General features: G+C 37.1%; 1 protein-coding gene, 1 long non-coding RNA gene and 1 pseudogene across 6 annotated transcripts; 1 reads left to right on the forward strand and 2 right to left on the reverse strand.

The window, feature by feature from the left end:
* Positions 1 to 378: 378 nt before the first annotated feature.
* On the reverse strand, positions 379 to 66,990 carry MTX2 (metaxin 2). Of its 5 annotated transcripts, XM_072811467.1 has the most exons (11): positions 59,760 to 59,862; positions 40,313 to 40,360; positions 39,077 to 39,123; positions 18,213 to 18,285; positions 14,521 to 14,597; positions 13,279 to 13,371; positions 12,741 to 12,779; positions 12,230 to 12,355; positions 10,895 to 10,971; positions 962 to 1,001; positions 673 to 834 (listed from the first exon to the last, which is right to left on the reverse strand). In XM_072811467.1, exons 1-10 carry the CDS (start codon positions 59,845 to 59,847, stop codon positions 989 to 991), a joined length of 681 nt encoding a protein of 226 aa, XP_072667568.1. In that variant the 5' UTR covers positions 59,848 to 59,862; the 3' UTR covers positions 673 to 834; positions 962 to 988. The 5 variants fall into 5 exon arrangements, with proteins under 5 accessions (XP_072667565.1, XP_072667564.1, XP_072667567.1 ...); XM_072811464.1 differs by lacking the exons at positions 962 to 1,001; positions 59,760 to 59,862 and adding an exon at positions 66,790 to 66,990 and having other exon boundaries at positions 379 to 834; XM_072811463.1 differs by lacking the exon at positions 962 to 1,001 and having other exon boundaries at positions 379 to 834.
* Positions 66,991 to 98,343: 31,353 nt separating this feature from the next.
* On the forward strand, positions 98,344 to 98,709 carry LOC140624240 (dynein light chain roadblock-type 1 pseudogene; annotated as a pseudogene).
* A 10,862-nt stretch (positions 98,710 to 109,571) lies between these two features.
* LOC140624424 (uncharacterized) lies at positions 109,572 to 118,993 on the reverse strand. The gene is made up of 3 exons (XR_012023905.1): positions 118,592 to 118,993; positions 113,180 to 113,207; positions 109,572 to 109,676 (listed from the first exon to the last, which is right to left on the reverse strand). It is a non-coding gene; the product is annotated as an uncharacterized lncRNA (long non-coding RNA).
* Positions 118,994 to 130,517: the final 11,524 nt, after the last annotated feature.

Consider the following 130,517-nt stretch of genomic DNA (forward strand, 5'->3'; position numbering starts at 1 on the left):
ATAAAACATTATTAAAATATTCTTGTCTCAAAAAAATAAGGTCCTTGAAACTCTACCTTCATCCCAATATAAATTATAGCTGCTCTGATTAAATATTTACAAATTCAGTTAGGTTTAGATGAAGAGTGTTCTTAAATGGTAATCTGTTCTGGGATTTAATTGCCTTGCTATTATTTACATTTTCTAAGTGCATACTTTGTTTGTGTGAAGTGAATACTTGTTAAGAACATTTTTCCCCGTCTCTAGGTTCAGCATGTATCAAAGTAATCTTAAAAGTATGGAACACAAATTACTTGCCTTAGAAAAGACAGTTTATTGCATGTATAAAAGCTCAGAGTGGCTTTTGGAAAGATCAAAAGAAAGTAAATACACTAACCATTCAGTTCTTTTGCACTTTATTTTTATATGCATACATGTTTCAAGAAAACAGAAATTTCAAGATACAGAGTACAGCAAATCAAATGAAATCATTCAGAATTATTTGAAGTAACAGTATAAAGTACATGTATAGGATACATTATATAATTTATTCTGAGGTTTCAAAAAACAGTGTTTTTGGTTTTAAAATTCTGATACCATTATTTACTATAACGTTCAAGTAACATATTTCAAGTTGTTTTTTAAAATAATAACTAAATTAAGACATATCTCTACGATGATCTGATAGATGAGCTGCCTTTACCACGATCTTCAAAATAGTGCTGTTCAATTCTTCTACAGAAAGCAAGGAGGTTGCTGTAGTTTTTCACCTTCTCAGAAAGTTCATCATTGGTCAATTGTGTGGTAAGAATGGTATACAAATGGCCAAATACTAGTGCATCTAGTTCAGTAGGCCTAAAACAAAAGTAGAAATGAGAGTAACATGAACAGCATTTACTTTGTATGGCAAAATATACATTACTTTTTAAAACATTTTATTAATTTATTTAAAAGAAAAAGTTATATAAGAAATAAATCCTACCTCAACTTGATAGAATTTATTTTGTTTTTACTTGGAGTTTCTGTTGTAAGATATGAAAAAAAAACCTTTTAAATTATAATTTGCTAGTTGTGCGACTTGTTTTTTAAAGTAGTACGTTAAAAAAAAAAAAAAAAAAAAAAAAAAAAAAAAAAAAAAAAAATAAAGTAGTACGTTGTTAAAATAACATTGGTGTAATTGATCATATTCATTTTACTCATTAATTTATCCACTAAAAAATACAGCAGGTCTCCAGTATACTAGGAACCATGCTAGAGATGTTAAGAACATGAAAGATATTCTAAGACATGGACACAAAACATAAATTACAACACAATTTAGTAAGTGTTTTAATAGACGCATAAACAAAATTCTATCAAAGTACAGGCTATCACTGTGGCGCTAGGACAAATGACACCTGATTACCCAATTATATATTAACAACATAATTTAATTTTAATTTTACAACTTTTAAATTAATTTAGCTTTCATTTTTAAAAAAAGATTTATTTATTTATTGGGGCGAGGGGCAAAAGGAGAGAAATGAGAGAATCTCAAGCAGACTCCTTGCTGAGCTCAGAACCCAATGGTCATGACCTGAGTTGAAATCAAGCATTGGACCCTTAGCTGACTGGGCCACCCAGGTACCCCAATAATTTGGCTTTCTGAAGGAGAGATAAAGATGGCTTCAACAAAAAATTTTCTAGGGTATTTTTCCCTTCAATTATATATTAGTAACAAAAAATTGAAATTTATCTATAGATGAGGCATCACCAAACTACATTATACATTATATTAAAATAATTGCCAATAATATTAAAATATTACTAAAGGGAGAAAATATCACAATAATGAACTAATTATTGCCGTCAGTCCCATAGTGATAAAGTTTTTGAGAAAATGCGTGTTAGCTTACGTAAATGTGAAAGTATGTTCCAATAATCTGGTTTGGAAGAACAGATTTTGGGGTCCATCAAATCTGAGTTTGGATCCTAACTCTGCCACTTACGTACTAGCTATGTGGCCTTGATCACTAATGATGAATGACCTCATGCTGTTGCGTGGTTTTAAATACCTCTTCAAGCCAATAATTCCCCAATATTTATCTCCAAACCCAGTCCCTCCCTTAATACAAGAATCATAAATTCAAATGTCTACATAACATCGCCACCCAAATGCTAAATAAGCATCTCAAACTTGCACATCTCATATTCCCAAAATAAAAGGTACTCAGCTATTTGAGCCAAAAATCTCATGGTTTCTTGAGTCTTCTCTTCTTCTCTTTCTCTTACCCTTTCATACCCATCAGCAAGTATTGCAAGACACAACCACCAAGTAAGTCCTGATTACTACCATTTATCTCTCTCCATTATCATCTACTCTGAGCCACTATCATCTCTCACTATAGCCTTCCTGCTTCTATTTATTGACCACATAGTAGCCAGAGTGATTTTTTTTTTAAATGTCACCAGACCATACCACTCCAAGCATAAACTATTCCAATGAATATCCATTCTATTTACATGGATATGCCAAACTTCTTACCTGTAGCAAACAAAGCCTAGACAACCTGGCCCCTGCTTCTCTTCAATCTCATCTCTTACCACTGTCAACACACAACCAATATTGGCCTTGCCTCCTCCATTTGAACAGATCAAACTCAAGCCCACTTAGGGCTTGACCCAATTATTCCTGCTATCTGGAACACTCTTCCCTTAATTTCACATTGCTGGCTCCTTCTTGTTTTTCAGAGTAAGGCTTAAATGTCACATCTGAACACCCAAACTAAAGCGCACATGCAGCCACTTACTACCGTGTGAGCCTATCTGAATTCTCCATGTAGTACTTAATACTATCAATATCTGTTGTTAATTGCCTGTCTCCCTCTCTGCTTGTTTCCTGCTGTGTTCCCAATACTTAGAACAATGCCTGGGACAAAGAGTTCTTAATAAATGTTTTGAATGAATAAAAAGGTGATTCATTTTTCATGCCACACTTTAACTATGTCCACTTAACTGATGATACTCTAAGCTCTTCAGAGGTAACACTGCATATCTCTCTTATATCCCTACTTCTTAGAAAAGGATCAGAGGAACTGAATCACAGTATTTGCTGAATGCAAGGGGAGAGAAAGCATCCTGCCTAAAGTATGCAGGATATTTAATTTGTCAATAGTACTTATTCTTTCAAAGCCTTCCCTTTTTTTGGCACATTCATGAAGAATTAGTAACAAAGTCAGATGTGTAGTCAATGGTCATGTTTAAGAGGGTAGCCAACAGTATAGTATTAAAAAAATCACAAGTGTCCTTGGACTTAACAACATCATGAATAATATCATTAGAAATGAAGAATCAATAATAAATGGATACCTGAAAAGAACCAGGGATGTAGAAGGTGGATAAATGTAGAGGTACTTTGCGAGAAGTAATATAAACACTAACTCTTCCATATCCATAAGCATATTTCTTAAAAGGTGTTATCTCACCAATTTAAGATTTATTTTTTTCCCTAATTATGTAGGGTTAACTACTTTTTGCTTCTTGAAGTAGATCATTTAAAAAGTGAATGTTTCCTGATGCAACTTTCAGTGATAAAATTGTGTGTCCGTTATCAGTAAATGAAGGCTCTGAAGGAGTTTAAGTGTGTATTCAAACTAGAGTGGTCTAGACGTATCCCTGAAGTGGTCAAATGTTATTATCTGCAAACATATATCCATATAACTCAAAAGGTGCTGAATTATATAGGTAATGAGCATATTGCAACTGATCTCTTGTTACATAAAGACAGCAACTGTGTGGCAAGTTACTTTAGAACATCTAAGAAGGAGTAGAATACAATATACTAAAATCAAATGAAACACATATACTTGAACTCCCAATGCATATTTTTTAATCTTTACAAATTTCAGCAATTACTTATATTAATTTAGATATATATGACATATATAAATTACCAATTCCTGTAATTTTTTCTTTTTGAAAAGTCCACTTGTGGTAGTGGTTCTACAACCGTAGATCATTACTAAAACTCAGAGCCATAAACATAAAAGTTTTACCATATGCAAAAACCATAAGCCTGATTTTTTTAAAAAAAGCAATAAACTCAAAAACATTTGCAATTCATGAGACAAGGAAAAAAAAAACCACACTTTGCCCAATATTTGTACTGTTTAATTGAGCCAAGATCTTAATGCACATTGTTTTAATTACCTTTCCTTCAAAAAAAAAAAAAATTTACCTTTCCTATACTCTATAAAGGGACATTTCCACCCTTATGTTTACTAGGCAGGAGTTGCAATTTGAATGCTGATAGCAACTCTCTTCCTAAGACTTTTAACATCTTTCATTTATATTACATCCATCTTTATAGACTTTTATTAGAAAAATATCCCAGGATCATAAATATATTTTTAAGATTCTAAGAAATGTGTTGCCTTATCTTGCATTATCATTCTTTCTACATTTCCAATGGTTGGTTATTATTATTCTTTTTTTCCCCTAGTTTTGCTGAAAATAATTGACATGCATCAGTGTATAAGTTTAAGGTATACAGTATGATGGTGTGATTTACATATATGATGATTATACCAAAAGTTCCAGCTAATATCAGTTATCTACTATTCTTTCATTTGAATATCAAAATAAAAATACCGTAAATGTGAATGTTTTCCTACTCTTTCCCACTTAAAATTGTTCTATATTCAACTTTTTGCTTTATTATGATTGAATATTTCTTTCTTCCTGATACCTTTCATAGTCAGTCTAGTTTCAAATACATTAATTTTGTCTCAATGTTCAGTAATTTTTCTTAAACTGTTAACTTGCCAGGTCTTCATGCTACTAGAGATAACCTACATATACCATATCTTTATATATCCATCATTGATCTCAGGACTGTCATTCAAGTTTGTAAATCAAGCCCCTTGCCATCAACCTTTTTTAGATTTTGCCTTTGAAATTTTGAACGACTTTCCCTTAATTTTCTCAAATGGTGATTTTTTTAAATTATTATTAAAGTATAATTGACCTACAATGTTAGGTTAGCTTCAGATGTACAACATACAGATTCAACAACTCTATACATTACTCAATGCTCAACCACAATAACCATAGTTTATACATTATTACAATATTATTGACTATATTCTCTATGTGTACTTATTTATTTTATAACTAGAAGTTTGTACCTCTTAATCGCCTTTATCTATTTTGCTTATCCCTCCTGCCCACCTCCCTTCTAGTAACTGTCAGTTTGGTTTCTGTATTTAAAAGTCTGGGTTTTTTTGGGTTTTTTGTTCATTTGTTTTGTTTTTTAGATTCCAAATGTAAATAAAAATTTTTTTCAAATATAAGTAAAATTGTACGGTCTTTCTTTGTCTGATTTAAATTTTAGCATAATACCCCTGAGGTCCATCCACGTCGCTGCAAGTGGCAAATCTCATTCCTTATGCTCAATAATACATATAGCACATCTTATTATATATTTTATATATGTGTGTATATATAAGTGTGTGTATATATATATGTGTGTATATACTTTCTTTAGTCATTCACCTATTGATAGACACTTGGCTTGCTTCTATTTCTTGGCTATTACAAATGATACTGTAAAAAACATAGGGGTGCATATATCTTTTCAAATTAGTGCTTTCATTTTCTTTGGGTAAATATCCAGTAGTGAAATTACTGGATCATATTTCTATGTTTAATTTTTTGAGGAAACTCCATACTGTCTTCCACAATGGCTGCACCAATTTACATTCCCACCAATAGTGTACAATTTCTCTATCCTCACCAACATTTTTTATTTCTTGTCTTTTTGATATGAGCCATTCTGACTGGTAAGGTGGTATCTCACTGTGGTTTTGATTTGCATTTCCCTATTGATCAGTGATGTGAAGCATCTCTTCATGTGTCTGTATGTCTTCTTTGGAAAAATATCTATTCAGGTCCTCTGCTCATCTTAAATCAGATTAGTTTGTTGAATTATAGAAGTTCTTCATAGAGTTTCTCTATTAGCCTCATATCAAATATATCATTTGCAAATATCTTCTTCCATTCAGTAGGTTGCCTTTTTAATTTTGTTGATGGTTTCCTTCACTGTGCAAAACCGTTTTATTTTGAGGTAGTTCCAAGTTTATTTTTGCATTTGTTTCCCTTGCCTGAGGAGACATACCAATAAATATGTTGCTAAGGCTGATGTCTAAAGCATTACCGCTTATGTTTTCTTTTAGTTTATGGTTTCATGTCTCACATTTAGGTCTTTAATCTAGTTTGAGTTTATTTTTGTGTGTGGTATAAGAAAGTGGTCCAGTTTCGTTCTTTTACATGTAGCTGTCCTGTTTACCCAACACCATTTATTGAAGGCTGTCCTTTTCCCCATTGTATATTTTTACCTACTTTGTCAACTGACCACATATGTGTGAGTTTATTTCTAGGCTTTCTATCCTGTTCCATTGATCTATGTGTCTGATTTGGTGCCAGGACCATACTGTTTTGATTACTATAGATTAGTAGTATATCTTGAAACCTGGGATTAAGATACCTCCAGCTTTGTTCTCCTTTCTCAGGATTGCTTTGGCTATTTGAGGTTTTTTATGATTCCATACATACTTTGGGAATATTTGTTCTAGTTCTGTGAAAAGTGTTATTGGTGTTTTGATAGGGATTGCATTCAATCTGTAGATTACTTTGGGTAGTATGGACATTTTAACAATACTAATTCTTCAAATCCATGAGCATGCTAAATCATTCCACTTGTGTCATATTAAATTTCTTTCATCAATGTCTTATAGTTTTCAAAGTATAGGTCTTTCACTTCTCTGGTTAAATTTATTCCTTGGCATTTTTATTCTTTTTGATGCTACTGTAAACAAGATTGTTTTCTTAATTTCTGTTAGTGCATAGAAATGCAGTAGATTTCTATATATTAATTTTGCATCCTGCAACTTTACTGAATTCATTTATGAGTTCTGATAGTTTTTAATGGAGTCTTGGATTTCTACATATATTATCAGGTCATCTGCAAATAATGACAGTTTTACTTCTTCCTTAACAATCTGGATAGAGATGCCCAAGTGGCTCAGAGGTTGGGCACCTGCCTTTGGCTCAGGGTGTGATCCCAGATTCCAGGGGTTTGAGTCCCATATTGGGCTCCTTGCATGGAGCCTGCCTCTCTGTGTCTCTCATGAATAAAAAAATAAAATCTATAAATAAATACATACATACATACAATCTGGATGTCTTTTATTTCTTTGTGGTAAAAGTGGTAGAATGGATATTCTTGCCTTGTTCCTGATCTTAAGGAAAAAGCTTTCAGTTTTTCACCATTGAATTTGTTAGCTGGATTTTTCATATACGGCCTTTATTATTTTGAGGTATATTCCCTCTATGCCCACTTTGTTGAGTTTTTGTCATAAAGAGATGTTGTACTTTAAGTACCTTTTCTGCATCTATTGAGATGATTAAATGGTTTTTATCCTTCCTCTTACTAATGTGATGTATCATACTGATTGATTTGAGAATAATGAACCACCCTTGCATCCATGGAATAAAGCCCACTTAATCTTGAGGTGCCTGGGCGGCTCAGTCAGTTGAGCATCCACTCTTGATTTCAGCTTAGGTCATGATCTCAGGGTTGAGAGATCAAGCCCCAAGTTGGGCTCCATGCTCAGAATGGAATCTGTTTGAGATTCTCTCTCTCCCTCTGCCCCTCCCCCTGCTCACATGTGCACGCTCTCTCCCTAAAATAAATAAATCTTTTAAAAAGATAAAATAAGTCCCACTTAATCTTGGTGAATGATCTTTTTTTTCAATTTTATTTATTTATTCATGATAGACACACAGAGAGAGAGAGAGAGAGAGGCAGAGACATAGGCAGAGGGAGAAGCAGGCTCCATGCACCGGGAGCCTGACGTGGGATTCGATCCCGGGTCTCCAGGATCGCGCCCTGGGCCAAAGGCAGGCGCCAAACCGCTGCGCCACCCAGGGATCCCTGCCCAATGATCCCTTTAATGTACTGTTGAATTCAGTTTGCTAACATTTGTTGAGGATTTTTGCATCTATGCTCACCACAGGCACTAGCCTAGTTTTCTTTTTTTGTAGTATCTTTGCTTGGTTTTAGTATCAGAATAATGCTGGTCTTATAGAATGAATTTGGAAGTTTTCCTTCCTCTCCTATTTTTGGGAATAGCTTGAGAAGAATGGGCATCAACTCTTCTTTAAATATCTGATAGAATTCACCTGTGAAACTGTCTGGTCTTGGACTTGTTGGGAGTGTTTAGATTACTGACTTAATTTCTCAAATGGCAATTTCTTTATTGAATAAACCTCAGTAAAATCCAATTCCTCCCCGAAATTTTTCGTCTTAAGATTCCCATGTATAATTTTTGTAGCATTTCCTGTAGCATATACCCTTTCCTATCAGTATATGAGGGTATATTTTCAAGTTTTACCATTTAATAGTTAATAGCAGTACTCTTTTTCAAACATAACTCCTCTTCCAATTTCTCAATTTAAACTACTTTAAACCAACATTTATTGATCCTCTGCTGACAAATAGGTTTTGTTTAGAAAACACACAGACCTGCAAGGAGCTCATAAATGCTTTACAACAGTATAATTCATTCTACCCTGACTACACTTAGGGGGAAAAAGGTATAAAAATAACACTTTAAGAAAAGTTTTACTTTTTCATTCCAGGTCCATGCTCACCACATGAAAAAGAACAAATGATCTAGCAGCCTTTGGATAGATGTTTTAACAGATATCACAGCAGCAAGACAGCTTGGATACAGCAGGAAATACAGATTTTGTTATAGTTGCATTTCAAATATATGATTTAAATACTTAAAAGGCTACCCACACTAAATATGATAAATGATAAAAAGGCCACCAGTATATCTATCTTGTGTTATTTCTAATTTCCCTCAATTTCACTTTCCTAAATTTTTCTTTCTACCATTTATATTCTTGGTCCCCTTTTCCCAATTCCTCTTCTTGCTCCAGGATCTCCTCACCCACCCTTTCCCCTTCTCTCACCAAGTAAAACTACTAAATTCTTTTCAATGAGTCCTCTCAACATCCCCAGAAAGTTAGCTAGGAGAAAAATTCATTCTAATTTTAGAGGGTACTGGGAGGATACATAGGGAAATAAAGTAGCAAGCTGCTGAAGTCCGGTATATATTAGAGCCAAGAACAGAATTCAGGGCCACCAACCTGGAATCCAATACTACCTTATCGAGACTTAAGCCATGCTCTATTCACTAAAGTACAGTATCTCACAAAGTAATGATGCCTGACAGATAGAAGTGAGGAAAAGACTGTCATATCAGAGTGAAAACACAAATTATTTTTTCCTAATTACAGTTTACTATTAATTAGAGAATGGGGTAAAACTAAAATTAAAAATGAAATCTATTTTTCAATCGTTAGGGGAAGATGTTTATGTAAGTATCATACAAGGTAAAATTATTTCAGAAACCTACACCTTCATATAAATTAAGCAGTTCCTCCACAGCAAACCTTTGGTTTTGTGTTTGTTCTAAATTTTGAATTTTTCATTACAAGCTTAAATATAATTGTACCCTAATAAAAAGAAAACTGTTGTGATATGTCCACTAAATCACATGCTCAATGATACCTGGTTATGAATGAAGTCTCTGACACGGAGTTTAAATGAGAAAAATAAGTCTCCCATGAAGGCAGCATGCATAACAAAACTACCTCCTAACACAGAATGATGCAATTCAAACAATAAAACACACTTCTGGGCTTTTCAGGCCCTAAGAATTCCTGTCAGCAAGAAAAGGAACTACTTAGTACTACATATGGATACATTTTCTTTTGTGTCAGAGACTAAACAAAGACTCTGCATAGCAAACATCACTAGAAACAGGAACACAGCTTTAACTACCAGGATTTCATGGTTTCAATTCTATGAACTTTGTGCTTCAGAGATCAACAGACCCCAAATATCATATGTAGTATACATTAATATTTAATAAAAATATTTCCAAGCTATCATCCTTGTCATTTTTGCTACAAATATTAGTATCTCTCCCAAAAGATGTTTCATATGGCTACAGAAGATGAATGCCTATAAAGATATAATAGCAAATAAACCTTTTTAAAAAGTATCAATCTAAAAAGCAAAAATTTGTACTACGGAGCCTAGAAAAGGCTAGAGTTTCTAAATAAAACACTGAGATTAAAATGTTAATTTAAGCCCATCTTAAACTGGATCACAGGAGGATTCTGATATATTAAAATTATAACTTTTTTTGAAAAAAGAGGAAAACTCATTCTTTGCCTATATTATTACTCTTTTCGAGATTACAAAATAATTGCCTTTATGAGACATAAATTAATCAATTTATGTGTGTGTGTGTGTGTGTGTATATATATATATAAAATCTATATCCTTCATGCTTTCTATGCTTTACAAATATTTTCATTAAATTTAAAAGATAAGTTCAAAATAGTGCTTGTCCATCCAACAAAATTTTTTAATTGTTTAGTTTTCTGATCCAGGGGGACCCAGGGTATCACTGTATATAAACAAAGATGGTTATACTTTATGTTTTAACAATATTTTGCAAATGAATTTTGTTAAGATGATGTAGTTCCATACACAGCACCTCCAACTACCCCTAGTGGTATATTTATCATATCATAAAATAATGACTGGTTTACATGACTGCCCTTAAGACTAATTTTTAATGGCAATTATGTCATAGAAATTTTGGTCTCCCAGAGCCTAGAGCTGTGCTTGATAACCAACAAGTGCTAAGTAAATGTTTAATGAGGGCAAAAATGAAAAATAAAACAAAATGTCTTCACAAATATTTCTTGATAAAACAATTCCTCTATGATAAAATAAGCTTGTAATCTAACAACATAGAAAAGCAACTAACTAAAAAAAGATAAATTTTCTTACTGCTTATTGAAGAAATATGGTTGTGTTCCCAGTCTTTGAGAAAGTGCTTGACAGCACTGGTCTACATCTTCTAAGACCTAACAGAGGCAACAGACCCCCCAAAAATATTTAAATTAGTAAAACAATAAAATATGTCTACAATCTCACAGTTTATAACAAAAATGTAAATTTAGGTGACCTTTTATCGTATATTTAGATCAGACAATAAAACACATATAGAACATAAGTAATACTTTCTATGTAAGAAACAGGAAGAAAATTTGAAACTTCCCTTTAAACACAAGTATATTTAAATTACTTTATAAGGATTACTACTTAGAAAGTTTTTTTTTTTTAAGATTTTATTTATTTATTCATGACAGAGAGAGAGAGAGAGAGGCAGAGACACAGGCAGAGGGCAAAGCAAGCTCCATGCAGGGAGCCCGACATGGGACTCGATCCCGGGACTCCAGGATCATGCCCTGGGCTGAAGGCAGGCGCTAAACCACTGAACCACCAGGGCTGCCCTAAGAAAGTTTTTATCTCAAAACTCAACCCCTTACAAAAATGTATTCCTGAATCCATATATTCAACTGACTTTATGTATGTAAAAAAATCTGCTTCATAAAGATGACACTGCTGACCCACCAGGAGTAAAAGCGTTTGAGTTGTTTTCCCAGTAGTGGAGATGGATTTTATTTACTGGATCCCTATTCATCTACCCAATCCCCCTTATGGCCAATGGCACACATCGGTAAACTGGCTGGCAAGGACTATGAGCAGACTTGAAAAAGAGACATTATTAGTTTAATGATTGAATTAGTTCAATCTTATAACTTTGACAAGCTATGTATTTTTTTAATTTTGCTACTTCAGTAAATTTAAGACCAAAAAAAATAGATATATTAAGTGCTGTATTTAACAGGGTTTTTTTTTTTTAAGCTCTGATGCTGTAGATCTATATTTATTGACATAAAAGTTGCCCACAATGCATTGGTGAATGGCAAAAAATTAGATCATAGAGTGCAAGGTATAATATGATCCCATTTAAGGAAAATGTCACTAAGAGACATCTAGAAGAATGTTCTCCAAATAGTTAACAGTGGTAATTTCTAGGGGGTAGGATTTCAAACAATTTCTATTTCCTTTTTTAATTTTTCTGTATTATACAGTTTGTTTTATAATAAGCATATGTGATTTTTATAAAACAAAGAAAAACCACTTCGCGTCAGAAAAAATAAGCGCAAATGTTTTCTCAATTTTTTTATTATGTTGAGATTTTTAAAGACTACCAATACAAAAAATGAATTTAATGCATTAAAGTTGAGGAAACCCTCAACTTTGACCTGAACTCACCTGGTCCAGAGTCTTGTTACCCCATCCAATAGCTTTCATCTTACGCTTGACTTCCCACTGTTTCTGATAGGCCAAAATATGATTCAAAGGCCAAGGGTAAGGAGATCCATATCTAGCATGAGTGATCTAGAGCAAAAAGACTTTGTGAGAAACATGATTCTTTCTAAAAACAAAGCCTGTTTTTACAAACAGAATCCTTAGGAAAACATATTTTTGGAACACAAATACAGCTATCTGAAAAAAATACATAGCTTGCAATCTAAAAAATTAAAATTTCAAACCATTCCTTTTAAAAATATATAAACTTTTATGTACTTTGCAACCAGTTAAATCAAACAATGACACATAGCTTCCCTAAAATGTATGTGCAAGCAAAATTAAAGTAAGTGAAAAACTATATCACTAATGGTATAAACCACAATGTTTCATTTATGAGCAGGGACTTACGATTCTGAGCAAAAGTGTTTTCTCATTAAATTTTAATTAAGATAAATGCTGCAGAACCACTCACCTCCCCTACTGTAGCTTCATCACACCACTGGAGATACAACTAGGAACAAAAGAACAGTCACTAAAACTTTAGAATATGAAAAAGAAAATGGATAAAATTATTTTTGGCCATGTTGATTTTTTATAAGCCAACTTTATAAAAGTCACATATATTAGAATTTTTCCGCCTCTAGCTAATGTTGCTATACAGAATTATTAAATTTAATTAATGGTAGTACTTCCTAAAAGTATTTCTTATTCACATAGTATATCTAAATACCGCTGAAGTATTTTACAGATACTATTTAAGTAAAACTCCCAAGGCCAAAGTCAAATAATGATTGGTCAAGAATCACTCCTTTTTACAAATAGAAAAAACCATATCTGAAAATGTCAGACAACTTATTCAAACATAATAACCAAATAATTTCAGTACCCATCCTAGGCCTAGAATTGCTTGACTATATTCCTATTTTCCAATAACTTTAAAATAACCCATAAGACATGATCTTTTATGAGAGGAAAAGCTTCTTTTCAAGGTCTATTATCTTCTATTATACCTCTGCAGTCAACAGCATATTGTTGACCAATTCCATGTAGGCTTTCATTTCTGCTTTTTGGACTTCATCCAGCCCATCACTAAGAGAATGGCCCTAAAGGAAATTTTAAAAAATTTAAAAGAGCATCATATTAAATAGACAAAAACTTTCAGTTATCTTACTACCAAGTAATATCAATGTTTTTACTTCATCGATGCTTTTACTATAAGTGTCTAATAAATTTCCAAAATATCTAAAATAAAATTTTATATGAAAAAGTTAATACTCTATCACTACAAAATATTGATAAATATTAATAAATGTTAATGGCATATTTATATGTCATTATAAAAATGTATCTTTCAATGGACAAAATTACATTATCAATTATTTCACAAGAGAAAAAAACAAGAATGGTCAGTAAACCTACGGTTTTTCTTTTTTTAGAGACTAACCTTATTAGTAATAAATGCCAAAAGACTGATATTTATTGTTGCTTATTAAGTGATCAAAGGTGAAAAAGAAAGTTAGTAAAAGTATAGGGAAAGAGACACTAATTTAAAAATTCTAAAATACTATAATAATGAGTAGATGCATAAAATGGTATAACCCTTTAGTTCAATCCAGCCATCTTGGTGAGACTTTAAAAATGTATATAATATCACAGTATCACTCTTAGGAATTTATCTTAAGGAGATAATCTGACAAGTGTACAAAGCCATCTGTAGAAGAATATTTATCTTAACAGTCAATAAGAGCCAAAAACTGACAATTTAGGTGTCCATCAATAAAGGCTTACGTAAATAAATTATAAAACATCCATACAAAATAATACTATACAATAATTTAGAAGGATGATATGTTACCCATAATGTTAATGGAGGTTGTCCTTATAACCACTAAAACCTAAACTGAATTCAAATGTATACACTAATATGTTCAACTTCTAAATATATCCTGTATCTACCTTCTCAAATGTTAACCTGACATTTTGTAACAACCAAAGTTTCCATTTGTGACCAAAACTCGTGTGAGTTAGAGTATTATCTACCATTTTGTAAAGATCAAATTACATCTTTAGCTATTGATTTACATTATGGGGGAAAAAAAACTTATGCTTTAGAAATATTTCTCCACTAGTTTATATTGGCATTTTATAAAACTAGGTTAAAATCAATACAAATGTTAAGACACACTTAACAATGATGAATGACTTATTTAAGACTAACTGTGATCAAATATATTTAATATCTTTTTTATTACCTTGGCTTTAACGAATTGGACTATTGGACCAAGTTCTGATACTACTTGATTTCCTACATGAATAAAAGGTACTTTACCTGTGGAGGAAAAAAAAAAAATGTATGAAAATACTTGCAGTAAGTTAAAACAAAAATAGAATCTGTTTTATTAATATGCTGATTTCATAACCCTATAACTTTTGAAAAGTATAGTTAAATGTGTACGTGAAATTCTATAAGCTTTTAAACGAGTACTGATTAATTTTAAAAGAAAAAGGAGATTCATTTCTAGAGTTCTCACTTGTATGTGATAACTGATCACAATATTCCCTTTTTAGAACTAACACTAACAAATCGCTATATGGCAGCAGTAAACACTAATTATTCAAATTAAAACAACCAAGGCAGGACATTGGTCCACAACCACTATTAGATTTAAAAGAAATGTAATGGGGCTTTCTCTTCAGAATACAATGAATCAATCTGTATTTAAATTACATTTAAGAAGACGACTTCTTTTTTATATCTACTTTTAAATCTTAGACACCCATTAAGTTCAATATTTTAAGCATATAATGGTATAATAATAAATGTCTTTGACTAAAAAAAATATCAGGCATTAAGAGAATTAACAATCTTTGAAGGTATGATAGTTTATGAATTATAATACAAAGTATGTTCCCAGACACATCTGAGGAAAAAAAAATAAGTATGCTTATAAAAACTGGCTTCTCTAACTAAATGTCACATTAAAAAAGTATTTCATTTTTATAAATACTATAGTTGATGAAATTATCAGAGATGATGAAATAGTCTCCAAATAGCAATAAAGTTCACCCCAAAAGCTAGAGGATGAAACTTGCTATCAGACCTAGTTCAAATAGAGTTCACACTAACAGCAGGCTTCTTCATGGTCCTTTTTAACAGATTCACTCCTCTCTGTCTCACTCAGCCCAAGGGTAATGGATGAGGTCCATAGCACCAACAAAAGCTTCAGTCTATATCCATAGGATAACACGCATTACAAAAGGCAGGCAGGCCCCTTCAGGGAAATAACAACTCAATAGATATATTTAGAAGACATTTCCATATTACAAATATAAAAACACTGAATTGCACAGTTCCTTTTCCTACTGCTTTATAAATCTTGCAAAAAAGAATTTATCTGAGTATTAGGTCATACTGTTTTTTAACTTGGGATAAAATCTTTGTAAGTACTAAAATGCTAGAAATAGTGCAGGTCCTCTGAGATAAAATGATCTGAGAATGAAAACGATGTGTGGATAAATGCCTAAACTGAAGGCTATTTTTAGGTTTTAACACTTTGAAAGCCACGTATATTTCTCATTTTCAATATTCAGTTTGCCTTCTTGGAAGAAGGAGTTTGTATTTTCTTTCTTTTTCCTTTTTTCTTTTTCTTTCTCTCTCTCTCTCTCTCTCTCTCTTCTTTCTTTTCTTTCTTCTCTCTTTCTCTCTTTCTTTCAGATTTGCTTTATTTATTCATGAAAGACAGAGAGGCAGAGAGAGAAGCAGGCTCCCAATGGGGAGCCCAATGCAGGACTCGATCCCAGGACCCTGCGTTCACACCCTGAGCCGAAGACAGACAATCAACTGTTGAGCCACCGCCACCAGGCACCCCTGTATTTTCTTTAAAAAAAAAAAAAAATGCTTTCAGTAGATTCTGAAGCAGGAAAGCAGTGTGGGTAATCAACTGAGTATTCATGTATGTCTAAATATAAAGAAACATATAAAAATCAAGGCAACAAATTAGAAGTGAATAATGTTTTTTGTCACTTGCCTGACTTAAAGTGGAGCCAATGTTATATCCTTATTGCAGGTATCAAGCAAAAGCATGGTAAGACATTTATTCTGTGGCATCAATCAGAGATCATTAAAAAAAGAAAAAAAACAACTGAGGGCTCTATTTCTTATGTTAAGCAGAATAATCATTTTTAGAACTTTGGTTTTTAAAGGAAGCAAAAAGAAAGCAAGTTTGTAGATTCAGAAAATACTAGAAATAAAAAGAGCCCTGCATAACATCTAATCCAACCATTACACATTACAGATGAAGTCACTGAAGCTCAAAAAAGAGAAGTGAAATTTCCCAAGAAAATTGTTAATATGTGACAGGGTCACAGAAGGATTAGAGTAAAAATTTCCTAACTCTTAGCCAAGAGTGACTTGATTTCTGACCACTCTGTGATGCTCTCTGCTTTAAAAATCTACCATAGCAAGATCAAGCAAACAAAACATACCACTCATCACCCAAAATCATATGATAAAAGAGAATAATACTAGAGTGATGATAAAATTTAAATAAATGCCTTAAATAGAAAGGGTCATTTTCATCTACCTACAGGAAACTCCTCCTACGAATGTATGTATGAATGTGTGTAGGTCTTATAGCCTCTATATTTGTCTTTCATAGGGTCTATTAAAAAACCGATATCTAGCTAGGTGATAACTTAGTACAGCCATCTTAGGAAATAGGTGGATGAACTCTATGGCTTCTCCTCATTTGCCAAAGACATCAACTTTAGTATTAGATTATTAAGTTTTTTATATGTGTAGCTACACTTTTTGCATGATTACACAAAGGAAAAAGATGGGACAAAACCCAATATAATTCACCAGAATTCAGAAAGTTTATAAAACATACATTTAAAATTAACAGAAAATGAGTCAGTTAATGGTCTTCAACAATCTAAAATATGTCTACGTTTATAAGACTAGAAATTTTTTATGGAAATGTTTTAAAATGTAGATTCATCAATCTGTAAGTGTAGATGTATTAATGTAGAATTTTCAGTGTGTGTGAGGCTGTCTTCACAGTTTTTGACAATTACCACTTTAAGAACCTAAGATGAAAAGAAAGTCTTTTACACATTTCTAAGTTATCTTCGGAGTGAGAAGATATGTAAATGTCTCTCTGAAAAGCAATGTAGCACATTTATCCCAATCATTTGGACTTAATGGATTTACCCATAAAGGAGTAATTCTGTGTTATTATTGCAAAGTAAGATCCATAATTATTATCCATACCAATTCTAGTTAACATTTATTTATCAGCTTTATGGCACTATATTTTTATATTAAAAATTATCTAAATCATATTTATTTAAAACTGTACCTTAAACTACTAATACATGATACACAGAAAAGGCAATACTGATTATAAAAAATAGCAGAAAGGCTAAAATCTTAATAAGTATCTTAAAACTTGTTGAAATAAAAATTAAACAAAAAAAAAATAATGAGAAACCAAAAGCATTCAGAGATGACCTTAAGATCTTTGACAAATTAATTATTCCACAATCTCTATTCTTCCTTCTGTTTAATATGAGAACATAGTTTAGAGAACCATGTTTAATAACCAATGGACTCATTAATACTAAAATTTGTTTTCTGAAGTAGAAATAGTCTTATGTAAATATGACTGGGGATATCTGAGATTATGTATTTTCTTAATATTTACTACTTAAAGCAATTTCTAGAACTTTCCAGTAACCGACTATGACCAAAGAGTTGAAATGAGCAGCAATGTCCACCCAAAGATTATCAAGTTTACAACTGTTACTTTACAAAACCATGGGATAATTCTTCAAAGGGTAAATAAGTAAACAAAAATAGGCATTTTTAAAATATAGGTATAAAAAATGGATTATCACTACAATTTATCAATGTAGAATATTAACAGAATTTTTGAAAACTTACCAGATGGAGACATATATTCTGCATTTGCCCTACAAACCACTTTGATAGGCAGATTACACATTTGCAAAAAGGCCTACAAATCAAGAGAAGCATAGTTAGCCTAGTGAACGTATATACATATTTGAACACAACTTTTATTTTCTAAACTTAAGTAATAGTTCATATATAGCACTTTATAGGAAAAGAATAGACCAATTTAAAGCAAAAGATTTGTATTCCAAACAAAATAAAAAGGCATTTCAATACTAAAAAAAATCAGTATGACTTAGACACCAGTAAATGTATGACACTTTAAGCATTTATACACACTTTAAAAAATGTAAATTATCCACATTTATTTTACTGCATTAGTTTATAAGTCAGCAATACTATATATTGCTTTAATTTTCTTCAATGATGACGGAAGTCCACATTTTATAAGGTATTGCTTAATTCCATTTCTCTTTATGGGTTCTTCTTTTCTTGTCTTAGGAGAAAACTCTCAAAATGTTATTTACTACTTCCAAGTTCTCTCCTATAATTCTCAATATTCTAACATGTGGCTTTTATTGATCACTAATTCACTTTTTAAAGACATAAGTTGCTGATTTTCACTTTGTTTATAGTAACAAAAACTTCATTAGCAACTTAAAGGTCTAACAATAAGGAACAAGTAAATCATTTACGGTAAATCCAAATCATGGAATGTTATGCAATCACTTTTAAAAACCATGAATTATATCTTCATAGATGGCTGTCTGAAATAAGTTTACTTCCCAGCTTCCCTTACAACTGGATGTGACCAATGTCTAAATTCTGGCCAAAGGGACTTAAAGTTCTGGGCCACTGCTGTGAAGTTTCTTTAAAAGGAAAGGGATGTGGTCTCTCCACTTTTTTTCTTTTCTGCTCACTAGAATATGAAAACGATGATTATAGCCACAGCAGTCAAACTGAACCATGAAATAGGAGCTGAGAACTGAAGATGGCAGAGCAACAAGAGTAAAGAAACCTTGTTCCTTGGGCAGCCCCGGTGGCGGTGGCGCAGCAGTTTAGCGCTGCCTGCAGCGCGGGGTGTGATCCTGGAGACCCCAGATCAAGTCCCACATCGGGCTCCCTGCATGGAGCCTGCTTCTCCCTCTGCCTGTGTCTCTGCCTCTCTCTCTCTTTCTCTCTCTCTCTGTCTCTATGAATAAATAAAATCTTTAAAAGATAATAAAAAAATACAAATAAAAATAAGAAGAAACCTTGTTCCTCAATAATCATAGTCACCAAAACTGGATTACCTGTGTTTATAAGAAAAAGAAATAAACTTCTATCTTTTAAGTCAGTTATTTTGGATTTTCTGTAATTCACAGCCAAACCAAATTCTAATTCACCAACAATTACTGTTTCTAGCTTTAAACATCACCTCAACCAAACAACAGTTGATTCTTCTGTGTCTGTGTAAATATTCAATGTCCTCTAAATACTGTAACCGGTGCTTTCAAATTATAACAGTGACAGTGAACAACTTGACTGACCCACAAGCGTACACTAGTATCAAAATCAAATGGAAGGCTTATTAAAACACAGATTGCTAGAAATGGAAAGATTAGAGACAATAAATATCAGTAGCTCTTTCAAGAAGAATGGTTAAGAAGAGATTAGAAGGGTCTTCCTTCTATTACATATGTATCTGTACCCGATGAGAAAGAAAGGCTGAGTTTGTTAAAACATAAACAGAAAAGTTAAAAAAAAAAAAAAAAAGAAAAGAAAAGGCAGCGGAAACACACTGAAATGACAAAAAAACAAGTAGAATAACAAGCATACAAGATCCATGAGAAGGTAAAAAGGGATGTAAAAGCACAGGTTTTTGTCAGAAAATAGGACACTTTTTCCACTCTAATGCAAGGGGTGGTTAGAGTCAGTGATTACAACTTGATAAGCAAGAAGGACAAGAAAACAAGAGAACATTCACATTCTATGAAATGGGAGAAGAAATCATCTGCTGAGAATGAAGGAATAAAAGGGGATTGAGGCCTACAGGAAAGAACAAAAGAATCTGAAAGAACTACTTAATATTATCTTCTCAAATGTCTGAATAATATTCCCTTGTTAGTTAACAATTACACTGCTATAAAAATAATAAATATTGTATATTTTGCTGAACAAAATATACAGTGGTTGCTGAACAAAATACACAGTGGTAACTGTACTAATCGCTATTCCAAAAAGCTATTACTTCACTAAAAAAGATTAAGCAAAATAGTAAGATTCTGCAATCAAAGCCATGTTTCCAGTCCTGTGAATTTCTTACTTTTTTACTAAAATATAACTGGTTGCATTTTTAAGATTTTATTTATTTATTCACGAGAGACACAGAGAGAGGCACAGACACAGACAGAGACAGAGGGAGAGGGAGAAGCAGGTTCCCTGCGGGGAGCCTGATACGGGACTCATCCCAGGACCCCAGGATCACGCCCTGAGCTGAAGGCAGACATTCAAACACTGAGCCACCCAGGCATCCTAACTGGTTGCATTTTGACCAATTTAGTAACACTCAACTCCCCACAGACCTCAACTAATGGCATAATTCTAATTAGTCAAAGATTAATTTTACATTTACTACAATTACTCTTCAACCCCAATTCAAAAGAAATTTTACGAATTAACCTACAGTTCACAAAGAAGTCTGATGTCATAAACACAATATTTTCATCCAAACATTAAAAATGCATAACAGAACATTACTAGGACTGTCTTTGAGAATATAAAAACTTAAATCCAGGGATCCCTGGGTGGCGCAGCGGTTTGGCGCCTGCCTTTGGCCCAGGGCGCGATCCTGGAGACCCTGGATCAAATCCCATGTCGGGCTCCCTGCATGTAGCCTGCTTCTCCCTCTGCCTGTGTCTCTGCCTCTCTCTCTCTCTCTATCATGAATAAATAAAAATAAAAATAATAATAATAAAAATAAAAAATAAAAATAAAACTTAAATCTAAACCAGGCTTTGATTCAAATATTTTCCCTTTCTTTTGTAGGATGGAAAAAAGATTCCTGGGAGGTTCCCAAACTTTCACTTTCCATCTCTTATCAGCCCCCAAATAAAACAGGCATGATACACCAACCTAAAACACATTTTATTTTCAATTCTGAAATTGCAGTCTTCATATATTTATTCTTATGTATATCCACAGAAAAATTAATTCTAATTAAATAAGGACATTTAGGATAACTCAGCTAACTCCTATTCTTCAGCTGGATACTTTATTCCAAACTAATTCAAGTGATTAACAATATAAAATAATTTACAGCAAAAACTGAGCACATACTATCAGAATGTATAATTGTGCTAATACGGTAGCTACCAGTCACCTGTGACTATTTAACTTAAATTTAAATGAATTAAAATTGAATAAAATTTTTAATTCAGTTCCCCAGTCACACTAGCCATATTTCAAGTGCTCTACAGCTACATGTGGTGAATGGCTACTGTATTTATTGGACAGCACAAATAACTGAACATTTACATCATCACTGGAAGTTGTTGTTTTTTTTTTTAAGATTTATTTATTTATTCAGAGAGAGAAAAAGGCAGAGACACAGGCAGAGGGAGAAGCAGGCTCCATGCTGGAAGCCCGATGTGGGACTCGATCCCGGGTCTCCAGGATCACACCCCAGGCTGCAGGAGGCGCCAAACCGCTGCGCCACCGGCGCTGCCCTGGAAGTTCTGCAATCTTTCAAAAATTCTATTAAAATAAGGGTGCTTGGGTGGCTCAATTGATTGTCTGTTGGACTCTTGATTTCAGCCTAGATTATGGTCTTGGGGTCATGAGATGGAGCCCCATATCGGGCTCTGCACTCCTCAGGGAATCTAAGATTCTCTCCTTCCCTCTCTCTCTCTACCCCTCTCTCCCCACGTGTTTTCTTTCCCTCTCAAATAAATAAACAAATCTTAAAAAAAAAAAAAAAAAGAAAATTCTAGGGTGCCTGGATGGCTCAGTTGGTTAACTATCTGTCTTCTGCTCAGGTCATGATCCCAGAGTCCCAGGATCAAGCCCTATATTGGGCTCCCTGCTCAGCAAGGAGTCTACTTTTCCCTCTCCCTCTGTCCTCCACTACTCATGCTTGTGTCCTCTCTCTCTCTCTCAAATAAATAAATAAAATTTTTTAAAAATTCTAAAATAACAGTGAAGAAACAGAAAACTGATAAACCCAGGATTACACAAAGAAGGGGGACAGGAGACCAAAGCAAACCAGAAATGTCTGCCCATTTGTCAGATGGGAGAACAGACTTAACAGGGCAGAGGAAGCTAAAATCTTAGAGTACGCAAAGGGAAAAAAAAAAATCAATGCATCCACCTTACAGAAACTAGGAAGATTCCAAAACTGGAGGCAACAACTACCACAGAAGGCAGAGGTGAGGTTAAGGACTAAAAATAAGAGGGGTGGCTGAAAGTCTGTATAAGCATCACAGAACTAGTCTGCCTCCAACTTGGCAGGAAACTGAGGTTCATTTTCTGAAGAAACTGAACCAGCAAGACTCCTGACTCAAGTCTCAAGAACAGCGGACAGCCCTGGGTGGGTGGGGTGGGGGTGCTACCCTGAAAAGAGTAAGAGTTAAGTGAGAATGCACACACTGACTGAAGAGACCCAAGCACCCCTCTCCCTTTCAGCTCCCATATATTAGCAACCAAATTAATAAGTCCCTCCAAGATAAGAGAGAGAACTGTAGAAATGTCCTATAAATGCTGACAGTTTGAGGAGGGGCAGGAGAAGATGGGATAGCACCCAACAAAAAAGGCAGCTCATTATGCAAGCAGTCTACTGTAAAGCCTACATGTCAAAAAGTCCCTCATCCCCCCTCAGCTTTTTAGTACCTCACTCTCAAATATAAGCTGTTAGCACGGACCAAGAGGTATTTGAGAAAAGCCTTGAACATAAAAATAGAGAGCCAAAATAAGCCACAAAAAAGGAAATGACAGGGAAGAAAAACTGCAGAAAAAATGTTAAAGAAACATTATAATGGTTAATATTCATTGAGCATTTACTGCTATATGCCAGGTACTTGCATAAGAGCTTTGCCTAGAGGTAAGTACAACAAATATGCTTATTATAATACGGGAACACACAAACATACAAAGAGTTTAAGGGATGTGATCATGGCATACAGGAAGTAAGAAAGCAAAGAAGGGAAAGAAAAGGGGAAAAAAGAAAAGTGGAGCATACAAAGGACTGAGCAAATAGATGACACTCATGTCTCAACAGCAATTCTGAAAGCTCGATGATAATACAAGGCCTTAAAAACATTACAGAAAAAATCTTGCCAACCTAAAATTCTACATGTGGCCAAGGTAATGATATCAAGTATGAAGACAGAATAAAAGTAGTATCATATAAGCAAGGTCTTTAAATTTTTATTTCCCGTGTACCCTTCCCTAAGAAGCTAATGAAGAATGTACTGCACAAAATAGAAATAATAAACCAAGAAAAAAAAATACAGGATCCAGAGAATAAGGAATCCAACATAAAAGAAAAGCAAAAAGAATTCCATGGATGATGATGAATAGCAGTCATAAGAAAACACCTCTGAAGCCAGCAGAGGGGGAAAAAAAACTGTTCCAATTAGAGTAGAAGGAACAAGAGTTTCAAGGGTAGTATTTCTGAGAGAAGTGAAAAGAAAGAATCTGATGTATTTGACCATTGTGAGGGGGAATATTACAGTTCAGAGTTTAGGAGAGAAAACTACCCAAATGAATTAAATAAAACGATTATTAACTGGGGGTGGGGGCGGGATGGAGAGGTGGAGGGGTCATACAGAAAGAATATGTTCAGGGCACCTGGGTCACTCAGTCAGTTAAGCATTTGCCTTTGGCTAGGTCATGACTCCTGGGATTGAGCTCTGAATGGGGCTTCCTACTTCTCCCTCTGCCCCTCATCCTATTCATGCTCTCTCTCAAATAAATAAAAATCTTAAAAAAAAAAAAAAAAGGAAAAAAGGATATGTTCATACTGAGCCACTCAACTGAGATCAATATTTACATTCTAATTATAATATAAACACTGAATACTAATTTAACCAAAAAACTGAGAACATAACTGGGAAGATGGGGAAGAAGAGGAAGGGGAGTTGTAGGAGGGGAATTTCATAGTGGAATTCAATAGATACCTTTAAAATTTTTAATTGAACTAATAACACAAGCATCTTAAAAATACAGAGGTAAATACCTGGAAAAATAACACAGCTGAAAGAATTGAAAGCTGGTTGCCTCTGGGTATCCGGATTTGGGGATGGGATATGGGGGGGATAGCAGACTGTGTGCGTGTGTGCATGTTTGTGTGTATGTGTGTGTAAAATAAGCCTCTCATTACAGGTGGGAGTATAAATTAATCCAACTACCTTGAAACTGTCTGGTAATTACTACTAAGCATATGCCTACCGTATCAGACAATAATTCCATTCCCAGAAATATACCTCTCCCCCCATTAACCTACATGTACTAGAATGCTCACAGCAGCTTGATCCATAATAATCAAATACTGGGGACTCAAATGTCTATTAATAAGAGTAGCAGGGATCCCTGGGTGGCGCAGCGGTTTGGCGCCTGCCTTTGGCCCAGGGCGCAATCCTGGAGACCCGGGATCGAATCCCACGTCGGGCTCCCGGTGCATGGAGCCTGCTTCTCCCTCTGCCCGTGTCTCTGCCTCTCTCTCTCTGTGTGTGACTATCATAAATAAATAAAAAAAATTAAATAAATAAGAGTAGCAAATTTGATTCTAAAATTCCTAATTCTAAGCTAAAAAGGATATCCAATGTCACCAATTGTTAGGAGAAAGGAAAAAAGTAAGTACAAAAGGATTATATTTTTTTCTTGACTCTGAATTCTTTAGAAAGAGCACGGAGAACTTTTAAATCAGAGAAATTCTAGAAATAGTCCCAGAAGATGACACCTGCAATAATCCATGAAGATTCTAAGTTCTAGTTCTTCAGTAATTGCTTCTGAATCCTATCTTCTGGGAATCATGGCTCAGATTTTTTTGTAAAAAATGATTTTGAAAATTAAAATATATTTTATTTGCATTAAGTGAAAGCAAAGCCAAAAGTATAAAGAACAAGAAAAATCTGCTACCAGTCAATTCAACCCTTACAAATAACCTTAAATCCCAGATTCAAAAGTGTTATTATAAATAACAATGCCACTGCTTTGATTATAAAACTAGCAGTTTAAATGTTGAGAAAACCCTTTCAAATGCTGTAGATAACAGAATATCAGAAATACAGACAGGGACCCTATTACAGCAATCTTTCAGTAACATGGTAGTTAAGCTTCTGATTCTTCTTGATACTTATTCAGATGCTTCTGTCTTCTAAAACTAGCTTTTACTATGGTAATTCCCAGTTATGTGCCAGATAATGATTATCGGCTCGATAAATGAACATGAAAATCTGAACAATACATCAAATCACAAAATGAAGACTAAAGAAGTCTAAAACCCAGTAAATCTTCTAGTTGTAATCCTATGTGAATTTTTTTAATGAAGCAACAGAAACTTCTAATAATAAAAATATTTTTTAAGAGGCTGCTTAGTCAATATTCAAAACATAAAATTTATACTCAACCACTGGCTGGAGTAGAAATCAATGGAATCTTTTATAAGGGTAGTTTGGCAACATTACAAATATCTTAAACATATATAACCTTTGACCCCACAGCTGTACTGCTAGAAATCCTACAGTATACTTATACTATACTTATAATATTTATACTTATAACAGTAGCCTAATATCCATCAGTAAGAGACTGATTCTGTAAACTGTGGTGAATCCATCAATGGAATATTTGTAGTCTTCAGAAAAGAATAGGGTCACTCCCCAAGTGAACTTCTCATACTAAACTCCAAAAGACATTTCTCATCTGGAATCTTCTGTAAGGGCTACTGAATGACATGAGACAACATAATGCCAAATGAAAAATTGCTTTTTATGTTATTTTTCTTCTAAAGGTCTGGAGTAAAATATTAAAACACAATTCAATAAGGCCTACAAAAGGCTAATTTATTTGATCCAATACGTAGCTTCCTGTGAACTAACTTGATAGAAAGACACAATTCTGATTATCTAGAAGAATGAATGGCAAGTATTTATGCATTCATCCACATACTTGATACAGACTTACTAAGCAGCTATTATATATCACCACTATTGTAGGCACTGAGAATAGAACAAGTGAACGAACATAAAGTCTCAGCCTTCATGGAGTTTACATTCCAGTGGAGACAGATGAAATTAGAAAACACATATGGTGATTCCTGCTACTTAGAAGTACAAAGCAGTATGAAGGTATTGCTATTAGATGTAGAGTGGTCAGATAAGGGCTCACCAGAAAGCCACTGTCAGTCCATTAAAATCTGAGCAACTTGGGATGCCTGGATGACTTAGTGGTTGAGTGCCTGCCTTCGGCCCAGGGCATGATCCTGGAGTCCTGGGATCAAGTCCCACATCAGGCTCCCTGAATGGAACCTGCTTCTCCCTCTGCCTGTGTCTCTGCCTTTCTCTCTGTGTCTCTCATGAATAAATAAACAAAATTTTTCTTAAAAAATTAAAAAAAAAAAAATCTGAGCAACTATGGTCCAATCTTCAGGAGATTTAAAATAAACATGCGGGTCTTATAATTATTATAAATTACAATTAACATAAGGTAAACAGAATATTAATAAAACAAAACACTTCAAAAATTGTGCATATCTAGTTTAAGTCTTTGTTCCCAAAGAAATATACCAGAAATATTTCAGAAAGAATCTGGAGGAGCAAACCTAATTGAAATTAAATTTAAAGCCAAAAAATTACCAATATCTTTTACAGAAAACAATGAATATTATGCTTCCTCACAGGAGAAAGAAAATAGAATCTATAACAGTAAAAATCAAATATCTTGATTTTTGATTTATAACATGAAATATCAAATATCAAAAAAAAAAGAAATATCAAATAACTTTTAATTGCATTATGTTAACCAAAACCAAAACCAAAAAAGGTAAATAAAAATATTTAGTTCATAAAATGATGAGAAGGGCTAAACCTGGTTGAACAGAAACACAGCCAGCCAACAAACACAGGCCTGCCCTGGTTACTACATTTGCATAGGGAGAATGCTGCAAATCTCATGGCGACTCTCCTTCCCATCATTTAGAGCAGGGCAACTTTCTATTGTCCACACCACTCTTATGACTGGGTGACCATCAGCACATTCCTACTCCTTAATTGTCACTGGTTAAGTGCCTAGCATAACCTAATGGATCCTAAAAGAGTACAGACTTAAGAAGCACGCTGTTTAAGTGGAACACAAGGATATCTTCTGAAAAATGTAAATCCTTGGGGTGCTTGGGTAACTAAGCATTCAACCCTTGATTTCAAATCAGGTCTTGATCTTAGGGTTGTGAGTTTAAGCCTTGAGTTGGGCTCCATGCTGGGTATGGAGGAGGAGGAGAAGGAGGAAGAGGAAGATGTGCGAGGGGAGGAGGGAGAAGAGGAGGAAGAGGAAGAAGAAAAATGAAAATTCTCTGTATCAATTCTCAGTATAGGGATATGATCCCGGTGTCCTGGGATGGAGTTCCGCATCGGGCTCCCCACAAGGAGCCTGCTTCTCCCTCTGCCTGTGTCTCTGCCTCTGTCTCTCATGAATAAATAAGTAAATAAAATCTTAAAAAAAAAAAAAAAAGAGTCAGTATAGAACAGTAAGACTTAGAGCAGAAGTCTCACAGTGAGACAACTCTGGGTGGAACCTTGGTGACTGTTAGCTTGAGAAAGTTCCTTTAACTCATAAGCGTTCTCATTTCTAAAATGACTAGAATTAATTAAACTGATTAACTGAGGTACTAAAGTAAAGCATCTTATATACCATCTGGCACACAACAGTTCAATAAATTTAAGGTATTATTAAAATTAATAGTAATAATATTAGTAACAATAAATACTCATTTATCCATTTGCAAAGGTAAAAAGACTTGGTGATTTCAAAAGAAAGCTGACTTCACTTATTACCCCTTAACACCTCCCTAAGAGGAAAAAAGTAAATAATTATATACTGTACTTCAGTTATATTTGTTCCTTTATAATCAAAACAGCAAAATTGTACATAAGATAAAAATCCCTAAATAGATATTAAAAGAATAAATTAGGGAACATAACCAAAAGTACGTTTAAAGAATAATAAGGTAAAGAGTAAATACATGATTTCTATGTTTGCAGTATGTACCTTATATCAAATCTTTTAAACAAGGCAAAAACAAGGGTATAAAGATGTCCTGATATTAACACAAACTTTTATGAATAATTTTTCAAAGTCGTACATACTGATGAAACTGATAAATGAATTGATAAAAGACCTCCAAACTGTAAGCTCTGTGAGCACACACTGACCATGTCTACCTCATTCACTACTTTATCCTCAGCATACTATACATTCTCATGTAACATTTGCTCAATGACTAGGCCATAGATATTCACAATAATAAATGAAAACATACCTAAATTTGTAGAAACACTAGTGAGATACAACAAAGATTAGTATTTTGTTATTTTATGGAACCAAAGCTCACTGCATTAAAAAGTTAGATGTAACTCCTGTTAAATTCAGTTATTTTTAAAAAATCAATAACATGGGGATCCCTGGGTGGCTGAGTGGTTTAGCGCCTGCCTTCGGCCCAGGGCGTGATCCTGGAGTCCCGGGATCAAGTCCCACATCGGGCTCCCTGCATGGAGTCTGCTTCTCCCTCTGCCTGTGTCTCTGCCTCTCTCTCTCTCTCTCTCTCTCTGTCTCTCTCTGTCTCTCATGTATGAATGAATAAAATCTTAAAAAAAAAAAAAGTTTTAGGGATCCCTGGGTGGCGCAGCGGTTTGGCGCCTGCCTTGGGCCCAGGACGCGATCCTGGAGACCCGAGATCGAATCCCACGTCGGGCTCCCGGTGCATGGAGCCTGCTTCTCCCTCCCTCTCTCTCTCTGTGTGACTATCATAAATAAATTTAAAAAAAAAAAAAAAGTTTTAAAAATAAAAATAAATCAATAACATGACAACTACATCAATAAGCAGGTATTATTTTAGAAAAATTGTAACAGGAATTTAACTTAAAAAATTATCAGAAACCACAATTCAGTGAGCATAAATAGCTTTAAAGAGAGAAAATTTGGTCTCAAAAACATGAAATGCTATTGAGAGCACATTGAGACAGATCACATCAGAGTATGCCAAGAACTACTTTTGGAATATTTGACTCAACTTTAGATACATCAACATCTGACAGCTGTAGAAATAAAATCAAGTTCAGAAAGAAAGCAACAAAAAGATAACCAGAATAGGAAAAGATACAAACTCTCCCTGTTAGAATTAAATATAAATAAAACTAAGTTGTAAGGCCAATATTAAGCATAAGGAGCTATAAAATAGACAACGACACAGAATAATTTCTATCACTCAAGAATCTAAAGCAATACCAGTCACATTTTTGGCACTCAATGAACACTTTGGAAGTAAAGAAAGGAAACTTTTTTTTTTTGAGTTCCTATAATCCTTTTAAAAGTTTTATTATTTATAAATAAATATTCCCAACTGAGAAAAATAACAACAAAAAACTCCAACAAATTTAAAATTCTTAGGATACGCTAAATAGTAGATGGCAAGGATCTAAAATGTATTCATCTTGATAAACTAATAGTAACCCAATATTGGATCATTTACCAATAATCAGCACCAACTATCTTCTTTCCTCTTCTTTATTCCAAAACCAAAATGAACATTTACTTGTCTTACAAGTTAAATACTTAAGAACACTCTGCATTTAAGCAGTAAAATCAACATTGCTTGCCACTAAAAATATAAAAATAATACAAAATTTGAAAGAATTGTTCTTAAATGTTTAAAAGATTTAAGTACCTTACGCTGATAAATACCATGGAAAGTAAGGGATTATAAACGTAGCTTCTAAATGTAAGTAGATCATTTAACAAAGTTATCCAAATCTAGATAGGGAAACAAGCAATTTTCAGTCTAACCATGTAAAAGCTATCCTTAGACAGCAGACCTTGGCTTTTCTTCTTTAGGACAAAGCTTCTATTCATTTCATAATTAAATTTGAAATATTTCACATAAGAATTCACTAAGGACTATTCTAAAGCATGCAATGCCATTTTCAGGGCACAAAATGAAAATGGTTCTGAATTTTAATCCATATCTTGTTTTACCAGTACACAAAAGAAAATCTGTGACGACAACTGAAGAATTATTTTCCACCTTACTGAAGAAGCATGTTTTAAAATTAAAAACCATGAACAAATCTACCTACGAAATAATTCATTTTTTATATCAAACAGCTGCAGACCCTGTAATTGAAATAATGTATCTAAGGTTACAAATGAAAAGTGTTAGGTATCATTCCTGAAGTGACAGATTAAGTTCCTAATCCAGTTAAAGTAATAGCCATATTTGTAGTTTAACATAAATTAAGACTTTAATTATATTTGTGACTATTTTAAACAAAATAACAAATTCCTTTGTACCTGAGAATGTAATTTATAGCAAAGCCAGGTTCATTTTCCAAACCAATCTATTTCACACCGCACAAGTACTCTGGTATAATGGTGTAATGTAATTCTTGTTGTGGAATGTTGAAAGAGTAGATACACTAAAGAGCACAGAAGAGGTTTGAAGATAAATGAAGATGCTATTCATTCAAGGGTAATTTCATCTCAGAACTATATGAAAGATGTTTCGTTCACACAGGCTAGTGTATGGCCTCAAATTTAAGTGTATTTTCAGCTCAAATATAATGCTGCTAGATCGATTATGCTGATACTGTATATCTAATAATGAAGAATTCTAGCCCTTTTCTGTTTAAAAAATAGACTGTCATTTTTTCATCTTACTGCTATGTCTTCATTGTTCTGTTTAACAGCAACAAATTTTTAAATCCTGCTTGCTCTTTACTTTTTAAACAGAAAAGTATATGGTTGATATTCTAACTTGCAAACTCTCCTTGACTGCAGGAAAGTCCATTTTTGCTAAGTTAAATAGATACTTAGGTCAACAAACTATTATTCTGTAAAATCATTCATTTTATTATTTACTAAAAATGACAACTCTAATAGCCACCTAATTCTATTTTGACAATCTTCATTTTCACAAATCTTGTAGACTAATTTAAATGTTTTATATATACTGTACCATTTATATGTTGAGGAATTAATATTAATACTGAAAATGTTTTTAATCTGCTAAATTCTGTTTGCAACTTAAGTTCAACTTAAATTATCTTTTCTGAAGACCATACTTTATATATTTAAGTCCTTCCAAGTTTTATAAGCATAAATCACCAAAATAATACTGCTGGTATATAAGAGGTGACATAAGACATTCAATCTGAAGAATTTAAATTCTATAATATCAAGGAAACATCCTACAGCCTCCATTTTTCTCATTTTACTAAAATAACTGAAAAGGATTTTACAGGTTCCCTTATGGAATAAATGTTCCCTAAATTCTCTCTCCCTTTAAGCTTTCCTTTCCTTCTTCTAATCCTGAAGATAAATACAAAAGCCTCATTTTGCAGAGGATGATCAAAATGGAGGGATGAACAAACCTCGAAAAACTTTTATGCTCTATGAAACTTTAAGTTACATCAATTCAAAAAATGTCTTTCATAAAACAGTATTCTCTTAATTCTCTATTAAAATATATCCACTGGTGGCATCCTACTTCTATCAGGTTTGAACATACACTTAAAAAAATTGCATACAACCATAAACAATTTGAAGAAAAAATGTATCCTATTCAACCAAACTGAAAATTCAAAAATCATTTCCCCTGTAGTTCTACAAGTTGTCCACTGCAACCACCTGGATGACATGACATGTTTACAGTAGATGTATTTTCAGAATTACTGCTATTTCTCCAGTGGAACAACTGACTCACAGTCCAAAGGAGACAGAGATACTCCTCTCTCCTACTCTTCCCAATCACTACATGAGGATATTATCATTTAACTGCTAATTAATATGTCTACCTAAAAGGCATCATTTGCTAAAAGGAAAAAGCAAGGGTCAGCTAACAATTTATTAGCAGATCTAACATGTAAGTATTCATGGCCCAGAATTAATAGGGCCTATAAAAATGCTGACTTTTTTTTAAATGATACAACATATTCAATAGAAAAAAAAAAAGTTTTTTTGTTGTCTGCCCTTTCATTTTTAGAACAGGGTATTTATTCACGAAAAATAGGGAATAATGAGACTATTAAGTAGAATAGTGATCTTTCCCTTAACCTGAGCCTACATGTTATTCTTACAGGAAGTAAGTATAAAAACTAAGTAAAAAGAACATTTTCTTTTATGTAGCATTCTAATAATGATCATCAGTTTGAGACACTCTCTAAAAATAAGCCCAAACTTCTACAACAGATAAAGCCATACAAAAAAGAAAAACAAGTTTCTTTTTAAATTAGCTTCATATAATAAACAATATCCTTTCTAAAACTTACTAGAAAGTAACATTTTATTATATACTTCATAAAATATGTATAAGGTACTAATTCAGCATTCAACATCTTGTTATTTCTACTGCTATTTCTATTCCTTTCACTTTTTTCAAAAGAATTTCTCATTTATTATCTAACTTGAACTTCACAATAACTGACAACATAGGTAAGACTGCCTTTATCACATTGCAGAGGTCCAAAAGCTGAGACACATGTTTATCTTTCCCATCTTAATGTAATCTGTAAGTTGTAAGATATAACTTGATGGGAAATGTCAGAAATGATTTTTGAATTAAATGCCTACTTATTTTTTAATAAAAATTCAAAGATATGTGTCACTGGACTGAACTGCTATGCAACAAAATGTTACGACTCTAGACTCCCCAGGTTTGCATTCCAGCTCTGCCAAGTACTACCTATGTAAGTTTGAGCCATCTGCTTAATGTCTCCGCTTTAACTCCCTGATTTGTAAAATGGGAATAATACCACTACCCATCTCCTAGAGTTGCTGAGTGGGAAAATCATCTATGTATCTTAAAGATACATTTAACGAGGCCTGGCACATGGAGTAAGTGCTGTATACATTTTAGCTTCGTTATTATTGTTGTTCTTACTAATATTACCTGCAAAATTCGGATTATAATGGCACCTACCCATTCAGTTGTTTTAAGTATTAAATGAGTTAATAAGAATTAAGTGCTCAGGGACACCCCGGTGGCTCAGTGACTGAGCATCTGCCTTCGGCTCAGGGTGTGATCCTAGGGAGTCCCAGGGTCCTGGGATCGAGTCCCGCACTGGGTTCCTCACAGGGAGTCTGCTTCTCTGCCTCTGTCTCTCTCATGAATAAATAAATAAAATCTTAAAAAAAAAAAAAAAAAAGAATTAAGTGCTCAGCATAGCAATAAGCATTTAGGTAGGTACTCAACCAATGCTGCTACTGTCTGTTTACTGCCACAGTCTGCGGGCTCTATGATGTGGGGCAAAGCTCTTAGTTTTAGTTTCCACATCTTTAAAATGAAGTCATAATAGTCCCTTACACCAAGGTTATGGTAAAGACTGAATGAGATACTTCACATAAAAGCTCTCAGTAGAGGGGCTCCTGGGTGGTTCAATCAGTTGAACATCCGCCTTTGGCTCAGGTCCCGATCTTGGGATCCTGGGATCAAGCCTCACATTAGACTCCCTACCCAGTGGAGAGTCTACTTCTCCCTCTCCCTCTGCCCTTCCCCACCCTGCTCATGCTCACTCTCAATCTCTCTCTCAAATAAATAAAATTCTTTTTTAAAAAAAGCTCTCAGTAGAATACCTTAGACAACAAAAGTATTCAATAAAACTCACTTTTAAAACAAATCTTATTCAGTATTTTTTTAAAAAAATACTTTGAATTAAAGCACTCAATATTAACATTTTAGGTATGGTATGAATGATTACAAAAATTAATAATGTTCAGACAAATTCAAATATGTCCCCTCAAAAATTGTTTTTAAACATTTTATTTATTGATTTGAGAAAGAGTGCACGCAAGCTGGGGTGGGGTAGCAGAGAACAAGAGGGAGCAGGAGAGAGACAAGTAGACTCCCACACAGAGAGCAGAGCCCAATGTGAGGCTCCATCCCAGGACCCTGAGATCAAGACCTGAGCCGAAATTAAGATAACTGAGAACTTGATAACTGATAGCTTGTGCTATTGATTGTCAAGACGCTAAACCAACTGAGCCACCCAGGCACCCCTCCAAAAAATTCTTTTTTTTTTTTTTTTAAGATTTTATTTATTTATTCAAAGAGATGCAGAAAGAGAGAGAGAGAGAGAGGCAGAGACACAGGCAGAGGGAGAAGCAGGCTCCATGCAGAGAGCCTGACATGGGACTCGATCCAGGGTCTCCAGATCACGCCCTGGGCTGCAGGCGTCGCTAAACCGCTGCGCCACCGGGCCTGCCCCCCTCCAAAAAATTCTTAAACCTAACATTTATTTTAATTACTTCAGTGTGTTAAGGCATTATAAGGCCTGCAAGCTTCCATTCCTCCTGCTGATATTGATTATATACACTTCTGTCAATGAATAGAAGGAAATAATAACCAACATTCATTGCATATTTACATTATGCCACATATTTTTCTAAGTACTTTATATATATTAACACAGTCAATCCTCATGACATCCAATAAAATAGCTTCTATTATATCTCAATTTTACAGATGAAGAAACTTGAAACAAAGAGAAATGTTTAAGGTATACTGTATCTGAAGAGGTCAACTGCCCATTTTACTTGGGAAACTGCTATAAAAGACAGCATTTATCAAATCAGTAAAGTCATAAACTTCTCAAAAGAAAATAAGACATTTTATGCAGAAATCTTGCAGGGGAATTCACATGTGAATAGTGTAGTTCATAGTGTATTTCTAGATATGTGTGGTTCAAAACAAGAGCCATCAGCTACATGTGGCTATTGAGCATCTGATATGTAACTAGCACAAACTGAGATGTGCTGTTAAGTAAAAAATACACTTCAGATTTTGAACTTAATATAAAAAAAGTAAAACATCCCATTAATAAATTTTGTACTAATCATATATTAAAATTATAATATTTGGATACACAAGGTTAAATAAAATATGATTAAAATTAATTTCATGTTTCTTTTTTTTTAATTTCATGTTTCTTTTTACATTTTTTTAATGAGACTACCACAAAATTTTAAACTACATATGTGGCCAACATTATATACATTATATATCTATTGGACAGTGGTTCAGGCTTAGGAAGTGAGACAGTAGTAACAGAGAATTGTTATCAAAGTTCTTTTCCCAATTACACACACATACAGATTGATTATATATGTATATACATACTGCTGCGCACACACACACACACTCTGCTCATGAGAACAGAGGAACATGCTACACTAATACTTCACTATTTCCAACATACAAGATTGGTATATGACTAGACTTTGTGGATGAGGGGGAAAAAGTAAATCTAAGAGGAAATAACAGTCCAGGGAAAAATTTATTTTCTTTTAAACTGAAATCATAAGGGTTCCTTTAATCAAAAAAGATCTAACCACTTAGTTCCAGGAATATAATAAATGCCAAGTCTATGTGGTAAGTAAAATTTAAATTTCCTGATGGCTTAACTGGCAGACTATTAAAATATCTGATGCTTGATATCTGGTATCTTCCAGAAAATATCCAGTTTATGGATACCTGTCACATTGTTTTGATCAATTTACACATTTAACTGATTCTTCTAAACGGATACTGGTCCACTATATAGAAGAAAATTACTCCATAAAGTTTACATCAGATATCTGGAAAAGTCACATTTATAGTCATGGCTACTATCAGCTGTCAAGTCAAAGAATATTGAAGAAAACTAAGAATTTTTAATATATGCTGGTTAATTTATCATCTAAGTGACATATGTAGGATAACAAAAAAATTGAAATGGTTAAGCAAATTCTGCATTTTAAAAGGTTCTTTTCTTCTGGTTTTAGTTTTGTTTTGTTTTGAAGATTTTATTTATTTATTCATGAAAGACAGACAGAGAGAGAGAGAGAGGCAGAGACATAGGCAGAGGGAAAAGCAAGCTCCACGCAGGGAGCCCGACGTGGGACTCAATCCCAGATCTCCAGGATCACACCCTGGGCCAAAGGCAGCGCTAAACCGCTGAGCCACCCAGGCTGCCCTGGTTTTAGTTTTAATTGGAACTATGATTTGAGAAGCCATGGTAAGAAAGTAAATTAATAGGAACCATAAAAATAGAGTTGCTAAATAAAGTATACACTAAAATTTCTTCTTCAGATTACTTAAAACATTATTATTATTTTTTTTTAATGGTAACATACATCAGTTTGTACTGAAAACTAGTTAATTCCAGAATTTCTCAACATTAAAACCATTTACGTTTGGGACTGGTAATCTTTGTTGTGGAGGGACTGTCTTGGGCATTGTAAGATGTTTAACAGTATCCCTGGCATTTACCCAGTAGATGCCAATAGCATACACTTCAACAGTTATGACAACCAGAAATATCTAAATACTGTCAAATGTCTTCTGTTGGGTAGAAATCTCCTTCAGTTAAGAACCACTGCTCTATTCCTTGGTGAAAATTACTTCAGCAATTTTAGGGTCTTTTCACAAGGCACCCCCAAATAGCTACAGCAAATCCCATCAAACGATATGCAGAATAGTTTAGGTATATTTCTATTTGCGTGTGTGCACTGGAATGTTTTCTGGAGAAATGTTTTACAGTTTTCATGAAGTCCTAAAAAGAATTATCCCTGGCAATTTAATGGCAATTAAAAAGAGGTTAAGAATTAGTGCTTCAAGGGATCCCTGGGTGGCGCAGCGGTTTGGCGCCTGCCTTTGGCCCAGGGCACGATCCTGGAGACCCGGGATCGAATCCCATGTCGGGCTCCCGATGCATGGAGCCTGCTTCTCCCTCTGCCTGTGTCTCTGCCTCTCTCTCTCTCTCTCTGTGACTATCATAAATAAATAAAAATTAAAAAAAAAATGTTTAAAAAAAAAAAAAAAGAATTAGTGCTTCAACTAAAATATTCACTGGGTCATGAAGCTATTTTTTCCAAGATAAACAGTGAAAATACTGTTTTACACACAGCAAATAATTTGCTTGTGCTATCAGTTATCAGGCAAAATTGCTTTTACCACACTTATAAACCTTTCACTCAACATTTACTGAGTACATCTGGTATGCTACGCAGTGTTATTAGTATTTGAAAGCTAAATTTTAATTCACCCTTACCAAGAAAAAAAAAAGATTTATAGCAATATAAAGTCCATATTTATTGCATATAATCAACTGAGAATTTCTGCTTCTCAAAGGTTAACATAAGAAAAAATACACTAGTTATAATACTAGCATCTAAAGATAAAATAAAGATAAATAAATAAATGTAATTTACATTTTTGGTAAAAAGATTTTAAATAAATCTGAAAGAAACTTAAAGATATTCATAGATACTCATATGAATTATTATCCAAATACATTTCTTTCCATCTTTTCCTTCTTTCCTTGCTTAATGAAAACAAAAGTGTGCTAAATGACATGCTATCAAACACAGTAACTAAACACAGAGTACCAAGTTGAATAAAAAGAATGTGAGATGACCAAGTGCTTTCCATCATGCCTGCAACATAGCAAAATCTCATGGGCCCTTTCTTCTCTTTCTTTCTGTTCTCCAGAAGCTCACAGTCCTATCTCCAAAAATGCCACGTCTTAGGTTTATCTTTTAAGTTATCTTTTAGGTGCTACACAATAAAATCCTCTTTTAGTATTCATAGTTAGCTTACATAGTGATTCAAACTATGTAAGCTAATTAAATAACAGCTACATATGTAAAACATTTGAATAACTTTAATTCTATAATCTCCATAAACATTTCTCTTTTTTTAAGTGAATTATAGTATATTCATATAGCAGGATAACATATATCAATGAAAATGAGTAAATCAGAGATACATCATCTATCAAAATGGACAAATATAAAAAACAAAGTGCCAAAAAAAGAACATATACAATTTCTTAAATTTATATGAATATAAAAAGCAATCTACATTACTAGTTATTTTTGTTCCCTCTTTACATATGCATAGTTATCTATAGTCTAATCATATGATAAGCAAATTCAGGATAATGAAAGAGAAGGGAGAGGGAAACAGAATCAGTGAAGGTTATACAGGGCCCTTTAGCAATATCTGTAAGGGTTTGTTTGTTTAATTTCAGTTAGTTAATATATAGTATAACACTGTATACCTTGTTTTTAAAGCAAATAATCCCCAAGTATCCTATTCCTCCTGTGGTGCAGTTTAAAGTTTACAGGACCACTAACCTTTTTTGGATTACCCAACTGTGATATACAATGTGAAGAGCTATTGCATTCAATAAGTGGTTTGGGAATAATAGACACTAATATAATCAATAAATACATAAGGAATAGCTAGAGTATATCTGCTTCCAGATTAACAAATGGATTAAGCTAGAATGAGCACAGTGAAAGAATGATGCTTAAAAATATGTGGTAAATAAATCTTTACAAATAAGTTAGAAAATAACTGTCCACAAGTGAACGTATCACCACAAAAAATCAATACCATCATATCTAGCCAAAAGCTAAACTACTAAGAGAATACATCTAACACATAAGTGATTTTTATAAAAGAATGAAGATTTTTGTTTATTTTATATACCAGCAACAATTAACTGAAAATATTACTTAATAAAATTATACTTCACAGAAGAGATGTTATATTGATAATGGTATCTCACACGGAAAAATTATAAACATACAACATCACAGACTGCCTGGAGAGGAAAAAACAGTTGCAACTCAAGTGAAAAATATTACATTATTTACATATTTACCTGCACAGCAAGAGAAGCTGCATTGTCAGAAAGCAAAATTTGCTCCCCTGTGGAAATACAATGAAAGGTCTGAGTCAAAAGTGAGATTGCTAAACAAGTAAAATATAAATACTTTTCTTTTAAAACACTATTCCTATTTTTAAAAATAAAAGGTATAGCCTTTCACTAAAGTAATTAAGTTCTATATCAATGCTATTGTCCAATCATAATTTTGATTAAATTACCACAATATGTACATAATGATAAAACAAGACTATTTCCTCTAAAACTAATTGATCATTTATTGCATTTTATCAACAATATTTAATTAAAATCACTCAAAAACAAATTCATTTTTCAACTTTTCAAGAAATATTATTCCTCTTTTCATTAAAATTAAGTAAAATAGTATGTGCTCAAACCCCTTTAGTTAAAAGTAAAAGCATTTAAAATCATATAAAACCAGCTTGCAGTTAATATTGCACAGTGTGTCTAGGTCTGTCACACAAAAGAAAGATGACAAGTTTGCTGCAATAAAAATTCCATGCTTAGAAGACTAGGGCTGCTCACTATTAGTCTTCATTACTTTGCAGTCTTCTGACAACTGCAGCAGGCTGCTGAGCCCCAAATGGGGTCCATAATGTGATCTGATGATATATGAAGAGCTGCTAAAGGGAGCCTGAACCATCCTAGCCTATACATTTTAACAGTTCCTTTTTACTGAGAACCCACTTTACCACAGGACTTCAAAAATCTGCTGTGTCAGCTATTGGTGCAGTAAATCTGCCAACTGCTCCTGCAACCACATCATTTTACACTGCCTACAGCAGCCAATATAATGAGTCAATAATAAACTAAGGACCTTATAGGCCATGAATAGTTGGTTTACACTGGCAGATACAAGTTTAGATAAAATCTCCTAGACATATTATACAAGAGAACCCTTCTTTATGTTCTTTCAGAAGTGATATTATTGAGGGGTTGTTTTTCTTTTGGGTTATAAATATATATATGTATATATATTTTTAAGATTTTACTTATTTATTGAAGACAAAGAGAGCACAAGCAGGGGAGGAAGGGGCAGAGGGAGAAGGAGAAGCAGACTCCCTTTGTGCAGGGTGCCCAATGAGGGGCTCCATCCCAGGACCCTGAGATCCATGAGCTGAGCGGAAGGCAGACACTTAACCAACTGAGCCACCCAGGCAACCTAGATATATTTTTATACGTAGCCATTTTTAATTGTGAACAAGTACCTACCTTTCAGTTGTTGATACAAGGTAGCATTTTCAGGCCAAGGTTCTGCAGCTGTGGAGACAAGGCAGTGACAATTAGGCACATAGGGCAAAAACGTATCAATAACCAAAAAAATTAATAAGCACAAATATCTGCCTAGAGCATTTAATTAAGGTCAATTGCCAAGGTTACCTTAAATATGGCAACAAACCATACCACCTTAGGTTGCATGGTATCCTGTATAAGTAGGTTAGATAATTTCTTTTAAATGCACGTTTGGGGGACACCTAGGCGGCTCAGCAGTTGAGCCTGCTTTTGGCTCAGGTTGGGATCCCAGGACCCTGCGATTGAATCCCACGTCAGGCACCCCAAAGGGAGCCTGCTTCTCCCTCTGCCTATGTCTCTGTGTCTCTCATGAATAAATTTTTTAAAAAGATTTTATTTATTTATTCATGAGAGACACACAGAGAGTGAGGCAGCAACACAGGCAGACGGCAAAGCAGGTTCCCTGCAGGGAGCCCAATGTGAGACTCGATCCCCAGACCCGGGATCACATCCTGAGCCAAAGGCAGATGCTCAACTGCTGAGCCACCCAGGCGTCCCAATAAATAAAATCTTTAAAAATATACATACATATATATATACACACATACATATATATGTATATATATGCATGTTTGGTTTATTATTTGGTGGGGAGTTGTGGTGTTGTTTTAGCAGAGAAGAGGTGGAAGACATCTTGCCCAATCAAAAATGAAAATTTAAAAACTAAAACAGATGATATGCTACTATTCTTTTAGCCTCCAAACATAGCCATTCCAAAATATTACTTAAAAGATACTAATTTGGGGATGTCTGTCTGGCCCAGTCAGGAAAGCATGCAATTCTTGATCTTGGGGGTGTGAGTTCAAGCCCCACATTAGTGCAGAGACTACTTAAATAAATAAATCCTAAAAAATAATAATAATAAGATATTGAATTCGATTCACTATCAAAAAATAGTGAAACAATATTTATAATATTTTATTGTAAACTTTCAAAATTTCAAACAGACAACACTATACAAAAGAATCAAATATATCTTTTTCAGGCTACACATCTTTCCTTATAAATTGGTAGTATTTAAACATACAGAAGAACCCTGTTGTATTCTAGAACATTCCATTGCCTTGAACCCACCACCACCACTCCACAAAAACAAAGTAGAGTGGCATGATGAACCTGTAAGTACCTACGATGTGAAATAAAGCTAATAAAACTAATTTTAAGCCTGAAGCCAAGCTTGACCATAACTCTTAACATCTCATTGAGATGCACTAAATAGTCTAGGGAGCAAGGAGGCCTTTAATTTGCTTTTACTCATACTTCAGAATGAAAAGGGAAAAAAATCATATTATTATAAATGCTACTTTTGGTTTGGTTTGGGCTATACAAAATTAGGCTCATATTTAGGAATAATACCATGAAAACCTCAAGCAACATACACCATACATAGTTTTATATGCTGTTGCTCATAATATTATACATATACAGGGATGCATGGGTGGCTCAGCAGTTGGGCGTCTGCCTTCGGCTCAGGGCGTGATCCTGGAGTCCCGGGATCGAGTCCCACATCTGACTCCCTGCATTGAGCCTGCTTCTCCCTCTGCCTATGTCCTGCCTCTCTCTCTGTCTCTCATGAATAAATAAATAAAACTTTAAAAATATATGTATTATACACATACATAAAAGCTAGTGAGTTTCAACTCACATACCAAAAAGGCAGTAAAACTAAATATTTAGTATACGTTTCTGTAAACTTTTAACAAAATAGAATTTCAGGAAGAACCCAATTAACCTGTGTAACACAGTTTTTTTTGTTTTGTTTTTTTTTTGTTTTTGTTTTTTTTTTGTAACACAGTTTTTAAAACAAAAGTCAAGGAAACAAAAACAAGCTGACATCAGCAAATTACTAAAAAATAACCTTTTAGGATAAACTGTATGGTCAGCACACCTATACCGTTTACATCTATATGAGAAACAATACCATGAGGTTCATTTGTTATAAAATCCTACATCATCGAAGATTCAATTATTTTTAAAAAGATTCAATTATATGCATCCAAATCTAATTAAAGCAATGAAGCATATAAGTAAAATTTACAAAAATTTCAAAGATACTGAAACTAAGTTTCTTGAGGTCATAGATATGTCCCATCTGTATAGGCTACCCTGATACTTGATTAAACCTACCACTTTGTTCCCTAAACATTCTGGCTAATCAAAATTTTACTAAACTTAATATTATCATCTATGCTAAAGCAATAGGGTGTTCTAATTAAAAATTCTGATAATTTTAACTATGGTTAGCTTGATTTTATATGTAATATACATGGATTACAAGTTTTCAAAACAATGCAGTAACATACACTTAGCATTAAGCACATACACGATATAATTTAAGTATTCTCTGATTAATCAGAAGTTATTTCACTATTGGGCAGTATCGCAGAGTTCTCATATGAACAGAAATTTATGTGTTCAGGTAAATGTTAATTTATTATCACTACCATGGATTCTCTAGATCTAATACAACAGACATATGTGAAAATAAAGAAATCTGGAGACATGTTACCTGATTACAAATAAAAATAAAGAAGCTGCCTACAGGGATCCCTGGGTGGCACAGCGGTTTAGCGTCTGCCTTTGGCCCAGGGCGCGATCCTGGAGACCCGGGATCGAATCCCACATTGGGCTCCCAGTGCATGGAGCCTGCTTCTCCCTCTGCCTGTGTCTCTGCCTCTCTCTCTCATGAATAAATAAATAAAATCTTTAAAAAAAAAAAAAAAAAGTTGCCTACAAATACTGAAATCTCTGTTATTAATAAGAACCTAAAGATGGAAACTGGGGTGAAGGGGTATATTTTCCTTGTTCCAGAATATGACACATATTCCAACTTAGAAACTACTGTTGAAAATAAATTCTCAGGGATGCCTGGGTGGCTCAGCGGTTGAACACATATATGCCTTTGGCTCAGAGTGTGATCCCTGGGTCCTAGAATCAGGTCCCACATGGGGCTCCCTACAGGGACCCTGCTTCCCCCTCTGCCTATGTCTCTGCTTCATTCTCTGTGTCTCTGGTGAATAAATAAAATCTAGAAAAAAAAATTCTCAGAAAGTAACTGCCAAAAACATCTGGTGTTACCTTCACAAATAGAATCTATTATTTAAAAAGAGAAGGCAAATAGGTTGATAAAACCCTATATCTATGTCAGTTTAGCAGCATGACATTTTAGTGCATCCATGGACCAGGAGGCAAGAAATGGTAGAGTATGCAAGGAATGATCGACTACCCATCTCACCCATGAGCAGCTCAAAGCATACAAATATCACTGATTTAAGTGCATCACCCACATGAACCAGCTCAAGTAATTACATTTTAAACATGACATGGGACAAGAAAGAGCTTGAATGTCATTTGATAGAGAACCAAAAGTGAAAATCCTAAGTTGTGTGGCATGGTAATGGATCTACAAACCAACCGCGTAGGTACCTTTCCAGGAAACGAACTCTATTAACTGCCTTCATAAGTAAATCCATGAATCATGAACACTCTTATCCACACCTGACAAAGAACAATGCCTATTTCTCAGATTGGATAACATTAATGAAAGTCTTCTTTACCAAGAACGCCTATTACCTGAAAGACAAAGCCCCAAAATGCAACTGCTTTCCTATTCCTCTTTCCCAAGGTTAGGCAAGCCAAAACCGACCCATTGCCCCGATCATGTATAAAAGAGGGAGATTAAAAATTTTTAAATTACAGTGCTGACAACAGCCCTTAAAAATCTGTAGCATTTAAAAAGAAACATCTTACGTAATAATAAAACATTTTTATCTCTTACTAGTTTTACCTCCAGTGACCTAAAATGTTTTAAATCATAAACAAATTCAATAGTGAATAAAAGTTCATGACTCATCTATTTTCAGCTTCTACCACCAAAAACACTCCCCAGTGTGAAGTGCCTTATTAAACTCACCTTTGGGAAAGATCAGCCTTAGAATACATACAGAAGGTGAGACCTATTTAAATAAAATTTTAAAAATAAAAAAAAAGAAAGTGAGACTCAGGAGCACCAGGATGGCTAAGTCGCTTAAGCATCTGCCTTCAGCTCAGGTCATGATCTCAGGGTCCTGGGATAGAGCCCCACAATGACCTCCTTGCTCAGTGGGAAGCCTGCTTTTCCCCTCTCCCTCTGCCCCTACCCCTGCTTGTGCTCTCTCAAATAAATAAATAAAATCTTTAAAAAAAAAAAAAAAAAGGTGAGACTCAAAGTTTCTGGAAAAATTTTGGTAGGATATGGGGGACTGAGAGAGACTGTTGCTCAATGCTGTTAAGGTACAAGATACTGGTATTATTAGCACATCAAAAGTAAACTTTATGCCTAAAACACATCAACAGTTGGTGTGGCTCTTGGAATAAAGATCAGATTCCTCAACTTGACCTTACACATCACCCTCTCTATCTCTCTGGCCTTCTGACCTCACCGCACTCTACAATCTGGCCACACTGGCCTTCAGTCAGTTTCTGGATGCACCATGTTCCTTCCTGCCCCAGAGATTCATTTGTGCTGTTTTCTCTGCCCAGGAGCTATCTTCCACTGCTACTGTATCAGCTCAAACATGCTGAGATGTTCGTCTGGCTTCCTGGACGTGCCACCTGAGCAACTGCACAAGGCTGGTGCTTAGAAGGGCTCCACACTTGGTTTAACGTTCTCTTAGTCTTAGCATTCTTTGAGCAGGGGCCTCATGTGATCCTTTTGCACTGGGCCCTACACAATATGTAGCCAGTCATGTCTTCAGGGAAGCCTTCACTGACCCTCCTTGAATAGTTCAAACACTCTTTACTAGCTTGACAGCAAGTACCACTTAATGCAGACAATATTTTTACACTGATTTGAGGACTGATTGTTTATTTCCCCTAATAGAACATAAAAACCATGAATCCAGTGTTCCTTTCTGATCTTTGCTTACCACTTCATCCCCAGAACTTACTACCTAATCAGTAAATGTTGGCTGAATGTTTTTTTTTTTTTAATTTTTATTTATTTATGATAGTCACAGAGAGAGAGAGAGAGAGAGAGGCAGAGACACAGTCAGAGGGAGAAGCAGGCTCCATGCACCGGGAGCCCGATGTGGGATTCGATCCCGGGTCTCCAGGATCGCGCCCTGGGCCAAAGGCAGGCGCCAAACCGCTGCGCCACCCAGGGATCCCTTGGCTGAATGTTTTTATTATTACCACTATCAGTATTGTTATTATCCTGTACTGTTTATGCTAAGAATGCAGCACAGAAGATAAGGAAATTACATAACATGGCTAAAAAAGGGAAACTTGACCAAGAAAACTTTAATACTACAACCAGTAACACAAATATAAAAATATCAAACAGCAGCCTAAATGGTTGGCGGAATCTAATTCCGTTAATTACCTCAGCACTGACCCTAAACCTGGAAATGTGTTTCTTTGTTTCAGGTCAAATGTACAGTTTCCATTTGATATTACTGTTACAGCACTCCTAAAACCGACACAAGGCCTTCAATTATCTGACCTATTATCTCAGAACTCCCCTTTCCACACCCTACAATTCTAACCCAGGCACCACTGCTTTTTAAAATCTAAGTTCCCCAACAAAAAAAATATTTGAGCATTAGGCACAAATAGATTTAGAGATGACACGGTCAGTATTCCTAAGCTAACAAATCATGTACATTATAAAGCACACATTAAAAAAGAAAACAAAGTAAAAAAATAAGTTGAAATCCAAGCTCCAATACTTACTTTCTATACTTCAAACAACTGTCTTACGTAACGCAGGGAGTTACATCCCACTCCACTTTGAAAAATACCGCATTACTAAACAACTACTTATTTGACATTTTAGCAAAGAACCCAGCCATTCCATACCCCTGAACAAAAAGGAGTCCTCCTCTATTGTGCAAAATCATCTTTTTTGACTATGAGAAAAGGTTGGAAAGAACACACCTAAGTTAATACGGGGGGGGGGGGGGGTAAAACAAGACCCTCATATCTTACCATAATACCTAAAATTTCCCCTATATACTTCAAACTTTCTCACTTTTGTGACTTTGCTCAACTTCTTCTCCTGTCCAAGAATAGTCCCTGCACCACCACATATCCAAATCCTATACCTTTTTCAACACCAAGGTTAAATGACACCTACATCAAGAAGGCTTTTTAACTGAACAAATCTAATTTTTCTTTTATCTATACTGTCTAAAGCAGTCTGCACTTGTCTTATATCCTATATTACTTTCTACTTTATTCTATTTTTATGTAAATTCAATTAGTCAACCTACAGTTCAGATGTAGAGTTCAGTAATTCATCAGTTTATTCTATTATTATATCAATATCTTATCTCTCTATGCAGTAAACCCCTAGAATGTGGAAATCCTATGGTCCTGAGATTATTTATGAAAGACTTGGCTTCTCGGGGATCCCTGGGTGGCTCAGAGATTTAGCGCCTGCCTTTGGCCCGGGGCATGATCCTGGAGTCCTGGGATCAAGTCCCGTGTCGGGCTCCCGGCATGGAGCCTGCTTCTCCCTCCTCCTGTGTCTCTAACCCTCTCTCTCTCTCTCTCTCTCTCTCTCTCTCTATCATAAATAAATAAATCTTTAAAAAAAAAAAAAAAAAGACTTGGCTTCTCAATTGCTCCAAACTGAATGTGGCATTTATAGTAACATATGTTAAAATAAGAACTACATACTAAGCTAGATTTAATTTTTGTCTAAGTATCACTGTAAGCTAATATCTTTATTTCAAGAGTTCCAAAGTAAATCTACTTCCCTTTCAGAAATTTTTTAATAAGAAACTACTATATCATTTCCATAACAGCAATAACTTACTCTGAGGTACTTAGTGACCCACATTAATTCATTACCTCAAATTGGAATGACATCTTATTCCTTAGCAAAAAACCCATGAAAGTTCTTACTATTTTTACCAAGAAAAAACACTGACATTTTCTCCACTCCTGTAAGTATTTAAGTTGGGAAGAACAGTGTTTAAAAAAAAAAAGAGAGAGAGAGAGAGGGAGTGCCTGTGTGCCTCAGTCAGTTAAGCACCTGATCCTTGGTTTCAACTCAGATCATGATCTCATGGGTCACAAGATGGAGCCCCACGTGGGGCTCTGTGTTCAACAGGGAGTCTGCTTGAAGGTTCTCTCCCTCTGCCCTTCCCCTCACTGGTACATGTACACTCTCTCTCTCTAAAATAAATGGATAGATCTTTTTTTAAAAAATTAAATAGGGAAAAAAAAAATTAAATAGGGGCAGCCCTGGTGGCGCAGCAGTTTAGCGCCGCCTGCAGCCCAGGGTGTGATCCTGGAGACCCAGGATCGAGTCCCACATCAGGCTCCTTGCATGGAGCCTGCTTCTCCCTCTGCCTGTGTCTCTGTCTCTGTGTGTGTGTGTGTGTGTGTGTGTGTCTCATGAATAAATAAATAAAATATTTAAGAAAAATAAAAAATAAATAAAAATAAAAAATTAAATTAAAAATATATTGAAAAATAAAAATAAAAATAAATTAAAAATTAAATAAATAAATAAATAAAAATTTTAAAAAGAGAAGATACATACTCTTGGACTTTTGAAAGCTATAAGATAAAAATAAACAAAAGCATATATAAATAAATCAGTGTCAGAAATGCACACAGGGTAAAATAATACCTATGCCCCAAAAAATACATATTTGCTTCTCATTTAATTATCTTCAAAGTATCTACTATTTTTAAGCTTTATCAACCAATACAATATAACAACAACAAAAAAAAATGTACTACTAGTCTATTATGACTTATAGCAAAGTACTACTGGCCCATAAATTCACATATATATATGCCTTCATCTGTTACACATGCTATATTTTACCTATAGTATTCTTTCCAGTCTCGCTTATTTTGGAACCAAAGTGGTTAAATGATAGTTTTGGGCCACAGAAGGGGCAGATAATCTATCCATGCCATTCAATATAGAGTATTTCACAGCATGAAAGTGCTATGACCTAATAAAAAAGTCTAATTCCAAAGTCTATTTCTTGATGATCTAATCTAAGAGGACCAGAGAAGGGCCATGGAAAGAAGTGCCCTGTGTTGCTGTTTTTTAAGTTCTGCATTCTTAATGCACAACATGACTCTTCTGGCATATGAATGTAGGTGAAGACATAATTTGTAGAATAATAGGCACTAATATTACATGCTGCTTCAGTACTGTCATATTTCCAATCCATCAAATTGATTAATGTTATAATAACTCTACACAACCCTATCATTTGTGCACTAATGAAGTCAAACCCAGTTTATCCTTAGGCAACTAGATTCCAAAAGCTCATAGATGTCATCTCTTCAGCTTCCTAAGACTATTTAGACAGTGTTATACAAAAGGAATAAGAAACATGTATAGCCTATCTCCAAATTTGGATGGCTTTCTGCCAAAGGTATAAATGCAAATACTACTGAGAAAACAAAATACTCAAAAAGCATTTGGCAGCTCATAAACATGGACAGGTTACTGCAAGACACAAAGAGAAAAGAAGGAAGTAAGTTTACTAGTTTGACATAATTATTATGCTGATGATCTCTGTGATATCAACACTGACACCTATCAAGTTTTAGGCAGTTATGATATAAAGCTTTCATTTAAAATAGATTTTTAAGATGTTTAGACTTACAGTATGATGACATGGGACTTTATCAAAACTAGAATTTTAAGAACTATGTGTTAGATTTAAAGCAATTCAATCTACAAACTATAATAACAATTCAGAGATAATACCATATTCCAGAAAATACTGATCATGAAAGTATTAAACAGCAATGGCCCTGAGCTACTGTTTCACAGGGGATGTTTAATGATATCACACAGGGTGTATATGCAGGAAGTGACTCTTCCCACAAAAAGAATTTAAAACCATTCTCCCATCACCTCAATAGTCAGAGAACAATGTTCATGTCAGAAAATGGCTCACTTAGGAGAACACAAGTATCATGTGGCACATGCCACTTCCACAAACCTAAAAAAGCTGGCAAGTAAGCATTCTTTAATATGGTAGTAAGGCTACTTGTCCTAGTCCATTTGGGCTTCAACAACAATGTACCACAGACTGGGGGCTTGCTTACACACTACAGAAATTTCTTCCTCACAGTTCTGGATGCTGGAAGCCCAAGATAAGGATGCCAGCATGGTCAGGTTCTGGTGATGGTCCCTCTTCTGGGTCTCTGACTTCTGTTCTCACACAGTGTAAGGGGCTAAGGAACACTTTGGGATCCCTTTTATAGGGGCAATTAAAATGACCCAAAGTGAAGGCACACGAATAATATGATAGAATTACTATCCAAGACAAATGAGTTCTAATAACCTGCCATTCAGAAAGCAGAGGATAGAAAGCAAACAAGTTCAAAATTCAAGAAAACTATAGAGGGCAGAACTTCCCCCCTCACAACCAAAGTAAGGCCCCAAATAAAATAGAAAATAAGGAGAATCTATCTCCTTCTGGTCAAACACTACCTAAACTTCTATCTAGGTAGATAATGATAACGATGATGACGATGATAAGAGCTAAGATTTCCCAAGACTGACAAATGTTATATCCAGAATTCATAAAGAACTTTTACAACTCAAAAGACAAATAACACAATTTTTTAATGGGCATAGGATTTGAACACTTTTCTCCAAAGGAGATACATGAATAACCAACAAGCACATGAAAACATACTCAATATCATGAGTCATTAGAGAAATGTAAGTCAAAACCACAATGTTTACTACTTCACGCCCACAGAATGCCTATCAAGACAGGAAATAAAAAATGTTTAAAGGGTATAGAAAATTTGGAACTCACGCACTGCTGGTAGGAATATAAAAAGTTTAGCAGTTTCTCAAAATGCTAAACAGAATTCCCATGACTCAGCAATTCAACTCCTAGGTATTCACCCAGGGGAAATGAAAAAAAAAAAAAAATATATATATATATATATATATGTATATATATATATATATATATATATATATCTCCACACGGAGACTTGTAGTTAAATGTTCACACCAGCATTTTTAACAACAGCCAAAAAGTGGAAGCAACCCAAATGACCATCAATTGAAGAATGGATGAACAAAATATGGTATATCCATACAACAGAACAGTGCTTGGTAATAAAAAAGAACCAAGTATTGATACATGCTGTAACAGGCATAAATTTTAAAAGCATTATGCCCAGTGAAAGAAGGCAGTCACCAAAGAAAACAAATTGTATTTATTCCATTTATATGAAATGCTCAAAACAGGCAAATCTACAGAGATAGAAAGTAGATTAATGGTTGTTTCAGGCTGGGAATAAGAAACAAGACTGTAAATGGGCAAGGGATTTCTTTTTGGAGTGATGGAAATGTTCTACAATTTGATTGTAATAATAATCACAACTCTGTAAATATCCTAAAAAAACTGAATTGTATACTTTAAAAGCATATGTAAACCATACCTCAATAAAGTCGAGGGAAACAAAATTTTAGGACTCTTACTGTGTTTATTGTGCACTTAAGTGCTTGACATGTTATCCATCTCACAACTTTATGAGGTATACACTATTATTATTATCTGTATTTTATAATAAGAAAACTGAGGCACAAGCATAAGTAATTTGCTCAAAGTTACAGTGTTAGTTAGCAACAAGAGCCAGGGTCTGACCACAGGTAGTCCGGCTCCAGTCAGTGAGCACAAACTGTGTTAGCTAACCTCTTACATAGCCCGCAAACATTCTTAGGTAATAATTAATTAGAATTTAAAGCAATTATAATCATCCTACAACAGTAGTTCTCAACCCTTAGTAAAAATGATCTGTGGAACTTCATAAAATTACGTATTTCCACCAAACCCTAAACTCTGAGATTCTAATACTGTAGAGAGGAGAACCAAGAATCCAAACAGGCCCCAAAGCACTCTGATGCAGATGGTCTATAAAGACTACAAAAAACAGACTATCCCTGATACACAGAATACACCTGATATAAGATTAAGTTCTTTTCACCTCTTTCATTCACTTCCCTCAGAAAACGTGGTAGTAAGGACCTGTGTGGTTTAATTTTATTCAAGAAGATTTTTGTCCATCTTATTCTACTTAAATATTTGCACTTGTGGCTTAAAGCCATGTTTTAAAACATGCCTTAGTGACAGGTTTCAATTTTATAGTGTTCCAGAGTAAGCCTTTAAGATTAATGAATGGAGGTCTCGCTTATTTTGGAACCAAAGTGGTTAAATGATAGTTTTTCCATTAGATGTAATCAATAAGGAAAGTAAAATTAAGTTAGTCATTATGAGGCTTGAACATGAGCCATCAAAACCTATCTATGTGAAACTGGAGATCAATTTCAAAATGGCATTCAAGGATCAATTTCATAAAACTAACAAACTTCTGGAGGTTAACAAGGGTCAAGAAGACTAATTCACAACATCAACAAGCCAATAACTGAAGCTAAAGTGAATACATGTTAAATTTAAAGCCTTCCATTCTTTCTTAGTAATAAGTAAACGTCTTCTTCTCAAATGGTCATATTTAGACTTTGTTGCATTATAAAAATAACCAGCCATTTTTCATTAATTTCCGATAAAAAAGCAGGCCAGGGCAGCCCCAGTGGCCCAGCGGTTTAGCGCCGCCTTTGGCCTGGGGTGTGATCCTGGAGACCCGGGATCGAGTCCCATGTCAGGCTCCCTGCATGGAGCCTGCTTCTCCCTCTGCCTGTGTCTCTGCCTCTCTCTCTGTGTCTGTCATGAATAAATAAATTAAATTAAAAAAAAAAAAAGCAGGCCAATTATGTGTGATTGTGAATATACATGAACCTTGTAACCAAGACTCAATATCTGAATTCTTTTTAAAAAATGGTGATCTGAAACTGATAAAGAAGAAACACTGACAGTAGGTCTGAACTTTTCTCAGAAATGGAGATGAATATGAGATCAATAGCAGAACTATACAGAACAGCTGGTTATGATGAAAAGTGCAATTTCTGGCCAAAACAAAAAACAAAAAACAAAAAACAAAGATGACAAACAGCCCCGCAAAAGTATCAGACCTCAACAATGTTAACAATGTAATATTTAAGGTGTGATAGTTCTCCAAATCTAAATCTAGAAAACGGAAAATAGATGCCCCTCAAACTAAAGAGCAATTCTCCCACTACTCTAAATCAAACACAATCACTGGTTAACAACACCTATGTTTTGGGACACCTGGCTGGCTCAGTGGTTGAGCATCTGCCTTTGGCTCTGCGTGTGATCCCAGAATCCTGGGATCTGGTCCCACATCAGGTTCCCTGCATGGGGCCTGCTTCTCCCTCTGCCTATGTCTCTGCCTCTCTGTGTGTGTGTGTCTCTTACGAATAAATAAATAAAATCTTTAAAAAAAAAAAAAAAAAGCCTATGTTTTAAGTATCTACTATGTGCTTACTACTCTCAGTACTCTAGATAAACTCCGTCTCTCACATCAAGTGAGGTGACCACTCCTTTCTACCTCCTTTCCATTCCTCCTTCCTCACTCCTCCCAGCTAGTCATGAAACAAATGACCCTACAGAACATTTGATCTGTCCTTGTGCCTTCTAAAATCTTGGCAAAACTGCAAGATAAAGAAACAAAGAAACAAAGAAAGAATATAAATATAGCCCAAACATCACAGAATCCCTTCAGGAATAAGAGCATAGGGATGGAAAAATCCTCAGAGACAGAGGAAAGATATATATTAAAGGCATTTAACTGAACGAACATAGGTTTTTTTATAAACTACCAAAATATGATAAAAAGCCAAATATGAATATAAAACGATCATTGCTCCTCAGGATCTAACTCTGTTGAATGGGTAGGGGGAACAGAGCCTGGACAGAGAATGGGGGGAGAAGAACAGGTGACTGATACACACATAACCACTTAAAATACAGTAAGTCAAAAAAATATAAAAAATAAAAAATTTTTAAAAATAATAATAAAATTTTTAAAAAATACCGTAAGTCAGGGGCACCTGAGTGGCTCAGTCAGTTAAGCATCCGACTCTTGGTTTCAGATCAGGTCATGATCTCAGGGTCATGAGATCAAGCCATGCAATGGGCTCCATGCTCAATTCAGAGTCTGCTTGTCCCTCTCCCTCCTCCTATGCCCCTCTCCCTCTCCTCCTCCCCCTCATGTGTGCTCTCTCTCCCCCTGCCCACAAAAATAAATAAATAAAATCTTTTAAAAATACATTTAAGGGATCCCTGGGTGGCGCAGCGGTTTGGCGCCTGCCTTTGGCCCAGGGCACGATCCTGGAGACCCAGGATCGAATCCCACGTCAGGCTCCCGGTGCATGGAGCCTGCTTCTCCCTCTGCCTATGTCTCTGCCTCTCTCTCTGTCTCTCTCTATCATAAATAAATAAATAAATAAATAAATAAATAAATAAAATACATTTAAAATACAGTAAGTGAATACAGGTTGTGTAGGGAAAAACAGATCTTAAAATCAGATACATATAAGTTCCCCTCCCAACTCTACAACTTATTATCTGAGTGTCCTTGACCAAGTTGCTTATTAACCTATTCTTACTTCAATTACTTCTTCTGTAAAAAGGGGAAATGTTACCTACCTTTTAAGGTTGCTGGAAAAATAAAATTAGATAAATCATATAGGTGCCTTATACAGTCTCTAGGTCACAGAATATATCAATAATTACTATTAACAGAAGTATCAGACCAGAAGTACATATAAAATACTATAGGAATCCTCTTAAGGAAATAACTAAATCTGTCTGAGGAAGACAAGAAATAATCCACAAGAGGACATAAAATCTGAACTGGATCCAAAATATAATTAGAAGTGCACAAGACAGGGGCACCAGGGTGGCTCAGTCAGTTAAGCGTCTGCCTCTGGCTCAGGTCATGATCTCAGAGTCCTGGGATTGAGCCCTGGGTATAAAAGCCCCTTCTCCCTCTCCCTCTGCCTACTGCTCCCCGTTTGTGCTCTTGCTCTCTCTCACTCCGTCAAATAAATAAATAAAATCTTTAAAAAACAAACAAAAGAAGAAATGTGCAAGACAGAAGATGAGGGGCAGGGAGAGGAGTTTGAGATATTTACTGAAAATCTAACACCCCAATTCAGTTTGAGAAGTGATAAAACGTGCTCAGTAAAGACTTCCTAAATTACCATTTCTATTTATCAAAACACCACTTTATATTGAAATTATCCATTTCAATGGATGTGTCCTACACAAGAAAAGTAAGTTCATCAAAGGCAAGAATTGTTTTATTCTTCTAAGTAAGCCAGCACTTAGCAGAGGGATCTAGTGCAAATTAGGTACTCAACCTAACAAATAAATATATCCCGCTGGAAATCAAGCAGGTCTTTTGCTATCTAAAGTCTGAAAGATATCTGGCACCAAAAGTTGCTATAATTCTGGAAATAAAACCATCAAAGCAAATTAAGGACTGATAACATCTCAATAATATGTACTAAATTCAATAGCGGAAAGGAAACTCATAAACTCACTTGCTCTCCAAATTGCTTAATGGTTCCTAACAATAGGTGCACAGCCCAATCATCTATAGAGTGTTTTAAAAATAACTTGCCCTAGAGCTGCCCTCAACCTTCACATATAACAGGCCTTTGGGGAGAAAAAAGGGAACATGTGTGCAAGCGTATGCATGAGGTTTGAGAAATGCCATGCAATAGAAGCATGGCTTGTTTTAGAGAGCTCCAAAGATAACTGATTATAATGCGTGACAACACCCTACATTTACATACCATTCTACCTACACCCACTCCTATCCACCCCCATCTTGTTTGAGAACTTTAAATGGGATTAGTCAGTTCCCAGATCTAATTAAAACAGACTCAAATGACCTCTACGCACCATATATCGCCACCTTGTTCACTGTGGCATATTACCTTCTTAAAGATGGCCACAACAGTGTATTCTGTCCCACGAGCTCTTCTAGAATCTCACCAACACCCCAACTACCCCATCCACCCATCAGGAAGTGAAGTTAAATCCCCTTTCCTTGAATCTGGCCAGACTCAACTCTGTTGTGACCAACAGAATATGGCAAAAGTGATGCTTCAAGATTTCCAAGGTCATAAAAGGTGATGCATCTTCTCTGATAACTTGAACACAGGCCTTTGGAGCACTGAGTAAAATGTCTGACTGCTCGGAGGCTCCCAGGCTTCAAGAAAGCCCAGGCCACATGAGAGGCCATGTATAAATATTCCAGAAAACAACCACAGCTGAGTTCCTAGTCCGCAATTCTTAGATCTGTGAGTGAAGAGGCTTCCAGATGTTTCCAGCCCTCAATTGTTGGATCCCAAGCCTTTGAGTCTCTCTACCTGAGGATCCAGACATTGCGAGGTAGAAACAAGCCATCTCTCTTGTGACTTGTCTCAACTGACCCAGAGGATCCATGAACATAATAAAATGACTGTTTTACATGCCAGTTGTGATGTGATTTGTATAGTACAATAGTGACTGAACAGTCTCAGTTTTGATAGTTACTATTAGTCACAGATCTATCATTAAAGACAAAATTAAATATTAATCCTTCTGAGGCCTGAGAATTCCATCTAAATCAGTTACCAAACTGACTCCTGACCATGTTACATTTATAAATTCTACTTTACTGCTTCAGGCATAGATTTTGACATTTCCACCCTCCCTTTAGTCAGTGCCATTTTATTAACCCATTATCTTGAAATTTACCTTTCTGAACTCTCACTCTCCTATTTCCTGACCACATCATGTCTCCCTGACCTTCAGTCCTCAGAATTTAGAACCCAGTGACTACAATGGCTTACCTCCATCAGAAACTCTGGTCTGCTGGTAGTTGCTAGATTATTCAGGAAATGAGAGAAAAAAAAAAAAAAAAGAATCCAAGAGAAAAATGATTTAATTATGCTAGCTAAACTCAGAGCTTACTATAATCTTTTTATAAAAAGTAGATCAGGGGATCCCTGGGTGGCTCAGTGGTTTACTGTCTGCCTTTGGCCTGGAGTGTGATCCTGGAGTCCCGGGATCGAGTCCCGCGTCGGGCTCCCTACATGGAGCTTGCTTCTCTCTCTGCCTGTGTCTCTGCCTCTCTTTCTCAGTGTCTCTCATGAATACATAAATAAAATATTTTAAAAAATTAAAAAATAAATAAAAATAAAAAGTAGACCAGTAAAGCCATTTACCTATGATACAAGGATAATCCAAAACAGTAAATAATGAAAAACATACTTTATATGTATCTCTAAACTGCTTTCCATGATTTCTAAAATATTACCTCCCTTTCTAAATATTTAATATTAAAATTAATCTACCTCTTCAAACAGCCACAAAATGACAGTATGGGAAAATCAGTACAAGTATATACAGTGAGAAGGAGAAATCTGTTTGAGAAGAAAATACATCGAGAATAATTCACAACCTGGGGTGCCTGGGTGGTTCAATCGGTTAAACGCCTGCTTTCGGCTCAGGTCGTGTTCTTGGGGTTCTAGGATCAAGCCCAGCATTGGGCTCCCTGCTCAGTGGGGAGTCTGTTTCTCCTTTTCCCTCTATCCACAAGCCCTCACCTGCTTGTGCTCTCTTTCTCTCTCCCTCAAGTAAATAAATCTTAAAAAATAATAATTCACAATCTCAACTAAAAATAAATGTAGATTACCACATAGTTAACATTACATAACCAGTTTCATTCACTAGTCAAACCAGCATATGAAACTGATGAATGGCAAAAATTACAAATATAACAATGTCTAATGAAAAGAAAGAAGGTAGCTTTTACTTTCACATTATTATTAACGCAGAATCTTTTTTTAATTTATAAAATAAGAAAACCAGAAATTTATCATTCATGATGCTAAAACATCCCCCTATAATGTAAAGGCGAATCAAAGAAAAGGAGGTCAACAAAAAGCCAGATCATTAAAGCTTCAGCTGCCAGTATTACCTGTAGAACACTGGAGTAATGATGGCGCTCTTCCCACCTAACAAATGATAAAATTCATTTGTATGAAGTTCTAGTAAGTGCTCTAGTTTGACCAGGTAACGAAATATGACATGGGGGCAATTCCATGACAATATCTAAAGATACTATATCTCCTGCAATAAGTATATCCAACAAACTCTTCTGAAAATCCAAATACAGATTAAGTCATGCCAAAACTTCTTTGACTTATAAAAGTTCTTAAAGATAAAAATATATAATCAGCTCAAAAACATAGCTAAGTGTATAAGCAAAATGAAATGCTTTTTACAGTTTCCATTTTGCTAATGCAGTTACAGTTAATGGGAATTGCCATGACAAAATGATTGTTTTTATGAAAAGAACTGTCTTTATCACTAACCAATCAAATTTCATTTTTATTACTGATGTAGAAAAGTTCAAAACCATGATTCATTTATAGAGCGTACAAAAATAAGAAAAGTGTTCAAGAATAGAGGATCATTTACAAAGCAATAAAAAATTAAAACATGCATTTCTCTTACTGGCAAGGCAAATACTTCTACACATAAATGTCTGTAACTGGATTTGCTGAATATTATAACTTCTGTCTTTGAACAAAAAATGAGAAGGCAGAATTTAATATCTCATCTTCATTTGGTATCTTCCGTCCATCTGATAACTGCTTATCAAGAAATTTCAAAAATGTTTGAAAAATGTTAAAAAGTTTGATGATATTTTCTTTCAATTTTCACTCAAATATGGAAGGCTTAAGCTATTATTAATAACTCAAAAGTCTTCACAGAAATAAGACTAGCAAATCTTTATGGGGTATCCATCACCAAATCTTTTAAATTAAAAACTAAAAATCATGTAATTTCAGAGTATGGAATGTTAAAACAAAGCATATAAGAAAATTAAAACTCACATTATGATTAACTATGGACGACTTCAAGATCAGAAACTTTCAAGTGATCTTAACATCATATCAAAGTTTTCTAAAAGGCAACTAAACACTGCCTCTGAGAATTTGGGTTCCAACCTATTCATGAATATAAGTGTGATAAAATAAAATAAAACCACACTGCTGTTAATAAATTGTACTTTGCCTCTACTCTGAAGTATAACCTATTTTGTCTTTGCTTTGCTTCTCCATCTGTCTCTTCATTGTCACCTTCGCATGCGCCAGGATGATAAGCACTACAGTATGAGACTATTCACATGACTAGTATGAATGAAAGAAGATTCTCTGAAATTGATGGCCAGTTCAATAACTTCTCAATGATTCCTCAGTGCCTTCCTCAATACTGGAGAATCCTCAGAATACTAAGTAAAACTAACAATATATCTTTATTTTCAGGAACAAAAGAATTGAACACATTTTATTTTTTCAATTATCTGCTACAATCATCATCATTAGATAGTCAAGAGTTTTGCATATACAAGAGTTTTGACCATCAGATGTTAAGAGGCTTGACTACCACTTTCTACATTCTCAATAAATCTTAGCATCACTTAGCATCACTTCTATTTTACAAAGGACTTTTAAACCATGTTTCTACTTCTTTGCACTTCTAGTACCCTTCTAGATGATTTTAAAGTCCACATTTCCCAGGCACCTGGGTGGCTCAGTCGGTTAAATACCTGATTCTTGATTTCAGCTCAGGGCTGTGTGACTGAGCCCCAAGCTGGGCTCTGTGCTAAGCACAGGGCTGCTTATGATTCTCTCTCTTTCTCCCTCTCTCCCTCTTTCTCTCTGCCCCTGCCCGCCCCCCAGATAAATTTCTCTCTCAAATAAAGTTCACATTTCCTAGTAAATACATGGAAGAGGGATGAAATAGAATATACTTTATTACTGATATAAAAGCAAAATGTTGTAAACAGCCTGTTTTGATAATACTTACTTTCAAAATGCTTACATATGGGTTCTGTGGAACCCGTAAAACTACTTTTCCAGATCATAATATAAATTAATGCTACTGCTAGAATGAAGTTATTAATAAATTTAAATAATTAAGCACCCACATGCCCACAATGAGATAAATGAAATATTGCAAGTCTTTTTTTATTCTTTATATAGTTTACTGAGCTTCTAAATAAAGAACAGAACAGATATTGTACGGATTTTAAAAGATTAATAATTACAGTATGATGAAATTAACTGACATGCTTAAAATATAGCAAGGCACTGGTGAAGTAATAAGGTCATCCAGAAAGATGGTATAGGGTTACTAGAAATAAAGACACTTCAGACAACACACTGTCCAAAAACGGCAATAGGATAGCATTACAAATATAACATCCTCAAAGGCTCTTGGGGCAATAAAAAGTGGTATCAGAAACTAACATGTATCACCGTGAACTAGATGATTAATAATGTTATGAAACATCTTATCCTCTCACAAATAAGGAAACTGTAGCCTGGGATAGTCTGCTCAAAATCACAGAACAAGAAGCAGAGCTGAGCTTAGAACTCAGTTCTGTCAGGAACCTGGGTGGCTCGTGGTTGGGCATCTGCCTTTGGCCTGGGTCGTGATCCTGGGGTCCTGGGATTGAGTCGCACATCGGGGTCCCTGCATGGAGCCTGCTTTTCCCTCTGCCTGTGTCTCTGCCTCTCTCTGTGTCTCTCACGAATAAATACATAAAACCTTAAAAAAAAAAAAAAAAAAAAAAACTCAGTTCTGTCTTACTCCAACAGCCTGGTTCCTAACCTTTATATTCTATTACTTAAGGAGCTTCAATTTTAGGATCCCTGGGTGGCGCAGTGGTTTAGCGCCTGCCTTTGGCCCAGGGCATGATCCTGGAGTCCTGGGATCAAGTCCCACATCAGGCTCCCTGCATGGAGCCTGCTTCTCCCTCTACCTGTGTCTCTGCCTCTCTCTCTCTGTGTGTCTCTCATGAATAAATAAATAAAATCTTAAAAAAAAAAAAAAAAAAGCTTCAATTTCCCCATCTATAAAACAAAAATAATATCCTGCTTATCAAACAGGATCAAATTGCTAATATTCCTAAAAAAAAAAAAAAAACAAATTGCTAATATTAGCAATTATGTATCTAAGTCATCTAGAAGTGGCTCAAAAAGGGATGCTTACTCTTATCAGTAACTAGATAATTACCAGCTAAGTTTTAAGGATGAAACGTTTTGGCAATGTCTAATAAACAGACCTCCACTCCTTTAGAGGCAAAGTCTGGTAAAAGAGAAAAACAGGTAAACAGCTAAAAATGATATTAATGAACACTTACAGAGCGCTTACAGTGTGTCAGACACAAGGCTAAGCATTATTATGTTTCCTCATCATTTTTTAAAAATCTAAAATTATCTTCACCATTTTGCAATTTAAAAACCTAACACTTTTTTAAAAAGGAAATAATTTGCCCGAGGTCACACATTTAGTAAGCACCCAGGTCTGACTTACTCCAAAGTCCATCAGAAGTATAAAAGCAAGGTGATGGGCACCTGAGTGGCTCAGTGATTGGGCGTCTGCCTTTGACTCACATCATGATCCTGGGGTCCTAGGATCAAGTCCCAAATCAGGCTCACTGTGGGAAGCCTGCTTCTCCCTCTGCCTATGTCTCTCAGGAATAAATAAATAAAATCTTAAAAAAAAAAAAAAAAAAAGGTGAAAGAAGTGATTGATGGGCACCTGGCTGGCTCAGTCCGTGGAGCATGTGACTCTTAATCTCAGGGGCTGGAAGTTCAAGCTCCACACTGGGTGTAGAGATTACTTAAAAATAAAGTCTTAAGAAAAAAAAAAAAAAAAGATTGACACTGTGGGAGATTTCTGCTGTTTAGCACTCAGCATCTCTCACCTTTTGTATCTGGTGGCTCTGTGGAGCCCTAAAGCCTGGAGCCACTCCTAGCACAGGGATATGCAAGGGAGTCAGGCTTGTCCATCACAGTACTCCAACCTCTCAGCTACAGTGACTGCTTCAAATATACTCACACAGCTCAAATCGGGATACTCAACCCTCCCCTCGGATATATGCCCAAGTGACAGTAAAAATTAAAAAATAAATAAAAAATAAAACCTCACATAACGTACTGAAAATCTTGCCATTAAAAGAAAAAGCAGGGGACCCCTGGGTGGCTCAGCGGTTTGGCGCCTGCCTTGGGTGAAGGGCATGATCCTGGAGTCCCGGGATCGAGTCCCACATCGGGCTCCTTGCATGGAGCCTGCTTCTCCCACTGCCTGTGTTCCTGCCTCTCTCTCTCTCTCTCTCTCTCTCTCATGAATCAATGAATATTTTTAAAAATAAATAAATAAATAAGCAAATGTAAATTTAAAATACACGGGCTATTATAAAAGATTTTGAAAACAATTCAATATCCAGGATTATTTTTATCCCTCTTCCAAAGTTCTAAATCAAGCATATCATCTAAAGATCCAAGCTATTAATTCAAAACCTAAAAATTAAGAAAATTCGAGTTCAAAATCATAACCTACCCTTCCTTTCCATATTAAGTAACAAGAACAATTCAAAGTCCTCTTCCAGAGATCCCTGGGTGGTGCAGCGGTTTAGCGCCTGGAGACCCGGGATCGAGTCCCACGTCGGGCTCCCGGTGCATGGAGCCTGCTTCTCCCTCTGCCTATGTCTCTGCCTCTCTCTCTCTGTGTGACTATCATAAATAAATATTAAAAAAAAAAAAAAAAAAAAGTCCTCTTCCATGAGGTGCCTGGGTGGTTCAGTGGGTGAGCATCTGCCTTCAGCTCAGGGCATGATCCTGGAGTCCGGGGATCGACTCCAACATCGGGCTCCCTGCATGGAGCCTGCTTCTTCCTCTGCCTGTGTCTCTGCCTCTCTCTGTGTGTCTCTCATGAACAAATAAATAAAATATTTTTAAAAAACACAAAATCCTCTTCCACTTTAAGAAATGTATCCAACGAAACTACTCCGCAGATATACAAATACATCCATGAAAGCACTGCTCACATCAGAGAAAAATCATATATACCAGTGATGGCTTTAGGATACATCAACTTAGCCAGACTGAACTACAGTTGCCAGAATTCCTTTTCTACTGTTTCTGATCATGGTGAGCTAGAAGGGACATTCTCTGGGAATCCCAGGGAAAAGCAGGCTCTAGGAAGTCAAAGGAGAAGCAACAGTCATTTTGTAGCATATAAATACCTTCTCCCAGTTTTCCAAACACTAATTTAGGAGCTACTGTGAAGGATTTTGCTGATATAAATAAAGTCCCTACCTAATCAGTTGACTTTACATTAATCCAAAGGGAGATTATCCTGGGTGTATCTGATTTAATCATTTGGAAGTCTTTTAACAGAGGACCTATGAATTCATACACTGCAAGCAGTATCTGCTGCCTGTGTCTTTTCTTCCTCTTAGATCTCCCCTTCCTGGCTGTCTACTTTGTGGATATGGTTGGTCCTTGGTTGGCCAAGCATAAGCTTGGCCACAACAGCATAAGCTAATTCCTTGGTGTGTGTATGTGTGTGTGTTTGCATTTGTGTGTAGAGACATCGATACAAAGCTAGAGTTGGAGTGAAAGCTAGAGCTAGAAATCAAAACCCTACAGCTTCTGCTTCTCCAGTTGACCTAATATCACACTAAATACCCACCAAAATGAAACTAGATAATTATGATTTCTTCATTACAATGAAATACTATGCAACCAATGAAAATGGTGATGGGTGATTCCATTAGCAGACAAGGAAACACATCTCAATATTATATGACAAAACAGGTTACTAAAAGTAGGTACATTTTATATTTATGTGTTGTTTTTTTAATTCAGGTGCAGAGAACAAGACAGCTCTGGTCATCAAAGTTTTAATGATGACAGTGAAACATCAAGTCAATCTGGCTGTTATGGTTTTAGCTGATTGTTATTTTATTCTCTTGGATTCCTTCATTGTCTACAATGGTCATGTAGCATATAATCATTATCAGGAAAAAAAAAATTCTCATTTGACAGGAAAAAAAAAGACTTACGGATTAAAATGTGCCCAGAGCATTAAGGGACAAACAAGAGTTATCCAAACAAACTGGGCATTTCGGGAGGAGGACAATGTGTGCCAAAGATGAACTCTACAAAGTATAGAAAGAGAATTTAAGAGAGACGAGATGAGGCTGAAGAGATGGATCAACTTATGGCAGGTCTTATATGCCTCACTCCACCTACAGATGATTCTGAACTAATGAAGGTGTTGAAACAAGAGGAGTCATGTTTGCATTTTAGGAAAATAACAAAATCACATAAACAAAACCTCACTGAGGCTTGCAGTGTGGAGACTGTATTGGAAGGAGGCCACACTAGAAACATGGAAACCAATTCAGACACTACAATGGTAATCCAAGCGAGAAATGACAAAGCCCTGAACCAAAATAACAGTGGCGATGAAGAGAGTAAGCCACTGACGATATACAGTAACGAGTAAGAAATGCAAGATTTTGGTGAAGAATACACTGGTAGAGACAAAAACGATTCACTTAAACTGGGGAGTTCACAGAAGTCTTCCAAAAAGATGCCGTAAGAATGAGGCTCTCAAGAATATCACAGATAGATGCAAAATGCCTTTCAATGTTTCTTTCTTTTTTTTTTTTTTTTTAAAGATTTTATTTGTTTGACAGAGCAAGAGAGCACAGCAGGGGGAGCAAAAGAGGGAGAGGGAGAAGCAGGCTCCCCACTGAGCAGGGAGCCTGATGTGGGGCTCAACCCCTGGGATCATGACCTGAACCCAAGGCAGATGTTTAACCTGCTGAGGCACTTAGGCACCCCTAAATGTTTCTAGAAGAAATTATCAGTATGTTAGCTCACACCCACTGAAAGGAATACTAAGCAAACTGTTAAATACACTAAAAATTAAAGCACTCAACTCTAAGAACATTCACAATTATTTATTGTATGTGTAAGAAGACTATATAGATATGTATCGCTAATCTCTTAAGGTTGACCTCTTTCAAGAAAACCATATTATTGCCAGAAATAAAATACTCTGAATTGATCCGAGTCACATTTATGTCACTTACAAGTCAAACACTGTTTCCTATAAATTATTTTAGCCACCCCTTATTCACTGCTTGCTCAAATACAATCTTCTAATTTTAAAATTATAATCATTTAAACTACACAAGCAAAATATTCTCACTATAATAATTTGATCGATTCAAAAATGTAGTTCCTCTACCCTCCACCAACTCTCCACCCTTATTACTCTGAAATTACTAGTTCAAATTAGTTGAATATTCTGTTTTTCTTTGCTTACATAAATACATACAAGTTTATATAGGGTTTATTTAACAACAATGGGTTCATACAGTATATATATTATCCTATAACTTGTTTTTTACTTAAGATAATCATAAATTTCAAGCCAATATATTTAACAGGTATATGTATCTCATTTCTATTATTTATAATAATGTGCGCATACGATAATTTGACATGTATATAGCACATTTATGGGGTTTTGCTATTAAAATTAATGCTATAATGAATACTGCTAAATATTGCTTTAAATAACGATCCAGTATTTCTATCAGATAAATTCCCTGAAAAGTTTCTAGGTCAAAGGATGGCATTTTAACCAATCTTGCTATACTGAGTTCTCAAAAAGTAGCAATAATTTACAGACTCACCAACAGTCTGAGGGTAGATGTTTTCTCCCATACCCTTGTCAGTTCTAGAAATTATCATATTCATTTTTGCCCATCTGACAAAATGGTAAACTTTATCTTTTAGTGATAGCATCTTTTCACATGTTCATTGTCCATTTACATTTTCCCATTTGTGAATTGCCTGTATACTTTACCCTTGGTCCTGTTGTCTTTTTCATTTATTTTTGTAGAAACTTATGTCTTTTATCATATAAAGCTTTTCAAATTTTTCTGCAATTTTTCCTCCCAGGAATTTTGGATTCTGTGTCTAACTTAGGCCTCCCCTGCTACCCAAGATTACTGAAAACTATCTCCTTTATTTTTCCTAGTTATTTTATTACAATTTGGTTTTTGTTCTTATTTAACATTTAGATTTTTAATTCATTTGGAATTTATTCTTGTGGTGTTATGACTTGGGAGTTGACCCAAAACAATTTATTGAATTATTCATCTTTAAATACCTCCTTCTAGAGTAATAGATTACAAATAGCTAAAATGGCACACAAATGAAATTCCTAGAAGTTCTTAAATTTTACTGAGACAAAATTCCAAACTTATTAAAAGTTTATTAAAAGACATTTATCAGGGATGCCTGGGTGGCTCAGCGGTTGAGCGCCTGCCTTCAAGCCCAGGGCCTGATCCTGGAGACCGGGGATCGAGTCCCACATCAGGCTCCCTGCATGGAGCCTGTTTCTCCCTCTGCCTGCGTCTCTGCTTCTCTCTCTGTGTGTCTCATGAATAACTAAATAAAATCTTAAAAAAAAAAAAAGACATAATTTTTCCTTTAGAAGAAATGACACATTGAGGCACATGCATACAGTATACCAGAATCAGCATACAATGTGAAATGGTTGATTTTTTTGAACATAGCAGAAATGGAAATTAAATCAATGATCTAACTTTTAACATAAATGTAAAAACAGAAATAATCACTGTTTGAAATCTCAAGATTATTCATTGATTCAGGTCACAAACATTTACTGAGCACCAACAAACAGGTGTTCAGAATTGTAATCTAGTGGGAGCGTCCCTCTCTTCCAGAAAACAATGTATTTAAGCGAAAAAGGAAAAAAAAAAAAAAAGAAGAAGAAGAAATGTACCTTCACGTAAATGCAATGCAATGAAAAACATTTCGGCGAATTTTATGACACATTCAGCACTTCCCATTTCCAAAACACTACTTTATTTCAAAGGTAACCTATTTATCCTGGTTAAGTGTCTCTTCACTCTTGTTGAAAATACTGCCAGGAAGTGAAGATTAATTCCATTTAAAACTAACGACTGCCCGTCAGAGCACATCTACAATACCCATGCCTAGTCTCCTCACTTCCCCGATACTTGATCTCACTATGATAAATAAGAACCTCGAAAACAGAAAACAAATCTATTTACATCAGCCACGTTCATTCACTCCATCCAACCAAAGGTGTTTCTCAAAAACATATGAAGGACTTTTCGGTGAGTCCCAGGGGTCTGGCAAATGGCAGTACTACTGTGTTGCTTGCAGAGGAAGCAAGAATTTCGGTCGCCCTGAAGTGGCATTGGGAAGCGAGGGCGACTTGCTAGGGACAAATCCCCTTAAACTTCAGATCCCACGACCGAGGCTCCCCGCGCGCGCGCAGACGGAGGCCTGGGAGTACCTGGCCCCGTGGCCACGCCCCCGCCCCACGGCCTCCTCCACGCTCCCCAGGCCCTCGCGGCCCAACGGGAGCTGGCCCAGGTGCGCCCACGAGAAGGCAGGCGGCGTGACAGCCCCTGCGGGGTGACCTTGGCCAAGCGTCTCCCCTCCGCTCTCTCCTCCGCGCGGTATCCCCAGGCCTGCGCTCGGCACCTGACGCCACAGAACGCAGAGGGGCTCCCCGCGCCGCCCCCCCTCCACCGCAGCCCGAGGCCGCGCGCGCTACCTGCGATCTGCGAGACGAAGGCTTCCGCCACCAGAGACATGGCGGCTGCGCGCAGGCCCGCGGCGCCCGCTCCGCACGGCCCTCGGCGTGCTCGCCGGCCGCTCCCAGGCCCGCTCCGGCCTCCGCGGCCCACCAGGCGCAGCGCACCAGGGCGCGGGGGCGGCGGCGAGGCGCGCAAGGTGGCCGCCGGCCGGCCAGGAACTTCCGGCGCGGCGGACGGCGGCGGGGGAGCACTTCCGCCTGCGCGCGCCTGGCTCGGTGGGCGGGGCCCTCGGGCCTGCGTCCCGGCCGCTGCGGGCTCCGGCCTGGGGGAGAGCCGCGCGCGGAGAGAGGGCTCCTGGAGGTGTTCTGTATCCCATTTTGTAACCAAGTTAATTTTTTTTCCTTTTTTTAAGAATTATTTCTTTATTTGCGAGCGCGCAGGAGCGGGGGGAGGGGCCGACTCCGCGCGGGGGGAGAGACTCGATCTCCCAGCGCCGAGGTCACGACCTCAGTGGGATGCTTAACCGGCTGAGCCACCCGGGACGCTCTGGCGAGTGATGTGTTTTAAGCGCACGGTACCAGGCCCTTGTAAAAAAAAAAAAAAAAAAAAAAAAAATTGTGTGCAGCGTTCGATTTCATGTCATCTTCCCCACAACCCAGTAAGGCCATATTGGTGCCCCCGTTTTATGGATAAGAAAGCAGCTCAGAAAAAAAAAAAAAAAAAGAAAGAAAGAAAAAGAAAAAAAAAAAAAAGAAAGAAAGAAAGCAGCTCAGAGAGTTTAAACTACCTGCCCAGGTTGCATAATGAAGCCCAGGTTCAAATCCACGTTAAATTTCCTCTGTTTCACTGTACTGTAGGCTGATTAGTCCATAGACCGACCAGTAGTGTTTATTCCTTTATTCAAAGGTTCTTTGCAGAGAGGAGGCATGAGCAGTGCATCAGCTGAGAGTTTGCTTTTCGATTCTGGGCCCCCGAAAAGTGGCTCATCCTGCAGAATAAGATAAGTTTCACACTCTTCTCCCTTTTGACGGATGAGGGGCAGGAAGAGGAGGAGACAGTACATCCCTTAAGTGACTCTTTAGACAGTTTATACAAGCCTACGATTAAGGAAAGATCAGGATATGTGACAGATTTAGAGGCAAAAAATATTACAAGTGAAACTGACTTCAGACATCATCTGGTGAGCCCAAGCCCCCCTATCCCTGATGAGAAATTCATAACACATGACCACAAGATAAATGGCTTAAAACAACAGAAATTTATTCTCTCCCAATTTTAGAGGCTGGAAGTCCAGAGCAAAGATATCCACAGGCTATCTCTCAATACTCTAGGAAAAATCTTTCCCTGCCTTTTTACAGCCTCTGCAGGTTGCCAGCAATCTTTGGCTTTCCTTGGTTTATAGACACATCAACTCAAATCTCTGGCTTCATCATCACATGATGATGAAGATATGTTTGTGTCCAAATTTCCCTCTTCTAATAAGGACACCAATCATCGGATTAGAGTCTATCCTAATTCAGCATGACCTCATCTTAACTTGATTTCATCTGCGAAGACTATTTCCAAATAAGCTCACATTCATAGGTACCAGGGATTAGAAACATGAACATACTTGTTTCTCTTTTTTAGAGAAGGGGAGTGGAGGAAGTGGAGACACAGTTCTACCCACTATGCTAAATAATAAGTTTTTTAAGGATAAATCATCAATAGTTGCATCATCTTTTGCAACTAGGAAACTTGTTTGTTTGTTTTTAAGATTTTATTTATTTATTCATGAGAGACACAGAGAGAGAGAGAGGCAGAGACACAGGCAGAGGGAGGAGCAGGCTCCATGCAAGGAGCCCGATGTGGGACTCAATCCCGGGACTCCAGGATCATGCCCTGAACCAAAGGCAGGCGCTCAACCGCTGAGCCACCCAGGCGCCCTGGAAACTTTTTAAACTAAATTTAAATTTACCCCCAAAACGTACATGAACATATATATATATACAGCAACATTTTAAGAAAAAGTATTTTCTTACTGGCTGAGATTGATAAGAGGTTGATAAGAGGTTAAAATAATAGGTTTTCCTTGCTTGTGTTGGGAGAGAGAACACTAATAGGAAAGAATATGCTGTGCCTAGTTTCCTCCTCATCATCCCATGAATGATATTGGCCAAGGGAAATTAACTGTTCCCCCTATTGGATGTCAATTGAAAGAAAAGCTTTCAATTCCTGTTTCTCTGCACAGTGAACTAGTATAACTTGTAAAAGTGAAGAGCTGTCACCTATTCAAGTTCTATTACCAAGTTTGTTTTGTCACTTTTTAAAACCTGGAATAATCGGGCAGCCTGGGTGGCTCAGCGGTTTAGCGCTGCCTTCAGCCCAGGGCATGATCCTGGAGACTTGGGATCAAGTCTGGCATCCGGCTCCCTGCATGGAGCCTGCTTCTCCCTCTGCCTGTGTCTCTGCCTCTCTCTGTGTCTCTCATGAATAAATAAATAAAATCTTTTTTTAAAAAAAGATAAAATAAATAAATAAAACCTGGAATAAAATCTTTTACTACTTTTTGACACTCACAGATTTTTTTTTTTAAAGATTTCTCCATACAATAGCGATTGTGTGGGAACCTGAAACAAAGGCCTTAGGATTGGACCAGGAAATCCAAAATCCAACAAGTCCAAAGGGCAAAGGTAAGCCCCAAAGTGGAAGGAGAATGGCAAGATCCGGGGACTGGACATTCATGCGAGAGAAACAGAGCAAGAAGAGAGGCAAAGAAGAATGTGCCCTCAACCTTTCAGTTAGGTGTCTGTGGCTTGATGCATGGCACATGGATGAACTGGGCTGGCTCAGAGGTTGGGACTGACACCAACCCCGTTCTAGCAAGCTTTTGAGAAAGAAACCGGGATCTGCTGGGGGCACCGTCTATACTCAACCCTTTCATCATTGTAACTAGAGAAATAGACTCATCAGCACCATATGGATTCACTTTTTCTCCCTGACTGATGGTTCCTTTCTTCCCACACAGGCTAATTTAGACTGGAAAGAATCTATAATGTGGGAGGTCTTTATTACTAAAAATTACATCCAATAAAATGCAGATGTCCTGACAGTATCCACAAACAAGCTGTCTTTGAATAAATAACCAACTGGAATAAATGTATTTATGCATCTGTATTAGAACAACTGGCAGATTTAAAACTGAAGATCTGTTTGAGATCATAATTAAGGAAAATACAAGAAAACAAGCCACTGGAATTCTTAAGGATGAGGTTATAAAACAAAAGTGCTAGGGAATCCATATGTTACTAAAAGGATAATCACACAATTATTTAAAATAAAATATTGTTTGTCCTAATAAAATCACTTTTCTTACAAAACTGTCATGAAAATATTTTCATGTCTCTAGATTTTATGTTACTATATTAAAATAGGAAATACAAAGCTATCATGATGAATATATACTTTATTAACATTAAAATACTAAGGCATTTTATCTACATTTCATTTTTCTCTGACAGAATGTTAATATTTTAAATGTAAATATTTTCTTTTTTTGAAAAATGCCTGCAAGATAAAATTTTGGCTGAGATTCCTTCAAAATTATTCTACTTACTTGACAATGATAAATTCAGGTCTTTTTATCAAACTAGTCCTCCCCCCTCCCCCCACAACAGAATTAATTATGGATAATTCAACTAATTCAAATAAAGTGTTAATACAATTAAAAACACTAAGTTAACCATGTTATGCCCCAGAGCGTTTTTGTTCATCTGTTAACATTTTTTACTTCTTTAAAAATAATGGAACTGTAGGGGCACCTGGGTGGCTCAGTGGTTGAGTGCTGCCTTTGGGTCAGGTCATGATCCCAAGGTCCTGGGATCGAGTCCCACATCAGGCTACCTGTAGGGAGCCTCCTTATCCCTCTGCCTGTGTCTCTGTCTCTCTGTGTCTCTCATGAATAAATAAAATCTTTTTAAAAAAATAATGGAACTGTAGACAACTACAAGTGACCTGATATATGGGGTTTGCAAAGATATTTTTTAAAGTGTACAGAAATGTGGCAGCCATTCATCCTTACATTTCTTAACTCATCCATTTTGTTTAATTCCTAAGAAATCATAATCGACCCAGAACAAAGTTTTTATCATTTTCTCACTTTCAGATCCCACCATCTTATATATTAGGCTAGCATACCCTCAAATGAAGTGCAGGCATATTGACCACAGCACTACACTTTGGGAAATATCTACACTATTGATTATAGTGGGCCTAGATTCTTCAAATGTTAACTGGTTTTCAACAGTAATTAAAATGTGAAATTTGGGGATCCCTGGGTGGCTCAATGGTTTAGTGCCTGCCATTGGCCCAGGGAGTGATCCTGGAGTCCTGGGATCGAATCCCACATCAGGCTCCCTGCATGGAGCCTGCTTCTCCCTCTGCCTGTCTCTCTCTCTTTCTGTCTCTCATGAATAAATAAAATCTTTAAAAATAAATAAAATGCGAAATTTCCAAAACATTCTGCCAAATTAGAATATGTGTGTTGTCTCACTTTTATAGTTTTATGTTATTATTGGGAGCTGAGTCTTATAACTAAATCTAGTGAGAGTGCTTTTCATTGGTGGTTTATAAATGTCTTTTCTACTGTTACAGGAACTGAATTACTTAGGACTTTCCTGGTTGCAAATTATGGAGACACAATTAAACCTAGCTAAGCAAGCTTAAGTTTATTGCCTCATGGTGGTAGAAAATATACCATAATGGCTCACAAAACTGAATGAAGAGCTCTAGGAACTCTCCTTTCTTCTCATATCTGTTCAGCTTTGTTCTTCTAACCAAAGACACACCTCTTCCCAGCTGGCAGGAAAAAATAACTGCCTAAAGCACCAACCTAACATCTTCTTAGCTTGGCAGCCCCAATTTCCATAAATTAATCCCAGGGAAGAATTATAATTGCTTGGATGTTATTACCCTTGAATGAAACATTTTGTCCAAGTGAATGGGTTCAGTGATTGACCAGGCAAGGGTGGAAAATGAGAGAAAAGATGCTAGGCAGCCGATACCATAGTACCATGGTCCACAAGAAGGATAAGGAGCACTAAAGTGGAGTTTGTTTTAAAACTACAAAAGTCATCTAAGCTCTTTAATATTTTTATGTCCATAAAGGGGTTAATAAAATGTAAATGATGCCCTAACTACTGCTCCTGGGGTAGGGTTGGAGGAGCAAAATTCAGATGATTGTGTTAACTAAGAAGAAAAGCTAAGAATGCCTTCAGTGGAATTATATTTATATAGACATATATTATATTCTTATATTTATGTAAAAGTAACTACTTATAAATATAGTGAGTTAACTCAACCCTAAATCACTATAGCAGTAAACTTACAGGTTTTCAAAACAAAACAAAAAACCTACACAGAACTGTCTCATCCCTAGTGTATATATTACCTTTCCAGAGCTGGCTGACAAGGATGTGTACTTTCTAAAGCTATAAATGATATGTGTGAATAAAACAATGTGGAAAACATGAATGATACTATAAGTAAAAAGAGTAGAATTAGAAATGTACTTGGGGACTCCTGGGTTGCTCAGTGGTTGAGCCTCTGCCTTCAGCTTAGGGCATGATCCCGGAGTCCCGGGATCGAGTCCCACATCGGGTTCTCTGCAGGGAGCCTGCTTCTCCCACTGCCTGTGCCTCTGCCACTCTCTCTGGGTCTTTCATGGATAAGTAAATAAAATATTTAAAAAGAAATGTACTTGATTGTGAATACAACTATGCAAAAACATGTATATGAAAAAAAGCTTTTCTCAAATGTGATAGCCTTAATACAACAGAGTGGGATTTTGATTTTTTTCTTTTTGCTGTTTTTTAAACTCTAATATTTTTATGCCGCCTTTACCATTTTTTTAAAAAATGTTTTTATCATGCTGGGTAGAACTTCTTTAAAGGTGACTGATATGGCAAGTGCTCTGACCTGTCTACATCTAGACCTTGCAAAACATAGACCTTATTAGTCTTAATTATACTGCCAAGAACTTATCTTAGACCAGCTCCGTGTTCCATAGCAGAGATTCATTTCCTTCATAATAATAAGAACACAGGCAGATAGAACAACATCCAAAATATCTTACTGTTTGATTGTATGTCCTTATATAAGACTATGTACATATGGGCAAGTACATCTCATTGTGTGACGACTCTTGTTTAATACTTAATGATGGGTTATGGAAACTGGCAAATTTTGTAGATCAGTTGTAGACACTCTTGCTTTTGATGATAGTTTGGCACTGGTTTTAAACTTTATCTGAGTTGTCATATTTTACCTTATAACCCTTAAAGCTAAAGAGTTGGTGGTGGTGATTCAGAAGCCTGAAGTAAGAATGTATACAACATGAGTGTCAAAAACAAGGTAAAGAAATGGGCCTAAGGGGATCCCTGGGTGGCTCAGCGGTTTAGCACCACCTTCAGCCCAGGGCATGATCCTGGAGTCCCGGGATCGAGTCCCACGTCGGGCTCCGGGCATGGAGCCTGCTTCTCCCTCCTCCTGTGTCTCTGCCTCTCCCTCTCTCTCTCTCTCTCTCTCTATGTCTATCATAAATAAGTAAATAAATCTTTAAAAAAAAAAAAAAAAAAGAAAAAGATAAAAAGAAATGGGCCTAAGCACTCCTGAGGACTTGGAGTCACATTGAGAAAAAGGTTCCCATGATGGTGAACTGATAACATGTCAGCGTCTAGATTATGCCAAATGACATGGCCACCAATATTTTCAGATAATTTAGCTTTGCCTTCTTTTCAGATTAGAATCTACCTTAGAGAATGAGATTCATTTCACTCACTCATTCATTCATTCATTCATTCATTCAGCAAGTCATTATTAGATCCCATTTTGCAATGCTGGGCCCTCACCTAAATCATAGAGATACATGGTGAACAAATTTCAGTGTCTTCTCTGAATTACAATCCAGTTGAAAAGAGGGACAACAAACAAGCCATTTAGACACAGTATAACAAGTGCTATGAAAGAATATTTGCACCCACTTAAAGTCATAAGCAATGTTGCCTAAGAAATGTTTCAAGTTGTCATGTTGCCATAGCTACCACAACTCTTCAGCAGAGTGAAATGTCCTTGCCAGGATACCAAATGCCTTTCTAAAATTTAGATATATGAAAAATAACTTCTTGGGCTGGTATTACTGTACACCTTCAGTAATCCAAAAACTTCCAACTATCTAACACAAAATTTTATCTTGGCACATGTTTAAAGTCTTACAATCTTTAAGAGGAACGATATCCTTTTTTCATGGCAATTCTTAATGTTTTCCTTTCCAGATAAAATGAAAACATTTCACTATATAATTCTTCAAAATTAAAAGCAACCATCTGAAGCTGTTGCTTAGTTTAAATTTCAGTGTGAAATATTTGGTAACTTGCCAGCTTCCTTTTTTTAAAAACAGTATCCCAGAAACTCAAATGGAATAGAAACAGCTAATTTGGAGTAGCAGCACCTCTTGCCAATCACAGCAATGGTTTCCATTTTGTCTCTGGAAAATTTTTTATGAGTGACTGAATATTTCTCTCTTCACGGTTGAACACAGTCATTCACATGAACCCATATGAATTTTATCTAGACCTTCTATTTAGTTTTGTCTGTATTTTACTGTCAGTAGAGAACCTAAGTCCAAGTATAAAAATGACAAAGAACATCTGTCTCTGCTTGGTTCAAAGTTATATTAATTTTTTTTAAGGCTTTATTTGAGACACAGAGAGAGCACAAACGGGGACAGGCAAGGGGGCTGGTTTGGGCAGAAGGATGAGCAGACTCCCTGCTGAGTTGGGGCCAGTCATAGTGCTCCACAGAGGGCTCAATCCCAGGACCCCAAGATCATGACCTAAGCTGAAGTCAGACACTTAACCAACTGAGCCCCCCAGGCACCCCCAAAACTGTATTTATAATACTAGTAGTGTTATCAGGCTACTCCTCCAATTCATGAAAAAAAATTACTGCATGTGAAACACTCAAAGCACATTCATTGTATATAGACTGAAACTGAAGTAGCAGAAACTCAAGGCCTTTCACCAGTTTCAGAAAGGATAAGAGAATTCAATGTCTCCACAGAGGATGCCTTCATCCAGTTTTCTCCAGAGGATTTATAGCTAAACTGAGAGAATAGAACCCCATATCTGAGAGAGGAGAACCTGCCTATATAATATAGCTATAGAAGTGTAGTTGCACACATACATAAACACAAATAGGGAAAGCAAAGAAACTCAGTATTTAAAAATGAGATGAAAAAAAAATTAAATAAATAAATAAATAAATAAATAAATAAATAAATAAATAAATAAATGAGATGAGGGATCCCTGGGTGGCGCAGCGGTTTGGCGCCTGCCTTTGGCCCAGGGCGCGATCCTGGAGACCCGGGATCGAATCCCACATCAGGCTCCCAGTGCATGGAGCCTGCTTCTCCCTCTGTCTGTGTCTCTGCCTCTCTCTCTCTCTCTCTCTGTGACTATCATAAATAAATAAAAAATAAATAAATAAAAATAAATTAAAAAAATAAAAATGAGATGAATATAGAGTGAGCAAAGATGATGCCTAAAAGAATAAATTTTAGGAAAAAAAAGAATAAATTTTAGGGGCACCTGAGTAACTCAGTTTAAGCAACCAACTAGATCTCAGCTTGAGTCTTGATCTCAGGGTGGTGGGTTTGGGCCCCACATTGGGCTCCGCAGTGGGCAGGAGCCGACTTAAAAAAAAAAAAAGGAATAAATTTTAAAGGTACTAATAAAGGAGTGCCTGGGTGGCTCAGTCGGTTAAACGTCTACCTTCAGCACAGGTCATGATCCCAGTCTGCTTCTCCCTCTCCCTCTCCCTCCGCCCCTTCTCCAGCTTGTGCACTCCCATGCTCTCTCTCTCTCTCTTTCTCAAATAAATAAAATCTTTTTAAAAATATACTTCAATATCTAATAACAATTTAAAGGTCTTATAAGTAGCTTGTATGTTTTTCTTATGATAAACTAGAATGTATCTTTCTACTTTTATTAGTCATTATTTTGTTGAAGTGTATTTTTTTTGGGGGGAGGGCAGCAGCACTTCACATTTATTGAGGGCCTGCCCCCAAGGAGCTCACAGCCTGGGGGCCAAGACCCCACATATGCTGGGGTGGAGGAAAAAAAGAGGTAAAGGCAAAGAGGCAAGCAATGCAGAGACACCGTGGCCCAAGCAAAGGGGTTGCAAAGCAGGCACAGGCGGGGGGTGGGGGGTGAGGAGCAGGGGGGAATGGTGGCCCTGCAAGTCCTGCCTAGACCTCAGGATCACGGACCAAGCACAGGACTCAAGGCTGCCCCTCCCCAACCAGGTTGGTACCACCTGGGTGGAGTTGGTACCACCTGGGTGGGGGTGGCACTGGGGTGCCCCGGCTCCTACGCCTGCCCTGAGCCAGGCCCCCACAGTGTCAGCCTTCTCCACCCAGGACTGGACCATGCTGACCCCTGACAGGAAAAGGGCAGGCAGCTCAGGTTTGGGGGCCCTGACCAAGGCAGCAAGGTGGAGTCCAGGCCTGTAAGGGAACAGCTTGAAGCCTGGGCAGTCCTAGGTCCCTGGGCAAGGCTCCCAAGGAACTTCCAAGGTTCTCATGGAAGCCCCTGGGCCAGCTAGGGAGGGAAGGGATAGGTGCCTGAGGGGAAGGAAGCAGAACCCTGGTACCCAGGAGGGATCCCCAAGAGGCCCACTCAAAACCGCTCCTGGTGGGAAAGCTTGGGTGTGGACAGGCAGAAGGCATGGGAGGGGTATAGCAAGACAAGTGCTTTTTATTTTTTTAAGACAAAATGCTTTTTAAAAAAAGCATATTGGAAAAAACTTTAAGCTTACCTGTTCTGCCAGATCTTGCGGTAGTAAGAAGGCATATTAAGGAAAGTGTAAGTCAAATTAAAAATGCATTATAACAGGCTTAAAAGTAAAATTAATATCATAGCCCTCCCAAGTTTTTTAAATTTCACTTTTTGAGTTTTAAAGTATGTATTCCTAAAAATTAAAGTTGTGTCCTATTTTATCTAATTGCTTGAATTTTGTTTTGAGTAATTTTAGGCTTATAGAAAAGTGCCCAAAATTGTACAGTTCCCATATACCCTCACTTAGTTTTCTCTAATATCTATATTTGCTAGTAAAATATAATTTTTATTTTCTGTAAATACAAAGTTGCACTTGTAAATGTAACATTTTTGCATTTGTAAAATATGTGTATTTGTAAATGTAAAATATAATATAGTAAAATTACTGAAACTAAGAAATTAACATCGATGTGACACAATTAACCAATCTACATACCTTATACTAATTTGTCCAGTTTTCTCTCTAACTTCCTTTTTCTAATCCAGGCTCGTACATTGCATTTAGTGGTCATGTTTCTAGTCTCCTCCATATGTTTCTCTGTTTATCTTTTTATTTGTCTTCCATGACTTTGACACTTTTGCAAAATACTGTTCAGTTATTTTGTAGAATGTTTCTCAATTTGGGTTTCTCTTATGTTTCCATGATAAATTGACATTATGTGTTTTTGGTAAAATTACCCCAGAAACAATGTTGTGCCTTCTTTCAGTGTATCATATCAGGGTAAAAGTCAATATATCTTATTACTGGTCATGTTAAATTTGGCTAAGGTAGAGTCTGTGACTTTTCTTCACTGTAGAGTTACATTTTTCTTTGAAGTAAGAAGTACATTATAAAAGATACTTTGAGACTCTGAAATCTTCTTTCAAATCATACCTTTTGTCCACTAATTTTACTTTCTGTTGATGAGTCTTGCCTGCCACAATTATTATTTTGTTGTTTACCTAATGGTGATTTTCTATTTGTATCATTCCTTTTACATTTATTGATTACAATCCTGTTGCAAGGAAGAGCTGTGCCTTCCCCTCTTATATTTACTTATTTATTAAAGTATTTATTTATATCAGTATGAATTGATGGATATTTATTTTGTTCTATAGGTTATAACCCCAAGCTCTCATTGTTTATTTCATTGCTCAAATTTACCCAGACTTGGTTATTGGTAAATCTTTCAAGTTGATTCCTGTGCCTTTTCAAAATACCCCTATCGTTTTGGGGGCATTCCCCTATTTTCCTGCACTAGAAGATGTTTCAGGTGCACTTGTATTTTCCCCTGCCCTAGCCATGGAATCAACCATTTTCCCAAAAACTCTGGTTTCTTTTTTCTTAAAAGATTTTATTTATTCATTCATGAGAGACACAGAGAGAGGGGCAGAGACACAGGAAGAGGGAGAAGCAGGCTCCCTGCAGGGGATGCAGGACTCCATTCCAGGACCGAAGACAGACGCTCAACCGCTGAGCCAGCCATGTGTCCCAACTCTGGTTTCTTTAACTGGAGAATGATATTTAGAAACCAAGATCTGGTTGTTGGATATACCCAAAGCTATTGGGTTGTCATTGATTCCAGGCCTACTCAGTGAACAAAGACAGGAAATATATGTGCATGTAGTAACACATGTACACACACATCTATATTTATTTCCAAACTATTCATCTCTATGAGTATATGTATAAAACATATACATACACACAGACATATGTATATAACCATGAGTTCATACTAATACCTTCAATTTTAATCCAACACCACATTTTAATTCATTCTAGGTCCTACCCCCCTCCTTTTCTTATTTGTGACTTCTTTCTCTGACAGGGAGAAACCTGGCTCTGATTATCCACAATATATTTTCTTATTTGTTCAATTACAGTGTACACATAAAGTAGTTTCAGAATTGCAAGCTCATATCCCCATGAGAAACAAATTTACTAGGTAGAGTACAATATTGCTGTGCAGGATTTTTGGCTTTAGCCTTACAGTTTATGGTCAAAACTGTTTTCCAAGGTTGGTTAGGTTTAGTTCTTTTCTTCCCCATCTGCTCCAGTACAATTACGTTATTCATTTAATACACTTATGTTCATTTATTACTTTTCCTGTTCCATTTAAGGTTCCTCCCAAGTCCTGGCTGATTTTACTTATTTCTTTTGCAGGGAGAACGGGGAGCATGTGAAACATTACCATGGTTCTGAGTCAAAGTAATATAAAAAGACAAACACAGATAAGTGTCACTCCTCCTCATTCTTACTACCCATTGTTTCTACCCATTCCCATTCACTCCCTGTAGGTAATGGGTCTCATTTCTGGCTTACCCTTTCTGCATTTCTTTTGCACAAATTAGCAGATAAATGTTTATTTTCTTAAAATCTCTTTTCTTTTTACAGGAAGTAGTTTATCTTCTTTGGTGTCTTTCTTTTACATAATTTTTGAATATTATCCTGGATATTCTTGCCTGTTTATTTTTCCACAAGAACTTTAGCATCAATTTATATAGCTCCTTTAAAAAAAAAAAAAAAACTTGTTAAAAAAAAACTTGTTGATATTTTTAGTGGGATTGCATTAAATCTATAAAGTGACTTAAAGACAACTTTATAATGTTGACTCATGCTATCCAAGAATAGATCATATCTTTCCATTTGTTCAAGACTACATTTTTGGCTTTCAGAAGTATTTTAAACTTTTCGCATCTAGGCTTTGCACATTTCTTATTATATATATTTCTGAGTATTTAATCTTTTTATTGCTACTACTATGGGGCTTTCTCTACCTTCGTGAACTGTAGCCAGTTATTGTTTTTGTATATACACCTAAAGGGGTACGTATTTTGGAAAGATAAGTGTAGACATGTTGAATTTGAGGTAACAGCAGAATATACAAGTGAAACTGTCCTGGAGATATTTTGAAATGCAAGACTAGAGCTAGGAGAGACATTAGGAATTGATTTTTTTTTAATCTATGTAGAGGTGATGATTGAAACCAGAAGATAAAATGTGATCCCAAAGGAAAGGAGCTACTAAAAAAGTAAAAATAAAGAACTGCAGGCTGAGGCCTAAATGTTGGAGAGCACCCAGGTTTAGGACACAGAGAGGAGGTAGGAGAAACATCAGAATTAGGGAAGTCACAAAGCCCAACAAAGAAAAAAGATCCTGAGTGTAAAAGTGGGCCTCTGTGGCAGAAGCTACAGACAATGAAACCTGAGTAAATGCCATTAGGTCCAGATAATTAGCGTTTTCCAAAGCTTAGTCCCCAGCATTCTGATTCTTTCAAGATAATAGTATGTATTCTTCAAAAAATGTTATAGAGACCAAAAAGTTTAGAAAACACTGATCAATCCTAATGAAATAGGTTTCTTTACTATAAGACTTCTTAGAATTATTAACATGCTCCTAGGAATTCTTAGTTTCCATAATGGAGAATGGTATGCAGATTTCTTTTTTATTTAAATTAAATTAATTAACATATAATGTATTATTGGTTTCAGAGGTAGAGGTCAGTGATTTCTACACTTTTTTTTCCCAACTAACCTACAGTTTCCTTAACCAATCTTTTTTTCCAAAAGAATTTCTCAAGTTGAGATGCATCTTGGAACATACTTTGGAAATTTTAGAGTGCACTGTAAACCAATTTTCCTTAGCCTCCTCTCAGCCCTCAAAGTCAAACACAGAATCTAGGAATTGTATTTCCATTTTACAGGAAACAGAACTTTCTAACTCTGGAAGATTGCCACAACGTACTGCCAGCCTTGTCATGCCAGAGCCACAGCTGAACAGCACACCGAAAGCCTCTCTAAAGCAGGCACTCAGACCTGGGGACGGCAGGAGGGTGCGCCCAGGAAGAGAGGGTTGCTGTTGAGGGCGGGAGGGGGGGAACAAGATGCCATTTGAGTCAAAAGGCCCACGAGTTTCTGGAAACTCGCAAGCAATCTAGCAGCACAGTTCCCAAGAGGTCTGACACACGAGGGTCAGAAAGACTCTGTGGTTCTCAGAAGCAAATCCCCAACCCTAGGAATCCAGGAGCTTCAGGCTCTTTCCAAAAATGAACAGCTCCTGCCAGGGTCCCTCCAGACTAAGCCTATAGGTGGGCAACAACATGCCAGGCAGGGTGGGGACAGGGCTGCCTGGGGTTCTATCCATCCAGTAGAAAACATCCTAAATATTCCAACGTTCTAAATGAAATTTAGATGTAGCATTCATTTCAATAGAAGTCATATTATGTGCAAAAAGAAAGATTTTGCATAATATTTTGTAGTAAATGAAAAGGCACGACAATTGCTTGATTATCCAATACTAATGCAAGACTCTTAGTTTTTTTAAGACCTAAAGGCATTGCAAAGTCTAGAGATAAGTAGATATAGCTGACTATATTTATATCCTGGATCATGCCTTTTAGTTTCCTACCTCTCAATGAACAGATTTATGGTAAATCCATCCAACTCTTTGCTGTCTTCCACTGTCACTATAATTTCTTTTCAAGTGTTTATTGGGAGAAGCACTTTCTCCTATGCTGACAAAGTATTTCTTGAGTAGTAACTTTTCACTTAAAATTTTCTCCAGGGTGGGGGTGACTGGGTGACAGGCACTGAGGTGGGCACTTGACGGGATGAGCACTGGGTGTTATTCTATATGTTGGCAAATTGAACACCAATAAAAAATAAATTTATAAAAATAAAAATAAATAAATAAAATAAAAATAAAATTTTCTCCAGTTTTGAGCATGTCTGAACCAAGGCTGGTAGCATATTAGAAACCCCATTCCCATCAGTATGTAGGGTCTGGAATGAGTCTTGTTGTTCTAAGTCCGGCACCCAGGGCACCTGTACCTATCTAACTATATCTTCCCTGCCACCTATCCTCTTTATGCATGCTTAATCTGTATTATGGGACTTCTTTCCCAATTTATTTGGTAACTCATTTTTCTCCTAGATATATATCTATCCTAAACTCAAGCGCTTTTGACTGGGGTCTGACTGGGGTTGACATCACCCTAGTCCTTGTCCGTAGCTAACCTTGATACCTCCCCCACACCATCACTACCCTTCCATTCTACCTGACTGCTGGGGTCTTGCTTCCAAATGGACAGACATCTCACATCCACCATTCTCTGACCATTTGACTTAAATTATCACCACTTTGTGGAGACCCTTGCCACAAGGCCTCATCCCAAATATTTGATGTTTTTAATATAGGCACTAATTAAACAGATGAAAGTTCAGGGACGCCTGGGTGGCTCAGCGGTTGGGCGTCTGCCTTTGGCTCAGGGCGTGATCCTGGGGTCCAGGGATCGAGTCCCACATCGGGCTCCCTGCATGGAGGCTGCTTCTCCCTCTTCTTGTGTCTCTACCTCTCTCTCTGTGTGTCTCTCATGAATAAATAAATAAAATCTTAAAAAAATATATATTAGTTCATAACAATTCCCTGGACATCATGATTTAGAATGTTGACCACTCCCAACCATCAGTCTTAGCCCTCCTTATGTCCAAATAGCAAGACTTTCCCAGCAATCTGCCCAGAGCAAGGCCCCAAAATACTTTTTAAAAACTTTCAATAACTGGGGCACCTGCGTGGCTCAGTGGTTAAGTATCTGCCTTCAGCTCATGGCGTGATCCCAAGTGTCCTGGGATCGAGTCCCACGTTGGGTTCCCTGCAGGGAAACTGCTTCTCCCTCTGCCTGTGTCTCTGTGTCTCTCATGAATAAAAATAAATAAATAATCTTTAAAAACATTTGATAACTTATTCTTTTCTTATGTTCTTAATTTCTTCTTCAGAGCCAATAATTTTATAAATCAGATATTTTGTAATATCTAACCAATGCTTCCATTCATTGAAGTTCTTGGGGTCTGATCATGCCATAAGATGTATTTGCTGACCTTCACATAGTAGACTATTTCCTGTGTATTCCATAATTTTAGTCTGTGAGGCTCCCTCTGTGGAAATAATGTGCTGCTACAATAAAGGCATACCTTTCCAGAAGGCTTTTTCATTTGCTCCTACCAAGCACTCCAGGAGTAGTACTAGTCTAGCCTAGATCTCATTTTTTTTTTTTTGGTTGATTTCTCAGTGTAGGAATTCCTGGGCCCCAACAGATAGTGTAAGTTCAAACAACAAATCCGTATGAGGACTTCTGGTTACAAATTGAAAGTGGACATGAAAAAAAAAAAAGAAAAAAGAAAGTGGACATGATTCCAGTCCACCTAGAATACAGGCGAAAAGCTCCTAGTTGCCTCCCTATGTTGGTAGACAGGTTTTTGCTAGCTTGTCCTTTCTCTGAGAGCACAAGCTTTGGGGATGTTAACATTGTGGGGGGGTCTAGCTTGACACTGGCCCAAAGCTCTCATGTTCTTGCATGGGACAATAAACCCAAGGTGCTGGGTTAACAAGACCAATAACCTCTCCAGGGCAGTCATAACATTATCTTCTGCCACACTGTTTTGATTCTTGATTCAGTCTTCACTTTTGTATAGGATTCTTTATTTTACCCTGATTTCCAAGTGTTTTATTAAGCCACGATTTTGCTGGAAATAGAAGTGTCGGTGCACCTTTTTTTATAATGAAAAATTAAACTAGTTACTCTATCAGTATAATTATGTATCATTCATATGATTTCTATATAAACGAAAACTACCTTCAGGAAAAATAATATAAGGCCTTGCAATGATGCGTTTGAGAGACTATCTCACTGAAGTTTATATATTTTTTATACATCAGAAAGCCTAGAAAGTTTCTGCTCTGTGAAATAGCAAAATATCATTCATTTCCTGTTATCTTTTTCCATGTTCTTTGTATACCCACTGTCATTGTGGATTAGGCCATTATCTCATGCCAGGATTTACAAAATAGACTCTTAATTAATTTTCACATTTCCAGTCTCACTCAGCTCCAAGTCATGGCACAGATAACCACCAATTAATCTTCCTAAAAATGTTGCTCTTGCAGTAACATTCTTTCTACATATCTCCGATACTTCTCTAAACAACTTAGACTATCCCTCTTTACCCCTTGTAATTCTTGCTTTTTTTTTTTAAGAATTTATTTATTCATGAGAGACACAGAGAGAGAGGCAGAGACACAGGCAGAGAGAGAAGCAGGCTTCATACAGGGAGCCCAACACAGGATTCGATCCTGGGACTCCAGGATCACACCCTGAACTGAAGGCAGGCACTCAACCGCTGAGCCACCCAGGCATCCCTAATTCTTGCTTTTGTTCATAATTTTTCTCTCATCTAGAAGACTCTTCTTCCTTTTCTCTGCCTTCCCAACTTCTCCCCACTCTTAACAGCTCTGTATAAATGTTCCATCTTGAAAAGTTCTCTCACCTACTGCCCTGGAAACAATCTTGCCCTCCTTAGCATATTGTTAGTGTCTAGCACCTGAAATATTCACTTAGCAATTATCATATAGAACAAAGAATCCAAGAGAGAGAGAGAGAAAGAGAGAGAGAGAGAGAGACCTCGATTTTCAAACAAGTGTGTTCCAGAAGTATTTTTATATATTGGCTGCTTAAAACACTGAGTTCAATTTCCCTCAGAAGTCTGATTGTAACTACTGGTTAGATCTTGAAGGTAGCTCTCAGAATTCTTTTCAGCCCCTGATGAAACTGAACCAAAGCACCAATAGTAATAATTCAAGAATCTGTAGATCAAACCCTATACTACCTAGAAAAAGCAAAAGAATGAATATTAATTTATTCATCCCTTTGGATAAAACAATAATTTCCACTCAGGCAAATTTCTAAATTTAACAAATATTTAGTGGACAATTACTAAGTGCCAGGTACTGTAGAAATACAGCAATCAAGACAGACACATCCTTTGGCCTCACAACAGTCTCTTGTCCCTATCCCCTTCATATATGTCATCTTCCCCACCTCAACGTGCCCTTCCTCCAGGACCCCAAGTTTCTAACACGGTGACTGGGCTGTTGGAAATAGTGCTGTTCACCAGCATAGGAATTACCAGAGAAAGGACAGGCTTAGTTTCACTTGCTTTGGAGTTATTTTGGTGGCTGGCTTTTCATGTCAGTAGTGGCAATGAAAATGGTTTCTACTAGTGTTATATTTTGCTTGGAGAGAAATGGTGTGTTGGGGAGAGAAGATTACATCTTTTGGAACTTAAAGTTTGGCATGTTACAGAATACCATGTAGAGATCCATAGAGTAGAAAAGAAAGGAAATAGTGTCTTGGAGCTTATGAGGATAAGAAGTGACCTGGACCTGAGCTAGAGGTTTAGATTCATCGGTGGTTTCTTCTCATCCTAAGTATGAGTAAGATCATTTTTATAAGTATAGATTTCTTGAAGGTTTATTTTTTAAAGTGCTAAATTGGCTGTATGATCTTGTATTTTATATTGTTTTTCCCTGAGGGGATTTTATAACAGCAACTAGTCTGCTCCCTTAGGGCTAGAACCTTTCCAGTCTAACTTTATGCCTCATAAAGACTCGCATACTATATGGATTCAATAAATATTTGCCGATTGTTCCACTGTGTCAATGTTAGATTCAGAGACACATCAATAATTTCCCTAGGGTTAATAAAAGTAATTGTAAACAGTTGGATAGTCTGATGTACCACAGGCTGGCTAAATATAGCTATAATAGCTACCACATTTGCTAAAATAACAGCTAAGCTGCTACACACAATTTGGGATTAAAGACTCATTAAATAATAATACAATTCTTTCCAGCTAAACTGGCCTGTTCATTCTTCTAAGACAGCCGTTGAATATTCCTGCTCCCATGTTTGTGATGATTCCATTTATCCCACCTGGAAAGACCTTATCATTTTTTTTCCCACAGGTTTCCCCTCTTCTACTTTGTTAGCCTTTCTCTAAAGACCTTCCTAAACTCTCTGGCCCTGGGTTATCATTACCACCCAGTACATATCACCCTGTTCCCTTATTTTAACCATATAACCTATTTTCCCAAGCAGACTGAAGAGGAGTCTTTAACTTTTTGGTATCCCCCTTGCCTAGTCCAATATGGTAAAACAATAGGTACCCCATAACTCATTTTTGTTGATGATAATGATTGAGGGAAGATAGGCATCAAATAAGTCATAGGACCACAGAATATTAGAATCTGAAGGAAACTTTTGGAATTCTGTGATGCTAACCTAGCACCTAAAGACATTGTGCATTTGTCCTCAAATTGACCACATAAGCTAATTGGAATTTCCATACCATGATTCCCCAGAAAACTGCCAAAATGAGGCCTTCTGATGGTGAAGCTGGTCAAAACAAAACAAAACAAAACAAAACAAAAACAGCCTACTCCAATGTTCTTATTTTGGAAATGAGAAAACATAGTTCCAAAAGCTGAAACTATTTTTCTGAGGTTGCACAACTGGCTAGTGATAGGATCTAGAAACCTACTTTACTGACCCCTGAAGGCATAACACCAAAGTATTTGGCAACTGGTGCCTTAGCTATCTATATTACCTGTATAAAGGACATACATACTTAACTTTCCCTTTCTGCTTTCTATAATGATATTTTGAGTTCAAAATCTATTGAATAATTGAACTAGACAGTGACTGGATAAAAATAGTCTTTCAAGTTAACCAAAATAACTTTGGGGCTTAAAAATGTTCTCTACGAAAAAAAAATGTTCTCTATGGTTATTACCAATGAAACTCCACTCCAAATGAAGTAAAGAAGGGGAAAGCTTCCAGAATGAAACTGCTTCCATTATTTTATCCTTGATACCAATCCCCACAGGGCAAAGATGCTATGAATTACTAAATCCTCCAAAATACTTCTTTTTAAAAAAAATTTTATTTATCTATTGATGAGAGAGAGAGAGAGAGAGAGAGAGGCAGAGACACAGGCAGAGGGAGAAACAGGATCTATGCAGGGAGCCCGACGTCGGACTCGATTCTGGGTCTCCAGGATCACAACCCATGCTAAAGGCAGCACTAAACCACTGAGCCACTGGGGCTGCCCTAAATCCTCCGAAATACTTCTATAACATAGATATGGCTTCTTTGATATTGTGAAATTACCAGGCTTTTTTTTTTTTTTAAAGTAGGTTCCATACCCAGTGTGGAGCCCAACACAGGGCTTAAACTCATGACCCTGAGATCAAAGCCTGAGCTGAGATCAAGAGTCAGATGCTTAATTAACTGAGCCACCCAGACACCCCTACTATGCTTCATTTTGTTTTGAACATCCTAGACAGAATTCAACCAATAGTCTTAAAATATAGGAAACTAAAAATGGAGTATGGCATAATATGGTCAATACCTCAAAAGAGAGTTTATTAAGTAAATAAGCATATTTAGCTTCCATTGCATTGTCTCCAAAGTCTGCAATGGGAGCAATCAATGCTGAAATTAAAAAGAAAACTATTCATTTAATATCTATGCTTATAAAAAAAATTGGGGCATCCTCTTTGAACATATGCAAAAATCTTCAGCAAACTATTAGCAAACTGAATTCAACAATACATTAAAAGGATCATGAAGGATAAAAATCATGTGATCATCTCCACAGATGAAGAAAAAACATTTGGCAAAATACAAAATCCATTTATGATAAAAACTCTCAGCAAAGTGGGAATAGAGAGAATTTACTTCAACAAATAAAGGCTGTTTATGACAAGCCCACAGCTAATATCACAGTGAAAAGTGAAAAACAGAAAGGTTTTCCTGTAAGATCAAGAACAAAATAAGAATGTGCAGTCTTGCCACTTTTACTCAACATAGGTTGGAAGTCCTAGACAGAACAATTAGCCAGGAAAAAGAAATAAAGGCATCCAAATTGGAAAGGAAGAAGTAAAACTCATGCTATTGGCAGACAACATATTTTATATAGAAAAAAACTTTAAAGACTCTACCAAAAACTTTTAGAACTAATAAATGAATTCAGTAAAGTTGCAGAGTACAAAATCAAGACACGAAAGTCTGCTGTGTTTCTATACAATAAAAACAAACTATCAGAAAGATAAATTAGGAAAACAATCCCATTTACAATTGCATCAGAATAAATACCAAAGAAAGAAAGAAAGAATGAGATACTAGGAATAAACTTAACCAATAAGGTAAAAGACTTGTATACTGAAAAATATAAGACATTGATTAAAGAAATTGAAGAAGACACAAACAAATGGGAAGGTGTTCCATACTCATGGATTGGAAGAATTAATATTGTTACCCAAAGCAATCTATAGATTCAGTGCAAACCCTGTCAAAATTCCAATCACATTTCTCACAGAAATAGAACAAAGAATCCTAAAATTTGTATAGAACCATAAAAAAGATATTGCACAGCCAAAGCAAACTGAAAACAAGAGCAAAGCTGGAGGCATCACATTCCCTGATTTCAAATGATATTACAAGGCTACAGTATAGTAATCAAAACAGAGTGGTATTGGCATAAAAACAGACACATAGATCAATGGAGCAGAAAAGAGAGCCCAGAAATAAACCCACAAATATATGGTCAATTAATTTATGACAAAGGAGCCAAAAATATACAATGGGGAAAAGACTCTCTCTTCACTAAATGGTGTTGGGAAAACTGGACAGCCACCTGCAAAGGAATAAAACTGGACCACTATCTTACATCATACATAACAATTAACTTAAAATGAGTTAAACACTTGAATTTAATTAAGACCTGAAACTATAAAACTCCTAGGAGAAAACGTAAGCGATAAGCTCCTAGACATGGGTCTTAGAGATTATTTTTTTAAATTTGACTCCAAAGGCAAAGGCAGCAAAAGCAAAAATAAAAAATAGAACTCTGTCAAACTAAAACTCTGTTGTGTTCTGCACAACAAAGGAAACAACCAACAAATATTTAAAAAGCAACCTACCAACAGGAAGATGTTTGCAAATCATATATCTGATGAGGGGTTAAAATCTGAAATACATAAAGAACTCACACAACCCAGTAACAATTAAAAAAGTGATCCAATTAAAAAATGGGCAGAGGATCTAAATAGACATTTTTTTCAGGGAAGACCTACAGATGGCCAACAGACACATGAAAAGATGCTCAGCATCACCAATCATCAGGGAAATGCACATCAAAACCAAAATGAGATATTACCTCATACCAATCAGAATGGCAATTATCAAAAAGACAAGAAATAACAAGAGTTGGGTGGCCCCGGGTGGCTCAGTGGTTTAGCGCCGCCTTCAGCTCAGGGTGTGACCCTGGAGTCTCAGAATCGAGTCCCACGTCGGGCTCCCTGCATGGAGCCTGCTTCTCCCTCTGCCTGTGTCCCTGCCTCTCTCTCTCTCTCTCTCTCTCATTAATAAATAAATAAAATCTTTAAAAAAAAAAAAAAGAAATAACAAGAGTTAACAAAGATGTGGAGAAAAGGTAACCCTTGTGCACTGTTAGTACAAGTGTTAATTGGTGCAGTCACTGTGGAAAACAGTATGGAGTTTCCTTGAAAAAATAAAAACAGAACTGCCATATTACCCAGCAATTCCACTTTTGAATATTTATCCAAAGAAAACAAAACACTAATTCCAAAAGATATATGTGTCTGTATGTTTTTTGCAGCATTATTTACAGTAGCCAAGATACAGAAACAACCTGCATCCAACCATGGATGAATAGATAAAGATAGATGTGATTATATATATATATATATAGTATATGTATATTTGAATGTGTGTGTATACACACACGTGCAAACACACACACAATGGGATACTACTCAGCCATAGAAAAGAAACCTTGCCATTTGCAACAATATGGATGGACCTCTGGGGTATTGTAATAAGCAAAATAAGTCTGAGAAAGCCAAATACCATACGATTTCATTATATGTGGAATGTGAAAACAAAACAAACAAGGAAAACAAAACTAAGCTCATAGATTCAGAGAATAGACTGGTGGTTGCCAGAGGGGAGTTGGGCTGGGGAGTGGACAAAATGGATGGAAGGGGTCAAGAGATGCAGACATCCAGTTATAAAATAAGTAAGTGGGATCCCTGAGTGGCTCAGTGGGTTTAGCACCTGCCTTCGGCCCAGGGCATGATCCTGGAGTCCCGGGATCGAGTCCTACATCAGGCTCCCTGCATGGAGCCTGCTTCTCCCTCTGCCTGTGTCTCTGCCTCTCTTATTCTCTCTCTGTGTCTCTCGTGAATAAATAAATAAAATCTTTAAAAAAATAAAATAAAATAAGTAAGTAATGGGAAGGCATGCACAGCCTGGTGACTATAGCCAATTCATGGTATTGCATATTTGAAAGTTGCTAAGAGAATGAGTGTTGGAAGTTTTCATCACAAGAAAAAGAATTTGCTACTATGTAAAGTGAAATATGGTGACTAGACTTACTATGGTGATCATAGCAGTAACTATACAAATGTCAAATCATTCTCTTACACACCCAAAACTAATATAATATTCTAAATCAATGACACTTCAGGGGAAAAAAAAGAATTTTCTACCTCAATAAGACAAAAGTACCATTTAATAGAAGAATTAGTTTTCTTGCTCTTTCCCTTCCCCCATCTCTTAAGCTGACAATAAAAAAAGAGAAATACGAATTTTACTTTTCAGACAATTTATTCAGTCTTGCTATTGTTATATCTCCAGGGGCTAGATTTACATTTTGAAAAAATACCATGATGTACAAATGTGCATACTCTACTCAGCCAACATATCATAAGATACTATATAATAACATCTGGGAATATTAAACTTTGCCTTTACTGGCAACCCAATTGGCATCTTTAATTTATAGTGCAGATGTTTTATACTGATGTGTTTGGGAAATATTTGAAGTATTCTCAAGACAGTATTCTGAGGTTTCTGCAGTGGTCCACTTTAGTCTTTTGAAGTTCTCTATACAATAGGAGACATACATGGATTTTCCAAAACATGCTTTTGTGGGAATAAAAAAAGAAGAAAAGTTCAAGTTGGCATTACACAAAGCTTCCCTGAGTAGTCTGTACCTAATTCCTTTTTTGGCTCTGTTGCTTTGGCCATCAGGGAGCTTTATGATACCCATCTGATAAAACTGTTCCTGTTCCCAGACTGCTTTGTGGACTCTAAATCATTTTAATGCCTCATATTTACGAAACTCCGATTTCTAAAGTACAGATATGAAATTTTAATTTTACCTCTGAGCACATCGTATTTTGGTTGTGCATTAACCCGAGGGTGATGTCCCATGACAGCAATTATTGTGTGTGTGTGTGAGGAGATGACTGATAAATCCGCGTGTCATGATGGGTCCTTCCACCGTGTTGCCGCTGAATGGAGGTCTTTCCTTCAAGGCCTCAGCCATGTCTTGTAGAGCTTGCTGCTATTCCACAACACCAGCTTCCCAACCTGAGCACAGCCTGGCTTTTGTTTAAAAGGAGCTGCCTTTCAAACCATAAGAGATGCTGAACTCTAGGAAACAAACAGGGTTGCTGGAGAGGAGGTGGGAGGGGAACAATAACTGGGTGATGGGCATGAAGGACACACTGGGTATTATGTGCAACTGATGAATCGCTAAATTCTACCTCTGAAACTAATAATAATAACAACAGCAACAATAATAAAAGGAGCTGCCCATAACCATCTGTTGCTAGTGCTTGCCGGTAGTCCACCACGGTGCCACATGCTTAAAACATGGACTTTGGAAGTTTTTAAAGCAGAGTTTACATCTCCCCTATATATGTCAGTGTAATGTAGTTAGCACATAGAAAGCACATGGGCTTTGGAGACACATATGCTTGGATATAATTCCTAGCTCCATTATTTACTGGCCCTACGACTATGGATTAGAATGCTTTGAGGCTCCCAGTTTTCCTTCTTCCATGAGGGAGACAACAACACTCTCATGATTAGGCTTCAGTGAAGATTAAGTTAGAGGGGGGTGAATGGAACCCTTTCCACGGTGTCAGACCCCTATTAGCGTGTGCAACTGACATTCTCTGAACTGACTTGGATTAGCAAGTATTAAAATGCCCACTGCTTCCATTCCTTCTTTTTTTTTTTTTTTATTATCATGGTAAAAAAATACATAGCACACAATTGGCCATTTTAACCATTTTTAAATACAGTTCAGTGGTGTGAAATACATTCACATTATTGTGTAACCACCACCACCATCCATCTCCAGAACTTTTCCATCTTCCCAAACTGAAACTGTCTACGCATTAAACACTAACTCCTTTCTGTGTCCCTCGGGGCCCTGGCAACCACCATCCTACTTTCTGTATCTATGACTTTGACTACTTCAGATATCTCATATAATATTTGTTCCTTTTTCTTCAATTCTTATAAAATTAACTGCTTTTGGGGACTTCATTATTGATTACTTTGTCTTGGCATTAAATTATTAAGGTAACACCACCATATGTATATTGCATTTGACGTGTTACACACAGTCTAACCCAATGCACCTATGTGTTTATGTATCTTAACTATCCTTCTAATGGGAGATTGGACTATATGATGGTGAGGAAGAGGAGGATATATCCTTCCACTGTTGGCTTCCCAGCTTTCTTCTTTTTGCCCTCTGAGGCAAAAAGAGTAATTTTGTTGTTAGCAACTTCCTCTCATGTTCAGCCTCTTCACAAAATCTGACTCATCTCTTGCCTGTGGAGAACCTGGAAACTTTCTATGCCCCAGCCATGCCACTATAGTCCTATAGTATAATGGGAGGCTGCCCATTTTCCATCCCTTATATTCAATGATCCCAGAGGCTGTATTGGCATTCTCCCAATATTTCTGTTTTTAAAAACATTGCTCTTGGATCTTTCTGCAAAAACTCTGCCTCCTTCGGGTCTCCTGTAGACTGAGCTAGCTAACAAGATTCACTGAGGAAGTAGATGTGGGATATGAGGAAAAAAGAGATGCCAGTGGTGATGCCAAGGTTTTAGGGTTTTGGCAGGATGGAGTCGCTATTGACTAAAGTAGGGAGGGCTGAGAATGCATCTGGGGGTGGAGGGGAATATCTGGAGCTCTGCTTAGACATGTGCAGTTTGAGATGCTCAGCTGCTTGTTAGATACCAAGGGCGAGGGCAAATAGGAAATCTGAGTGAGATTCAGAAGAGAGGTTCAGGGAACTTGAGATTCATCGGCCTGTAGATGGTACCTAGAGTCATAAAATTGCATGTAATCATGTAGGGAATGCATGTAGACAGAGGAGGAGAAGTCAAAGGATTGGATACTCCAATATTTCCAGGTCATCAAGGCACCAAAGGAAACTGAAAAGGAAAAGCCAGAGAAGTCAGAAGAAAAGTAAACTAGAATGGCACCCTGAGGACAGAAGAAAATGTTTCAAGGAACAGAACCATGAACGATCAAATGTTGCCAATTGGTCAAAGAAATGGAGGGCTGAGACATACATACTAATTCGGAAATGTGAAAGGCTCTGGTGACCCTAAAAAGAGCAGGTTTAATGCGGTAGTGAGGGTGAAAATCTGCCTAAAGTTGGTCCAAGACAGAATTGGGCAAAGACATTGAAGATGGCTGGTATAAACAACTAATTCAAGGAGTTTTGCAGAAAAGGGACAGAGAAGTTAAATGTGTAGCTGGACAGGGAGAGAGGGCCGAGAGGTTTCTAAGACAGGAGAGTGGAAGAGGGGTCATGACGTCAAAGGGAGAGGGAGAATTGCCAGAGCCACATCCCTGAATTGAGATGGCATGACCCCAGTGTACATCGGAAGGACTGGCCTTTTCTAGAAGCATGGCAGCTCATCCATAGTAACATGAGAAAGGGTGGTATGTATGAGCACAGACATGGGTAGGTGAGTAGACATGATGGTGAAAGCTTGTGAAATTCTCTTCTCATTCCTTCAAGTGTCTCCATGAAGCAAAATCATGCTCTGAGAGTGAGGAAGCACAGGCAATTAGGAGAGGTTTGAGGAGGGAGAAGGTACAAAATAGTTGAGTCCTTTAGAGCAGTGCTACCCACAGGGTAGTCTGCAGACCAGTGCTTTGTCCCAAAGTCTTCGTGATCTGTCCATGAAAAGAGAAGTATAGGAATTAAGGGTAAGCATTTAGAAGCTCTTATAGCAATTGGATGGAATAATTTTATGACTGTTAAGTTTAATGATAAAAATCTGGGACTACTAATTTGTGTGTCTTCGTTTTATTTCATCTTTCTTGTAACTCATTTAAGTTGTATTTTACAAAAGTGTTATTCCAAAATGGATTTAAAATGAAAAGAAGTTGACCCTTCACCCAGATAGTTTAAGAAACACTTTCAGGAGTGGGAGACTGGATGAAGCAAGTAGACTATATAACTGCTGGGAAGCATTATGTCAGTGATAATGAATTTAAAACAGAAACAGTCAACAGAGTTGCTTTTGTCTAGTCTTATTCAACCATACAGATAATTTTTTATTGGCTGGAGACTTGGATTTAAGCACGGTTTTGGTTTCTCCAGGTGAGTAAAGAGAGAAGGGACAAGAGAGTTGGGGTACAGCAAGGAATAGATTATGAAGAGTGACTATAGGGTTTGCCAAAACTCAACAAATGTGACATTTAGATTTATGCATTCCTTTGTATGTAAATTTTACATCAAAAGAAGAAAACTGTAAACAAACACTGAACTCAGTAATACTGAAAAATGCAGGAAGAAAGTAGGGTTGTCTGTAATTTACTTTGAAATGCAGTTTTCAAATTGCTGGATGAATGGAAAAATGGATAAATATGTGATAAAATGCAATCTTAGAATTTAAATTATGGTGATATGAGTGATCACTATAATTTCCTCCCATTTTGCTGTTTGAAATTTTTCGTAATAAGTGTTGGAAAAATATTGCTTTGAATATTCTTATGATCATTCATTTCAAGTCCCCAGCCAAATTATTAGCTCCGAAAGGACAGAAAACGTTATGTCCAGAAAATATCTCTACTCTATGCTTCTTTTCTTCACAGATGAGGAAACTGAGTCCCGAAGATGCTGAGTGACTTCATCAAGATCAGATAATAGGTTAGGAGCATATGTGACTCCTACTAAGTTTCTTCCTAATACACAAGAAGCAAGTAAAGTCCATAACTCACCCCTGCAAGATCCATGGAAGTGCTTCTGGAATACCCATAAAAACCCCAAAAGTTAAATCTTAAATCTTGAGTGTATGTTCAAATGTGCATTTTCTAAGGAGAAAAATCATAACTTCCTAAATATATTAAATAGTTTACAACTCAAGAGAGATTACTTTCTTTAAAAGAGCAAGTTTTATTTTCATCTGTATTCTTGTAAGTACAGAACACTGTGTTAAGACATTCAAGAAATATTTTTAAACCAATAGTGTTTTACTACTGATAATCACTATTAAACTGATAATATTTTAAAGTGATTAGTGATAATATTGCTTAAGAAGGCTTTTTGTAATTCCAAGATTGTAAAGGTGTTTATAATTTAAGACACTCAAGTACTTTATAGTTTTTAATTATTGTTGAGCTTGCTCCTTAGTGACCCTCATAAGCCTGGCTAAGGTCTGATAAAAGATTTCTTTCTTTTTTTTTTTTTTTCCTACTTTGACATTTCCAGATTGCTGTTTTGTTTAGCAAAACCCATCCAAGGCTTTCAATTCTTGCTTTCCATTAAAATACTGTATTATATAACATCCTTCAAGTTTGAGCTATAAGTTATCTTGCCTTTGTATACGGGGTAAGAAGTTGCCTTAGAGCATAAAGTCAGGTTTGTATGTTCTCCCCTAGTCCTCTGCTCTACCATTAGTTAGAGGAAAGCCATCTTCCTGAGATTTAGTTTTTTTTAACCTATAAATTCAGTACTTCCTGAAGTGTGTCACAAGATGTTGTCAGTATTAAGTGAATTATTATATTTTAAATAGTTTGAAGAGTATGAATAGTAACCAAAGAGTTTAAATAGTTTGAAGAGTTTGAAGAGTAACCAATAAAGTATATAGTATTATATTTGGTCAAGGGAAGAATATGTATATATATATATAATATAGACAGTTTTTATTCTTCAAGAAATGAAAGATTCTATAAATTAATGAAGAAATGAATTACTGGGCAGAGCTTCTTCTGACATTAGGGGGAAAATATTCCTTGTTTCACGTAAGCATCTTTCCAGAATGCGCTCCCATTTACCTGTGCCTGCATTTGCCATCCTCTATTTTTCTTATTAGTCAACTCAGTCAATGCCTACCTAAATATCATAAAAATTCATAAACACCGACTGCAACAGGTTTCTCCCAAATGTCCCAAGGATAAGCTGAATAGATAGGTCAGCATAGCTAAAACCGGACTGTCTGTAAATCTGCTTGGGCTGTCAAAAGGAAGAGAAGAAGGATTGTGCAGGAAGTAAAATAGTCAATGAGACAAATTAAAGGAAATAAAGAATTCTGGTGTGGATTGAACTGACAAGCTCAAGAACAAAATGATAAAGACCTTTCATCACGTCAGAAAGTCTATAAAATTGTGTAAGTACAAGGACTAGAAAATGTTAATAATAAACCTTATTCTATTACATAAAGAGACTAAATGAACAGCCAAAACTTCAGAAAGGTCAGCTCTATACTGAGTGCTCATACTGAAGACTAATTGGAAGTTTAAGAAAGGATTTACAATGCTAAGAAAGAATGATCTTTTTACTGTCAGATGATTACAAACATGTAAGGCTCTTGGGCCTTTGTAATGCCATGAGAACATGCCTGGGCTAGCCCGCTATAGATAGAGATACAAAGAACAGACGGGCATTGCACTGGAGAACATTCTGGATCAAAAACCCAAGTTGCCCAACAAATGTGGAAACCCAAACTGAATCCAGAAAAAATCATCCAATCAAGCTCCACCAAGACAAGCAGAATTGGCCAGCCAAGCCACAGCCAGCTCAGTCTTACATGGAAAATAACCCTTGGGGATGGAAGCAAGGGCAGACTAGGGGGGACCAATGAAGAGTCTACTGCAATAGGCTGTGCTGACAGCCCCTAAACTATTGATCAGTGCTAACATCACAAGAAGAGAGACAACCAGACATTCTGTGCCTTTTGATATGAGGCAGTGGGGAGTACACACCACCGCTAACAACGTAGTCCTCCCACACAACAAAGCTGCCCTGACTAAGCATTCAGATCTAATTACTAACATATTTTTTTTAAAAATCAGGGGACAAAAGACATGTTAAACAATAACAGAGAGATGCAATCTGTAAAATCCAAGCTATGGAAAACTCTATAGAACAAAATACCTGGTTCATTCAATAAATAAAGGGTAAAAAAAAAAAAAAATAGGGAGGGGGTAATCTATAAGCTAAAAGATAGTCTATAATCTATACATAAGTCAAATGTAAAAACACATTTATGAGACAGAAAATTTTATTTATAACTGAATACTTAATAATATTAAGGAATAAGGAATTCTTGGGGATTTTTTTGGTTGTTGTGACATTAATGTGGTTTTTTTTTTTTTTTTTAGTCCTTATGGAAATACATACTGAAATATTTATGGATGAAAAGATATGATATTTGGCTTTGTTCCAAAATAATTCAATGAGATGGGGGAGTGGGTGGGGTATAAACAAAACAAGATTGTACGTGAATTGGTCATTGCTAAAGCTGGTTGCTGAATACACAGGGATTCTTTTCTCTCTACTTTTGTGTGTGTTCAAACTTTTACATTTAAAAAATGTTTTAAGAATTATGAAAGAAGATCATTTACATATACTGTATGACAGGAAAAGTTTCACAGATACTGTTCTTTCTCATGACTAACAATTAAGCCCTACTATTGCAAAAAGCCCTTCTCCCTTTGCAGATGCGTGTACCTCCGGAGACCCTCAATGGCATTATATTAATGCAAGGATTCCCCTGGGCAAAGAGTGGCTCCGACCAACTTAAGAATGAAATGAAATCCTAATAGAGACACACATGTACAATGTATGCCTGTCGGTTGCAGTATGTGTTTTAGTGTATACTTGCTACCTTTTTTAACTATCCAGTTTCAAAATTATTAAAATAAAATCACACTCATGATAAAAAAAAATCCAGTTAGTACAGAAGATGAAGAAAAGCTGAAAAGTTCAATTCTTTTCTCTCACCATCCAGTCTCATTAGATAGAACCACCTAATTAACACGTTGAATATCCTTCCAGAAATATTCAATGCATAGTCACATGTGTGGTTGTACGGGTGTGTGGGTATGTGTATGTGTGTTTGGAAAAGTTATTAGTTCAAGACTATTTGAATAAACACAAGAATTATCTGACTTTGGGTTAGTTTTATTATCAACAATTATTAGTGAACATATAATACATCTTTATTTTGTGGCAACACTTTAATATTCGCAAAGTTGTATATTCATAGAACTTCATCTTAGCCCTCCTGTCACATGTGATTTTCCATATCATCCTAATATAGTTATTTATGCTTTCATTGATAATTTGAAAATATAGCTGAATTTTTTCATCTTAATATAAAAAAAATACATTAGGGTATCTGGGCAGCCCAGTCAGTTAGGCTTCTGCCTTTGGCTCAGGTCATGATCTCAGATCCTGGAATCCAGTATCCATCTGGCTCCCTGCTCAGCAGGGAGTCTCCTCCTTCTCCTTCTACCACTCCTCCTGCTCATGCTCATACACTTTCTCTCTCTCTTTCAAATAAATGAATGAAAGAAAGAAAGAAAGAAAGAAAGAAAGAAAGAAAGAAAGAAAGAAAGAAAGAAACATGAAGATGAAAGTTAATGGCTTATTTATTGTTTCTTTAAACAATTTAAAACAATTTAAAGGTGGAAAGGTACCAGGCCTGGACTGAATGCTGGTGTCGCAGAGCTACTGGATCGGTTAGAAATGGTAGAGGTGGAGGAGACACTGAAGCAACTTCAGAGCCAGAAGGGAATATAGGGCATCATCGTGGTGAACACAGAAGGCATTCCCATCAAGAGTACCATGGACAATCCCACCACCACACAGTATGCCAACCTCATGCACAACTTCATCTTGAAGGCCCGGAGCACCATGCGTGAAACTGACCCCCAGAATGACCTCACCTTCCTTCAAATTTGCTCCAAGAAAAATGAAATTATGGTTGCACCAGATAAAGACTATTTCCTGATTGTGATTCAGAATCCAACTGAATAAGCCACTCTCTTGGCTTCCTGCATCATTCCTTAATGTAATAGCCCCTAAGAGTGATAATGTTAATCATGTCAATCAACTGGCAGGTGGAAATTATCTTGGAACCTACTTAGACGGATCCAGTGCCCACAGTCATCAAAGTCATCCCTCTGCTGGCCAGTCACCCTTGAATTCTTGGGAGGACCTTCTTTCCTCACCTCCAGATTTTGGAGCAGGAGCTTTGAGCAACCCACACACCCTGCTTCCTTCCGTCTGACCTTCAGTTTACTTGGCCACCCTTGGAAAAGTCTGTTTTCCTTTAACTAAAAATAACTAAAATGCTTTAAAAAAATAAAAAATAAAACAATTTAAAGCCATTCTTTAAACTAAAAATATTTAGATGGATCTTCCTTTGGGATATTACAGTGCTCTCATCAATGAGGTAATACAAAATTTTAGTGCATGCAAAGAAAAGAACAATGTCAGTATCTTTACTTAACCTTATGTCATCTGCCTGAATTAGGAGTAAAAATGGTTATGTTACAGATATGTGCAACAAGTTTTTCAACATACATTAAACTGTGAGAGTAGCTTTTTTATATTACCTCTCTGTAATGTTTAGCCTTTTTTTAAGTTTTAAGATTTGCAGCAATAAAAAAACATTTCTATTCTTTAAAAAACTTTAATCCACTAACATAATTATTGCACTTCAGATGATTCTCAATTGAACACTGACTACAAGTTCTTTTCTTTCCTGTTCTTTCTTTTTCAGTCAATTTATTATATTTTTTAGTAATCTCTATACCCAACGTAGGGCTCAAACACACAACCCTGAGATCAAGAGTTCCATGCTCTTCTGACTGAGCCAACCAGGCACCCCTCCTATTAATTCTTTTACAATATTTCAAGATTCATCTTAGCTTCAGTTAGGCAATACAATACTATTCTTCAATACGGCCCCTATTGACATGCTCATTTCATTTGTGCTCTTCCAATGACTACTGATTTTTCAAATTACTGAAAAAGAAAAGAAAAGGTAACTCTTACTTTGGTTACATGCAGGACTGTCTTCATGGGCATGCGACCTGCGCAGGCCCACAGGGCCAGGTTCAAAAGGGCCCCACACTTGGTTTAACTCTCTACTATCACTGTGTTGCAATTCACAATAATTGAATCCTTGAACTTGGGTTTTATAAGTGAAGTCCAAAGGGACAATGTAGCATGGCATGAGCAGATCATGCACATGGTATGTGTGTCTGTCATTTCTTGCCACCTCATTTTCATATAGCATTCCTGGTGCTGCCTGAACACAGAATATAGTGGATCCAGAATTGAGTTCAACGGGACTTAAAGCAAGCACAAAGCAAGCATTTTATGGAAGCTGCTGGCTTCCAAAGAGTGTTAGGAGAATGCACATGAATCAAGAAGCAAAAGAAAAAACAGGTGAGACAGCTCTTTGCAGCATATCCAGTGTGGTAGTAAGAACAAAATATATATGCATGTGCGAGCTACAAAAATGCAAATTGTACAAGTTTGGTGACCCTGCATGCAAGTTAAATGTTCTCATATAATTCGAATAAATATATTAGAATAAACTTAAAACTGAAATTCCACAATAAAAAGATGAATGGTAAAAAGCATGCCAGTAACTTAAAATGTTTGATTCTTCTTTACTTAGAGCAGCATTAAATAAACTAAAAACACCACGACAAGTCAACAGAGATACTGTGGGAAAGGGAAAAAGCTTTATATTTTAGTCCCTTTAATGACATGTTTTTTCTCACTTTTGAACAAGCAAGCAGTCTTCCATTTTCATTTTGCACCAGGCCTCACAAATTCTGTAGCCAGCTCTGGTTATGTGTTCTCTGTCTGCCCAGAAACCCTCCCACAGGAAGCATCTGTCTTCCATTCTGAAGTCATTAGTTCACTCTGGCAGCTCAGGTTTGGCTGGAGAAAGGACATCTTTATTTGGGTGAATAGGCGGCACTAGCAAACTGAAGCAAAAGGAATAATCGTGTGTCCTGAAATCTCGTATGGTAAACACTCAGACTCTTATAGATTAGGTTTTCTTTCCTTTGTTACCATTTACAAAGCTGTGAATTTTTCACACTGAAGAGCAGGTGTCAAAATGAGTGTTTTTCCTTCATTACTTCCTTACAAAATCTCAAGACTTCCCAGGGCCATCTTGCTGTGAATTTTCTTTTCTTTTAGAGCTCCTAGAGCTCCTAGCCAGTGTGGCTCAGTCAGTTAAAAGCCAGACTCTTAATAAGTCTTTATTTTATTTTTTTTTTAAGATTTTTTATTTATTTATGATAGTCACAGAGAGAGAGAGAGAGAGGCAGAGGGAGAAGCAGGCTCCATGCACCGGGAGCCCGACGTGGGATTTGATCCCGGGTCTCCAGGATCCCGCCCTGGGCCAAAGGCAGGCGCCAAACCGCTGCGCCACCCAGGGATCCCTAAAAGCCAGACTCTTGATTGGGCTCAGGTCATGATCTCAGAGTGGTGGGATGGGGGTCACGTGTGGGGCACAGCGGGGAGTCTGCTAGAGAATCTCTCTCCCTCACCCTCTGCCCTCTCCTGCCCACTCTCTCTCTCTCTCAAGTAAACAAATAAATCTTTTTTTAAAAAAGATTTTATTGGGGTAGTCCAGGTGGCTCAGCGGTGGGGGACTCAATCCCAGGGCCCCGGGATCATGACCTAAGCCGAAGGCTTAACCAACTGAGCCACCTAGGTGCCCCTACATAAATCTTAAAAAAAAAAAAAAAGAAAAACACTAGACATGACCTAAGACTACCAAAAACTGGGTTGTTAATTTTCATTATGTGTTTTTCTGTCACTGTCTCTGATGAACCTCCTTCAGAATATCTCAACAAATATTTATCAAGAGCCAGCTTTGTGAGAGGCGCTGAGCTAGGCATTTGGGATATCAAGGGAGAAAGAGTCCCTAGCCTCAAGGGATTTACATGGAAAAATTTCCAGAGGAAACAAGTAAAGCCAAAATTTGATGATGAGCGATCTAGTGGCTCCTAGAGTAAGTTCTTTGTTTTCTTCTTTTCCCCACACAAACTAGTGAACTTTATCTCTCCTGGTTCATAAATCAGTCCCTGCTAACAAACTAAGCACATGAAGTTAACTTAGGGTACCACTGGATAAACATATCAAGGCTGCCAGAAATGGCAGGAAGAGGTTAAAGCTGACTCATTTGGGAGGAGAAAACGCTCCTTTGAAAAAAAGCTGCTATCCTTATGAGTGGAAGTCTCGGCTTCTCTGATTTGAAAATCTAAGTACAGAAATGCTGCTTTGGAGAATCTAAGCAAAACGAAACTCTCCAAATCCCAAATCTGCGATTCAGAGTAGCTCCATTGACAATGATCAAAACCATTCCTCAAGTTGTGACAGGTGCTGTTATACTTCGAGAGTCCATTTATCCAGAAGTCTCTGAGGTCTTTTCTTCAACATTCACTCACTCTTCTTCATCCTCAACACCCACATTAGCAATAATAACTTGCGATGGGTTTCTAATACCAGGCTCTTGAGAGTTGGCTTGTGGTTCTGTTACAGACATGTTCCTGAACATGATTTAACATATTTAATGCTGGGAGGCAGAAATCCTTTGGAACTTGTTTTCATGAAATGCTTGTGGATCCTCTTGCCCCAAACAGTCCTCAATTACATAATATTTATCTAATCCCCAACATCTATTCTTTCCTTCTTCTTGGCAATAGTATTCCTGATTTTTAGCTGAGCACATGGCCACCTGGTATAAAGACCTTTCCCAGCTTCCTCCCTTTTTCAACTAAGAATGGCCATATGATGAAATTTTATCTAACGTGATAAAAGCAAGATATATGTATATAATATTCTTCTTTCCTGTTGGCTGGAAGGCAAATGTGACAGCTGAGGGCTTAGCATCCACTTTGGACCAGGAGATGGAACACTAAAGACAGTAAAACAGAAAGACAGGAAGAACATACATCCCTGATGACTTCAGGCACTGCTTATTTCTGGACTTTTACATGGAGAGGAAAAAAGCTCTCTTGTTAAAGCCACTATTATTTTGATTTGCTAGAGCTAATCCTAGCTGATACATTTTCCTTTAGATGCCTGTTTCATCTTTCTTAGGTGAACTCAGTCTTAATATTTATACTTTTTTTCTACTTTGTAAATGATTGCTCCTTCTAGAGATTCCTTAAGGAAATTATGCTTCTCACAACTCCGGTTAACTCTAGTTTTTAAAAGGATTTAAACAGCATAACAATTGCAAATATTAAATCAATAGCTACAAATATCAGCTATTGGTCTTCTGCCAATGTTTACTCTAATTCTGCTAAAGAATTGCATCTATTCTAGATTCTAATCCCATCTAAAGCATTCGGCTCTAAGCCCACCTCTAGCTTAGTTTCTGACCCTATCCATCCCAACCAGCTTTCACAATTTGACATTCAATTAACAAAAAAAAACAATTTTTTTTTTAAGAAACAGGGCATCTGGATTCCACCTCAAGCCTGAACCAAGTCTGATAGAAGCATCACTTCCCTTCTGAAGTGGAGGTTGGATGAGCGTTTCCTGTGGCAGCCACTGACGCTGTTGCTGGAATGGGGGAGTCAATGATGCCAAAGTTGTGAGCCAGGAGACAAGTGGAATGCTTCCACTCCAAAAGACAAGGTGAGAACTTGATGGATAACAAAGCAGTTGGATAAATGCATTATAGAGTCACTAGTGGAGAAGGTCTCAATGGGATGGGGAAGTACCCCATTGGGTCTGAAAGAGCAGTTCAAGATTTAGTCCTGAGGCAGAGTAAGCAACAGGGGATCTCTTTGCCTAGTTCCCTGCAGACACAGGTGAGAGAAGTTCCAGTGGCCTTAAAATTAAAAATAGAGCCTAAAATCATAAGGAAGCTACTACAAATATGAGCTGGACATGGCAGGTTAAGGTGACAATCTTAGGGAAAAGTTGTAACTGTGGTTAACATGAATGAAAATTAAGGTACATAGGGATGCCTGGGTGGCTCAGTGATTGAGCATCTGCCTTTGGCTCAGGTCATGATCCCGGGGTCCTGGAGTCTAGTCCTGCATCGGGCTCCCTTCAGGGAAACTGCTTTTTTATATATATAATAAATTTATTTTTTATTGGTGTTCAATTTACCAACATACAGAATAACACCCAGTGCTCATCCCGTCAAGTGCCCCCACCCCCCCCCCACCCCCCGCCCTCCTCCCCTTCCACCACCCCTAGTTCGTTTCCCAGAGTTAGGAATCTTTATGTTCTGAGGGAGACTGCTTTTCCCTCTGGTGTGTCTCTGCCTCTCTGTGTGTGTTTCTCATGAATACATAAATAAGATCTTAAAAAGAAAGAAAATAAAATTAAGGTACATAAACAGATAACTGCATAAAAATTAAAAATTTGAAGAAATTTATGGCTGTAATTGTGATTCCATAATTGACTTAACTCTTTAATTTGAATTTTGAGGGGGCTAGATGGAAGAGGTGCTATTAATACCAAATGATAATTACCAACATAAGGGCTATTATCCATTTTAAGCTACTCAGTTTCCTTACAAAGAATCATTTCAAAGGTCATGCAAATCCTGATACATTCAACAAATGAAATTTATTTTAACTGAAAGTGAAAAAAAACACCAAGAATGTTGGAAATTAAATTAATAATTGAAACAAACCATTCCCAAACAAGCTCAGAATATACTGGCTTGAATCACTGGGCACTTTAGTCCCTAAAAAAAAAGCCAAAGTAAAATATATCAGCCAGTGGCCACAAATGTCCAGAATTTAGCAAGAAAATGAAAGGAATAGATGGTGACTACACTCCAGTGATCCTCAGAGAGAGTCTTTCCTTTCCCGTTCCCTTTAATGAGGTGATTTGGAGAAGGATTTCGTACCCCTGAGAGCTGAAGCTGGTTTAGTCACAGAGCTTGCTGTTCTTTCCTCTTTATTTTTTTCTTTACTGGAAAATGATTCCTAGCAGTGGGCCAGAGAAGCTCATCAATGAGGGGCACAGGTGTGCCTCCCAGAAGAAGGACTAGGATGGGGGAACTAGCCCAATCTGGTGTACATCTGGAGCTATCTAGTCTGCTATGACAGTTGTCCCAGAATGTATAGAAAGAGCAAAACAGGCATCAGTTTCCAATCTGATTTTCTTCTTTGCCTCAAGGCCAGATCTGATGCCTTTGACACCAAGGCAGGCAGAATAAGAAGCTCTGAACTATCAGCAGAAAATGTATAAAACAAAGTACCTATTGAATGTCACCGATGTGCTTGGATACTCAATGGATACAAAACAGTGGAGATGAAAGATAAACTCAAAATGGATAAAAGATCTAAATGTGAGACATGCTTCCATCAAAATATTAGAGGAGAACACAGGCAACACCCTTTTTGAACTTGGCCACAGCAACTTCCTGCAAGATACATCCATGAAGACAAGAGAAACAAAAGCAAAAATTAATTATTAGGACTTAATCAAGATCAAAACTTCTGCACAGCAAAAGAAACAGTCAACAAAACTAAAAGACAACCTACAGAATGGGAGAAGAGATTTGCAAATGACGTATCAGATAAAGGGCTAGTTTCCAAGATCTATAAAGAACTTATGAAACTCAACAGCAAAGAAATAAACAATCTAATCATGAAATGGGCAAGAGACATGAACAGAAATCTCACAGAGGAAGACATAGACATGGCCAACACTCACATGAGAAAATGCTCCACATCACTGGCCATCAGGGAAATACAAATCAAAACCACAATGAGATACCACCTCACACCAGTGAGAATGGGGGAAATTAAAAAGGCAGGAAACAACAAAATGTTGGCGAGGATGCGGAGAAAGGGGAAGCCTCTGCACTGTTGGTGGGAATGTGAACTGGTGCAGCCACTCTGGAAAACTGTGTGGAGTTTCCTCAAAGAGTTAAAAATAGATCTGCCCTATGACCTAGGATAAAGAAGCTGTGGTCTATGTATACAATGGGGTATTCCTCAGCTATTAGAAACGACAAATACCCACCATTTGCTTCTATGTGGATAGAACTGGAGGGTATTATGCTGAGTGAAGTAAGTCAATCAGAAAAGGACAAACGTTATATGGTCTCATTCATTTGGGGAATATAAAAATTAGTGAAAGGGAATAAAGGGGAAAGGAGAGAAAATGAGTGAAAATATCATTGAGGGTGACAGGACATGAGAGACCCCTAACTCTGGGAAACGAACAAGGGGTAGTGGAAAGGGTTGGGGTGACTGGGTGATGGGCACTGAGGGGGGCACTTGGCGGGATGAGCACTGGGTGTTATTCTATATGTTGGCAAATGGAACTCCAATAAAAAAAATCAAAACAGTGGAGATGAATTCTGACTTCTAGTTACAGTAAAGTTGATGAAACAAGGAACCATGGGTAATTATTTTTTGTGTATCTGTATCTCCACTAGACATTAAGTTCCATGGCCATAGGGACTAACTCTATTCATCATATTCTCAGCTGCCCATTATTGCCCAGTCCCTGCCCCTCCCCCCCGATAAATACTTGAATAAATGAAGGACTATACACTACTGAAGTAACCACAAAAAGCAGCCTCTACATAACCATGTACCAAAGTGTGGGCTACATGAGAAATCAAGCTAAAATCAGTTAGAAAAGAGAAGATAGCTAAGTTAACAGTCAGTGGGTTTGGATGTTATCACTGTGTGCGGGATAAAAGAAGCTCTCCCAGCTGGCTAGAGCCTGGCAGCTTTGGGGCTCTGTGTCCTACCCAAGGTATAAAGCCTTCTCAAGGGAAGACATGAAACAGAAAATACCCCAACTTCAATGTCAAAGCTGTCTATCTCATATGGGACAATGGTGGTATCTTGGTACAGGTTCCCAGAACAATCTCTTCTCTGGAGTCCAGAGACCTTCAAACAAATGACATTCAGTCGTGAGACTTTCTTTGGTCACTAGACTTTTCCTTAAGGTACCCAAAGCCTGCAAGTCTTGGATATAAAGCTTAAATATAATACCATAATTTAGATGCCGATGATAGTTCTGAAATGTGAGGATTTGGTTGCTTTTAGCTCTATGACTTTTAAGAATTAGCAAATAGATGGCTGGGCAACTCTGCCCTGAACTGCCTGACCACTCCTGACAAAAGGCCAGGCCACACCCAGAGTGGAACCTAATGGTCATCTCTCCAGGATGGCCCAAGGCAACGGGACACTACTCAGTCCAGGCCTCTCTTCTGGATCTGGTGAGTCCCCATTGATAGAAAAGTCTTCTCACCTTCAACTGGAAGAGGAAAGATCCAGTTTTCTTGAGGATTCATAGATAGTGAAATAACTCTACTCATACCTTCCTTTGCCATCATTCTAGGCCAAACCCAGTCTGGAGTGGTGAGAAGTCAGATCCTTCTCTGAACAAGTCACCTCCTCTTTCTTCCCCAAACGTTCTGGTTAATGGCAATAAGGCTTGTGGGTCAGTCAGAGGCCCATTAGAAAACAGATGGTATTTCCAAAATGGGATAATTTGAGGAGAGTTTGGTAAAGGGACTATTTATAAAGATGTGAGCAAGATATAGGGAATCAACAAGGCATAGCACTATAGTGCCCCAGGGACTGTTACCACCCTGCAAAAACGAGGGTATAGAGAAGTTACTGGAACCTGAAGATTGTGCACAGAGGGATGCCAGACAGGAGCCAGGACACAGCCAGCCTAATGAAACCCCTCAGGGAGGAAACCATAAATACACTCTTCCCTCTAATCTCCTTTACCAATACCAACAGGAAGCTGAGGGCAAGGGAGCCCTTTGATGCAATCTCTACAGGTCAATTCTGATGTAGACAGCAAGATGGAGAAGGATAGGCATGGATCTCTGGGGGCAAACTGAAGCTCTCTAGCACAGCTGTGCTTATTCATTCTGTGTGAGTCTGTGCCTGGGTAAAGACTCATTCATTTCAAACAGAAAAAAAACCTCCTTCTAGAATTCATCCTTCATCAGACTAATATAGAGAGCCACAAACAAATAGCATCATGGAATCGGAAGCCTAAATTTCAATCCCACTTCTGCCAATAACTGGCTGTGTGATGCCCAGAAAGTAAGTTTTCTGTATTTAGGCTTCCTTGTCTGCTTCTCACTATCTCACAGGAGTATTGCGAGGGTGTTTGCAGCTCATTGACTGTATGTTGACCACACAGACTTCCTTAAGAGCTCGATAACCAGGAACTTGCCTTTCTTTCTACTCATTTCTTCAAAATCCCAGTATCTCTCTCCACCCCCACCCTTCCCATTATTGTTTCATATTCCTTCACCCTGCATTTCATCTGATATTGAAACCTGTTCTGGGGTGATGTACTATGAATACTGTTGTGGTTTAATTCCATGTTTGTTGCATCTGTTGCTAAGCTCTATAAAAAGCTCATCCCTCAAGTTTACACTGAACCACACCAATAGCATCTTTTACAATCCTGACAGTATCATAACTTGTTCAAAACACAAATACTGTTCACAGATATTGTTGAAAATCTCCTTACAGAAGCAGTAAAATGCCAAAAGCCACATTATTAAGAGAACAACTGATTCTATAAGATCCTGAGCATGATGATGATAATGATGATAAATAATAGGAGTTCACATTTACATCTTTGCACATTACAAAAGAAATAATGGGCATTATGTGCCAGGCACAATCCTAAGTATTTTAGACTATATAATTTCATACCAATTATTATTAGGTATTTTGGGGTGCCTGCATTAGAAGGCACTTTGTAGAAGAGGAACACGAGACTTACAAAAATTAGATTACTTCCCAAAGGTGGTCAAGTATTACTCAGTTTCAGGATTCAAATCCAGTTTGGTCTAACTCTATAGCCCACGTGCTTAGACACTACAATATAATTGAATTTCAAAAAGGGTACATAATTCAAACTCTCTGACCCAGTAATCCCACTTACAAGAATTTTTCCTACTCCAAAAGAAAGGCAATACCATTCTGGAAATGGATAGTGGTGAGAGTTGCACAACAACATCAATGTACTTAATGCTACTAAATTGTACACATAAAAATTATCGAAATGGTGGGGCACCTGGATGGTTCAGTTGGTTAAGTGTCTGCCTTCAGCTCAGGTCATGATCTTGGGGTCCTGGGATTGAGCCCCCATCTTAGGCTCCCTGCTCAGTGGGGAGTCTGCTTCTCCCTCTTCCTGTGCCCCTCCCCACTGCCTGTGCTCTCTCTCTCTCAAATAAATAAGTAAAAATCTTTTTAAAAATTATCAAAATGCCAATTTAAAAAAAATATTTTATTTATTTATTCACAAGAGACACAATGAGAGAGAGGCGGAGACATAGGCAGAGGGAGGAGAAGCAGACTCCATGCAGGGAGCCCGATGTGGGACTCGATCCTGGGTCTCCAGGATCACACCCTGAGCCAAAGGCAGATGCTCAACCACTGAGCCACCCAGGGGTCCCCAAAATGCCAAATTTTATATTACATGTATTGTACCACAATAAAAAATATTTAAGAATTCAACAAGAAATAAAAAGAAGGCAGTATTTCAAAATTTTAAAAAGTGGTTTTTGTAATCTGGCCATTTAAATGCTTGTGTGACATTAGTTATAAATATATATACATTACCTATATTGTTTCCATGTATAAAATTGTCTACTCAAACTGGCTAAAAACTTTGAAACTATATTCTTATTGGAGAGGTAGAATTTTTCTTAGGTTTGATATTGCCATATATTTGGGCATCGCAATTTTCAACCAAAAATCAATAGCCATCTAGATTAATATTTAATGAAAAGAAAAACAAAGACAGCTTTAGCATGAAGTGACTCGGAAATTTTGCCATCCACCAACCACTGAGGATTATCGGAGGAGTTACTATAGCAAATTGAGAAATGTACCAAGAAAGATAAAGATATGAGAAAAATTAAAGTGGGAAGAGAAAAAAAAAAACCACATCCACAAAGCTGATGGTTCCCACATTATTTTTAATTGCAAATTAAATAGGAAGTAATGAAGATGCCCAAAGAGAATGAGGAAATCAGCTGAATTGTGGCATTTCCTCTTCAGAGATTGTCGTGCCTTTAAAAATAAAGTACAAAATTCTTTTTTAAAAAATTTATTACTTTAAGTATTCTCTACACTCAACTTGGAGCTCGAATTCACACCAATATCAAGAGTCCCATGCTCTTCTGAGCCAACCAGATGCCCCATAAGTACAAAAATTCTTAAAGAAACATGGAAATACTTATGGCATAGTGTTAAATGAAAAAATAGGATGTGAAATTTTATTCACATTATGCATATCAGCAGTAGAAATGTATGTGTATGTACATATGCCAATTGGAGCAAAACACACAAAAATAAAGCCATAGTTGTGACTGAGTAGTAGAATTTTGGATCATTTTTCTCCCCCTCTATTTTCCAAACTTGCCAAAATGCCGTTCCATTGTTGTATTCGTTATCTATTGTTAGGACACAAATTATCCCCAAATTTAGAGGCTGAAGACAACAAGTGTTTGTTTTCCCAAAGTTTTTGTGAATCAGAAATCCAGGCTCCACCTTGCGGGATGCCTCAGCCTCAAGGATGGCAGCTGCCCCAAGGCCTGGGCAAGGAAAGACCCACTTCCAAGTGCATTCAAGCGCTTGTTGACAGGATTCGGATCCTCTGCATTGAGGGCCTGAGTTTCTTTCTTTCTTTTTTTTTAAGATTTTATTTATTTATTCATAAGAGACACACAGAGAGAGGCAGAGACAGAGGGAGAAGCAAGCCCCCCACGGGAGCCCGACGTGGGACTTGATCCAGGGACTCTAGGATCATGACCTGGGCCGAAGGCAGATGCCCAACCACTGAGCCACCCAGGCATCCCAAGGGCCTGGGTTCTTTTCTTTTCTTTTCTTTTCTTTTCTTTTCTTTTTTTTCTTTAATTGAAGTTCCATTTGCCAACATATAGTATAACACCCAGTGCTCGTCCCTCAAGTGCCCTCCCCAGTGCCCGTCACTCAGTACCCCATCCCGCCCGCCTCCCCTTCCACTAGCCGGGGTTTGCCTCTGTCCCCGGAGCCTACCTCAGACCCTTGCCATGGCGCCTCTCTCTCACGCCATCCTCGAAACATGGCAGCTGATTCTCATCAGAGCAAACACATGGGCGCCAGCGTGAGGGAAGCCAGAGTCTCCCTGCGGCCTATCCTCAGAACCAAATTCTCATCATCTTTGCCATAGTCTGTTGGTCGAAAGCAAGTCACTAGGCCCAGCTCACACTCAGGGAACTGGAATCATTGGGGTCACCTTAAAGGCTGCCTACCATAGCGGCCATTAATACAAAAGACTCACAAAACAGAGCTCTTCTTTTCTTTTTATCATCCCACCCCAGACCCAGTATTTTTGGGAAGAGGATTCAGCAACTTCTTCTAGCACAGATACCTCTAGAAACTGGAAATACCAGCAAACTTGTTCTCCCCTCAGGCCCCTAGAAAGGAACGTACCCCTGCCAACACCTTAGTTTTAGGCCAGCGAGACCTGCATCAGACTTCTGCCTTCAAGAACTGCCAGATGATAAATTTGGGTTGTTTTTAAACCACTGAGTTTGTGATAATTTGCTAAGGCAGTAATAGAAAACCAATAGAAGCCACAAGCCAAACAAATCGCAGAAGTGTAGCTGACTCAGTCTCAGTTAGATTGAATGCTGTTTTACTGGAAGGGGTTACACAGAAATATAAGAATTCTTTGGGGCCTGGCTTACAGGACTCCCGTGAAGGCAGTTTAAGCCTGCTACTGCAATCATTGGAAGTAGTCGCAGGAACAGCAGTCTTCAATTTCTCATTGACTTTTCACACTGAGTTGTGATAGTAACTTTCATCCACCACAGAAATTGATTTTAGTTAGGGAAGAAATTGGAAAATATAGGCTTGTTTGTTTCAATAGAAATGAATGGAAAAATAGAGACCTTTCACATCTTCTGAGATTCCAGGAGTACAAAGCCTGCTCCCAGCTCTAAGTCCAAGAACTCAGAGACATTTTGGCAAAGGCAGGAAGGGAATGTCTTTAAAGTCCGTGTAAGTAAGAAGGACCTGGCTTAAAACTTGCCCTTCATGGGTTAAGTTACATGGAATCCCATTAATCTATCTAGTCCAGAAAGATAAAGACAGCAAAGTCCATCCTCCAGGGATGGGAACACATGATTCCCAATAGTGTAGCTATTCTAAAGTGAAGGCGAGATAGTGTGGTGAACTGGTAAGTGCAAAGTGATGGACTTCTCTTACTTGGAAATTCTATGGGATTTTTTTTCCCCTTTCCACTCCACTTCAAGAGTCTGTGGAAAGAGACTGACAGATGAATGTGGATGTTAAGAGGCAGATTTTCCTGATGATGCACTTGCTGAGCTTCCATTAACACTTCAGGGAATTATGTGCAACTATCAATGGGAGAATATATCCCTAATATTCTATTTTTAATTTTTTTTCAATGAACAATTATGTTTAGTCCATCCCCAGCAGGATTTGTTGGTGAGATTGCTGGTTTCCTAATGCAAGTTTCTTTTCAGTTAGCCAAGCTAATGCTGATGACCTGTTTTCACTTGATGATGTACAGTTAGATATATCCAGTGTCTACCTAAATGCATTTGTGAATTAAATCTTGTCTGGGAAGATTTGCTCATTCAACCTAGGGATTAGAAATTATATTGACCCAAGAAGCAAGACTTGCTATATTTAGTCTGGGATCTGTGCCAAACATGTATAGCCAGACCAAGGGATTAGGGAGCCCTGACATCATTTTTACTCCAGTGCCTTATAAAACATCAAGGTTAGCAATTATGCTACATCATTTGAAAGATACAATTCCCAAGTTTCAAATTATTTTAAATTTTTGGTGTGGTGCCTCATTTTCAGATCAATAATATTCAGTGCATGAAAGGAAAAGAAGAGCCTAGAAGGGAAAAGAAACAGCCTTTAGCCAGGACCTGGCATTTTTTACTCCCATTGTGTGATGAGAAAACCAATCCACAGAGAGGCTAATTAAGTAAATCACGGAAAGGTACAATCAAATTGGTGGCAGGATTAGTATTCCAGCCCATACCTACCTGACTCCAGATCCCACGCTCTCATCGTGTTATTACTCATTCTTTGTGCAAGAGAAAAGGGGTGTATGTTTCATTTCAGATGGAGAAATAATTGAGAACTTTATAATAATGGACTAGGTTCAGAATTGCCCAAGAGGGGCACCTGGGTGGCTCAGCGGTTGAGCACCTGCTTTCAGCCCAGGACGTGATCCCGGGGTCCTGGGATCGAGTCCCACATCAGGCTCCCCACAGAGAGCCTGCTTCTCCCTCTGCCTGTGTCTCTGCCTCTCTCTGTGTCTCTCTCATGAATAAATAAATAAAATCTCTTAAAAAATCACCCAAGAAAAGCTGAATAATAACTTTTCTGACCCATCCCTTTTTTAGACCATCATTTCCCTCCTCTTCTCCCTTTCCTTCCTAATAAAAGCACAAGTGAAATTAAACATTAAAACTCCAGGAGGAAAAATATCTCCAGGAGGGCACAGATTGTCATTTATCTTTGTATTGCCAGCGCTCTGTACTTACCTGGCCCAGATTAGGTGCTTGTCACCAGCTTGTCATAGGAAAAAGAGAAAGAATTAATGAACCAGTGACGATTATTCTATTTATAATGCTTATTGGAACGGCTGTCTCACTTTCAAATGTAGGAAAGTATTTTGCTATTATTTTAAGCTAGCTGTTTTGAATATGTTAAATATTCCAAATCTCTGAAATGTGTTACTAAAGACTAATTCCGGACATGGCATTTTTTTTCTCCCTCGCTACACACAGACACACATACACATATACCCACAGTACTATATTTTTATTATGCCCCCCAAAATGATTTAAAACAGTTTCTATTCAGAGGTATAAGCACTCTGAGCTCCAAGTACCATTCTCAGAAAGGGCCTTTTTAAGTTTCATTAATTAAAAATAAGATCTCTAAAAATGAGAGCATTCATAGATCTCTCTAAACTGTAGGTATCTCTTGGGAAGGATTTATAAATTGTCCAACTGTAATGTAAAGCACTTTTGAAAATGTGGGTAGATGCAGAGGATATTATCATTAACAAGGAACTAAGAAAAAGCAGTAGTTCCTATTTAAAATCTGGTGGCATATGACCCACTAATGTACATCTGAAGAGCCTCATGACTGAGTTTTTACCAAACAGTAAGAATGACTTTTCAAACAATAGCTAGCCCCATCAGGGGCCTGGAAACCTTGTTTCCAAAATACCTGGGAGCCTTATCCTCTCCTTCACCCACTCCCAACTTGAAAGTATACAATAGGCCACACCTCATGACTCCATGCATCTCTTTTTACCCAGGGGTCCTGTGCCCATACTTTTAATAAAACCACCTTTTTGCACCAAAAAAATAATTAATTAATTAAACCTGGTTACATTTGAAGCAGCTGCATGTACACAATCCCAGACAACAGTGAAAATTTCCAAAGTATATATAATGATGGGCTGAGAATTCTTCACAAAATGTACACCTAATGTTTCCCACATTACACTTTTCTTTAAAAACAAGTATGACATCTTAAGTGTTTTCTTGCAAAAAGCAAACAAGTATTATAATTTTTCTTGTAAGGCATTCCATGAAATGCCTGGTTTCCAACTGAAAAAAATCCCAAGGAATTGTAATTAAATGTAAGTTTTGCTTCAGTGAAAAGCCCACTTCTAAAATGTTAGTTTACCAAAAGTGGGACATTTTCTATGGAAGACTTTAATTCAGATCCTTGAGAATAGATTTTTTTTTCCATAATACCACCTTTGGAGGATGCATTGGTATAAAGAATGTCAATACACGTAGGTCATACATGAGGTGTGTTTGGATTGATTATATATTCTAATAGCCTGAAATCTAAATGAAGAGGGTTTTTAATAAGAAGGTAATAGGACTATAGAGATCTCTGGATGGCATAAAAATACATGAGAAGGTATGTTGTAATGTGAATAAGACTAATTGATCATCTTATTAGAGAAACAGTTATCTCAAGATGAAAAATGGCCACATTGTTGTTTGACATTTGAATTGTCAATGACTTGACCAGAAGAAACCTTAGTCAAACACTCCAGAGACATGAACAGTTCAAGAGAGCAGCCGCTTGCCAAAGGTCACTGATAGAATAATAGGGGTTTTTTTTTCCTCACAATCTGAAGAAAGTCTGATGCTGATTATATCCCAGTGAAGGGGAAATAAAATGATGGCCAAAAGTCATGCTTTTATTAAAAACACTACCATTGATGTAACAACCAATATGACAGGATAAACTCTAAAATTTCTCCATAATAGAATCCTTGGACAGTATACTTAGGCATGTAACCTATACTCTGCTTATCGGATGCATACCAAAAGTAAAAACATTCAACTCTTTTTGAGAAAATAGAAGCTAAGAAAATATCAAGTTGAATCACTAGTCATCTAGCTTGAAAATCATTCAACTGAATAGAATTCTGGTTTGGTTTGGTTTGGTTTTGTTTACTGACATTTTTATTTAAATTCAATTAATTAACATACAGTATATTCTTAGTTTCAGAGGTAGAATTTAGTGATTCATCAGTTGCAAATAACACCCAGTGCCCATTACATCAAGTGCTATCCTTAATGCCCATCACCCAGCTACCCTATGCCCCCACCTACCGTCCCTCTACCGGTCTTGTTTGTTTCCTAAAGTTAGGAGTCTCTTATGTTTTATCTCCCTCGCTAATTCCATCTTATTTTATTTTATTTTATTTTATTTTATTTTATTTTATTCTTAGATTTAAAAGCCAAATTGTTTCTAACTTTTCATAATAAAAAGAGACTTTAGGTAGACGTAAAAGTATTTTTAAAAAGAGACAAGAAGTTCCAATGGGCCTCTCTTCTCTCTCATGCAGTTAAGGTCATCAGATAGTAGGGTCAGTGGATATTCTGAGTCATTCCATGCACATTTGCTAATTTCAGCATTTCCTGTCTCCTAAAACTGATCACGTAAAGAACTTCAATTTTTAAAACTGTTCGAGATTTCAATACCACACAACTTAATCATTTCATGAACTATTGGTAACAATGCTAAGATGACTGGTGGACATGGGGTCCTCCCAAACCTTGGACTTCTCACTCTTTACCAAGGAAAAGGTTTCACAAAACTACAAATTTTAACCAATGTAGTGCTACCCCAAGAGAGATACAAAACTTAGGACCATATCACCGGAGGTTAAAATTTCCCCCACTACCTCCCCACCCCAGAATTTTTGCACAGTGGGTTCAAGTTAAAATGTATAGTATGGGAAAACTTGAAAGCAAAAAGAAGTCAAAACAACATAACATAAGGCATAAGTTGCATGTACAGGAAGGGAGAGGGCAGTATCATTGCCCTTTAACCTTTTTAGGCTTCAGACGTCTTACCTGAACACTCTCCCACACAACAGAGGTATACTCCTTCCTTGCCTATCTTGTTCACTCTAGCAACAAAGTGCTTTTCCAGGCAATAGTACTCCAATTCATGCTACCCCCATAGACTGTCTGAAAATTATCTGCTGATGCTTGTGAGTAAATAAATTGGCACACCAATGGAAAACAAATTTTGAGTTCTTTTAGGCATGAAGAGCCTCATCTTTTAAACTAATGGCATTATCTATTAGTAGGCTCTGAAAAGTACAATATACTTCCAAAAACTAACCTGATAACCAAATCACTGTAAGATTCAATTTCTCACTAGCACTTCATCCACAGTGCCTAGGCAATCCCCATGTAGCTTGAAGACCATGGAAGAAGCTAGAAACATCTCACCTGTCCTATTCAATAGGAAATCCACATTTTCAAGTCCCAGGGGAACAACGTATGGATCTCCGAGTTAATACCTTTCCCAGTTAGCTACCAGTTCCATGAATTTAGTAAAATTAGGTTTTTGCCAACATTATTTTTACAAGATCTTCTGCAGACAGACATATTCCTTGCAGTCAAAGATTGCCAAAATTTCAAAGCTTCTTATTATCCATATATGGGACATGACTACAGAATCCTCTGCCACAGAAACAAATTGGAGTCTGGAGAGCCAACTATCTTTGGAAAGCTGAAAGATTACTCAAAACCAGTGTCATGAAGTACCAACTGAACTGCGGGTTTACAGAAAGGTGGTAGCATCCGTTTTTCTGATTTTGAGGGTGGGTTGCATCCTAATCAAATCATTCAAGTGCTTGCACGGTTTTATCATTGTCACCTCTGAATCATAAATGTTAAGCTGAAAATGGTGAACCAGAGCTCCCACAAGGCCCTCTGTCCACCAGAATGGACATTAACTTCTGTATTGTTTCTGATTACTTCTTCAGAAGTCCATGTAACTAATTCCCAACCTCCCCTTCTCTGTCTTACTCTTGTCCCCAACTTTTTAAAGTTTGCAATAGGCACATTATTTAATACTCAGGTCCTCAATAATAGAAATTCTGTTAAGAATAAAAAATTGTTGTGGCACCTGGGTGGCTCAGTGGTTGAGCGTCGCCTTTGGCTCAGGTCGTGATCCCGGGTCCTGGGATTGAGTCTCACATTAGGCTCTCCACGAGGGAGCCTGCTTCTCCCTCTGCCTATGTCTCTGCCTCTCTCTGTGTTTTTCGTGAATAAATAAAAATTTTTTTAAAAGGCATAAAGAATTGTTTAAATTTGTTTATTAAGAATAAAGAAGTGTTTAATTTTGTTTCAGATTACCATACAGCAAAATCAGGCGGAAATCCTGAACCTTCCACTTCCTACTCTGTGATCCTAGGAAAATTATTTAACCTTGCCCAGTCTATTTTATCCATCTATAAAATGTAGCTAATAATATCTCCCTCTCTGGGTATATTGTAAGGATTAAATGAGATATAAAATAACTAGAATGTCATAGGCACATAAAAGATGTTACATTCTTTTTCACAAAAATCCAAATTTATTTACATAGAAACTTGTAAATGAAAGTGTTTTTTTGTGTCAGCAATGTCTTTAGGTTTACATTATCTCTTTACCGTTTCATAATCAAGCTTGTTTAAAATTTGGGATATTAAGGGCTGAAAGTGTTTATAGTTGCATGTTAAGGGTTGATTTAAAATGTTTTGCATATTAAAGGCTGATTTAAAGTGTTTATATACATGCAATATTATATTCTGTTGCTACTGTCCAGTTAGCTTTATATTTTTTACAAATTTTATGTAACTACATAGTCTTCATAATATTCATTTTGTGCATCTTATAGAGTGATGTACAATAATTTCTATCTCTGGACATATAGTTTGTTTGCCATTCCTCAGTAATATTATCAATAGTGTCAGAGGGGAGGGGAAACTTTGTGCACAAGAGCTTTCTCTAATTTGTTAATGTTAATGATTTAGGATACAGTTCTGGAAATGGTATTACTGGATTGAAGAGTAGGAACACATTTTTATGGTTTTGATGTGCTTTTAGGTGCAGGGAAAGAAGAAGCTACTGTGAGGTGGGATTATCAGAGTTCCAAATATAGAGATTTGAAAGGTGGGAAAGGAATATTTCAGGAAGAAAAAAAATGAAACAGAAACAAGTAAGAGTTTAATATGATAATAAAGGGAAAAAGACAGAAGGAAATTAATCTGATTGAAGTAGAGGGGGGAGTGTTTTTGGCAGTAATGGGAAGCCAGATGAGTAGGTTCTTATTAGAGGAGGTCCTTGAGAGTGAGATAAAATAGTTTAAGCTTGTGATCAATGCCTAGAGCCCAGGACAGTAACACACGTGAAAGGGAGATGGTTCATGAAGAATCACTGGGCAGAACTGAGGCTGAACCGGACGGGAAGGCACTGGAGTAGTGGGAAACAGCCATAATCAAAGCCTCCCACATGATGTCAAAGGAGAAAAATGTGGAAAGTGAATCCAAATGCTTGAAAAGAAAAAGGAATCAAGGGACTTCAAAAGAGGTTAGTGTAAGAGAACGAATAAAATTGTACTCCCCCCAAAATTCTCACCTGAGTGACTGGAAATGAGAAGTTGGTGTCACTAAGCTGATAGCAGTCAGGTAACCAAGAAGGAGAAGCAGTTTGCTGGAGGAGTAGATTGGGCAGGGGATACTGATTTTGAGCTGCCAGTAGGATATTCAAATGGAAAGGCCACATATAGGCAGTTGGAAGCCCTGACATTCTTTAGGACTTCAGTGGTTGAGGTTGGATACTTACAAAACAAGGAGTTCATATTGCAGTAGAGGACATTTTACCTGAAGATCGAAAAGGTATTTAGGAGCTTCTGAGATGGTCAGATTAGCCATGGCCTTGGACCAAGGCAGCAGGTCCTCCTGATATCTGCCAGTGGCCTCCCGGGACCATAATATGAGTGTCAGAGTTTCATCAGAAACCATGTCCCAGGACACCTGAGTGGCTCAGTTGGTTGTGCATCTGCCTTCAGTTCAGGTCATGATCGTGAAGTCATGGGATGGAGCCCCATTACGGGCTTAGTGGGGAGTCTGCTCCTCCCTTTCCCTCTGCCCAGCCCCCACTTGTGCATACTATGTCTCAAATAAATAAAATCTTTAAAAAAGAAACCATGTCCCATTCTCTAGTTCCGTCATCAAATATGTGGTAAAACACATTTGTAGTGAAAAGGAAAGAAATTTAGAATAATTTCATTTGAAGTACTATAGCACAAAACTGGCAATGCTATTATAGGCTCAACTCATTTTATTTGGGGGCCAATAACATATTATTCATGAATTATTAATTTTTTACTTCAGAAGATACTTGTGTGAAAAGACTCCTCTAAAATATGTAGTAGAGACCCTGAAAATCAGAAAATCTCTGAGGAACAGTATGAATACCTTTCAAGAAACTACATGATATTGAAAATTTGGCAGGCCTCACACCTGCAAAATCTTACAGATGAACTCCAATGTCCACACCAAACATTCAGAATTCCGGATTCATCTTTCAACTATAGAAAATTCCACAAGAAGAACCTAATAATCCCCTGGGTCATCCAGAACCACTGAGCACATACCCTGTATTCTAAATATAATCCTTTGCATTTTTCCTTAGAGGAATACTAATCACATGTGTGGGCCATATGTTGCAGTTTAATATCTCCCCAATCAGCAAGAAATTTCCTCAGATTTTTCATAGGATCCCTGAGGAACCAGAAATAGAGAGCAGGAGAATCCAGTTTGAAGTAATCATCTTAGATTGAATTAAATATAATCGTGTATATAATGGTACCAGGATCTGCTGGAAGAATTTGAGTGTACTAAGTTTTCCTGAACTTGTGTGTTTTATCTATTTTTAATTATCACTCTTAAATTTCTGGGGAAATTCTCCCATTAAAATATTTTATAATTCAAGAATCATAAATAAGACTGTTGTCATAAGGTCATAGTTTATCACCTCAAAAAATGCTTGTGTTGTCTTCAAGGTAAGTAGAGAATGCACCAGAAGAGCTCATAGACAGTGGGAATGCTTGTGTCCCAAGGTCCCCCAATGTAATCTGTCTGCTGAGCATTCTCAGTCTGCAGAGGAAGAAGGCTCTGGAAATTGGTGGTGGCGAGCCACATAAAGCCCTATATCAGAATCAAACCTGGAATGTGTTAGATTCATCCATCTGCCTAGAGTCCTGATCCATGGGTCTCCAAGGCCGCCTGAGTGTAGACATCCAGGAACACCTGCTTTCTCAAGGTCTGTGAAGTCAGAGTGAATGAGGATGGAAGAGGGTGGTAGAGGAGAATGAGAATAAAGGTTTTGATTCTTTTAAAATAACAGACTTTGATTCTTTTAAACTGACAGACACAGAATTACATATTTTTTTCTTTTTTGTAACTCCACTAAATATGTTCATTGTAATTAAATAAGATTTTGCAGTCCATTACCCTGTAATGGAGGTAGCCTTTGGGTATTTTTGAAAACTAAAATTAGAAGAAAAATGAGCAAGTAAATGTGTTGATTGATGCATCTATGAGGATCTTTATACTATCTTTTAAGCAAACTAATGAATATTTTAAAGCAAAATAAAAACATGAAAATAAACATACCTCATATTTTTTTTTAAAGATTTTATTTATTTATTCATGATAGTCACAGAGAGAGAGAGAGAGGCAGAGACACAGGCAGAGGGAGAAGCAGGCTCCAAGCACCGGGAGCCCGACGTGGGATTCGATCCCGGGTCTCCAGGATCGCGCCCCGGGCCAAAGGCAGGCGCCAAACCGCTGCGCCACCCAGGGATCCCTTTTTTTTTTTTTTTTAAAGATTTTATTTATTTACATACCTCATATTTTTGATGGTAAACTGCTTTTCAAAACAACCACCAATGGATTAGTATTGTCCTTTCAGACCCTCTGTTGGGGCAGGGAAAGGTGGATGAAGTTAGTTTCTGTGTCTTCCTGCCTGTCCCATCAGGTCCAATTTCTGGCCTCCCTCCAGATCTCACCCCACCGCCATGTTTCTCCTATTCCTGGGGTAATTCATAGCTAGAATTGGAGCCAAAGATGGAAGTAGTAGCCAGCCTCCAAGGACCTCACTTCCTGCTCTTCACATCGTTGTGCAGCCCACTCCCACACTGGAACAGAGATGGGCCTGTGAGACTAGTAGAACATTCCAAAGTATAATGCGTCATTTCAGATGAGTTCGGGTATTAGAGCTTTTATCTTGGTTTCCTGATGTACTTGTTTTGAAAGGAGCCAGTAACCATGTCATGAAGACACACAAGCAGCCCACAGAGGGGCCCACATGGAGAGTACTGACCTGCCAGCCGTGTGAGGGAGCCATGTTGGGCATGAATCCCTCAGGCCCCACCAAGCCATCAGACTGCTGACATCTGACTGTAACCTTGTGAGAAATCCTGAGCCAGAACAACCCAGCCAAACCACTCCAGAATTCCTAACCCACAGAAACTGTGAGATTATGGATGATTACTGTTGCTCTAAGCTACTAAGTTTATAAATGTAGAAATACTTTTTAGATATTGTTTTATTTAATCCTTACCATGATCTTATGAGGTAGATACCATTTTGTTCATTTCCCCATAAGGAAAGTGAAGTGCAGAAGAGGTCAAGTGGCTTGCCCAAGGTCAAATAGTCAAGAGTAGAGTCTAAATTTGAACACAGGTTTTCTGATTTCCAAGCCCATGTTTTGGGACTGGAGTGGAAAACCACTAAGGCTCTTTCCAGCCCAAACAGAGAGGATTCTATGCTGTGAAAAGTTCCTTCTCTACTCCTTGCTTTGTGCCACCTGAAGCACCATCCACCTTTAGTGGCCTTTGCTGGAGCCAAACAGCTATCCTAGGTGTTCATCTGCATGAGAGATTTGGGAGAGTCCCAAGCCTGCTTTGACCAAAGTCTCACATCCTCTCAAAGTTTCCATTTCCACAATGTCTCTAGGACTCATTAGGGTCTCGTAAAAAAAAAAAAAAAAAAAAGATAGATAGATAGATAAATAGATAGATAGATTAGGTATAGATATAGATATAGATATAGATATAGATATATAGATATAGATATTCCTGATCAAAATTTAAATATGTTACCTGAGAAATGTAGGCCAGCCTGTTGTCAGCATCCTCAACCTATTAGCAGAGAACAGAACCCAAAGGAAATAGGAGACCTGACAGCTATATTTGAGTTTAGGGAGAATTTGAGGAAAATCTGAAAATGCAGCATTTCCAAGTGTTGGAAGGCCTCTGAGCAGTTGAATACCCAGTAGGTAAAATGAGAGTAGCTCCTACTCTACATACATCCCACTCACACCCCAGACGCAGAAAAGGGAGAAAAGTTTAATTATCCAAAATTTGCAGTCAGAAAACCCAGAGATGGGACGCCTGAGTAGCTCAGTGGTTGAGCATCTGCCTTCAGCTCAGAGCGTGATCCTGGGTCCTGGGATCAAGTCTCACGTCGGGCTCCTCACAGAGAGCTTGCTTCTCCCTCCGCCTGTGTCTCTGCCTCTCTCTGTGTGTCTCTCATGAATAAATAAATAAAATCTTTAAAAAAAAAAAAAGCAAAGAAAAGAAAACCCAGAGATATGCTTTCTTTTTTTTTTTTTTTTTTTTTTTTTTTTTTTTTTTAGAGATATGCTTTCTTAAATTTAAGCATATGTTTAATTTAGTGTCATGTTGAAAACCACAATTTTATCTCAAATGACTTGTAATGGAGGTGAGGCACAGCAAAATCATTTCTGTTTTGAAAACATTATGGTAATTTAGATAAGCCAGACACAAAAGGACAAATGTTATATGATTCCACTTATGTAAGGTATGAGGAATAGGCAAATTCACAGAGATGGAAATGAGAATGGTGGTTACCAGGGGCTGGGGAGAGGAGGGAATGGAAAGTTAGTGTTTAGTGAGTACGAGTTTCAGTTTGGGGAAATGAAAAAGTTCTGGTGATGGATAATAGTGATGGTTGCACAACAATGTGAATGCCCTTCACGCCACTGAATTGTACATTTAAAAGTGGGTAAAATGATAAATTTTGATTTATGTGTATTTTACCATAATAAAAAAAAATTTCCCCAATCATTTCTATTGCTAGAGCTCCAAGGTCTATATCTGGTCTCACCAACTCCTTCCTATTTTTTCCTCCAAAGTGTCTGTCTTATGTTTTTCCATCTTCTTCCTGGCCTCAAACTTCATCATCTCTCATGAAGGCTATGGAAATGAACCCTTAAGTGGCCTCACTGATTCTCTTTCCATCCAATCTGTCTCACAGCTTAACTCTCTTAATGCCTTACTCTTGCCTTTAGAATAAAGCTTAATACATATTAAAACAGTTTTCTCTCTCATTCAGTGGGAAACCCAGGCTGGACACCTGTTTTGAAAGAGCATTACTTCGCTAATTTTTTTAAATTTTACTTTAAGTAAACTCTACGCCACACCTGAGGCTTGAACTCACCACCCTGAGATTAACAGGTACATGCTCAGGACACCTGGGTGGCTCAGTTCGTTAAGCATCTGCCTTCAGCTCAGGTCATGATCCCAGGGTTCTGGGATAGAGCCCTGCATCGGGTCCATGCTCGGTGGGAATCTGCTTCTCCCTCTCCCCGCTGCTTGTGCTCTCTCTCGATACCTCTCTCTCTCTCTCTCTCTCTCTCTCAAATAAATAAGTAATATCTTAAAAAAAAAAATAGATGCATTCTCTCTGACTGAGCCAGTCAGGCGCCCCTCACTTATTTTGATCATGAAATACAGCACGCAGGCCGAAAGGTACATTAAACTTCTGTGACCAGGGATCCCTGGGTGGCGCAGCGATTTGGCGCCTGCCTTTGGCCCAGGGCACGATCCTGGAGACCTGGGATCGAATCCCACGTCGGGCTCCCGGTGCATGGAGCCTGCTTCTCCCTCTGCCTGTGTCTCTGCCTCTCTCTCTCTCTCTGTGTGTGTGAGTATCATAAATAAATAAAAATTAAAAAAAAAAAAAAAAAAAAAACTTCTGTGACCAGTTTCAACCACTCATGTAACCAGGTTGAGAACATGGCAGTTGGTGCTTAGAGCTAACTGGCTGGACTGTATGCATAGACGGAGGGGTAGCAGAAAGTGCCTCAAAAAGAAGATATAGAGACAAATTTCCCTTACTTTATCATCTTAATCCAAGTATGAGGGGCAGCACCTTGTAGCAGGACCAGCGCAGGGCACACAGATAATTCCTTTTAAAAAATTCAATAATTATGGTATACAAAGCCAATATAGGTTGGGTGGGGAGTCCAGAGTTAGGAAGATGAATATCTCTCTCCTTTCCTGGAGGAGATACATGGGTGCAGATCACCATGGCAACAGACAGCCATCGTCCATGACAGACATGGGTACAGAATGCAAGGTGGAGTGCAGAGGGTTTCGAAATGGAAAGAATTAAAATTAATCAAACCATGACACAAAGCAAGGAGCAATCGGTAGTGGGACTTTGTCATCATTTAGTTCCAAATTCCCACTATGAGCTAAGTTCTTGTAAACCAAAAGAGATGGAAGGAAAGAAAAAAAAAAAAAACCCTATTCCATTTCTCCAGTACCAGTCTACGAAGCAACTCACAGCGAGTTTCTAGTGCAAATTGTGGAATCCCTTCTCCAGAGCTCTTATGATAGACTTGGAAGTCTTAGGTATCCAGGGGGCTGCCAAATTTGTTAAAGCAGCTGGATGAGCACCAGACTGCCACTTCATTTTGTGCTGTGTAGACACAGTCCGAAGCATGTGAAGCTCCCATAAAGCACTTAAAGTTATTTTTGGACTTGTCTGATCTTCCTTACTACTGAGTTTTTAAGTTCCTTGAGGGCAGTGCATCCGACAGGGTTCTGAGAGGCAACATGGGACCCACTCAAGCCAGTTGAAACAGGGTGGGGAAATGATTGGATTTTAGTTACTCCGGGAGGGTCACCCAACTACACGCAGAGGAGGCTCTGTGGCCAGCCAGGAGCACCTCCCTCGGTGTAAACTAGCAAGGGGCCCAGAGCTGGCATCGCTGCCAGGGGCAGAAGCATCAGCTACTCCTTTACCCCCAGAAAAAGTGGGAAGCTGCTAGAGGACGAAGGAGCAGTTACTAGGCCAATGCAACCAACCCAACCAATGGCAGCCGCCAGGTAGATGCCCCACAGAATTGTGACGATCTTAGCCAAATGATGATACCCAGTAACAGAAAAAATGCATACCTATTTTAAATTTTCTCACACAGGGATCCCTGGGTGGCGCAGCGGTTTGGCGCCTGCCTTTGGCCCAGGGCGCGATCCTGGAGACCCGGGATCGAATCCCACGTCGGGCTCCCAGTGCATGGAGCCTGCTTCTCCCTCTGCCTGTGTCTCTGCCTCTCTCTCTCTCTGTGACTATCATAAATAAATAAAAATTTAAAAAAATTTCTCACACATACTTAGAGATATCAAGCTGCCAATAAAATAAGTCACCTTTGAAATGAAGCCGACGAAAGAACTAGCATTTTCTCTTGATAGTTACCTAACCTTTCACTAGCCTCCTGGAGGCTTAACTAGCCCTGGGTTTTTGGTGTGTTTCTCTCATAGACCACCATGAAATTTCCTAAGCCTTTCTACAACATAAATGAAAGATAGATATCAAAGAATATTTTGGTGTTGCTCTCCAGAAAAAAATGCAAAGTATATTAAGAACACTCATTCTTGGGGCACTTGAGTGGCACAGTGGGTTAACTGGCCAACTCTTGATTTTGGCTCAGGTCTTGATCTCAGGATCCTGGGATGGAGCCTAGAGTCGGGCTCTGTACTCAGCAGGCAGGCTGCTTGAGATTCTCTCTCTCTCTCCCTCTGCCCCTCCCCTCACTCACACTGGCGCTGTCTCTCTCTCTCTAACATAAATAAATCTGGGGCACCTGCGTGGCTCAGTGGTTGAGCGTCTGCCTTTGGTTCAGGTCTTGATCCTGGGGTCCTGGGATCAAGTCCTGCATCAGGCTCCCTGCAGTAAGCCTGCTTTTCCCTCTGCCTATGTCTCTGCCTTTCTGTGTCTCTCATGGATAAATAAATAAAATCTTTATTTAAAAAAGCAGGATTTCTTTAGTTTTGCTTTGTATATATGGAAAGTGATAATAAGTATAGTTTTAGAGGGGTGGGAACAGGCAAAATGGGAGAAAGTGACTGGGAGATACAAGCTTCCAGTTGTAGGATGCATAAGTCATGGGAATAAAAGGTATAACATAGGGAATATAGTCAATAGTATTGTATTGTATAGTGTCCTGGGGTGACAGATGGCAGCTACACTCATGGAGAGCACAGCATAATGTATAAACTTGTCCAGTTACTGTGTTGTACACCTGAAACTAAGGTAACATTGTGAGTCAACCATACTTCAATTAAAAAAATAATTCCATAAAATATAGTATCGTTTTCCATACTTCTGGATTCGCTATTTTACTTAAGCGTAAGATATTCTTTTCTTATTCTTCCGCTATTCATGAATTCTGCTTTTATCAGCACAATTCAGAGCTTGTTTCCAACTGGTAGGAAGAAAATTGAACATATGTGACACCCAAGTGCTGAATTCCCTATTGAAGAAATGAATGATAGACCTTATCTATCATTTATTCGACTCACATGTACACCCATGTATATTACAGACATTTTTATTTAATTATTCAGGAATTGGCACATGAGATGCATTATCTAATTCCTCTGGGATCTTCCACTGGCAAAAATAAATGCAAAGACTGTGACTATCAAATGCAATTTTCTCTTTTTCATGTATTTTAAAGTAATGACTTTATTATGTCTACATTTAATGACTCATTGTTTTAAAATTTTAAGCAATGTAGAAAAGTACTACAAAGAAAAAAATCAGCAAAAGCCTACCATGTAGAAATAATCATCATTAACATTAGGTGAACATCCTTTTTTGACATCTCTCTCTATGTAGACCCACAGATAGAAGGAATGATAAATGAATACATGGAGAGATAGTTTGGTACACAGAAATACTTGTATAAAACTGGGTACATACTTTGCACAGTATTTTTCAAGTAAAAATAAATTTAACAAACAAGAGAAACAGATGAAACTAACAGATAATTATTCCTTCTTCACTAGGAGAGTAGTCTCTGGAAGAGCTTCTGACAATAAGCGAGGGGGGATATTTAAAAGTTTGGATATTTAAGCAACCCAAATATGTTTTTCAATTTGATTGAAGTGTCCTTGGGGCACCTGGCTGACTGTGTTGGGGGCAGATGCGACTCTTGATCCCAGGGTTGTAAGATGAAGCCATACACCAGGTGTAGAAATTATTTAAATACATAAAACTTAAAAAAAAAAAGACTAGAATATCCCTGATATTACATAATCTTAATTGAGAAAGCTTTAAGCTAACTCTATTTGTCCTGAGTTCAAAATGATAATTATATTTTACAACTAAAATTGGGAGGGAACAGAATTGGAAAATCTGAAACTTCTATTTACAAATAATCTGGGGCTAGCTTGCTTTGTTTTATGATGCTTATGAAGTTAGGGACAGGGATAAAGCAATACCTTTATTCATCTTTGATCATTCAGACTCAAGTTCATTCAGTCCATTTGTATAAAAAAAATATGTAACATGATTGTTTTTGTGAGACCAGTTAAGAGATCACTAACATTTTCTTATAAACTATATACTTTTCAAAATTCAGGACTACCAAAAATCACAAACTTACAATAAAAGTAAACTTGGACGGTTCTTGGATAGCATCACCACATAACAAATTCCAAAGCTTCTTCAGAGACACAAACACAGCTGTTTCTGAAGTTTGCAAAGTAACCATATGCTGCTAGAAAAACAGATTATTCTGGTTGCATGTGGGCTTTTATGTGCAAACAGAATAAATCTGGCTTCTTGACAGACTAACCCAAGGAAAATTTTGTAAGATTTTATTTATTTCTTTGTTTATTTATTTATGTGAGAGACATGAAGAGAGCAGAAAGAATACAAGTGAGGGGAAGAGCAGAGGGAGAGAGAATATCAAGCAGACTCCTCACTGAGCCCAGAGCCAGGCACAGGGCTTGACATTGGGTTCAATCTCATGACCCTGAGGTTATGACTCTGAGATCATGACCTGAGTTGAAACCAAGAGTCAGAGGCTTCACCAACTGAGCCACCAGACACTCCACCCCAAGGGAGCTTAAATTGTTTTTAAAGAAGGTTAAAGATTAAAAAAAAAAAAAAAAAAAAAAAAGGTTAAAGATTTTTAGGGACAAATAGTATACTAACCTTGTCGAATAAGAAATATTATATTTTTAACTTGTCCTTTGCAGTAGTTATATTTACTGTGAACCTATCTTTCTACAATTCTTTTATACGGTAGTAATTTCTTTTCTTGGCCCCTGTAGTAAAACCAAAAGACTTCACAAATTTGAAATGTAGCTCAGGTTTCAAATGTAAGTGGAGATATAAACATTTATATATGATAGAGTAATTATTCATACAAGTAATTGGATACTAACACTATTTTGACAATTAGGTCATAAGCATTTAGGAAAAATAAAATAGTTTCTATTTACATAGGACTATCTTGACATTAATTAGACCTCAAAATATCCCTCTGCAGCAAGTCTTTTTTTTTTTTTTCCAGCTTAAGGGCAGGCATTCATAAACCCACAATGGAAATAGTTACAGGTTTATGCACAGTTAAGAAAATTCATGATTCCCCATTGCCAGAGTAGGTAGAGGGAGGAATTTCTTCTTTCTGCAGTAACAGAGTCAAGAATGTGGTTGATCCTATTTTTAACTTTGATGTCAACAGAGCACAGCAAACAGAATCTCTATTTTTTTTAATTTTTATTTATTTATGATAGTCATACACAGAGAGAGAGAGGCAGAGACACAGGCAGAGGGAGAAGCAGGTTCCATGCACCGGGAGCCCGACGTGGGATTCGATCCCGCGTCTCCAGGATCGTGCCCTGGGCTAAAGGCAGGCGCCAAACCGCTGCGCCACCCAGGGATCCCAGAATCTCTATTTTTAAGGATGATAAATTCAACCCTGGGGAAGTGCCACAGTGTAGGAAACTCATGTAAATCATCACTGTAACCTAATTTATGACACCTGACCCTCAAAATACCATGCATGTGAATTCATATGTCCTTTCAGATGGGGAAAATTTTAGCAGATGTGTAGTGGATTTAAGTTTTCTGCATTGCCTGGACTGATACAATAAATTGGAAGCAATGGTCAGTGGTCTAATACCCCTCTCATTCTTTCTTTCTCCCAGGCTAGGGTCTTCTACGGTCTTGGGCTCTTAATTCAGTGAGTGATTAACCATTGCTCTCATCAAGTATTTATTAAGTACCATTTTAATTTAGTCTGTTATCATATACTACCTAAATTGTGCCAATTATATCAATAATCCTAGACCTTTAATTATTCTCTCCAACCTGATTCCCTATAATTCCTGTTCCCTTCTCAGTCTCTTCAATTCTAGTGGTTAATAGTCTGTGCCTGGTGCCTAATAGTTTAATAATAGTTTGATAAATATTTGTGTTTTATATATATATAATATATATAAAATATGAATATTTCTCTCCCTCAGACTTTGTCTTTCCATCCTAGTTACCTGTTATAACTCTCAGTCTACCCTGTATTAATAATTTGTGAATGTTTATTAAGCATCAGGTATTGTGCTAGGCAATCTGCATGTGTCTGTTCATCCTCTGTTCATCTTCACAAGTCAATGAAATAAGGATGTCATAATTCCCATTTTTAAGTGACATTGCATTATCCATCTCAGGATTTGCTCCCAATCCTGTCTGCCTCCAAGATGCACTCTTGTAACCACTACATTTATTGTCTCCAGATCGCTCTTGAGAAACTCCACAAAAGACCTTGTTTGATTTCAAAAACCCTCTTCCAGTGGTTCTGTTCTGTTCCCATAAGGTACTCAAGTTCCCATAAGGTATTCAAGTGATTATAGTAAGTAATAAATGCAATACCATATATTACAAAGCCCCAAACAACCAAAGTGCATTATACATTATATTCTATAAGGATAAAAGGGACCAGTTCAGATAACATTCACACTCTCCATTCGTTTTCAATGTAGTCAATCAAAAGAATGTGCTTTGAAGCACAAGAAAGGGAGTCTATGGTTCCTCCTTTACCTACTACCCTCCTATTAGTATTTTATAGTGTGGTCAAGAATAGCTCATGTTCTTCTATAAATAATGAAATATAAAGAATACTTAGCATGGGGAGCCTTGCTGGCTCAGTGGGTAGAGCATGTGACTCTTGAACTGGAGATTGTGAGTTCGAGCCCCGCACTGGGCATAGAGATTACTTGGAAAAAAAAAATTAGCAAATAAATTATTTTAATGTCCTTCACCTGGCACAAGAGATGCTTGATGAGTAGCCCTGATGTAATAATCTAATAAAACCATTCAACATTCAGCAACTAGTATAGAATCGCTATTATGTATAAGGTACTCAATGAGAGAGAAAATATATAGCAATGGTGAGAAAA

This window comes from Canis lupus, chromosome 34, assembly GCF_048164855.1.
Source record: "Canis lupus baileyi chromosome 34, mCanLup2.hap1, whole genome shotgun sequence".
Taxonomy (NCBI): Eukaryota; Metazoa; Chordata; class Mammalia; order Carnivora; family Canidae; genus Canis; species Canis lupus.

Bases quoted from the DNA above. Each gene is read 5' to 3' on its own strand.
- MTX2 (XM_072811463.1), bottom strand. From the start codon at position 59,847: ATGCAGGGACCCCGATGTGCGACTCAATCCCAGGACCCCAGGATCACG. The intron at 40,361-59,759 runs GTTCCTGACAGA...TTGTCTCCACAG, and splicing joins CCCAACCACGAGCCACCCAG to CTGCAGAACCTTGGCCTGAA. The intron at 12,780-13,278 runs GTATAATAGAAG...TTTTGTTCCTAG, and splicing joins ATATGCTGTTGACTGCAGAG to TTGTATCTCCAGTGGTGTGA.